Raw genomic sequence first — 139,448 nt, 5'->3', positions numbered from 1 at the left:
TAATCTTGGCTTTAATCGATGCTCAAAGTTAAGAGGCACAGCCTAGATTTGAGTTGGCTCACCTCAACTCCCAGTTTTGGGTTGTGGAACCAAACATTTGGAAAAAGGTTGAACTCATTGACATGTTAAAACTGGGTGGATGATCTTACTTTTGGATTCTTTGTGAAATGAATCTTAAAGAAGCACTAATGATGCTCCACAAGGAGATATTGACCAGTGTTTATTCCGCCTAACCCAAATAATATTCTGTTAACAGCAATACAAAGTATTACGTTTGAAGCTCTGGATGGGATGACCTTTTGGTTAACCTGTTTGCCTATAACAAAATCACACCCCTAATAGACAATTATGAGCTATAATAAAAGCAAAACAGCTGCTTTGGGAAAAAAATATTCATGAATAAGAAATACAACATAAACATTTAAAGGCTACAAAAGATAAAATAGCCATAGCTTTATTTAAAGGCTAAAATTATATTCATTTTGGGAGTATATAAACATTATATCCTGTCTAAAACCAGGCTCAAGTGGTCTCTGGGGAAACTGCACTGCAGGAATTGTGGATGTGAGGCCTTGCTGAATGTAATTTTTTTGGTGGTTCTTCATGGACTGGTGAAAGACCTCTTAGTGTCCTATTTTTGGGGGTCAATGAATGGGCCCTTGCTTTTATATGTAATATCAGTTCTAGGTATGTTGCTTTTTTATATATATATAATTGGAGAGCGTTCTAGAGAATCTGGGTGCTTTGTTTTACTTCAGTGCTTCTTTGGGCTGGTATACCTGAAATATAGGTGATCTGGAGAAACAGATCTGAACTCAGACGGTGCTTTACATTTGCCAGTTTTTTATAATAAATATCATGTTCTAACACAAGGATATTCATAAACCTATAGTTATTGTTCACTTTTTAACATTCTTGGATGCATTGACCAAGTCCAATGGCACACTTTGTCCTCCTGTCCTTGGACTTGCAGCTTTATTTTTAGACACATGTCAACATGTCAAGCTTTTAAAATAGAAAAATGAAAACATTGGTGAGGGCATTCCTCTCAGCTAAGAACTAGAAAAATGAGGTTACAAGTCCCAGGCTCACCAAAACTAATACAAAATGTAGTTTTTTTCTAGTGGCAGAATTCTCTAATTTCCCTGTGACACTCGGTGTGCATGCAAGAAGATTTAAACGTAAGTGAGTCAATTACATTTCCACAGTTAAGAACATTGTGTTTTTGCTGCCTTGGGCTAATTTAACCATTTAAGGCTCAATTTTCTGGAGATTGTTATATTGATCAATAGGAATGGTACATGTTGGATCCAGACTGTACCACAGTGGCTTATAACTGCTTTAGCCGTGTGAAAGTCATGTGGGTTTTAAATGGGATGCAGAATGGGCCCCATATGGAAGTGCCCATTGGTTGCACATAGGCCACATGTGAAAAGCTCCCATTTGTTATGTTTTGTTGCATGATTCCTGAACGGACTTGGATTTTGGCATCTTATGTGGGGACTGTGCTCTGTGGACAAGCATATAAGCCAAACCAGGTGCATGTAAGAACTTAATAGTAAACTGACTTAATCATAAAACAGGAATGTGAACCACTGCTCCACTGCTGGTCATGCTAGAGTCTTTAGTTTTAGGAGGACTTGTCTTATTTCTTTAAATTCTTACACTGTGACCTACAAGCAGGCACCACTCTGTGTTTTCACAGAATGCAAAACCCATTTGCTACCAAATAGGAGTGTTAAAAATGTGTTTGGTCAAAAATCAAGCAGAATTAAAAGATACTTACCTTGCCTCCAGTTCTATTTATTGTTTTTACTACAGAATAGCCTTACTTTCATGGAAAATCAAAATTTCTTAAAGGGTGAGACTACAGGTCTCAAGGGCCAGCATACAACTATTATCCAGAAACTACCTTATCTGCTGCCAGTACCTGAATCAGATGTGTTTTTACTAAAAGCTAAGGTAGCAGGTTAGTGTAAAAACATATTGGACACTTTCTCTTGAGGGCTGGAGTTTGACACATGTGCTTATATCAAAATACAACTTGAATTTTGAATATGGTAACAGCTTTCTGTTGGATGAATGGTTTTCCCAAGATCCTTTTTTTCTCCTACTTTTTCACTTCAACGGTTCTGTAGGTGTTACTTTTACAACAGGGTTATTCATCCAACAGCTCTCTCACCTCTGACACCTTTGAGTACCGAGAAGGAAACGAGGATCAGTTATTATTAATTAGAAGACATAGTTTTCCAAATGTTAAAAATGTTTCCTTTTACCAGAATTTGTGATTTTATTGGGGCATTTTTGTGATATATTTCTGTGCAATTTCTAAAAAACAAACAAAAATTACTCAAAATAAAGAAAGAACAAAGTGTGCTGCATCTAAAACAGTTTAATAGAATAAATTGATTTTTCTCATACAATAGCCTTATGTGAGCAAACAAAGTTTGTAGCATCCTGAGAGACAAAAATAGGTTTGCATTGACAAGCTAAAGTTGTGGTTGAAGTTTTAATGAGACCCTCATAAAAAATTCTTTAAAATATCTAGAGCAAGTTTAAAATAAAGAAATGACAAAAATGGGAAATTAGAAATGCTTGTTTTCCTCATGATAGAGAAAAAAAGGAGACAAAATCTGAATTTTGCCCCTTACCCCAAGCTTCTCCCATTTGCTCCACTTGTAGGGGCATTTGGAGCTTTATTGGTGTCTGAACTTGTTTTTTTTAAGGGGAAACCGTAGTGACGTCACAGCGCCGCGTGGAGAAACGCATTTTTGTACGCGGGTGTGCTCTGAAGTGCAGAAGTTTACTTTTAAATGTAATTAATGACTTTTCGTTTTTGCATGACTTTTTAAAATCATAAAACAGATTTTGTTATGTATTTTAGGAGCGCTGGCAGCTACATGCTAATATAGAGCTGCGACTCTTGATGATGTCATTGAGTGGTAATAATATCAAAACAAAGCCTATATTTTTCCATATCTCTCTGTTTGGAGGACTAAATGTAGGGGTAGGGAGAAGCTGTAGGGATAGGGGAATAATTCAGATTTTTTTTCTTTTCTGGATCTACAAGAAATAAACAGGAGTTACGGTGGTGATCCAAAGTTCTTTGTGAGCGTCAACTATTTTCAGGAACTCGTTGTTGGGGCAAGGTCAGATGATTTTAATTATTTGAAATCTTTAAGATTAAAATAACTTCTTTTTTTGCAAATGATGATTGTGAACAATCTATGACACTTTCAGATCTGCATTTTTTCCGAAGGGGGATGCACATACCATAATCTTCTTTTCTGTTATCTTGAAAGTGTAAATACCTGTAATCTGATTTTTTTGTGGAGATTTTTTCATCTGTCCTTGCTTCTATGTGCACATTCATACACATTCATTTTATTTTCTCTTTTTATTGATTATTTAGGTAACATAAACATAACATATACAAAATAACTGTGTTGACAAACACAGTGTTAGGGTTTTAAACAACTAAATGTTTGAGTGAAGACATTTCTCCTCTTGTGGCTTGTTTGGTATCTCCTGAAAATAAATTATCTTTAGCTAATCAACTCTCAAAAGTGGTTTTGTGCCAATAAATCTGCAGGTTATGACTTGATCCATGATTTAGCTCTGCTTATATTGTACGTCTCTTCAATATTCCATTATCTTGCTATTGATTTACAGTCTCTTTACCCTCCTGTCTTGGGATCTCTATATTTGCAGGAAGCAATTGTGCAGATCTGGGCCTTTGTCTGAGAGTGTCAGTGTTTGCATACTCCAGAGAGTTGTCTGGGATCCGGGCCAGGATGTGTGTGCATTTAAACAGAAGTAAATGGTCACGACTCTTGTCTTTCCCTGCAGCGGCCTTACATAAGCCTATTTGGTGTCCTTGGGGCATCCTCACCTAAATCTTTATCCTCCTATTCCACCCTCCTTCTCACCCTTTCCTCACTTTTATCTTCTCATCCTCCAAACCCGCCCACTTATCCCTTTAGTGCCCAGACTACACATAAAGGTTTTTACCCATGCTTAGGGGTTTTTGGCCAAGACTTTAATCACATCTGGCACAGGTTTAGTCTTCAACAATGGTGATATCTATCCCCAATTCCCTTCCATCTTTCTGAATCTCATCCACGCTCTCCTCTCCTTCCATATTTTTTTTCAGATCCCAGTGGCAACCATGGCTTTCCCTTTGGGTCACTTTCTTATCTCTCCAGGAATTATTCTAACTCTTGCATCCTCAAATCTTCGCCTCCATCCCCACACAATCCCTCCAATCCAGCTGCTTTCCAGGACAATTCCACCAATTCCTGCTTAGGTCTGTTCATTGTTTATGTATTGCCTGAAATGTATGCATCCCTATTGTAGGGCGGTTTTTAAACTTTCCAAATTTAACTCTTTTCTACATCCTTCCTCTTTTGTTTCTAATTTCCCATTAAAAAACATCTTATTTTTGATCTCCTGCTGGGATCCCATCTTCTTTTTCTCATCAAAGGAAAATTAAATTTATTTGAAAGAAATTTTGGTTTGTTCTTTACTAGCATTAGGAAGGTTTAACATTTCTTTTAATATCAACTGCTGAGGTGATATGGGATTGGAATTTTATAGCAAAAAGCAAAATGTAAATGTTTTTTGCACAAGAACTTTTCTAAATGTGTTCTTAACAGTTTTGAAGTTGATTCAATCTATAGATACCATTTTTTTGTTTGTAGCACTGATAGATCCCCTTCTGAAGTCATTCATTTTCTGTTTTCCTGACTGTCGTCATGAAAAAGTCCAGTTGAATCCTGGTTATTCAATTCAATTCAATTCAATTCAATTTTATTTGTGTAGCCCAAAATCACAACAACAGTTGTCTCAGTGGGCTTCATAACGATAATTTTAAATAAACATAAAATCAAAATGATCATGAATAGATAGAATTCAATAGGGAAATTCTGAACTGAACTAACAAAACAGACTAAACAAAACTGGGCATCCCTGTCTGTGGACCCTCCTTCGCGGTAAGGAAGAACTCCTAAAAAAACAGATTCCAGGAAACAAAAAGAAAGAAACCTCGGGGGTGTCCACATGAAGGAGGGGTCCTCCCCCAGTACGGACAGGCGATGTTATGGACTTGACAGTTTAAAATAAGATTAATCTCAGAGATGGTTAATAGAGGGACGATGACACAGCAAAGGAAAATAAATCTAAAACAACAGCAACCATTACTTAAGAAAATATTTAAATTGGAACCAAAGAGCTGTAGTCACTAAGAGAACTCTTTAAAAAAAAAAAAAGATTTTGCTATTTTAGAAACTTACGAAGACAAAAAAAATAATTGGGAAATTTTATTTACCTTCAGGAAAAAAAGAACAACATTTCCTTTTAAGAACAATTATTGAAAGTTCATATTAGGAACTTCTTTTCTCTTTTTCATTTGTAGTTTGAATATCTTTTTGCACATTTTTCTTTCAAAACCTGAGACTTAAAAAAACACATTTATGTGCAGACACCAAAATAATCACTTTGCAAAGAACCAGAAATCATTGCAGCCTTAGAGAGACTGAATATTGAGAAAAAACAGGCAAGGCACAGAGTCATGGCCAAAAAGATAATAGGAGTAGACAGAACAGAACAAGGGACAATAGTGGAAAACACACAGGAGGAAAAGTAAAGGAGAAAGTGGAACTAGAATAGACAGAACCAAGTACACCGGAAAGCCCAGAAGGAAAGGAAGGTGCATGGAAGAAATTATCATGTTGGAAGTAAGCCTGAAACAAGAAAAGATCGATTTCATCTTTAGTCTGACCCTTTTAGGGAAAAGACCATCCGTCATTGCATTAGCATCAGGAAGTGTCAGATCAAATAAAAGATTGAATGAACCACTGTGCCTGCCATCTGATTAGCGTAGGTTAGCAAAGAGTTTTTGCTCCAGTGTTTTTCTGGCTTTTTCAGCCAAACTTTACTTTTTCCTAGTTAAAAATTACACCACTAACCAAAAATGTAAGGAAAAGACTAACAAAAAAACCAAAATAAAACTATAGTCTGCATTAACCACATACAGTCATTCTTATCAAAGGGTCTTGAACAAGATTTAAACACAAAGAAAAGTGTATTTTATGATATTTCACATTTCTACCCACTCTGTGTAAAGAACTGTATCCTAGCAAAGGTAAAAAAATTTTTTGGCCCATTAAGTTAAATTGAATCGTTCCACAGCACACCTGACCATCTCTCATTGCACCCTAGAGTAGCATGGCACACTGGTTAATCAAAAAAATTGCTCTATGTTTCCCAAGGAAAATGATGGAGTCTCAAAGACCTAAATCCTTAAATTGTTTAGGCTGGGGAAATACAGAGAAGAAAACAGAAATGAAAAAAAAGAAAAAATATTTTTTAATGGAATGTATTAATAGAACACTGATTATAATCAATTTACAATACATGTCTTCACATTTACAATTACAAACTAAGTTAATGAAGTCTAACAACAAGGAATGTCAGAGAGTTAACAGAAAGTGTCAAACACAAAGTCATTTCGTAATTCAATTACATAGTCAAATAATGTTTTCCTAGAAATGTGAAAGCTGGCCCACATGGCTAACAAAGTGAGATAAAAAAACAGGATTATTCAAGCGCACTGAACACAAATGTCCATAATTTCTAAATGATTTGTGTTCCAGTTCACACAAAACAGAGAAAGATGGTTAGTTAGACTTTGAGTGTCCCATTGCCTCCATTGTTCACTTTTCTCCCAGTCCAAACATCACTTCTTTCTATCAACGTCAGTTTTGGTTTGCTTGTGTGTGTCAGTGTCAGTGTGTGGGTTTATTTGTCAGTGTGAGACACCTAGGCGGACTGTTTCTGTAAACAGGGCTGTGCCACTTATCAGCCATCAAGTGTCCTTGATTAACACTGAAATACATGTGCGAACGTGTTTGTGACACACACACACACAATCATGTTTATGCACCATAGTGGACATACTTGAGCTGAAAAAAAAGAAGAGACTCAAGAGGAAATTGAGTGGAGAAACGTAAAGGCAGTTAGGAAATTGTGGAGTTGTGGAAAATGAAGACACACTGGCTTTATTTCACCAACACACTTTGTTCCCACGATGGAAAGTGTGTGTATTTGGTCTTGAGCACCGGGCTTATCTGGCTGTTGTGTCATAACAACCGTTTCAGTGTGTGTGTGTGGGTGTGTGTGTGTGAGTGTGTCTGTGACATCAGAGATATATGTGCTCACAAACACTGGCACACACAAGGACATGCAGAGACGTTTTGGTCCCTGAAAAGGTCAAAGAAGGCCTCGCACAGGAAGTAATGATACAGAAACAGATACTGACACTTCCTGAAAAGATCTGGAAACGTACACGTCCATACATCTCCTTCCTATTGTGAGGGAGCAATAGACCGAACATCCACTCAGTGCGAGCCGTGCTGCATTGAAATTCCCACAATTCAACTATCTGCATATTTATTAGCCTCTCATAAAAACAAGAAGGACCTCGTCTCTCTCTATAAGACTGACCAGTTTACTCCGACTGATCAGCTACACATAGTGAGGCTTCAGCTGAAATCAAACTGTCTTCATTCCTAAAATTGATGTTCATGTTGTGTGAGTGGGGGTCGCAGGATTTGTGGGCATTGTGTGTCCTTCACAATTATTTATTTAGTAGAGTGGTGAGTAGAGAATACTTTATTAATCACCATTTGGAGAAATTCAGTTGTCCGATAAGCACACTTACCACACTTGGAAAGTTAACATAGAAACAAATTATACTAGAATAACACTATAAACACTTTATTAATTGTTTATGAAGACCTTTGTTTTTGCTTTTAGATTTTATTTAGAAATGTGTTTTGATTGAGTTTAGCACCTTGTGTGTACATATGTATTCAGAGTGCTTTATAAATAAAGTTTGTTTTGATTTGCATACTCCAATCTGGACCCCTGAACTGTATATTTGGCTCGCTCCAACATGTTGGTGTTTATTTCACAAAAAAATGGCAGGTGAATTGATTTAATTTGATCGTAGCCAGAAGTGAGGAATTCTCTGTGGATGACATCACAATCACTCAGTCCAGTTCTCATATACAGTCAATGTATGAACCTGACTGATTTATGTTTTTTAAAGTGGCTACATAGTAGGGATGTAACGATCAATCGACTTAACTGATGGATTGATTTATATCCCTATGATCCAACCAGATGGATCTATCTGAGGCGAGTTGTTAATCTAACTGATGTGTACCATTAGAAAATAATTTTGAAATACAATAAATCGATTATATTGATATTGGAAAACACCTTTTTTTTATTCTTTAGGTATATTCTTTTGATGTAAAAACAACCAGATGCATCAAAGCGGAAAAACACACGTGTGTTTGCTGCAAAAAATGATCAGTTTATCATTACAGTCCATTGTGGAAAAGCATGGTATTTTGCACAGACGTTTGACCATACAGTGTGGTAAAATGTTCTAATAATGTTTCGTTTGTATTATTTTGATGTGGAAAAACAACAGTGGGCTGAACTTAATGAAAGGATTTGTGAATGGATTTGCCATTAATTTATTTTTTACTTGTACACATATTTAATTTACACTTAATTATCTTTAGTTTGGGGGATAAGGAATTACAACAAATTACTGTGATTTAAATACTTTTGTTAGTAACAGAGTAACCCTCACACCCCTAGACATATGCTGTTATTTTGTGTATATTACAAAGTCAGCTATGCCAGTTCTAGACTAATTATGTCCAATTATAGAAATATTTGTGCTAAGTTTATTTTTATGAGAATGGAAAAAAGTAAGGTAAAGTAATGAGTAGTGAATTACTTTACTCATTCCTTAATTTAAAAAGTTATTCAATTACAATTTCATACAGTAACTAAAGTAAAGTAAGCAGTTACTCTTTGAAAGTAATTTACCCAAGACTGATTATCTTACAAGAAATATAAGGAATCTGGAAAACTTCACCTGCACTGTTTAGAACACAGGCATTCATCTGAGTCACACTAGTTCAAGTTTTGGCTAAAGACATTCTGAATGGATTTTAGGTCGGTGAATTGGATTGAATCAAAATGAATCAAGAATTGTACCGCCAACCATATCAATTGAATCATTGTTAAAATGAATTGTTGCACCCCTAATAGTATTAGAAAGTATAGTGGACTTAACTTTGTTAATGACCTATGTCTTTGTGGTTTACCTACTTATGTTTTCAAGTTAGAATGTCCTGTTTAAGTATTGCTTTTCTCATTTTTTTAGGTTAATTTATGATTGTCATCAGTTGTGTGCATGAGTTAGATTTTTTTTTCTTTTGCACGTTGCTCCTGTCCAGAAAGTGATCACACCAGGTTTGAGTTTTATTCATCATCTCAGCTGCCTCGGTTTGAGTTAACAGTCTTGAGTGTGAATAAATCCTAATTCCTCTTTGCACATTTGTATTGCTGTTGTGGTTCAAGTTAAATTGTTCAATTTGGGGGTTTTGGCTTTAAAAGTAAAATCTTTGTTAATATGACACCTGGTGTATTAATTATTTTTCAGTGTCCGTTCTACAGTCTCCACTTTACATCCTTAACAGCTGTCAAATTATCATCAGTTGACCAGTCTTAAACTTTTTTTTAAATTTTATTTCTGTTTTGACATAAAGCTTCAGAAGCCCTATGTGTTCATTTCTTTTAATGCTTTAAATTTCTTAAATTTAACAAAACAAAAGGCATGAAACAAAATCATATCTTTGTTTGTCTCATCACTGAGATAAAAAAGGTCACTTCTGTTCAAACAAGTCATGTTGACAGAAGGTAATGGACGTTTGTCTTGGAGCCCAACAGCAGTAAATGAATGAGTCCGTCACTCCTGGGCTCAAACTTTGTGAAAAGGCCGGTAATTCTAATAAAACAGTTAAGATATATGGGAATGAAAATATCACCAATCATTTTACACAATTCAGTTTCTTAAAACCTGGATTGAAAATTGAATAGTCACTGTTGGAAGCTCAAATTTGTCCGTCCAGTTTTTTAAACTAAAAAACAGTTTTCCCATCAAAGTTCACAACACTGTTCACTGATCAGATGTTTCAGGTTCTCTCACACTTTGCATAAGTAGGGGAAAGAACTGGTTAAATGATAAGAATGAAAGGAATTTAATTCTAAGAGAAAAGAGATAAGCGTTTTGCAGGTGGGAAAATGAACTGGTGGAAAGTGAAGCACAATGTGTGTGTACAGCAACAAGTCATTGTCGTACTTGGCAGTGATGTCCTCACTGCATTCCTGTGCTGAAAAGAAAAAAAGTTTAACTGCACTGAGGACAGAGAATAAAGAGAAACAGTGATTCGGCACAAAAATCAAATAACTTGGCATAAAGTTATTTTGCTTTTCAAAAGTATTTTAAAGATGTAAAATGGTGTAAATTAGTTTTACATCGGCAAAACAAATCTGTGCATGATTGACAGAAAAAACTGCTTCAGTAGAAAATTGTGCAATTACAGACTGTGTTTTAACAACACCAGTTTGTCTTTGCGTAAAAAGGATTTATGAATCAAAAAATATATTTGATCATGTTTAAAAAAATAAATCTAAAGAAAAAATACTAAAGACATGTTTTAGACTCACACTGGCTTGTCTTAGCCTTACAGAGAAATAAAAAAAGTGTTTTTATTGTCTCTGAAAGCAAAACCTGGAACTTCATGTGAAAGAGGAGCTTAAATGGCCTATAAAATCTAATTTTTTAGCTTCTAAGTGTAGTCTAATGTTCATTCCTAATCATAAACAACCCCAAATCAGTATTTTGGACCATTCACACTTTACCGAGTATTCCTCTTAAAACCTGCGCGGTGAGCACCAGCCCCTCCCAATCCACAAAAGCGTTCTCACGAGCTGACGTAGACCAGTGACAACAGCCCCTCCCAGGAAGAGTCTGTACTGCCAGCTCCAGCCCCAGGCTAAAACACACACACCCACTTTCATAAACTCTCAATTCTTTTTTTTTTTTTTCATGCAGTTTTAAATAACTATCCTAGAAAAACAGAAGATGGTTGTCCTTTTTGGGGGAGACAGGATCCACAATAAAAAAGTGATTGATGGGACATATGAAGAACAAAATATTATACATACTTCCAGAAGATAAGGACAAATGAAAAACAGAGGCTGATAGGGTGCAGTTTAGATACAGTAGCTAGTCAGTCCACTGTCTGGACAGGCAGTACATCTAATTAAAGAGGCCCTGCACAGTAAACAATGAAAGGAGTGAAGGTTGATGGTCTGTGTGTGTTTACCTTTGGACCTTTCTGGATTCCTGTTCCTCCTGCAAAGGAAGGTTCAGATTAAGAGAAAAACAGGAAATGCTTTTTTTTTTAACCAGCTTTATTTGTACAAATTTTGTTAACCCACATGTCTGCAGTGATTGGGATTGTTTGACTTCCAGAGGTAAATCCTCATTCTGATTTTGGTCTTGATTGTTTTTCTCGGAGTTGAAATCGGCTTTTATCAACTCTTGCTACTGGAAGAATGACAACCATCTTTAGGATTCATAATAAAAAACAAAGGGAACACTTTGTCCCACTCTCTTTTCCTGTCTTTCATTCTTTCATTTTCATATTTCCCAGCTTCTTCCCCTGCTTACTTGAGTCTTTGTCCTCAGTTTCATGGACCACTGGCAGATGCTTGTGGGCACAAATGTCAGAAAGTCAAGGGTTTCCCAGCCAAGCAATTACAGACTGGAGAAGAACAGGAACACACACAAACACAAATGCACATGCACACGTATAGAACATCAAAACTAGATGAATATGCCCTCCGAGTACTAAACTGCTACTTGAAAAATGGCTAATTATGTCCATATGCACAATTTCCTGTGAACACCTGTCATTCATACTCACATCTGTGCACACAACACACACACATGTGAAGTCAGGTGGTTTTTAAATCGAAGCAGATGTGTTCTCCAGAGCAGTAAAAATGGTTTTCAGTCCTGTGCGAGCAGGCGTTGAGTCTAATACACCGCTGACTTCTGCTTCACTTTATCTGCCTACAAAGACGAATAAGCAGCTGCTTGACTGTTATTAGTCTCTTTGAAAGCACCTGCTTGATGGATGCGGTGGCACTCAAGCACACACAGACACACAAAGTTACATGGACGCTCCAGCAGGGCATAAGGGGCTTGCTGTAAATGTTTTACTGATGCAAAGGTGCATTCAGACCTAGGAAGGCAAATCTCACCATCAGGTAACATCTATTTTCAGCAGGTGAGAATGTCAAATGATGTTAATTAAGTTACTTTGCAGACGTTTTGTAGCACACTTCTGATGTGATATTCTGCTTTTTTAAATCTACTTTGTACATCTGCATAACTGTTTCTGCAGCATCCGCGTTTGGTCAAGGGAGATTCTGCAGAAATGTTTTGGAATCTATCAGCACTTCTCATCCTCATGACCTAAATCATTCATGAGCAGTGTGCATCCATCTTCACCTCTCATCGGTCAATGCTGTGCAAGTGAAGGGTGTGTAAGAGGTAATGCTTGTGTGTAAAATCATGAATTTTCAGTACAAACATTTTTTTTTGTCAACAGAAGTCTAAAAAATCAAGATGCTCCTTCAGACCTCTGTTACAACAGTTTGAATCACCTGAAAGCTGCATCCAATTAATTTGAACCAAGTGTGCAGGTACTTTATTTATTCTTATTTTTTTCAATGTTACATTTAGGTGACATTTATTTGTCAGTTGTGATTACTTTCAGTCTCTGAACAACATTAGAAAGAATTCAACAATGAAAACGATTAAAAGCAAAAGTATAAAATAATATAATGGCAGAAGAAACATATAAATACAAAATCAGTAAAGAGCATGTAAACAGAATAATAGGCAAATTAAAGCTCGACGACGCTGCAGCAGTCTTCACTATAGGGGGAACTAAAATAGATAATCTTTGACTTATTTTGTTAGTGTGTTTTAGTACTATTTTGCAGAATAGGAGGAGGATTTTTTTTTTTAAAAAGAGGGGAAAAAAGGCACTGCCCAGTTGGTGTTGTGCTTATTTTTTTGCTAGTCTTGGCGCCTCGAGTAAACATCCTCAGAAGAAATACTCCCTACATCTCAAATAACTCTCTGTTTGTAGAAATTAAGTTCTAGACTTGAACAACAGGATTTGCTCCCCTCCAGTTTTCTTCTGACCTATTGTAAAATTTTTCCCAGGTCTTTAAATTATGATTATACTGTTTTTGGGCAAAATTAAAAAAAACTGTGTCGTTTTCTAAGACAGTTTCTACAGAGCGGACAGGAGTTGATTAGAAATTCACCTCTGAGTTGTGGGCCGGACTCGTTTCCCATCATAACTTTGTTTACACTCTCTCCCGCTAGCTTACAGCCCCCCACAACCCCAATCTGACATGGTGCCAGACAACTGGTGAGAAATATTGGCGCTACTTAGGTGTACAGTTTTGAGGCAAATGCCAGCTCGGATGATGTAAACAAAGACGTGCGTGGATGTAATTGTCTGCAAGTGGATGCGTCAGAATGGAGCGGAGCAAGGAACTTGTGGTCTCCCCAGTTTATTTCCTACGTAACAAATACATTCTTTTCCAAACTTCATTTTTATGTCTGCTCCTGATTCACAATCATTTGAATAAAGTAATACTCAGAAATACAATTTAAGCTTAAGTTTCTTTATTTATGTTCTTCATCATGAGAAAAATGCCAAAAGAACATATTGGAAACACCAAAATACGGATTTTCATTGGAGTGCGTCTTTTAGTAAAGCCAATGTTACAATCCCACCTCCTCATTATACTAGTTAGTGCTCAAAAGTAGCATTTAATTGATTTTGTTACATGTCTCTGACACTTCACCCACATGATGGTAATGCTGATCTTCTTTCTCTCACTATGACACCAGGCAAAAACAAGCAGAACACAAGGTTAAAGACAGCTCAGCTCTGGGGATTTGATGAAGTTGGCTTCCTTTGTCTGTGTGTGAAAGTGTTAAAGGCTAAACTAAAGAATTAGGGAAACATCACAAGGGACAGAGAAAGCTGAGACCTTTAAAAGCACTTTTGTGTGTATATTTGTGAGCCAGTGAGTGTGTATTTGTTGCCCACGTCTGTGCGGACACGTTAGTGTCGTGAGGTCAGATGCCTGTTATTGACAATGGCCTGTGAGGAGACGGGCATCGTTAAAAAAAGGCCTTGAACAAACAGAATGGAGACTGAGCGATAGAGAAGGGAGGTAATGGAGCAGAGATAAAAAGGGATGGTGAAAAAGTGTAAATGTGTAAAGATATCGCTTTCCGAAGAATAATTGGGAGAAATGAATTGCAACTTCAAGATTTTTCTGTTTGAAAATTATTCATTAGGACAATTGGATAATTGAATAAAAGGGTGACTATAAGGCGATTAGGAGCAGAGAAAAAGAGTTTAAAGGCCAGATGAAGTCAGAATTTCAAACAAAAAGATTAAGCTGAGGTGAATGGGCTTAGAAAGGGCGCAGAGAGAAGTGAATTCAAATTTGGATGAGAGTAGATAGGGACGGATAGATGGGGTTAAAACATACAAGGTAATTTTAGATAAGGGCAGGCGAAACTGGAGGGAAAACCCAAAAGGCTTTTCTGGGCAAAGGTTACCTGTGACTGACGAAAGTGGCAGCGGGTCAAGGGTGTGTGTGGATGTGTGTGAAGGCAATACAAAGAGAGCATAGACTGGGGTGGGCTATGCCTCCATGCAATAGAAAGCTGGAAGGATAGCTGATCCCTGCAAGGATGTGATGGTGTGGGAGAAGTAGCCAATCAATATCCAGTTAATAAATTATAAGCCACAGTATTTCAAAAAGCACCAGAAAACAGGCGATCCAAGCCTTCGTGAGCTGAAGGAAAAATACCACAATGCTTCAGTGAGTGCTTTTGTCTGGGGTGGGTGCTGTGTTTGTGTGTCTTTTGTCGCAGTGGAAAATGTGTGGCTGCTCATTTGTGCAGGTGTTGATGTTTTATAACTGGGGTTGACGTTTTCAGGCGCTCATGTCCAGTTTGTGACATCAGAGCGTGTTTCCCTTGCCGCCTCCTTCTCCTCTGTGTCAGATATTTGTTCACGTGAAAACCTTACTGCAGCTTGGAAATGCACACGATCTAATGAAACTTGAGAAGAAGAAAGGTCCACAGAGAAGGCGGAATGAAGGAGAATTGGGCTGGACATTTTTATAAAAATAATATTCAAGGTGCTTGATGGGAAACTTTTAATAGCATGCTGTTAATGGCTTCTCTAGATTAACTGTGAATGGCTTAGTTCTTGCTAAAAAGTGTCTAAAATGACAGAGAATTTCTTTAAAGTAAACCAGATTTGTGACACTAATTAGTTTTCCAGCGAAAGTAGACCTACATTTAAAGTGAAACTAATAAAAAATGAAAGATAAAACGTGTAGGTGTGCAATGTGACTTTTTTTTTGCATTTAATTGGGTTGGAAACACAAACGATTTCTGACAGCTGCAAAAAAAAGTGAGAGTGGAGCAGAAAGAGCAGATTCACATTAATATCTAGTATTTTATTTTAGTATTTTAAAGTTCGCCGTCTCTTTAAACTCTGCCTTGATCGGCTGTTCAATCACAGCCACTCAATTTGTTTTATGTGTGACAAAATAAGGACTCTGAAGCATTTTAACTACACAAAACTGTTAGGTGGATAGAAAAGAAACAGCAATCTTCTATCTACTATAGACTTTACCATATATATTTAAAGACCCACTCCCATGTAAATTGTGTTTTTCTGATAAAGGAGCACATAGAATTAAGATTAAAATAACATTTTTGACTATTTCTTTATTCAAGTTGTTGTGGATCAGGAGCAGATATAAAAACCTGTTTGAAAAAGAGTGTATTTATTATGTAGAAAATACGCCAGGCTGCCCACAGGCTCCTTGCTCTTCTGCTCCAATCTGATGCCTCCACTTGCAGACGCCTAGATCCATGCACATCTTTGTTTTTCTCATTCTAATTGGAATTTGGCTCAAAACTGTGGGTAACTTCACTGTTGCTCGCCGTGTTTGTTTCACCAGTATCAATGAGGTGTGGCATGTGAGGGGCTACAAGCTAGTGGGAGAGTGTTTAAACAGATAGGACAGTTATGGGTGACAACTCAGAAGTAAATTTCTGATGAACTCCTGCTGCTCTACAGAAATTATGTCCTTAAAAAAGGACAGTTTTTTTGTTTGCATAAAAACGAGAATGATAATTTAAAAATGTACAAGTGATTAAAGCAGTGATTGGAGTGGGACTTAAGCTCCAAACAATTAACTTTTTCCCAGGTTTACTCTTCTTTTTTAGTAGTTTAGACCTTCATATTCTGTCTTTGCTAGTGAAAATGTGCATAAATTAAATAGTTTGATAGTTTTACTACAGCCTAAATTATATAAACAGAGGTTTAAAGTTGACTTTACAGGAAGATGCAGACAGAAAGCACTGTAACTGTAACATGAAATGTTTGGCTTTTCTTAAGTTAACCGTAATCCTTTTTTATTTTCTTATTGTAGGTTCAGTTATTTGACTTTAAAAATAGCAAGCACTTTTTACTGCCTCTTTTAAAACATTTGCAGCTTATCCATCAAAATCAAGAGTTTTTAGCAGAGTATACTGACAGGGTTTGATAATTAAAATTACATTTCAAGATTCAAGATCAACTTTATTAATCCCCAAATGGAAATTTAGTTGTAGTAGCAGCACCACGGAAATAAGATGGGGGATTAAAATAAACACAAGACGCAAAATATACAGGGGAAAAATGAAAAGAAAAACTGACATTCTCTTTTGTATAATCCGTTGTTTTGTTTTTTTCCAACAAAACTAGAAGTGTGCACTGGAAATTACCTAAATAAAACAATCACATCTTTTATTCTTGTTAAATTAAATTTTAAAGTCAGGATTTAGGAGAGGATTGGAAAAACAAGATTGCTGGACTGGAAAACATGTAGAAATCGCGTCTTTGTTTGGACAAATTAAAGTAAAAATTAAAATAGAAGATCAAAAACAAATCAGAAAGTGCACGCATGTTTTCAAACCATTAAAATTAATTTTTAGTTTGTAATGATTTGCATTTGTAATACTTTGTAAATATAATTACAATCTTGTTTTGTTCCAATGTGTTCAGTTTTGTTTGACAGGTGTTTTTTGCATTTAACCATGCACACATGTACAGTCGATGGAGTCTCAGAGGTCCCAATATCATGTATCTGGGTGTGTGTGTGAGTGTGTGTGTGTGTGTGTGTGTGTGTGTGTGTGTGTGTGCATGTGTGTGTCTGTGGGTAATGATAAGAGCTGCGTACTGGCAGATGTGCTTGGCCGCCGCCTGAGCCACTAGAGATTGTCTACATGGTTCCAGCTAGACGCCAGACGGTCACTATCCAGTGAGCTCACACATGTGTGTACCTGTTTTTTTTTGTTTTTTTTTTTTTTTTTTTTTTTTTTTTTAACTTGTCCTGTCCAACAGCTAGGCAAACAGATGAGAGCTGAGGGCCTCTTGTGTTGGACATATTTTATTCTAACAAGAGGGGTTATTCATCTTCAGACAAACCAAAGGTATGTCTGAATAAACCCCTTTTGTAATTGAGGCCAAACTTTATTAATTTCAATCATGTTTGAAAATCTTTGGTGTTGGACCGGACGGAAAAGGAAAGAGGGGAACAAGAGAGAGGGACGTTAGAGAGAGGGGGGGGTAGGAGGGTGATAATAGGAGGGGAAGGGGGGTAAGACCATGAAGCAGCATAGAGCAGACAGGTTTACTGGTTGTTTATCGTTACGGTACGGTTCAAATGTAGTACAAAAAGGGCGGGGCCTGTTCACACACACTCAAATATTATCAACACACCTGCTAGCCGCAGAAATGTCCACATGTCAACATGCACACAAAACAGATAGTGTTCACGAACGCATACCTATGCCTTTAAACCAACTAGTGTGAAATCTTTCATTCATTCAATCATGCAAACTATTAGTGCAAAGGTGAGCTAACACCTGTGCTCAGGTGAGTGTTTATGTTCTTCTAAAATGGATGGTGGAATGTGAAAAGAAGGAGGAGGAGCGCCCAGCCACCCCCACACCCATACCCCCGCCGCAGCAGCAGCGGCAGCCGGAATTCCCCCAGCGCCACACGGGAACAGGCAGGGAACAACCGCCCCCCGGGCGACCAAGACCGCCACCCAGGCCAGGGCCAGCAGGACCGCCGCGAGGCCCCCAGAGCCAGAGAGCAGGGAGGCGCAGAGGGAAAGAGAGCGCCGCCCCAGCCCAGCCAGGAAAGCAGCCCCCCGCCGCGCCGGAAGAGCCCAACGCAGGGCCCCACCGGAGAGGGACGCCCACAGCCCCAGACGAGCACCCCACCACCACCCAGGAGTTCCGGGCATCCCCCCGCCCCGACCCCAGGTACGAGCCAGGACCCCCCAAGGGAGACCCGCCCCGCACTCCAGGCAGCCACCCACCCGGCCCACGGTTGGTCCAGGTAGGAGCAAGGCAGGGGCCCGCCGCCCCCGCCCAGGAGGGGGGAACCCCGGGGAAAAAAGGGCGGCCCATAAGGGATGTTATAAATATGGCCCGACCAGGCTCGGCCATGTTGGAAGTTTGGCGGGGCCCAGCGCCCAGGGGCAAGGACCAGGACCCACCCCCCAGGGACACGAACACCCCCGGCTCAGGTGTAATATGAACCCCCCCACCGCGCGGAGAGAGCACCGCCGGGCCCAGGGAGCCGGCACCCAAGGGACACGGCCGCCATCGCCAAGAGGCCCGCACCCCCCACCAGGGACGGGGTAGGGGACAGATGGACCCAGGTCCCACCTTCCTTGTAAAATGTGTGTGCGTGTATGGGTGTTTGAGAGGGTGTTTGTGTGCATGTGTGTGTGTTTATGTTTGAATGTATATATTGAAGGGGGAGGGGTGTGTGTACTAAGGGGGGTGCAGTTAAAATTGGCGAGTAGGGCACTAAGGGGACATCTCCTGATTACTCACAGTGATGTCCCCTCACCCTCCACACCAAGGGGCCCTAAATGTCTAAGGTGCGGTTAAAATTGGCGGGTAGGGTGCCAGGAGGACATCTGCTGCTGGCTTGCAGTGATGTCCAAGCACCCCCCCTACCAAGGACCCTACGTGTCTAAGGTGCAAATAAAACCGAAAGAGGGGGGGCCCACTCCATACGGCAACCATAGGAGGGGGGCCACTCCCAAGTAGCCCCCCCCCAAGGCGCATCGCAGGCTAAACCCCCCACCCCCTCACCCTAATATGAGGTTATATAAGGAAGGGGGTAAGTTGGGGACAGCTGGTAGACTGTCCCCCGGTGGTCAAACAGCCGTCCCCCAGCCCACCCCCAGCAAAGGGGCCAGGGCCACCCAGCCCAGGGGCCCACCCCCGGAGGCGCCGACACCCCAGGCCCGGCACCACCCACCCCACACAGAGAGAGAGGAGCCAGAAAGCGTCGCCCCCCCCCGGAGCAAGCCCAGGCCCCCACCCCCAGACGCCGGCCCTAGAAGAGCTCTGGTCAGGCCTCGACGGGACCGAGGAGGCCAACCGGCCGAGGCAACCACTGATTGCCTCAGCGGAGACCCCGACCCGCTAGCCCCCCCGACCCGTACTAATAATGGGCCCCCCCTCCCCCCCAGAACGCCCCCCCACAGGACAGGGCCGACAAGCCCCCCACCCCACCCCACCCCAGACCCCGCAGCCGAAGCGGGTGACACCCAGAGCGACCGGGGGCCCCGAGAGGGTTGTCCCGTCCCGTCCCAGAGCCAGGGAAGGGCCGATCCCAGCCCCAGGTGCAGATGGGCAGCCCATCCGGCGCCGCTGGGCCCCCCCCACCCGAGCAGGGCCCCCCGCCAACCCCCCCCAGCACAGGCAAAGGGACCACCCCCCCAAGCCAAGCCAGACCACCACCCCACCCCCCCACCACGCACCCCCACACCCAAGCCCAGAGGACCACGCAGCGCCCCAGCCCGCCCCACCCAGGCACCGGACCCGACCCCCCGACCAACGGAGCCCCCCACCGCCCCCGCCAGGCACCGGAAGCCCCGACCCCCACCCCAAACCACGGCAGAAGGGCAAGGAGCAGCGACGACCAAGCCCTCCACCCCCTAAGTCATGGAGTCAACCACAGGAGACCAGAGAGACTGAATTCTTTCAAAGTTACTTGAGCTTTGGGCTGACATTTTTTCCAAGCTGATATGATCAAACAGCAGATTTCTGTGTTGACTTATGTTTATATTTTTCTTGTTTTTCCAATTTATTAAAATAGTTTTTTTGGCAATACAAAGAGTTATGAAAATGATAGATGCTAATCCTTCTTCTATATCGATGGCACTCATGTCACCAAGCACACAAAGTGACGGTGAGGCAGTGATTGAAACCTTAAGCCAGACTGATAAATCGGCACATACCTGCTGCCAGAGAGCCCTGACAGGAGTGCAGAACCACAGTGCGTGCATGTAGCTGTCGGGTAGATTATTATCACAGTGCTCGCAAATGTCTGAGTTACTGAGACCCATCTTGAACATCCTCTGTCCAGTGTAGTAAATTCTGTGAAGAGTTTTGAGATGGATTAGCTGCAGATTTGAACTTTTTGTCAGTTTAAAGGTGTTTAGACAAAGTTCTGACCAGAAGCTTTCATCTGTGCTGATGCTCAAATCTGCATCCCATTTTTTTGTTGGAAGGGCAATATTGTTATCTAAATTGCATAAAAGTTTGTATATTTTGGAGAGAGTTCTATTCATTGAAAAATTAATCAGAGTGGTAACTACATCTGGTAGCTTTAAATCGTCGTCTTTAATTTTATACTTTTTAGTAATACTTGATTTAAGTTGCTGATATTCCAAGAAGTTATTTATTCCATGTTTGTCTTGAAGTTCCTGGGGGGTTATGAATCTTCTATCAATAATTACGTGCTCTAGTTGTTTTATGCCCCCTGCTTGCCAAGCTGGGAAGTGAATCATTTTTTTGTTAATAAGGATGTCCGGGTTGTTCCAGATGGGTGTCATTTTGCACGGTTGAATTGATGATTTTGATATTTTGAGAAATTCCCACCAGGCTGTTAAGGTGGCATTTATATTAATGCTTTTGAAACAATCCTGTTTTTTAACTATTTGGCTAATAAATGGTAGCTGTGACAGGTTGATCTTTCCACATAACACCTGTTCCAAGTCTAACCATGAGTTGGTTTCTGGATTATTTTTTAACCATTTTAAGATATATTGTAATCTATTTGCAAGAAAGTATTTGTGGAAATTAGGTAGTTCTAATCCTCCACAGCTTTTTGCAGATTTTAAAGTTTTTAGACTAATTCTTGCAGGTTTGTTGTTCCATAGAAAGCTTGATATGGATGAGTCTAATGTTTTGAACCATTTTAATGGCGGTTGTGTGGGAATCATTGAGAAGAGATAATTAACTTTGGGTAAGATTTTCATTTTAACCGTGGCTACCTTGCCCATAAGGGACAGAGGCAGGTTGGTCCAGCGTGTTAGATCGTCCTGTATGCTTTTCAGTAATGGGGTGTGGTTTAGCTGCACCAGTTCTGATAGTTTGGGGGAAAAGTAGATACCCAGATATTTGATATTTCCTGTTTTAACTGGAATTGTGAGTCTTTGTTCCATATTCCTGTTGAGTGGTAATAAAACAGACTTATTCCAATTAATGGAATAGTCTGATATGGAGGAGAATTCATTTATGATCATTGCTGTTTCATTTACAGAATGTAAATTCCTTAAAAACAGTAATATGTCATCCGCATAAAGACTAATTTTATGATGGCTGTGTTTGGTTTTTATTCCTATAATGCTCTCATTCTGTCTTATTGCTGCAGCTAAAGGCTCAATGAATATAGCAAAAAGAGAAGGAGAGAGTGGGCAGCCCTGTCTGGTTCCTCTTCCAAGAAAAAACCTGTTTGAAGTCTGTTTGTTAGTTCTAACTGATGCATTGGGGTTGTGATATAATATTTTGATCCAATTGATGAATGCTTCTCCAAAACCAAACTTATGGAGGGCAGCAATAAGGAACTTCCAATTAACTCTGTCAAAGGCTTTTTCAGCATCCAGCGATAGTACCGTCATTTCCTGGTTTTTAATGGTGGCAAAGTCTATTATATTAACTAGTCTACGGACATTATCATCCGAGTGTCTGCCTTTGATGAATCCAGTCTGGTCGAAGTGGATTATGTGAGGAGTGATTTTTTCTATTCTCTGTGCTAGTGCTTTGCAGATAATTTTTACATCTGCATTGATTAAAGAAATGGGGCGATAGCTTGAAGGACTAGTGGGATCTTTGTCTGGTTTTAGAAGAAGAATTATGTTGGCTGAGTTCATGTTAGGTGGCATTGATTGGCTCTCATTAATAGATGTGACAGTTTTATAAAATGTTGGTGCCAGTTGTTCCCAGAATTCTTTATAAAACTCAGCAGGAAAGCCGTCAGGCCCTGGAGCTTTACCATTAGGCATTAGTAACAGAGCTTCATGAAGTTCAGACGGCGAGAGCGGAGAATCTAAGTTTGTGATTTGATCCTCATTTAGCCTGGGTAGGTTTACATTATTAAGAAATGAGTCAATACTTTGCTCTGACGGATTGATCTGCGGTGTGTACAGGTTTTTATAAAAGTTTTCAAATTCGTTATTAATTTTGACCGGGTCATGGGTGACATTTCCTGTTTGGTCCATAATAGAGGTGATTGATGATTTTTCTCTGTTAATTTTAAGCTGATTAGCCAGAAATTTGCCAGATTTATTAGAGTTTTCAAATCTTTCAAGTCGTAGCCTTTGTATTTGAAATTGTGTTTGTTTATTAATGATGTCATTTAACTGCAGCTTTAAATTTTTCAGGTCCCCCAGTATGTGTTCCTGTGCAGAAGCAGCATAAGCAGTCTCCAGGGTTTTGATTTTATTTTCTAATTCTAATAAATCTGCTTTCTCTTTGCGTTTTTTGTGCGTTGAATAAGAAATGATTTTCCCTCTCATGACTGCCTTTGCTGTTTCCCAAAGAACGCACGGTGGGATGTCTGGAGTATTGTTGAAGTCTAAGAAGGTTGCCCACTCTTTTTTAAAGAATTCAAGAAATTCCTGGTCCTTTAACAGAGACGTATTAAACCTCCAGGTTGTACCAGAGGGTGTGGATTTTTCCCTAGAAATGTTTACAGAGACTGGTGCATGATCACTGATAATAATTGGATGGATATTGGAGCTTTGGATATTTTTTAAAAGAGAGTTACTGATTAATAAATAGTCTAAACGGGAGTGTGAATAGTGAACTGGAGAAAAAAAGGTGAACCCTTTAGTGCTTGGGTGACATGAGCGCCACGCGTCGCAGAGACCCAGATCATTCATGTACTGCTTTAGAATACTTGCAGACCGCCATGTACGCTGGTTTGCTGCTGTGCTGAGTCTGTCAAGTTCAGGGTCCAAAACAAGGTTGAAGTCTCCTCCTATAATGATTGTGGAGTCAGAGTGAACTGAGAGTGAGGTGAAGAATCTGTGAAAGAAGGAAGAGTCGTCAACATTGGGACCATAAATACTCACTATACAATAGTCCTTATTCTGAATGGATATATTAATGATTACAAATCTGCCTTCTGGGTCAGTAACTGTATCCTTATGAGTAAAATTAAGATTTTTATTAATTAAAACAGCAACTCCTCTTTGTTTGGAGTTGTAACTGGCAGAGTATATAACTGGAAATTGTAAGCAGCACATAAGGTGATTCAAAGAATCTGATAAATGGGTCTCCTGCAGTAGAGCTATATCTGCTTTTAGACCATCTAGGTGATTTAACACTTTCAATCTCTTTGGCTCAGAGCCAAGTCCACGCACATTCCAGCTAACGATGTTAAGACTGTTCATAACTGCTCTGACTGAAAAGGTGTAAAGCTAAGTGATGCATGTGTGCCAGTCCGTGTGCGCGTGCCCGCATTGAGAAGCGCTGTGCGCGTGAACGTTTTCTGGCTATGTGAGCTGCGTGTCGCGTGCGTCCTATGAGAGCCTGTGTGAGGTGATTGCAGTATGTCGGCGTGTGTGTGCGGGATCGCATGTGCACGCCCCTGTGTGCGCTTGTGTGTGCGCGCGCCCGTTCCGTGCATAAATAAATACTTACCGAGGATGAGTTGCTTCCAGGTGATTTACATATGATGTACCTGTTGTGTGAATGTTGTTTACACTAGTGCTTAGATGAGTTGACTTCAGCAGGTGTTTCATTTGTGTGAGACATAAGTGGACGTCTCCACAAGGAGATCCAACGTCTTATTGTTTACATGGTGAAGCTTTCTATCATTTCTTACGTTTTCTGTTTGGTCGTCCAAGTTTTTTGTTCCACTTATAGTTTCTATTTTAATTGTCTTTAAGATCCACAGACAGCCTTAGCTGCTCAGCTTAGACTTACCGTAACCTTTTTTCATACAAAGTGATGGCAGAAATATCTTCTGAGTCTGGTTGGAGAGACCATTCATAGAAGCAGTTGGATGGAGGAAAAAGTAAAAGAAATGAGCAGGAACTCAGGTCAAAAAGCTCCAACCTTCTTTGTTCAAACAAAGCATGTGGGCTGAGCTCAGGGAGCTGATTTGTGAAAAAGGAAAGGCTAGCTTGAGTGGGGAGCAAAAATAGGGGATTGCTGATCAAAGGTGAGGCGCACCAATGAAAGAGGAGAGATTCAGCGGCGTAGCTGGACTGCACAGCAAGCTGCATGGATGGAATGGGGGAAAACGGAGACCATCCTGCATAGAGAAAGGGGGTTAAAAGGCAAGCCTTAAAAAATAAAGGCCTTTATTTCCAAATACCACATTTGTTCTGCACAGAAGAAACTAGTTGACTTTCTCTTTAAAAATGCATTACACAGTCTTCCTGTGTTTGTTTGAGGACATTTGCTCCATGATCAAGATCTAAAAGCCAGAACTGATACATTTTTTTGGACTAAGCATTAAATGTCAGTTGTGGCACCCAAGCAGATATAGACACCCAGACATGCTAATAAACTGCCGCTCCGATCATCTTTTAATATATTTTAAAGGTTTTCCCAGTGGTCTTTTAATTATGATTATGCCGGGTTTGTTTTGCTGAAATAAAAAAAAAACTGTGTTGTTTTCTAGGACATAGTTTCTGCAGAGAAGCAGAAGTTCATTAGAAATTAACTTTTAAGTTGTGGTCGGGCCGTTGGCACAGAGCATTCCTGCCCTTCTCCCCCCACACCCTTGCTGAGAGGTCTGTTAAAATGCTCTCCCACTAGCTTGCAGCCCGTCATACATCATCCAATCTAACATTACTGGTGCAAAAAAACTGGTGAGCAATATTGCGCCACAAGCCAGCTCAGACAAGGAAAACAAAGACATAATACTCGCTTTTCCAAACAGCATTTATTTCCATCTGCTCTTGATTCACAACGATTTGAGCCGCCAAAGAAATAATGCAATTTTAATCTTAAATTTCTTTATGAATGTCCTTCATCATCAGAAAAATGCCACAAGAACATGTGAAAAACACCAAACACAATTAATCTTGGATGCTTCTGTGAATTTCTTAAAGGCTCAAGTAGAGATTTGATCCAAAAACCTGCTGGTCGTTCTGCAAGTTCGGCCTACAGGATCTGATATTTATTCTTTACTAAGGCAGTTGAAGCTTTTTAGGGACGTGGATCCAAACATTAACTGGGAAAAAAGCATTTAAAAAGCAACACAGTAAATCAGAGTAGCCACATATTTTGCATCTAAACAAAATTTTAGGGTGCAGAAGAGGATATTAATTAAAAATAAAACCTTGTCATGGTCTTGTCCTTGAGCGTCTGATCCTCCGAGTTCAGACAATCACGTTTCTTAGTCTAAAAAGTCTGAAGAACAATGAAGTTGTAAACAATCCCACTAAAAAAACGGACCTGTGCCTTGGTGTTAACAAAAAAAAATGCAGATTCTCTTGTTTAAATACCTTTATTGAAGAAGAAGTGGATCTGAGTTTGAGAGAGTGCCTTGTGGTTGTTTCACACAGCAATGGAATGACTTTACCTCTGGACTGTGGCAGAGGGAGTGCCACTGACAGGCAGGGGTGTGCATGAGTGACGCAGACCTTTGCTTTCACGGCTTGCCGGGCAGTAAAAGAAGATCTGTCACAAAAGACAGAGCGTAAAAGTTAGAGGGAAGAGATACAGGGAAAGGACAAGAGATGAAAAAGCAGCAGAAGAAGGGCAGCCACAGAAAGATTTAGCTGAAAGCTGCTTCTGTCTTGCGTCCCACCCCCAGAGTGTCTTCCCCTCCTCTCAGCTCGGACGGGAGGGAAAGAGAAAAAAACAGAGGAGTGCAAAAAGAGAAGGAGAGACAACGAGGGAGCTCAGTCGCTCGCGCTGAAGCCCAAGACTGAGGAATTCCAGGATTTTTGGAGTTTTGAGCACACACACAAAAACAAAATTACTGCTTTTCTAGTGGTGACACAAATCTCCACACCATTGAAAAAAGGACTGTAAAAGGGAGTCAAAGAATATAATAGAGAATAGCCTTTTGCAGTTCTTTCCTGTGGACTAACTGAGCATGACGGCACCTGCCAGGAGGGGAGAGAGCCAGAGGGGCTGAGGACTGCACCGGGACAGAGGGAGCCTCTGATGAAGGTGAGACTAGCAAACCTATTTTTGTTTTCAGTGAAATCTTCATCACTGATATTTTCGTTTTTATTTTAATTATGTTGGTAAGTGTGAATATGTGGAATAAATGTGAACTTATAGGTGCTTTCATTATTTTTCCTAGAATTTACTCCTCATTAATGAGAGTATAAGGAGTTTAATGATGAATGCTGGTGGTCAGGGAAAGCCTTTAAATTTTGTGCTGAATTAGAATTTAAATTTTTATCACACCTGCTGTTTGTGTTTGTTGTTTTCTGGAAAATTTGTGTTTTTCTTGAAATGACAGTAGTTTTGCTGAAAATCTCTTTCTTTCTCAACCTTATGTATTACTGATGTAGTATGATTATTCTAGTTAGATTTGAATGACGGAATAATTTTTATCATAAACTTGAAGAAGAAAATAAAATTTCTCACATTGTTGAAAAGAATTGTAAGGATTTGCTGTTTTTATTAGATTGTTCATATTTGCATGTTTTCTTTATACTTTTCTATATACATTTTTGATAAATAGTATTTGTTGCAGTCATACCTATTTGAAAAATTAAAACTATTGGATGAAACAGAGAAAACTATGAGAAAACTTTGCTGCCCGACTAACAACAAAGCATATCTTAGTTTAAAAGAATATGAATCAGGGTTTGGTTTCTGTTTTGTTTAAAGCTTACAAGTAATGACAGAGGCTTACTGCTTGTCATTCTGCTTTGCTCTCATCTTCTCTTTTATCTTCCTGTCTATTCACATATCTCTGCAGATCTTTGTGTGTTTGCTCTCTTTATGTACTTGTGCTCTTTGCCGTTCATCCTTGTCACTCAGAGGATCCTCTGTTTTGTGCGTGAGTGGGTGTATTTGCGGTTTGAGGCCAACAGGTGTGTGTTTCCTCTCTCATTTTATGTATACAGTCCTGTAATTCATGGCCTCACTAGTCTTTACATCTTCTCCACCCAAAATCCATCCTAACTTGTAAGGAACCCTTCCATTATTATACTGCAGAGTCCAGACATTAACCCTTTCTTAACCTTGCTCCATTTTCATTTCTTTGAGAGAGAAATAGGTGACTAAAGCATTTTCACAGGTTTGGTGGAGATTTCAGTTCCTCACAGAAAAAGCTTTGGTTCACAGTAGGAGACTAAACTTCAGAAGGTGCTGATCTACTTTCATGATCCAAAAACAAAGTTGTTTTTTTTTTAACTTGCAAGTTTGTCTGAGCATTCAGTTACCATAATTCTCTAAAGAAAGGTTTGGTCTTTGGCCAAAGGGGTTTTATTCTCTTTTGCTATGCAAATGTATATTTTTATAGTTGCGGTTGATTATTAAAATGTTAAACAGAAAAGAGAATCCCTCAAAAATTCTATGTTTGTAGCAAGTAAAATACTCTAACAACTAAAACCTTTTTTAAATTCCAACACAAAATTCCCCTTAAATCCCTCCAACATCCTATAAAAAGGAACAAAGAGCATCAAGCCACCACTGAATTGTGTTTTTTCCCCTTTCATCTGAATACTTAAATATTAAAACAATAATTCATACATTTTGAACTGGGCCTCAAAGAGAACTGGGAGTGTAGCTTATTTAGCATCAGCATCTTTGAAAGTTACAAACTCAGAGATTTTTTGCTGTTTGCATTTTTAGGTTTCCCTCATTTTTGTCTTAGCTTTCCTTCAGAAATGCAAAAAAAAAAAAAAGTTTTGCATCTTCAAATCTCTCGTTGTCATCCTAAGATTTGTTGGCTTTTATGGAAGAAAATGCGTAATCTTGGCAATGCCCCTAATAAACTATACAGTGTTCCCTGTGTACTCGCGTTTCAATATTCGTTGATTTTTTTTCAGTCATGTGACTTCTCTGGTTCATCACAAAAACTCAAGATGCTTGTATGAGACTTTAGCATTCAAAGAAGGTGCTGCTGGGGAGGGGGGGAGCGGCGATGAAGAGCACGCCGGCCCGTCTCAGCTATTTCCATCGGTTCATGAATTGCTATAACCGAAGTTGGTGCCACTGCATGGAGAAATGGCATCAGCTGACTCAGAAGCGGCCAGGAAATATCCGGATAGGCTGAAGAAGATAATCACGGAGAATAATTATCATCCGGATGACTGAATGACTGATGAAACCGGCCTATTCTGGAAGAAGATTCCCTCTCGCATTTAAGTGATGAAGGAGGAAGTACAGGCTCCTGGTTTTAACGCACAGAGTGACACTCTCGAACATGCGCTATAAAGTACACAACAGTTCAGTCTATTGCTCTGAATAAATACATAAATGAACAAACTCTGTATTGAGCAATGTTCTTCAATAAATGTTTTGCAAAACATCAGAAATGTTTCAGAAGGGGTTTTGATGAGGAAGGATCGTGACATTCTCCGCCTGCGGGGGTGGGGGGGTCGTTCTCCGTATTTGAGGATTCGGCTCTGGTCTCTAGCCCCTGTGATTAAGGGGGAAGTACTGTACTACCTTTTCTTGTTAAATTAGACACAGAGGTGACTGGTAATTCATGAAACTTTTTTTTTAAAAACAGATATTTCTAGAAGACGTAAGAACTATCATGAAAAATGAGTCTCATAACGTCGTGTTCTGCATATTTATTCCTTGTAAATCTCAATGTGTTGTGTGGAATGAAGGCCAAAATGCACAGATCTTTTATTGGTGTTTATTTTCTTCTATCTGCTGGACTTCACCTTATCTTTTATTATTTTTTGTTGGTGTCTGCAATTCCAAGTGTTATCTTTCAATTAGATGTTTATTACTCCTCATGACCATTTCTCATCTCTTCTTCCGGGTTTCATTGAAAACAGTCTTGAGAAAATCCTTTGTTTAAGGCAGAGAGACTGGGTGTACTTGACTGTACGTACCCAAGAGTTGCTTTGACCCCACTAGTGCAGAACAGCAAAGTGGACATTCATTTACGTCAGCTCCTCCTGTGGGTTCAAGGTTGGTCTGCTGATTGCCTGGCGATGAAACAACCATGAAGGTAACTTTACGGGTAAAATGGTTGTGGACTGATCCACCGTCACACCTTAAAACCCATTAACCCCTTGCTCAACTCTTTCACTGTGGAAAAACACATTGACCTTTTCCTTAACCCCTAGCCTAAATGACAAAATATCCACAGGTCAGCAGAAATTGTGTAATTCATCTATGGAACAGAATCCAGGAAGCGGGTTTCAGCATGGAGGGGCTTTTTGTGATGGCTGTTCTCACATACCAGCAGTTTTGGTGTATCAGGCTGACTTGGTTGGCAGTTTTTCCCAAGAGTGGCTGAAATGTCAGGATTCTTTTGTTTAAAATATTTAATGAGTGCCTCTGCTCTCTTGAAATATTGACTTTTTCCCCTAAAGCCAGAGGGGACAGATGGGAGAGGAGGTTGTTATATCATTCAAATAAAAAGCAAAAGGATGTTGGCATCAAACTTTCATCAGGTTCTTTTTATTATTAATTTTTTCTCTTCAATTCTGCTGATCGTTACAGGTATATTTGAAAGTATGGACTCTAATAAAACCATAAAATGTTTGTTTGCAGGGTTTCTCAGGTGGAGAGAAAGAAAATATTTAAGTTAATATGTTTTATGAGCACCAATTTTACCTTTTTTAAGTCATATTATTTGGTTCTGAGTTTGAACAAGATTATATTTTTAACTTTATGTGGTTGAATTTGCTTGCTTTGTTGCTTTCAGCCTTTAGATAACTTATATTGGGAGTTGTTAACAGAAATAAAACTGAAGTTAGTTGCTGCTAAATATGTATCAGTTTAGCCTGACAGTCATTATAAATCTTGCTTGTTTATCAGATTCCCTCAAAAAGTAAATTAAAATGTGGATAAGACCGTGACTGATGTGTCAGGTTAATGTCAGAGGATGTCTGCTCCAGGACAGAGTGGAATGGCTTCAAACGGATAAGGAATGCCCCAAACTTTCACACCTTTGTTTGCTTCAGTCTTTGTTCACACCCACATCATCAGAAGAGTAAACATGCAGCCTTGAAACATCATGCAGTTAACGCAGCTTCCAATATGGGGGGGGGGATACTGCCAAAAGTGAACTATGACCAGGAGGAGGAAAAGGACTTGAATAAAAACATTTTATCTATACTATGCAACTTCACCAGGTCACTTTATTGACATGTGGTGAGCTTTTGCAGATTTTTTAAATATATCTTTTTAAATCTGTTTTTTTTTTCAGAGTGCCAGTTTACAACCAAGGTAAGGGTTTTGACAATAAATGATTGAGATGGTTTGGACATGTTTCTAAGGAGGGACAGTGATTATGTTTGTAAAAGGATGCTGAGGTTGGCGCTAACGGGAAAGAGGTTTAGTGGAAGACCAAAGAGGAAGTTCATGGACAAGGAGGAAATGAGGGTGGTTGTCTTGAAAGAGGAGAATGCGGGGGAGGTCAGATGAAGTTGGATGATTCACTATGGCGGCAACTCAAGGGAGCAGCCAAAAGACAAAGAGGTTGTCTCAAAGTGCTTCATGTGAAGACAAATGTGACCTTTAGGATTCATTCAGATTATGAATGGATCCTCTTTAGACTAATGTCATTCAATTCAGTCCACACCATTTTGATAATTGTCTAAATTTGACAGTGTTCAATTTAATTTCTCTTTCTGTCATAAAACTGAACCAAGGTTCACTTGCAAGTAGGGTCCCTTTTGAGGCAGACCAGTGTTTGCTAGTTAGGTCCACAGCCCAGTTCAGATGGTATTTCATATCTGCCAAAAAAAAGTTGTTTTTTTTCTACTTAAGGCAACAGACTTGAGTGAACATACACCCCATAAAAGTCCCCCGAGAATATCATGAAAGTGTGCAAAAACACATTTGGACGGCAGATTTATTCAAATGTTACAGGACAACACATTCTTCTTCCACTTTCGGCTTCTCCCATCAGGGGTCGCCACAGCGAACGAGTCGCATGGTAAATTTGGCAATGTTTTACGCCGGATGCCCTTCCTGACGCAACCTTCTCAAACCGGGCTTGGAACCGGCAGAGGTAGAGAAGGGAACAGGGAGCAGCCCAACACATTGAACATGATATATTGTGCAGATAAAGGATGCTTAAATTATGCACAACCTTTAAGTACATATGATTTAAAAAATGTATTGATGAAAAAATTTGGATTGGTAAAAAGAAACCGGATGCCATGGATTTTAAAGGTTTTATAGATGACAGATCCTTCCTTCGAAGTTGGAAGTCATGCGAGTATCACAGAATACTTTATTATATGACAGGATCTGAGAGGAAGACAACAATGACATAGAATCTCTGTGTTTAATGTGAAGTTTTGTGCATTTTAGCAAAATCAGTGAAGTTCAAAGATTGGTAAAGTACCTTATCACATATTTTATTTTGCTGTTTTGTGGAGGGAAATATTTAGCATAAATGGTACAACAGGTCTTAATGGACCAACAGAAAATTTAATCTTACAATAGCCCTTGTGCTATCTTAGATGACCCCACCCTTACTTTAATGTGTTCTCCCTACCATGACAAAGGTGAATAAAGGTGGAAAGATTTCATGTAATCCATGGACACCAGTGGGGGAGCCGATTTAGCTCGTGCTGGTTTGCGGCGCCTTCTCTCCGTGAAACCCAGGTTTGAATCCGGGCTGCTCCCTGTTCCCCTCTCTGCTTCTGTGCCGGTCCCAAGCCCGGTTGCTTTGAGAGGGTTGCGTCAGGAAGGGCATCCGGCGTAAAACATTGCCAAGTTTACCATGCGACTCGTTCGCTGTGGCGACTCCTGATGGGAAAAGCTGAAAGGGAAACAAACAAACCATGGACACCAGTGAGGTTCACAAATCTTTGAATAAAAAAGGTTCAGCGCCCTGTCTAGCCCTTGTGCTTTCCTAGGCACTTTACCATTGGGAGTTGGGTCATCTAGACCCACTAGACAGTGCTCTGAACCTTTTTTCTTCAATGATTTGTGATCTTCACTGGTGTCCATGGATTACATGAAATCTTTCCACCTTTATCCACCTTTGTCATGGTAGGGAGAACACGTCAATGTAAGGGTGGGTCATCTAAGATAGCACAAGGGTTAATGGGTCTAGATGACCCAACTCCCAATGTCAAAGTGCCTAGGATAGCAAAAGGGATAAAGGAACAAATAAAACAAACAATTGTTTTTTTTTTCTTCTTTCCTTTGACACACATTTATTGTTTTGTAAGTATTATGCAATATGACTTAACAGTATGGTACCAAGAAGGCCAAAAGTCTCAAATGATTGTTGGTCTTGTATTGCGTTTCATTGCTCTAAAGCTGATGAGCTGCTTCAGATTGAGTGATCAGTGCCCCCAGCTGCCAGGATTATTTCCCTGCTGGAGTGTTCACTGCAACTTATTTAATGTCTGGGTTATGGGCAAAGCATCCCAGAGGTCTGTTTTTGTCAGCAGCAGTGATACCAAGGTATCCCGCTCTCGTGCCTTTTTTTAAAGTGACAAAGCTCATATGTTTAAACCTTAAAACAGCTTCCACTGCATGCCAGGTTTGCTGTAAAATGGATAAAAAAAGGAACGTTGTGAAAAGAAAGGAAAAAAGCAGATGGTCTACCAAGGGTTTTGTTTGTTTACTAGATGTGCCAAGTCAATGTACATAAGCAAAGACACTTGGAAAACACAGAACCCTCTAACTGCTTTGGGATAACCCCTTCATTTTAAGTTTCCTAGAGAGAATTTGTTACAAGAAATTCCCTTATCACTGTATTGTATGCTCTCATACAGTAAAAGTGTGGTTCAAAGGTTACACAGTGTAGTTCATGTTCAAATTTTTTTTGCTTTGATAACTTTGTTATTCATCTCAGAGATGGGTGGAGTCAAGTGGGTCACTGAACCTCATATCACAAGTTGTTATGAAATAAATAGTGAATTCATGATTGTAAATACAGAGTCAGATTTTTCTCTATATGGTGTCTAAATGAGACCCTAGATAAGAAGACATTAAAATATTTGACCACAATTCTCTTTAAAAAAAAAAGGGAATGGGGTATTGTATTTTTAAAACAGAATTTGTGTCAGTTTTTTTTTTTTTTTTTTTTTTTAACTTGTCCTGTCCAACAGCTAGGCAAACAGATGAGAGCTGAGGGCCTCTTGTGTTGGACATATTTTATTCTAACAAGAGGGGTTATTCATCTTCAGACAAACCAAAGGTATGTCTGAATAAACCCCTTTTGTAATTGAGGCCAAACTTTATTAATTTCAATCATGTTTGAAAATCTTTGGTGTTGGACCGGACGGAAAAGGAAAGAGGGGAACAAGAGAGAGGGACGTTAGAGAGAGGGGGGGGTAGGAGGGTGATAATAGGAGGGGAAGGGGGGTAAGACCATGAAGCAGCATAGAGCAGGCAGGTTTACTGGTTGTTTATCGTTACGGTACGGTTCAAATGTAGTACAAAAAGGGCGGGGCCTGTTCACACACACTCAAATATTATCAACACACCTGCTAGCCGCAGAAATGTCCACATGTCAACATGCACACAAAACAGATAGTGTTCACGAACGCATACTTATGCCTTTAAACCAACTAGTGTGAAATCTTTCATTCATTCAATCATGCAAACTATTAGTGCAAAGGTGAGCTAACACCTGTGCTCAGGTGAGTGTTTATGTTCTTCTAAAATGGATGGTGGAATGTGAAAAGAAGGAGGAGGAGCGCCCAGCCACCCCCACACCCATACCCCCGCCGCAGCAGCAGCGGCAGCCGGAATTCCCCCAGCGCCACACGGGAACAGGCAGGGAACAACCGCCCCCCGGGCGACCAAGACCGCCACCCAGGCCAGGGCCAGCAGGACCGCCGCGAGGCCCCCAGAGCCAGAGAGCAGGGAGGCGCAGAGGGAAAGAGAGCGCCGCCCCAGCCCAGCCAGGAAAGCAGCCCCCCGCCGCGCCGGAAGAGCCCAACGCAGGGCCCCACCGGAGAGGGACGCCCACAGCCCCAGACGAGCACCCCACCACCACCCAGGAGTTCCGGGCATCCCCCCGCCCCGACCCCAGGTACGAGCCAGGACCCCCCAAGGGAGACCCGCTCCGCACTCCAGGCAGCCACCCACCCGGCCCACGGTTGGTCCAGGTAGGAGCAAGGCAGGGGCCCGCCGCCCCCGCCCAGGAGGGGGGAACCCCGGGGAAAAAAGGGCGGCCCATAAGGGATGTTATAAATATGGCCCGACCAGGCTCGGCCATGTTGGAAGTTTGGCGGGGCCCAGCGCCCAGGGGCAAGGACCAGGACCCACCCCCCAGGGACACGAACACCCCCGGCTCAGGTGTAATATGAACCCCCCCACCGTGCGGAGAGAGCACCGCCGGGCCCAGGGAGCCGGCACCCAAGGGACACGGCCGCCATCGCCAAGGGGCCCGCACCCCCCACCAGGGACGGGGTAGGGGACAGATGGACCCAGGTCCCACCTTCCTTGTAAAATGTGTGTGCGTGTATGGGTGTTTGAGAGGGTGTTTGTGTGCATGTGTGTGTGTTTATGTTTGAATGTATATATTGAAGGGGGAGGGGTGTGTGTACTAAGGGGGGTGCAGTTAAAATTGGCGAGTAGGGCACTAAGGGGACATCTCCTGATTACTCACAGTGATGTCCCCTCACCCTCCACACCAAGGGGCCCTAAATGTCTAAGGTGCGGTTAAAATTGGCGGGTAGGGTGCCAGGAGGACATCTGCTGCTTGCTGGCAGTGATGTCCAAGCACCCCCCCTACCAAGGACCCTACGTGTCTAAGGTGCAAATAAAACCGAAAGAGGGGGGGCCCACTCCATACGGCAACCATAGGAGGGGGGCCACTCCCAAGTAGCCCCCCCCCAAGGCGCATCGCAGGCTAAACCCCCCACCCCCTCACCCTAATATGAGGTTATATAAGGAAGGGGGTAAGTTGGGGACAGCTGGTAGACTGTCCCCCGGTGGTCAAACAGCCGTCCCCCAGCCCACCCCCAGCAAAGGGGCCAGGGCCACCCAGCCCAGGGGCCCACCCCCGGAGGCGCCGACACCCCAGGCCCGGCACCACCCACCCCACACAGAGAGAGAGGAGCCAGAAAGCGTCGCCCCCCCCCGGAGCAAGCCCAGGCCCCCACCCCCAGACGCCGGCCCTAGAAGAGCTCTGGTCAGGCCTCGACGGGACCGAGGAGGCCAACCGGCCGAGGCAACCACTGATTGCCTCAGCGGAGACCCCGACCCGCTAGCCCCCCCGACCCGTACTAATAATGGGCCCCCCCTCCCCCCCAGAACGCCCCCCCACAGGACAGGGCCGACAAGCCCCCCACCCCACCCCACCCCAGACCCCGCAGCCGAAGCGGGTGACACCCAGAGCGACCGGGGGCCCCGAGAGGGTTGTCCCGTCCCGTCCCAGAGCCAGGGAAGGGCCGATCCCAGCCCCAGGTGCAGATGGGCAGCCCATCCGGCGCCGCTGGGCCCCCCCCACCCGAGCAGGGCCCCCCGCCAACCCCCCCCAGCACAGGCAAAGGGACCACCCCCCCAAGCCAAGCCAGACCACCACCCCACCCCCCCACCACGCACCCCCACACCCAAGCCCAGAGGACCACGCAGCGCCCCAGCCCGCCCCACCCAGGCACCGGACCCGACCCCCCGACCAACGGAGCCCCCCACCGCCCCCGCCAGGCACCGGAGGCCCCGACCCCCACCCCAAACCACGGCAGAAGGGCAAGGAGCAGCGACGACCAAGCCCTCCACCCCCTAAGTCATGGAGTCAACCACAGGAGACCAGAGAGACTGAATTCTTTCAAAGTTACTTGAGCTTTGGGCTGACATTTTTTCCAAGCTGATATGATCAAACAGCAGATTTCTGTGTTGACTTATGTTTATATTTTTCTTGTTTTTCCAATTTATTAAAATAGTTTTTTTGGCAATACAAAGAGTTATGAAAATGATAGATGCTAATCCTTCTTCTATATCGATGGCACTCATGTCACCAAGCACACAAAGTGACGGTGAGGCAGTGATTGAAACCTTAAGCCAGACTGATAAATCGGCACATACCTGCTGCCAGAGAGCCCTGACAGGAGTGCAGAACCACAGTGCGTGCATGTAGCTGTCGGGTAGATTATTATCACAGTGCTCGCAAATGTCTGAGTTACTGAGACCCATCTTGAACATCCTCTGTCCAGTGTAGTAAATTCTGTGAAGAGTTTCGAGATGGATTAGCTGCAGATTTGGACTTTTTGTCAGTTTAAAGGTGTTTAGACAAAGTTCTGACCAGAAGCTTTCATCTGTGCTGATGCTCAAATCTGCATCCCATTTTTTTGTTGGAAGGGCAATATTGTTATCTAAATTGCATAAAAGTTTGTATATTTTGGAGAGAGTTCTATTCATTGAAAAATTAATCAGAGTGGTAACTACATCTGGTAGCTTTAAATCGTCGTCTTTAATTTTATACTTTTTAGTAATACTTGATTTAAGTTGCTGATATTCCAAGAAGTTATTTATTCCATGTTTGTCTTGAAGTTCCTGGGGGGTTATGAATCTTCTATCAATAATTACGTGCTCTAGTTGTTTTATGCCCCCTGCTTGCCAAGCTGGGAAGTGAATCATTTTTTTGTTAATAAGGATGTCCGGGTTGTTCCAGATGGGTGTCATTTTGCACGGTTGAATTGATGATTTTGATATTTTGAGAAATTCCCACCAGGCTGTTAAGGTGGCATTTATATTAATGCTTTTGAAACAATCCTGTTTTTTAACTGTTTGGCTAATAAATGGTAGCTGTGACAGGTTGATCTTTCCACATAACACCTGTTCCAAGTCTAACCATGAGTTGGTTTCTGGATTATTTTTTAACCATTTTAAGATATATTGTAATCTATTTGCAAGAAAGTATTTGTGGAAATTAGGTAGTTCTAATCCTCCACAGCTTTTTGCAGATTTTAAAGTTTTTAGACTAATTCTTGCAGGTTTGTTGTTCCATAGAAAGCTTGATATGGATGAGTCTAATGTTTTGAACCATTTTAATGGCGGTTGTGTGGGAATCATTGAGAAGAGATAATTAACTTTGGGTAAGATTTTCATTTTAACCGTGGCTACCTTGCCCATAAGGGACAGAGGCAGGTTGGTCCAGCGTGTTAGATCGTCCTGTATGCTTTTCAGTAATGGGGTGTGGTTTAGCTGCACCAGTTCTGATAGTCTGGGGGAAAAGTAGATACCCAGATATTTGATATTTCCTGTTTTAACTGGAATTGTGAGTCTTTGTTCCATATTCCTGTTGAGTGGTAATAAGACAGACTTATTCCAATTAATGGAATAGTCTGATATGGAGGAGAATTCATTTATGATCATTGCTGTTTCATTTACAGAATGTAAATTCCTTAAAAACAGTAATATGTCATCCGCATAAAGACTAATTTTATGATGGCTGTGTTTGGTTTTTATTCCTATAATGCTCTCATTCTGTCTTATTGCTGCAGCTAAAGGCTCAATGAATATAGCAAAAAGAGAAGGAGAGAGTGGGCAGCCCTGTCTGGTTCCTCTTCCAAGAAAAAACCTGTTTGAAGTCTGTTTATTAGTTCTAACTGATGCATTGGGGTTGTGATATAATATTTTGATCCAATTGATGAATGCTTCTCCAAAACCAAACTTATGGAGGGCAGCAATAAGGAACTTCCAATTAACTCTGTCAAAGGCTTTTTCAGCATCCAGCGATAGTACCGTCATTTCCTGTTTTTTAATGGTGGCAAAGTCTATTATATTAACTAGTCTACGGACATTATCATCCGAGTGTCTGCCTTTGATGAATCCAGTCTGGTCGAAGTGAATTATGTGAGGAGTGATTTTTTCTATTCTCTGTGCTAGTGCTTTGCAGATAATTTTTACATCTGCATTGATTAAAGAAATGGGGCGATAGCTTGAAGGACTAGTGGGATCTTTGTCTGGTTTTAGAAGAAGAATTATGTTGGCTGAGTTCATGTTAGGTGGCATTGATTGGCTCTCATTAATAGATGTGACAGTTTTATAAAATGTTGGTGCCAGTTGTTCCCAGAATTCTTTATAAAACTCAGCAGGAAAGCCATCAGGCCCTGGTGCTTTACCATTGGGCATAAGTAACAGAGCTTCATGAAGTTCAGACGGCGAGAGCGGAGAATCTAAGTTTGTGATTTGATCCTCATTTAGCCTGGGTAGGTTTACATTATTAAGAAATGAGTCAATACTTTGCTATGACGGATTGATCTGCGGTGTGTACAGGTTTTTATAAAAGTTTTCAAATTCGTTATTAATTTTGACCGGGTCATGGGTGACATTTCCTGTTTGGTCCATAATAGAGGTGATTGATGATTTTTCTCTGTTAATTTTAAGCTGATTAGCCAGAAATTTGCCAGATTTATTAGAGTTTTCAAATCTTTCAAGTCGTAGCCTTTGTATTTGAAATTGTGTTTGTTTATTAATGATGTCATTTAACTGCAGCTTTAAATTTTTCAGATCTCCCAGAATGTGTTCCTGTGCAGAAGCAGCATAAGCAGTCTCCAGGGTTTTGATTTTATTTTCTAATTCTAATAAATCTGCTTTCTCTTTGCGTTTTTTGTGCGTTGAATAAGAAATGATTTTCCCTCTCATGACTGCCTTTGCTGCTTCCCAAAGAACGCACGGTGGGATGTCTGGAGTATTGTTGAAGTCTAAGAAGGTTGCCCACTCTTTTTTAAAGAATTCAAGAAATTCCTGGTCCTTTAACAGAGACGTATTAAACCTCCAGGTTGTACCAGAGGGTGTGGATTTTTCCCTAGAAATGTTTACAGAGACTGGTGCATGATCACTGATAATAATTGGATGGATATTGGAGCTTTGAATATTTTTTAAAAGAGAGTTACTGATTAATAAATAGTCTAAACGGGAGTGTGAATAGTGAACTGGAGAAAAAAAGGTGAACCCTTTAGTGCTTGGGTGACATGAGCGCCACGCGTCGCAGAGACCCAGATCATTCATGTACTGCTTTAGAATACTTGCAGACCGCCATGTACGCTGGTTTGCTGCTGTGCTGAGTCTGTCAAGTTCAGGGTCCAAAACAAGGTTGAAGTCTCCTCCTATAATGATTGTGGAGTCAGAGTGAACTGAGAGTGAGGTGAAGAATCTGTGAAAGAAGGAAGAGTCGTCAACATTAGGACCATAAATACTCACTATACAATAGTCCTTATTCTGAATGGATATATTAATGATTACAAATCTGCCTTCTGGGTCAGTAACTGTATCCTTATGAGTAAAATTAAGATTTTTATTAATTAAAACAGCAACTCCTCTTTGTTTGGAGTTGTAACTGGCAGAGTATATAACTGGAAATTGTAAGCAGCACATAAGGTGATTCAAAGAATCTGATAAATGGGTCTCCTGCAGTAGAGCTATATCTGCTTTTAGACCATCCAGGTGATTTAACACTTTCAGTCTCTTTGGCTCAGAGCCAAGTCCACGCACATTCCAGCTAACGATGTTAAGACTGTTCATAACTGCTCTGACTGAAAAGGTGTAAAGCTAAGTAGTGCTTGTGTGCCAGTCCGTGTGCGCGTGCCCGCATTTGAGAAGCGCTGTGCGCGTGAACGTTTTCTGGTTATGTGAGCTGCGTGTCGCGTGCGTCCTATGAGAGCCTGTGTGAGGTGATTGCAGTATGTCAGCGTGTGTGTGCGGGATCGCATGTGCACGCCCCTGTGTGCGCTTGTGTGTGCGCGCGCCCGTTCCGTGCATAAATAAATACTTACCGAGGATGAGTTGCTTCCAGGTGATTTACATATAATGAGGGGGGAGAGGGGGGGGGGAGAGTAAAGGAAAGAAAAAAAGAGATAGAAGGGAAGACGAAAACAACAACAAAACAACAATAGAAACATCAGTGGGACTGAGGTGACGAAGAAAAAAAAAAAGACTGTTTTCCTGCGATCGAGGTGTGGATTATTGATGATCCGGTTTTCCATTCATTGAAGTAAGTTTAGCGGGTTTCTTCTGGGCAGCGCAGATGTTCTCAGCGCGGATCTGAAAGCCTTCAGCACAGCCAGGGGGTGATCTCCGGGTCCCGGAACAGCCGGCCGTCCACGTAAAGTTTGTCAACGGCCACAATCGCTCTCGAACCAGCAGCAAGATGCTTCCTCCTCAGCGGGAACAGGATCTTCCTTCTACGGAGGATTTCTGCCGGGAACTGGTCATTAACGCTGTAATGCGTGCCTCTCAGTTCCCGTCCGCGGCCCTTCACCAACTCCTTCTGTTTGAAATGTTCGAATTTAGCCACAATAGGACGCGGGCGCTGGTGGTCGGACCTTCTTCCTCCGAGGCGGTGAACCCTGTGGAAGGAGATCTTCTGCACCTCCTCCTTGGGGAGCTTCAGGTGGACCTGTAAAAAGGATCTAACGGTGGCCTCGGGGTCTTCTCCTACCTCCTCTGGAACCCCCGCGACCACTAGATTGTCCCTCATGCTCCTCGACTGAAGATCCAGGAGGGTTTCCTTGATGGATCGGTTCTCCTCGGAGAGACGGGCGGTGTCACTGCTCAGGGTCTTCACGGTCTCTCTGAGGGCCTGGTTCTCCGCTGCGAGCTCCCGCACCTGCTGCTGGCTGAATTCCAGAGACTCCCGCAGACCTTGAAATTCTCTATGGAGGATCTCCAGCAGATTGAGGCGGCCATCAAAGCTGGAGAGCTTTTTGTCAATCGAATCCAGGATATCGCTCATTCCGCTGCCTGGAGAGGACACAGCCCCGGGAGAGTCCTCAGGCCGTTCACGCTTGGCGGAGGGGGTGGTGGTGGCGGTTCTGGGCTTCACCATGTTGCAGGTATTAAAACACTCGTCGATGAAATTCTCCAGGTCCTCCAGGCTGACAGAAGCTTAATACTCTTAACAGGTTATGTTAGTTAGCAGGAAATGTTTTAATATGGCGGAAAAATGAAACAAGATCGAAAATGTTTGTTCAAATGCTTACGCGCCGCCAAGTCGACTCACCACACTCGTCTCGCTGGGTCTCGCGATACTACAGCATCACGCGATCGTCCCTTTGTGTCAGTTAACTCAGACGTGTATTATCCCTGCGAGCTCTGCGTTAGTCACCCCACCCCCTTTCCCCGGTTTTCACCTATGAGCTCCGTCAGGGGTAGTTCTCTATGGAGATCTTTGATCTGAACGGAGCTTTATGGCAAACTAAAAGAAAAATGGAAATAAATCTTCTTTACTGCATGAGTTGTCTGACTGAAATACTCATTTTGGATTTTTTCATCTTCTAATGGTCTTTCACTGTGCTGTTGCCACCTTATATGAAATTTTTTAGCTCCGCCACAGTATGGCAACATGAATGGAGCCTAATTATTTTCATTTAATCAAACCTGAAGTAATTTTCCGCATGAAAATGATGTAAGCCTGATGTTTTCTTTGTATCCAGACTATCTCAATATGGTTGGTTTTGACAAATTGCTGCAAGATTAAGGTTTCACTCATTTCTCTTTTATGCAACCACCATTTCTGACCTACAAATACATTTATTACAAAAAAATTTAATAATCTGCTCCAAAAGGAAATACATCAGTCTTATGGTGTTCATTATTGGTTTGAAAAATGTTAGTTTAAATTATCCGTTGGTATAAAATCTTGACTATAATGATGCATGTGAGCATCTCGTGTCTTTGAATGACTCATACTTAGTTGTTCTCTTCGTCTTTGTATGTTTTATTTGATTATTTTCCCCTTCCTACTTATCCTCACTGTCTCCTCTTATTTCCTCTTTGGTTGACAGGCGCAGAGCAGCCTCTCCTTCCCCAGACTGATCTGTAATTCCTGTCTGAAATTGTGTCCACACTCACATGCCTGCGTGTTTGGACTCCGGCTCTGTCCTGTCCCATCACTTTGAGCAGTCATGCAGTGTTGGTGAGAGTAGAGGTGGAATTAGCAGACACTACAGAGGAAGATGGGAAAATAACTGGATTCCCACCCTCTCTGTCACACATGCGTTCACACAAACTGCAGTCTCAGGACCCTTCACTGCCTCTGCATGCGCACTGAGCATCCCAGGGTAGTGCTGGAGGGGCTTATGCGGAGGATTTTGCTGTTCTGCAGTGTGCCTGTCAGATAAGGAAGGAGACACAGGTTTGGCTGGTGGCACGCTACCGAGCATGTGGAGAGCAGCCTCTTCTTCGTCTTCACTCTTTAACCTGTCAGTCAGGAACCTGTCACCCTCTGCTGCCACCGGTGATTATAACCACTGTTTGGCATCTCATTTGGTTAAGCTATCAACACACATGCGCACTCACAGAAGAAATTCCAGTCAGACAGAGATTTCTTCACCCAAATCACTCACACCTCTGCTCTCCACTTTTGGTTGTTAAAATGAGAAATTCACTGGACAGTGTCCACAAGCCTTTTTTTTCAATTTCTGCTGGTAGATGGTAAAACTGATTGGTGTGAAACAAAATCACACAGCAGCTTTTGTTATTCTAGCTTTGCTTTTTTCTTCTTCAAACCTTTTCGGTTACCCAAGTTTTCTTTTTTTGCTTGTCTGTGTTTCCTGTCGATCTCCTGTCCGCCCTGGTCACATGTTTTACATTTCCCTTTCTGCTTAAACAGACCTTTATTTACCGTCTACTCATTTGTTGCCCTGTCTCGCTACTGTAATCCTTCTGCAATGGCGTTTAAATCAGTATTTTTGAACACGAAAGCCTAAAATGCACACATGAGTTTATATTGACTTTTCGTTGGAAGTGGCCGCATGAACGCGAATTGACAATGTATCATGAAAATTCCTGTTCAATGTCATTCAATGCAATCTCTAATTGAAAGAAGATATTTAATTCAACAGCAGAAGGAACCAAAAATATTCTTTTGTTTGCCTTATGCACTTTGCACTCCCATGCCAATAATTCAGGGAACTTGGAGCAAAATTCCAGGCTGGCTCATATCTTCCTGCTGGACTTAAATCCATCCATCCTGTTTCTTCCACAGGCCAAGATGCCACACAAAGACTTTAAACCCTCAACTTCAGTTCTTTCGGGCTACAACACTCAAGCAAGGTCACTGTTTCTAATTTACATGGTAATATGACTGTCAAGAATTAATTCGGGAGGGGGTCACTGCCTTTTCATTAGTGGACATGGGGATTGGAAACACCCCAGATTGATGAGGCTGAAATGAGAGTGCAACCTGCTCCAGCTACATACCCACATATCTTTAGATATCAAACCATTAATTCCTTTTCCTACTGCTGTTGGCTTCCTCCTGTCTCGCCCTGTCCCCACACTGCCGCCCCACGCCCACCACCACCCCCTTTATCAGTACCATCCCCCAGCTTCTTGGCAGCTCCCCCAGGCTGGCTAATTGACTCCGTCCCTAGAGACGGGGGGGATCATACCACAATTCTAATTTGCCTTCTCCTCTTCCAAATAAAAGCTATCTCCCTACATTTTCAAACTGCTCTTTCTTGAAATCTTTAGCCAGTCTGTACTTTAACTCTTGTATTTTTTAAATCAACACACAAGTATGTACACAATTATGTTTATTTGTCATGATCTTTGTTAGACACCATGCTTTTATTTGGGCTTTTTCTGATTTTTTTTTTTTTTTCATGCTGTCTATTTGACAGCACAAAGGCTCAGCATCCCGCCTTTGCTCACCATGGGGTTCACCTTCTGAGGGTCTGCATCTCCACACCTGGGGATTGCACTGGGTGTGTCTGTGTGTGCAGGGGTGCTTATGTGAGAACAAGCTTTCCTTTTTCTAAGAATTGCACATCTTTGAAAAACAAAGACCATAACGAAAAGTACTAAGTCCTCAGTTTAACACAGTAAAGATTTTTTAAAATCTTCATAAATGGGTTGATTATGTGTGAAATTCAATTACTGATGATGTTAAAATGTTTGGTCTCATTTTACTAAGACTTTGTGACCCAATCACAAACCTCGTCAAGACTTGATGGCCTTGTGAAAAACAAAAACAAAAAGATTAAAAAAAAACGTTTTTTTGTGTGTTAATTTCAGTCACACAACTCTTCCTTTTGTACCTGCAAAGCCCCTTTAGTCTTCAACTTCACAGCTGAACTCCTAATCACACACTGAAAAAGGTTGGCCTTGAGTCTTAAATAACTTCCTAAATTCTTCGCAAATGTTAAAATCATCCCCACATTCACAAGGGTTCACATAAAATGTTGTTCTGTCATAATTTAGTTCCCATAACAACAGCAGAACAAACATCTTCTGCATATACACAAACACAGCAGTAAACTGTAAATGTACCCTGAAAAATCATTTGTAAGAAGCAAATTTGGGATCCAAATGGCATTCTCAGATGGTCATAGGTATTTCTGCCTCAGGATCTGTGTCATCTGGTCCTGTGGAAAATGCATTTAGGTGGAGTGGAAAGAATTCTCCACAGCATAGCTTTTAAATGAATGTAGAATACTTTCTGAAGCCTAGCATGAAGATAAATTGTATGTTATTCACTTAGATTTGCTGTAAGTCGATGGGAATTTTGAAGATTTCTCTTTAGGTGGAGCAGAAAACATGTTTGGTTAGGGCAGTGTTTCATCAAAAAACATCCTTGATCGTGAGGACAGAGAGGACTCTCATTTATCCTTCTGGGTAGATTTTGTTTTACATTAGAAGAGTAACCTTAACCCCTAAACCAGGGGTCGGGAACCTATGGCTCGCGAGCCATATATGGCTCTTTTGATGGTCACATGTGGCTCGCAGACAAATCTTTAATTATACTTTTTTTTTCATTAGACCAGTCCTTCTCGGTCGCGATGCCAGAGGCGCGCAGTAGTAGCAGTGCTTGGAGAGAAAACTATCAGTTTACTGTTATCTATTATTTCACAGAGTTTGTTCCACCCGGAAACCTGTGAATTGCCGTGCCTAAAACTGCACGCTCCCGTCTTTGAGGAAGAGCGCGCAGTTGCGGGGACGGGATGTGTGAGGAAGAAAGCCGGGGGGGGGGGGGGGGGGGGGCAGCAGGTGAATCGCGCAGGGATGGTAAAAACGTAAAACCCGCTGCCCGTCACTCACTGCAGCGTGAGTGTGTGTTTGGCTCCCCGTCTGCATGTGAGCAGTCTTTCTCACATCTACAAAACATTCAGACCTACGATCACGTTTAAAGTCTCAACGCCTGCATGAAGCAGAAACTCACAACGTATCAACCAGACTAGACCATCAGCAAAACTACCACGAGAAATACTCATCATTTATTAGCAACAGCATAACAATGTTATTAAAAAGAATCCACAGACCTATTGTACTTTAAAAATGTTGAAATTACATCAAATGCACACATTCATTTGTATTTTTAGTTTTAAAAATATTGTCGCGGACTCAGTTTAACTTGGCTGTTGGGCCGCGTTAAAAGTTCTGGAGTTCATGGAACGCATCGATCAAGCAGTGATCTGATTGGCTCTTAGTTCTGTCGCTCAGCCTGTTGTTAGGTAGTTTGGACCAATGGGGTTCAGCTATGGGCCGAATAAGGGAAATGCGAGGACTGGAGCGGGAGCAGGTGAATATAAATTAGGGAGAAGCGCTCTCTCTCGTCTCGGCGGGCGAGAATAAGGAGTTGCTGAATTAATTGTTGGGCGTTTGTTGCGGTCTGCAGTAACCAGAATAAAGAACCTTAAAAGAGGTTAAGTCTCCGTGCCTCAGTGTGGGAAAGGTACGCTACATTATTGTATGGCTCTTTCAAAATTACATTTAAAAATATGTGGCGTTTATGGCTCTCTTGGCCAAAAAGGTTCCCGACCCCTGCCCTAAACCATAGTTTTCTCTAAAGCATGCAGATTATCAAAGACTAAATGTGTATTAGAGGGTGATTTCAACCATTGTTTATCTTAAATACTACGCAAATCATTCGGATAGAAAGAAATACCTTTTTTTCCCCTTTAGTTACTTTTTCTAGAATCATAATCCGTACAGTTGTTGTACTGTCTTAAATAATTTACAGACATGTTGCCCCAAACAACATATAAAATAGAAATTCTGACATTCAACTTTCTATTGTCACCGCTTCACTTACAGGACAGTTGATTATGTGTGGGAGGAGCCTGTAATGTGAGATAACACATCGATGTGTCACTCATTATAACACTCATTATAACACTCATCTCTATGTTGTTGTTTTTTTGTTAGAACATCTGAAATGTTAATAATTAAACACCCATTCCAATAAAAATTGTGTTTTTGGTGTGTTTAACATGTTCCTGTGGCATATTTCTGACGATGAAGATATGTAAAGAAAATTAAGCTCAATATTGCATTTCTGGTTATGTATTTATTCAAATAGGAATCAGGAGCAGAAAACAATGCATTTAAAAAATATATCTGTGATGTTTAAATTACTTTCGATGGTCCACAATTTCCCTGCTTTGCTCCATTCCGATGAATCTACTTGTAAACAACTAGATCTACAAACGTCTCTGTTTTCCTTGTCTGAGCTGGTTTCTGGCTCAAAATTGTACTAGAATTTTTTCAAGATTGCTCGACATTTTTTTTAAACCATCAGGATCAGGTTGAGGATCGGGGTGCTCTAAGATAGCGGGAGACTGGATAAACAGATAACTCAGTCATGGGTGACGGGGTTACTGCACGTCAACAGTCCCGTCTGCAACTCAAAGGAAAAGTTCTAATGAACAACTACTGCTCTGCAGAAAGTAAGTCGTAGAACACAACACTGATTTTTCAAAATTTTGCCTAAAAACGGCACAATCAAAATCAAAAGACACGTTCACTATAAATAGATCCAAAGATGATCCAAGTGGGTCTTTAAGCCCAGAAAATGACTATTGTTCCAAGAACATCCAACTCAAATTGTACATTTTTATAATGTGTGTTTGAATACTCGTAGTCATTATGACAGTCATACAAAAGCGATCGACTGCACAGATTTATAGGAGAAAGACGCGGTTGTAATCTAGAAACTGAAGGACCAAAGTAATGTATGAGTGTCAAACTTGCAGTAGCATGTTGTTCTGGTCAAACACTTTTTTTACTATGAATAGATGGTGATGGACAGCAGAGCAGCCTTGTCTGGAGCGAGACCTGTTCAAGCGTGACTTTCTTTACATCAGACATCTTCCAACAACTTGTATTCCATCACTTTTTTCATTTTACATCTTTTTGACTTGCTCTTGCAGCTTTTATCTTTCTGCTCATGGTGTCATTACTGACCTTTTGAACTATAAGTCCTGTTGTCTCAAAAGAATTTATGGCGGCCCCAAGGGGCAAAATCCAAGAAAACAAAAAAACCCTTTCAAAAAGTTAGTAATGTTAAAGCTTCTATCCACTCAAAGTGAAAAAACAAAAATAATTAAACAGAACACAGCAAGCTGAAAAAAATGTACCACCACAATAGTATTGTTCTTTCCTATTTATAACTTGTTTTTTTAATTTGAAATTAAATATGAAAGAAAAATAAGATGTAACCAGGAAAAAATGGGGCCAATGTAAAAGAAAAAAGCAAATCTTTTCACCACTACTGGCTTTGAATGAGTGTGTGTGTGTGTGTGTGTGTGTGTGTGTGTGGGGGGGGGTATAGTTTGTTTGCTCCTTGCATGACCCTATCTACTTGTTTGAACTAATAAATGACCAGCTCTATGAAAATTGCGGTGTGTGGGCTGAAAAAATGAGTGGAGCACCAGGAGGCTGGTTGTGACATGCTGAACAGCAGCTGGTTTCACCTACATACCTGGACACACCTTTACTATACAGTAATTACACCAATTTAAAAAGGTAAAAAAAAGTGTCATGCTCTAAATCTTAAGTAGATTCATATCTGGTGATTTTTTTAGGGCAGGAACTATTTTGGACATGCACTGATGTCTGACAACTGACAACGATTTGTGAGGCAGGAGCGGCCGGTTTCAATGTTAAGTAATGTACAGATGCTACCAGAGGTCCTTGAGCATTGAGCTTGGCACAGCCGTCTGGCGGCAGCACGCTTCTGGTGGCAGGACAATCTAAGGTGGGAAAAAGTCGGACAAGTTCAATTACTGGAATTTTGAAGAAGAATTTGCATTGTGTCAACCAATCAGGAACTCAGCTTTGGCCCATGATGTATTGATGATGTGATCAGTGGGTCCAAAACCAACATGGAAAGGAATCTGATCGTTCTCCTCCTGAACTTAATGATGTTTTTTCTTATTCATAACAAGAGAATAATTAATAAGTCCACAAATTGTATTCCTTTCATTATGTTTCCCTCCTCAGATTAATTCGAAACAGCAAGTCGTCAAACTGGGTCAAAGAGAGAAAGAAGTAGAGCTTAAAGACACATTTTTGGATAAACAGCTCATTCACCCCATGTCAAAACAAAAGCGATGGATGCAAATTTGCCAGATGAATCACATTCTGTGAGAATGCAGCACTACAGTGGCTGATTTGAAAGTTCACTTTTGGAAAAACAAAAAATCCTTATCTCTCAGTTTTTTGGAGCTGCAGAGTATAAAGCCGAGGTTTAACAACAGGGAATACCTACATGTTGACAAACTGATGCACACTTCCTGAATACAAAGGAAAACAAATCCAAAACCAATGAACCATGTGGTGCAAGAGTTAAACCATATCCACCTCATACTGTGTGCTATGATATCTCAGTATGCGAGGCCCAGTCAATCATCCTCAGTGAGACTTAATATTTAGCAGCCAGCTGTTTCAAGAAATACAGCACTATGCTGATATTTCCTCATGAACAGTGTTTGATAATCTTGGTTTTAACTGGTGCTAGAAGTGGTTTTAGCTTAAATGAAGAGATAGAAAATCAACAGCAGGCTGTGAGACTGCAACTGGAGATGTAGGTAGAGGTGTGTTTACAGTAACCAACCCTGCCTTTGGTTCTTGGCTTCTTGTCTTCCATCCTGCTCCTCTTTCTGTTCAAACATGAAATAGTCATTAGGTGTAGTGGTAATTCAGCCCAGCCGTCACTGTGCATTAGCTAATGTGCATCAACAAAGTCTGAAGAATATATGTCTGTGTGTGGTGTGTTCATGTATACAGTATGTGAAGCTCAAGTCTGTGTGTGTCAGGATTCTGATGTGTGTGGTTCACCAAGGACTCTGGCTTGGAGAAGCAGTGTGTTTTTGCGTCATACAGTTGGCATGACATGGTTTTCTGTTCTGCAGTCGACAGGTGCTAAATAATAAAAGTGCCACGAACAAGTAGGAGTTGAGGTAAAGGCAAGACAGGAGTGCAAGAAGGGCAGACAGAAAAGACCAGAATAGAAGACTGCAAAGTAAAGAGGACTAAAAAGAAGGGTGACACAGAACAGAAGGCAGAGGTGACAAACACCTTTATCTCTCAGCTTTTCCAAAAAGCAGAAGAGCTTTGTTATTACAGAGCAGGGAAGGAGAAAAGGAATGGGTCAAGAGGGCGGAGAGCAGCACTGTAAGACATAGTAGTTTGTTGGTATTGTATGTGATCAGGGTAATTTCACCTTTGAAACCTGAACTCCAGCCATAAAGAGACAAGGAGAGGTGCTTAGTGGCAGAAAATGGGAAACAGACAAACACAAATGGGAGTGGTGCAGAAAGGTGACACATGATGTCAAGTTTCAGTCTCTGACGCCTCCAAGTCTGTAGTCCAAGCTGTGTGTGTACAGTATACAATGCATACTCCCTTTTTACTCTTCTGTGCCTTGTACCACTCACTGCACTGCTGTAGAGGTGCTTCTGGAAAAAAACAGTAAATGTTCACCTGTTTCCGATGAAGTGGATGCGCAGTGCTCAGCATCATGCTGACTTTATAATAACAGCGTGTCAACATAATGTGTCAGCTATCGGTCAGTGTTGCCTTTCATTGATCAGACTAGATCTGAGACAGCTGTACGGAGAGGCCCCTTAGTAACTCTATACCAGGGACACAGAGGCACACACCTGGGCTCAATGAATCCTGCCCCAAGGACAGCTTTGAGTGGGGCAGACTGGAGCACAGAAGTCAGTCGAGATAACCTACAGGAAGACCTAAATGCTGTTCAAAAATGTATAACTGACCACACGCCACTGCTAAGTAACCGAATCCCTGCAAACACGAGCCATTGAAGTCAGCCAAACAGCCTCTTAATGCTTGATACCTGATCTAGTTTGTAATGTTTTAATCTGATTTAATGACTGTTATCCTAAAACTGCAGCATACAACTCCTTGGAAGGAATACTTTTTTATACTAAAAGTAAAAAGAGGATTCAAACTGCACTGACTGTATTGAAGCGATTTCTGTTTAAAGATATTTTATGTCCCGCAACAAAGAAGTGAAGATTTTATTTGTTTTTGCTAAAACAATGTTCAACAACATTTATTACAAACTCTTGTGTTAATGTATAGAAGCATATTCCATTCAAGAAAAAAATCTGGTGTCCTCTGACATACTTTTTTGGATGTTCCTCCATATATTTTATGTTTTTCAAAATATCTTTTTGTGTTTTCTGACAATTTTTTTGGTGTTTATCTTTTTAATGAATGCAATATGCTTCCATATCAATCCCCCCCCCCCCCCCCAAAAAAAGACGCCCCCACTTCAACGCATTTTAGAAACTCACCCATAGTTTTTCCATCATTTGCACAAATATAAAATTATTGTTGCTGCCTTATTTTTTCCTAAAATAACAATTACATTGTTTTTTATTCCATAAAAATATAATATGCAGGTGTTGAATCATTAGCTATACTGATAATTGATTTATAATATCGTTTAAACTGAAGCTAATATAATTGTTCTCTCCAAATAAAATTACATGGGACCAAGTGCCTTCTTGTTTTTCTCCCACGATTTTACAAAATAGTGTTGCAAAAAAATTGGATTTGTTTTAAAGTAAATAAATTACCCAGTCTTTGTTGGAAATGTGAAAAAAATCGGAATATCCTTTCCTGTTTTAAGTCTTTTTCTCTTTTGGAGAAAAGAAATATTAATTTATATTATAACAGTGTGTCAAAAATCCTTGTAGTTAATGTAAATATCGGATGGATATCAATTTAAACTCAAGAAAGAGAAATTGTTTTATCGATAAGGCTTAAAATGTTGGCCTATCAGTTTTATTCAATTCAGCGAGGAATGAATACCTAATTTAAGGTAGTTTAAACGTATCAACATAAATTGTTATGCTGGAAAATGCACCAAGAGTTGCAATCCTTTGATAAAGTAATGTGTTTACAGGGCTGATGTGTTCCAGCTCTCCCTGCACTGCTTGCTGCTGATTACCTAAATCAGGTGTGTTCAGTCAGTCAGTCAGAATGTGGAAACACCTGAACCGGCTAATCAGCAGCAAGCAGGACAGGAAGAGCTGGAAAACTGGCAGGGTGGTGGATCTAGACCAGGGGGGTATTCCAGAAAGCAGGTTATGCTATCTCCCATGGTAAGTTTGAGGCTAAAAAAGTGTACAACCACCGCTTTCGGTTCCAAAAACAGAGGTATGTTACACGGTATGCTTAGTTCCCATAGCAACTCATGCTCTGAACATAACCTGGTCTGGAGTAGGTTTAGTTAAAGGTTAGTTTGTTTTCAGAGAGGTGAAGCAGCATGGCGTGTCCATTTGAAGATGATTTAGTGGATGAAGAAGCTCAGATAATACTTTTTCCACCGTGAGAGGGTGATAAGACCACGTATGGATGTTGGAAAGATAAACCTTTTTACTTCGATCTAACTTAATTATTTGCTTTAGTTAAGATAAATTAATTCTTTTTAGTTATGTCAGCTTAAAAATAACATGTAGTTATCAGACATTTATTTAACTTTCATTTAAATTAATTCAATTAAGTAGGTGCTGGCACTGCAAGGAATTGTGGGATACTACACACATATATATATATATATATATATATATATATATATATATATATATATGCATATACATTCAAACATAAACACACACACACATGCCCACAGACACCCTCATATATATATATTAGCGTAATTACGCTAACTCAAATCCGGTCTTTTGGAACCGACATACCCAGAGTAAGCAAGTTTAGGCGGATTTCAGCCAGAGTTCAGGGTTAAAGTCAGGGTAGTTCAAACATGCTTCCTGGAATACCCCCCAGGGCTGTCCTAATGTAGACATATCAACAGTTGTATGTATCTGTATCACATGTTTGTTACCTTATTAGCTCTATTTCTGACATTTGTCCTTTGCTGAAGGAGAGGCATACAATTTAAAGCAACATGCTCAGATCTAGGGTTAAGATCTGAACTTAGGTGCCATGGCTGGGTTTAGGCTTTAACTGTTGATGTTTAGCTGAGGGTTTAAGAAGGAACAATGGAAGTCAGTAAAATATCTAAATTATTACTGTTGAACAAGAGTCAGTGTGTGCAAATTTGGAGTATAAAAGAACACCAAACTGTAAGCTCTCCTTTTTCTTAGAAATCTGCCACAGTGCAAACAGATTGCAGAAACTCAACATCTTCCAAGGTATTCCATTGAGCACATGAATAATTTCCTACTGACAGTTTGACACACCAAGCAGTTCTGTGTTGTTGCTACTGAAAGCTGAGCTCTTGTTGATGTGCGCAGATGTTTGAGGCCACCTTGCCTCTGTGTGCACGTTTGTGCGCGTTGCTCAAGCATGTGAAAGCTCGCTTTAAAAGGCGATTTAAGATCTCTTTACAGCAAAAGGTGACTTTATCCTCACATGTGCTCATCCACACACAGCACATTCCTAAACTGCTGACAGCAAACACACAGTGTTGCTGAATTTCATTAATATGGCTCAGCAGGAGGAAAAATCCAGCATGCTACACTGAGCCTTGTGTGTTTTTGTGTAATTCACAAAATCACTTCATTAAATCCAAGATTTCAAATATGTTGACACTTATGGAAATGAAGTGAGCTGAGGATAAGGGGATTTGTTACCAATCCCATCTGTCATCTTCCTAAGTGGTCTTAAATCCCAGTTGGCACTGGTGGATTATACACTTGTTCTCTTGGGAGAGTAATGATCTGCTGTATGACTGAACTCATTTACAGGTCTATATTTTACTTGTACTGCTTTCTTGCCCTCTGTGAAAGCTTCGAAAAATCTCAAATTAATTGACAGAATAAAACTGTTTTCAATATGTCTGTATCGTTCTTGAAAGTTAATCAAGTCCTGAGCCATTTTTTATACTTTACAATTTGCTCAATTGATTCCTTTAAAAAACTGCCTTTCTGGCAAAGCTTGGTATCCATCCTTGAATATATTTTTCATTATTTTACACACTAATTACAAAATTGGCCAGAAAACTAAATTTGGAGTTGGAAATTTTGATTTTTTTTTTACAGCAAAAATCACAAAAATTGAGATCCAACTGTTTTTTGTTTTTTCTGATTGATCAAACATGTAGTGAGAAAATAAAAATATATACATCCAAAAACAAAGCAAAAAAAAGTTAAAACAATGTGAAAAATGTCTAAAAAAACAGGTGAAGCTCAACATCAATATTTAAGGATTTATTCCAATGGGTTTCACAATCATACATCATAACTCTTGTTATATTAGTTTTAAATAAAAAACTTTCTTGAAACCTTTGCTTTAAAATTGAAATTAGAAAAGTGCTAATACCGATGGGATTGACATATTCACCAGTGAGTTCAGAGACTGCTAAGGGTCAAAAAAGGTTTTTCCCAGGAAATAAGATCAGTATGCATACCGGTTTTAAAACCTTTTAACCCTTCTGCTATCCTATGGGGTCCAGATGACCCAATCCTTACATTGACATGTTCTCCCTACCATGACAAAGGTGGATAAAGGTGAACAGGATTTCATGTGATCGATGGACACCAGTGAAGATCACAAATCATTGAAGAAAAAAGGTTCAGAGCACTGTCTAGTGGGTCTAGATGACCCAACTCCCAACGTTAAAGTGCCTTGGATACCGCAAGGGTTAAATCAGCTCTAAATCTACCACAGATTGTTTTACAATGTGGAAAGTTTTATAGGTTTTCTCCAAAGTGATTACTCTCTATCAGATCACACAATGACTATATTATAACTTTTTAGAATCTACTTTGGTTAATGTTTGTCATTTTTTGCATTGGTTGACTTCCTGTTTTATTCTATTGTTGCTGACTCTTGTACATTTGATAAATCTACTTCCTGTTTGCTGACTCTTGTACATTTGATAAATCTACTTCCTGTTTGTGTCCTCACCTGTTTCTCATAATTATTGCAGCTGCTTTCTTTTCCAATTTGTCCATTAAATATTCAACTCAAAGACACTTTGACCTGTGGCTCAGTCGGGACTTAAACAGTCAATCTGGAGTTGTGTACCACATCGATTAATCTCCGTTACCTTAACTTTAGGCTATTATAGTTCTAACCATGTAACATGCAGATTACTGGAAGATTTTAACGCACCAAATGCTTGATTGGTCCTCTTTTTTGCATGAATGATTGCATTAATGCTCTGTCTGTGGCATGGAGATGATCAGTTTGTGGAGCTGGTTTGCTTCTGCTTATCTTTCTCTCAACAGCAGTCAGTACATTTTCCATCGAGTGCAGATCCGTCATGTTTGTTGGACAATCAAGCACAGTAACTCCATAGTCAGTGACAGCTTATCAGGCATCAAGACCTGCTGGAATATAGCAGAAGCATTTCCGTTTAGCTTGTCAGGCTGCTAGAAGTGCTCCAAGATTTCCTGGAGCGAGGCGGCATTGACTGTAATCTTCTAATAACACAGTGGATCAAAGCTAGCAGATAACATGGGGCTCACATTATCAATGGATGTGGAAACGTCACGCGGAAGATTTATCCATAAAAAGGGCTTTGGATAACTTAGCAACAGATCATGATGGCTATGGTTTAGGAAAAACTTGACACAAGGAAATGTCTAGTTTTTCATCGGTTGATGGACTGATTTCAGTCCTCACCTTTTAATGCTCTCCCAAATTCTTAAATGTATTTTGCCTCACAATCCTCTCACAAATGCATTTATCTCTGTTGGGGATTCATATTTTACCAACTGGATTCTTTCTTTCCACTCAGTTTTCCCTAACATGTTTGACTGGAGCTCTCTGTGAACAACCATCTACACTGAAAAAAAGGGAAAAGTGGGGTTGTTCAATTTACAAATACTAAACATGTTTGTTTAATATGAACAAATTATGTTTACCTTCGAAACATAATATAATCTTGAAAATCACACATAATTTCTTGCTGTGTTACTTTTATATATTTAAATCATGTTGACAAAACATGAAATAGTTATGCTTGATCCTTTGCCCCTTAATTTTGGATAAGTAAACCCCATCGGTGAAGAAGCATTCCAGGAGGAGAAACATTGCAGTCAGCCATTTTAGAGAAGCTGCAAGCACCTGCTGGCCGGAGGAGCTTAAAAAAGGTAAATTAATTTAATCTAACAAATTGATTTAAGGAAATGAACGGCGTTCATTTATCATTGTTATTTTTTCACGGGGAAGAGCTTTGTAACCCACTTTTGTCGTAGTTATCAAAGTTAAGGCTCTGCGCGCCACTTTTGTCGCTGGCGGCCGCAGCCCTCTGACGGCAGGTAGGGGGAGGTGAGCGCGGTAAATTCTTTCACGTCGAAGACAGATTCAGCGGTAAACACGGTGATTTCAAACGATGTGCGGGGAAGAGTGGCGAGTAGTTATGCCGTAGGAATTCGCTTTCGACAAAGGGGCAGTGGGCGCTCGCGGGCACGGCGGTTTATTTTTTTCCCACAGGCGAAAACCTTTGCCATGGGGGTTCATCGTCACTTAGTGGATTTCTTTTTGCTAAATTCTGCGTTGAGACCGAAATTGAAGGAAAATGTGAGAAGCTATCATTACTATCATTATTTAGTTTTTCCATGTCTCAGTCAGCTGTCAATCATTCTCCGTGCGCGTCTCGTGCACAGAATGCGTTCGGTTTGTCCAGTTTACATAGATCTTTGGTTTCAATCAGAGCTTTGTTTTCATTCTATGATGCTGAACATATTTTTCTATGGAGATTTTAGCTTTGAGAGTTTAAAATGGAGTGAAAATATTTATGTCCTTTTGGAACAAGTGTATAATGTGTAGTAAAAAGTTTACAGCCTTGGTTATAATAATGTCTGTAATACTAGTACTACTTCACAGATTCCCCCTATTTGATAAATTAATATGGTGTGACGGGGTCCCGCCGAGAAAGGATGCAGAGGAGCCAAGGTGAGGAGGATCTGTTCTTTATTGCCGACACTGATGCTACACGCAGGGCCACGCAGCATACAGCACACACTGTCACTCCTCTCCTTCACCACCTGCAGTGCTCACCTTTAAGTGGGATGCCACGCCCACGGGGCGTTGCTCTCAATCCCAGCCAGGCGGCACCACAGGTGGTAATCATAACATACAAAATACAAACAATAAAACCCGGTGTGGCCCCCCCTCGGCATCTGACGGTGCCACACCGTCACATATGGGAATCCTTTATGGGTGGGGGGATTAGCTACTCCCGATCTGCTAGTTTAGTTTTGCAGTTTCCATCTCAAAATTCGCGGGTTCTCATTAAGCGTGGTTTGAATCCTGTGGTGGGAGGGGGGTGTCAAATGTTCTTTCTGGTCTAATTTCTTCAGAATATTTTTGCAGCTATTGATTTCAAACCAATGCATGTTTAGTTAGTAAAATTACACAACAAAGCTGTGGAAGTGTCACTCTCTATATTTATTTCCTGATTAATTTACAGTGCTCCTCACACAACACTTCCAACTGCTCCTCCCTGATCATGCTGGGGTCCATGCTCCAGTCTTCACTGAGTCAGGTGGGTCCCCTTCACCATGCATTTACCATATATTATTGGAATTATTGTCTCCTGGATTGTCATCGAATCCTGAGGTAATCAAGATTGCCAGCCCTACTCTTTACACACAACTTTTATGCAGAAAGATACATACATAATAAATAATGAAATTGATGATTGATCAGTTATCCTACTACATCTGTTAACATGACACTAAGGATATAATGATTTTGTTAACCCAGTAACTATAACATTTATTGATGAGCCAAGGGTAAGAATTGTATTTTTCTGAAGTTTTCATGTGAATTTGAAATTTGTTGTCTCTTTGTATTTCAGACTGCTGAACTTCTCGCCAATATAAGCAAGTTCAGGGGTTTATTCAAAGTACAGGTGAGTTGTGTAATCTAGACGTTTTAACTAAACTTCAAATGTGAACTGTGCACACAAATATTTTCTGTGTTCTTTAGAATGAAGACCATGCAGCAATCCAGGAGGCAATCGAGGACACCACGGTGGGAATTTCCCTCCTAATGGAAACTGGCGAGGAAGAGGACATTCTCATGGTCCACATCTCCCAGGCTGTGGTGGTCGACCCACCAAGTGTCAAGAGTGGCAGTTGCCAAGGCTTTTTTGACCTTATTTACAGCACAAATCTGATTACCATCCTCATCTCAGAAACACCTTTGAGGTAATTCAAAGAAAAACTGTAATAGAGTTGTAGGGCAAAGTTGTGTCTAAGGTTTCAGGCTTAAAGAGCCGACTCTTTTAATAAAAATGACCTTTAAAAAGTTTTTCCTAAGAAGGGATTCCAGCTGTCTGCTTTGGCTCTGTTATCTTCTGTTTAATAAAAATAGCAAGCCCAATATATATTGATTTGTACTTTTTGCTACACTGTAAACATATTTTTCAAGTTTAGATAATAAAAAAGTTAAATCTGAAATTTGTGTTCAGTGTCATATGTTCATTGGACTGTAATAATGCACAAGAAAGTATTTGCTTTAAATAATAATCTGCAATTGCAATTTTATTTTTCAATTTAAATTTTATTAAAATAATTTATAAATTAAAATGAACTATGTAGGTAATTTCAAAATAATAGTTTTGCTAAATTTTTATTGTCTTTTAAATTTTTTAAAAAATTATGGTAAATGACATAATAAAATCTTGTTTGTTTCTGTAAAATTATTAGGTGCAGAAACAAAGAAGCATTCATTACGGTAGAACATGATTTTATTATGTGCAATAATTATATTGGTTCAACATGATTTTTTTGCGCGCAACCGATGTCCATGATTTTTTTATGTCAATCCAACAGGTCTTTTTTTTCAGTGTAGTGTAGCAATGACTTTTTGTAGCTCGCCAAGTGTGCTGACAACATTCTTCTGCGCTTCTGTCAAATCAGACGTCATGGTTACACAGCCTAAGCAGGTGTTTTGAGTTATTAGATGATTGGAATGTGCCATCATTGAATTTTACCAACATGCTAATTTTCTGAATAACTGAACCTTAACGTTGTGATTACCTGTAAGCCATAAAATTCAAAACGTCAAGAAATAAAGGCCTAAAACAGTTCAATCCATTTGTAATAAAAAAAAAAATGCAAATCTCCCTTTTCTAACATAAAACTTTTTACAAGATTCTAATAGTTTGTGCTGTACATAATAACATGCACTCATTGTTTTTATGCCTCTCAAGACCAAGAACACATTTATACAGTAGTGGGCCTATCACCGGATTAGCTGTACTGTATTGTCTGGTATAAAGTAATGACAACCATTTATAAAAATATTCCTCTTAGGTGTTTGCTTTATTGTCTAATTTTCCCCCCCCAAAAAACAAAACTGGCCTCTTTTACACAATGACTGCATTGTTCTTCTGTGAATTATATCCATCCATCCATCTATCCATCTTCCTCCGCTTATCCGGGACCGGGTCGCGGGGGCAGCAGTCAAAGCAGAGATGCCCAGACTTCCCTCGCCCCAGCCACTTCCTCCAGCTCCTCTGGGAGGACCCCCGAGGCGTTCCTAGGCCAGCTGACAGACATAGTCTCTCCAAAGTGTCCTGGGTCTTCCCCGGGGCGGAGACCGCACTCTTGGCAGAGAGAAAAAAAAAGTTTTTCAAAAATGTGACAGTTCAAATATGATTCAGCTTCTGAAATGACCTGCAATGGATTAACAGACCAAAATGTTTCACTGCACTTAAAAACAATTTTTTTCCCCTCTTTTGGTCCACCAAAGTAGATCGTTCTTCTTTCAATTTGTGTGGAGTGTGGCAATTTGTGAATTATATGTCATATTTAAATTTCCCACACTTGCCCCCCAGCAAACTGAGTGAAAAACGCATCACAAAATGAAATTGTCCTAAATTCCTCCAAAGAAATATCAGATGAGCCAAAAAGCATAAACAGTGAAGATACAGTGAGACCAAGCTGGCAAACTGAACTGGTTAATTGCCTAATTAACTCCATGAAGCTCCCATCAAAGAACCAATTAGCATGGGACTTTTGCAGCTGAACATGCCTAATTAGTGTTGGTGTTAAGACTCAACTTAGTAAGTATGAACTCATTAATTGTGTTGATTAATGATGCGTGAAGTGAATGAGGGACACAGAAGGATGATGTACTCCCACTGTTTCGTCTAGTTATTTATTTTATTTACCTTTTTAGTCTCACTGGAAATTCTTAAAGTATTGATAATGCTTAGAACACAGAGGTGTTTTTAAATTATTGACCCCTCATTTATAGCAGGATCCAAACAGAAAAGATCCACTTAAAATTAAAGTAAAGACCTGTGGCAGATGGCAGAATAATTCATGTACAAGGTACAAATGAAGATATATTACTTTAATGACAATGACAAATTTCCCAGACAAGGGGTCTTTCACTCCTGAAGGTAAAGCATGATATATGACACTTCATTAATTACCGTCTGGACAAAGGTCCATCCAGTTTTTGAAGATAGTTATGTGGAATTAATGTTTATTTACTTTTTAAGTGACTGTTTCCAACAGAAAAACAGAGTGTCATCAGGAAAGATTCCAAAAGATTAAAACAAAAATAATAATTTGGAGAAAACAGATTTTCCAGTTTTTCTTCAAGGTTCAGTCCCTAGCTTTTTTTTCTAAAATGTTTATCTGTCATTATCTTTTTTGCTCTGCTTTTTTTTGTCATCCAGCCCTCAGCCAGCTTGTCATGCCTTCCCTTTTTGTGTTCTGCACATGTTCTTTGACTGAGATAATTGGGTGTCTGGCCCGGACTCTCATTGAAATCGAGAATCAAAAGCAGCTCCATAATGAGAACTCGGAGGCAGCACAAAAAAAGGCATGAGGTCAAATTTAAAGAGCCTCGGTCAAGACTTGAGAGGATTCGTTGAGCCTTGATTGAAGATGTTGTGGCACAAAGCTAAAAGGTGATTTAATAAGTTAAACTAAAAATTCATGACATGCAAATTCATTGTATTCTATTCTTTACATTATTTCTGTTGTATAAACCATGGGAAAGTTAACATTTTGTTTCTAAAATGTTTTTCAGCATAATTAGCTTTAAAAATGAACTTTTTGTTCATTATTAAGCCAGAATAGGCTGTCCTTAAAAGTCATTATACCCCGTTTTAACTTAAGGCAAGATTAGTTAGAGCAGGTTTAAGCAGTCTAGTCCTAAATATAAAAAAATATTTAGAACTTTAAGTAGTTTAAAAAGTTGCCAAAATGGTATAATAAAAATCTCAACATCATCATCTTGACTTATGAAACATGCATATCAGCTCTTTTAGGTAACTTTAGTTAAGTACAAATAACGTCAATTAAATAAAAAAAAGTTTGTCTACAAACTTCAAAATACAAATTATAGATTCTTGCTATGTATGCAGTATATGTTGTGATAATTGAAGTTTATTTATTGTTTTGCCATAGGGTTGTTTCGTAGTTTAATGCTGTTTGGAAATCAAAGGTTAAAAGGTTAGGCAGATGATTCAAAAGTCTGATTTTCCAACCTACTACTACATAAATTAAGTTAAGGTGTAAGTTCTTTAAAAATAAGCTACTTTACTTGATCAGAAGCAGAAAAAGTATCTCTATTGTCCTTGTTCCTTGACTTTTATCCATGTGGATTAAGCTTAAATATCTCATGAGTAAGTAAATAATCAAAAAGTACTTCATGTTCTTGTATGACCTGCTGACCTTACATGTTCTAATGTACTTTAAGTCTTTTAGATGGATGACAGGGAAAGCAATACCAGCAACAGAAGCCACAAAGCAAAGCCCAATTTGAACTGAAATGCTTATTAAATCTTTAATTTGAAGACAAGTCTGTTTTAGATTTGCCAGGTTTGTCCAGCTCTTCTCTGAATGAATGAATGGAATGGAAAAGGCGCTGAGGAATATTTTTTTTTTATAGATTGTAAATAAGTTCAGGCATGAAGGGGTGAATAACTACAAACATTGCATTCAGTCTAACGTAGAAGTACTTTACTTTTGATAAGCAGAAAAATTAATATTTTAGGTAAAGAAATCTGGAAATAAGTTTAGCCATAATATAGAAAAGAGGAAAACATGAGGGAAAAAAGAATGATGGCTCAGGAAGGAAAAAATAGATAATTATGAGATGGAAAAAAGGTAATAACTTGTGACAAAGTAAACTGACATCCTGAAAAGTAACAGAGAGGCAAAGGGAGGAGGTGAAGTCGAACTTTGAATAGCTTTCTTTTGCTCTAAACTCTTTTTGCTTTGGACCAATGAAAACAGTCGAAGTGTTTAAATGTTGCCAGTGTCCACATTATATTCACAACTTTGCAGCCTAATATTTTCCTCTAACTAGGCCTTGGTGTAGCGGTGACCGCATATTTACACCAGTGCAAGGCACCACCTCTTTTACAGCCTCTCCTCTCCTCAAACATGTGGCAGGAGGAACGGCCTGCTGTAACTTCATCGTGGTGGCAGCGACCCATCTCCCATCATGCATCTGTCCTACATTAATAATCAAAGACACAAAAAGACAAAATAGTCACACAGTATTGCACGGGATCAAAGGGGCTGTTGTAAAAAGAGGAACCTTCATGGAGCCATGTATCATTTTCCTCCTGAGCCCTGAAGTCAGTGCATGTTTTTGTATGTTATGTCTTGCCATACACTGGAAAACCACATGCAATGTTTTTACAATGACTAGTTCCTTGCTAGGGTTAAATAAGGTTGGATGCAGCACACACATGCGCTCAGCCTTACACAGAGTTTTAAAGTTGTTGTGTGAGCAAAAAGGTCACCCATCCCAAAAATAAATAAATAAAAAATAGACACAAAATAAGACTCGTTTCGTAACTTTGCCTGAACATAAACTGAATTAACCAGAAACAGTTGCAATTACTCAAATGAACGTTAAGATTCAAAGAAATTTTCCCTGTTTAATGGTTTTGTTGGAGGTTTCTTTTATTTTTTTGAACCTTGTTTGATGCATTTTGCAAACTACTGTAATTCATACATGCCAAAGTAAAAACACTGGATTTAAAGAAGGAAGAAGACTTTTACTCACAATTCCTATACTTTTGTGAGGCGGCCATGGTGCAGCAGAAGAGCGGTCGACCACTGTTTGGAAGATTTGATTCCAACCTTCCCTCCCCATGTGTCAAAGTGTCCTTGGGCAAGACACTGAACCCTGCATTGCCTCTGGTGGTTATAGGTTGGCGCCTACAACCATCAGTGTGTAAATGTGTGTGTGAATGCTATGACTTTGAAGTGCATTGGGAATTTAAGGAACGTAGAAAAATTCTATAAGAGGATATGCCATTTACCATATATATGGGTAATGTATAATAAGACTCCTTAGTAATCTAGTTAAAAGACATTAACAAGTATTAATAATGTGTTTATACGCCCCTTATCGGACATTTATAAGAAGTTTATGATCATAATGCCTTATAAGTGTTAAAATGCTGCTTATAAAGACATTTGTTAACTTTGGTAAAGCCTTTAGGAAACATTTATAAGACATTTAATAGTATGTGTTGATGTTTTAGCAAAGTTAGATGTCTTACAAATGCCTTATACGTGTTAATAAAGTGCTTATAGGCAATTAAATAATATTATAACTGCTTAATAGTTTTTATTATTTTGCAGCCCTTCAATCTAAAGTATGACCTATGCATTGGTTACAATAAGACGATGAAGAAGATGTTAATAAATGTCTTATAAGGATGTTTTTAAGACCTGATTTTTGTAAGAAAGCAACAAATGCCAATTATTGTCTTAGAAATGTCTGATAAAGGTTTCACAATGTTAATAAATGTCATTATAGACACCCTATTAACACTTATAAGGCATAACTGATATATCTACAAATGGTAATTATTGTTTTGTGAAAGTTTTATAAATGCTTGCTAACATTAATCATGTTTTTAATGTCTCATAACTAGGTTATGAATAAATTTTGTTATAAAGCATTACTCAAAATTGTTATGTAGATTAGGTTTTATTTTAAATAAAAAAGAGTTTATCTCTTATGTTGAGTCTTTAAAACATGTATTGACACCTACGTCAGAGCGGGCTTGAAAAGTAAAATGTCACAGAACAGTTCTACCATTTAGCATTGTGCTGACAGCACACATGGTTGTGTAGACGTTTAGGAGACTGGAGGAAGTTTGGGGAGAAAAGGGGGAAAGTGGAGAAACGGTTGAAGTATGACATTGCCTATTAAAGAGATTTAAGAATGATGAATGGTCAAAGCGCAGATGCCAAAGGGGAAAGTGGCGATGAAGAGTCCCGAACCAAGCTGAGGAACGTGCAGCGAGACAGGGAACAGAACGGAGAATGTCTTAAACGGAGAATCCCACTAATGCTGAACAGATGTATGTGGAGAATCACACAAGTCTTGGTTCAAGGCTGCTAAGATTTAGCTACACACTAACACAAAAACAGAGGTCTGAAGAGGAATTCTCTTCATTCAGGGCATCCGAAAAGTTCCTATACATTTGGCAGGTTAAAAATGTGAGACAAAATAATGCAAACACACGTCACAGTTTTGTGATTATCTAAGTTATAAAAATTATTTTAAAGTAAAAATTATTTTACTTTACGACAAACGTCGTTCCATAAGTGGACGACGTTTGTCCCCTGAATGTACATATATATATTAAAAAGTGGTGCTTTATAACACAGATGGAAACTTGGAAAAGAAAAAAAACACAACAATTACAAAGAAAGAAACTTTGAGGTGAACATTTTTTTTTATCAACTGGGAGTTGGGAGAACAGGAAGACACGATCTGCGGATGTGGGAGTGATTTAAACTGTGTGCGTTGTCCAAGGTGATGAAAACATCCTCCTTTTTCTCACCAAACAATAGCATTAACCTTGGGACTACAAATTCTGTCTCACATATGACATTGAGTTCAGCTGAGACAAACATGAACAGAAAAAAACAACCTTGCCACACATAACAGATAATGTCCTAATCAGTCATATACAGTTTAAGGACAGGACAGGAGCAAAAGTAATCCAGCAGTACTTTCTCTTAATTAAGCTGGTTTGCCACCGTTTCAGGTGGGAGGCAAGAGCCAATACTGAAGAGTCACATCAACCAACACGACTACAGTGTGTTGACATCAAGGAGCTGATCTCAATTCCCTTTGCAGGAACGTGTCTTGGTTTATTACTAGATTATTTTTAAAGAAGTGTCCGCTGTGAAGACTGAAAGAAAAGCTCTGACAAGACTCTGGTTTTAAATATGGCACCAGACCAAAGACAGCCGGGTTTCTGCTGCTTCTTCACGAAACCTTGTCTGCAAAGCCAAGACAAAAATACAATAATCCTGGAGAAAATTGGCCTGCGAAGGCTTTATGTTTTATTTGCACGGGACCAACTACTTGACAGAAGTTGCATTTTGCGCCTTTTTGAAGAGACTAACTTAGACCATGTAAATGAATGTGTGTAGGTGACAGCTTAATGTCCACAGAACATTAACCAGATCCATGACGTCAGAGACAGTGTGCACCATGTTCCAGGGTCAGCACGTCTTTCTCTGTCCTTCTTTGTCGGAGCATGTACTGGAATTACATTCTTTTGTCACTAGTTCTTGCTAAAATGAAGCTGTTGCTAGAGTATTAACATTATTAACATAACTATTATTCTTTGTGTTAATTGATGGAGTTTTTGCTGTAAGGAAAAAAAAGTCTCAAGTTACAATTGGTTTTAAATCTTCCCGAAATTTTCCAAAAACCAATCAAACAGAAATGGGATTTCAGAGTGGAGCAGTGGTTAGCGCTGTAGCCTCACAGCAAAACGCCATGGTTTGAAACCTGGGTGGGACCTCTTATATGTGTAGTTCATATATGTTCTCCCCATGTATGTGTGGCTTTTCTCAGGGCATTCAGGCTTTTTCCCACAGTCCCAAAACATACTTCATAGGTGGATTAGTGGCCTCAACCCTTGTGCTATCTTAGATGACCCCACCCTTACATTGACGTGTTCTCCCTACCATGACGAAGGTGGATAAAGGTGGAAAGATTTCATGTAATCCATGGACACCAGTGAAGATCACAAATCATTGAAGAAAAAAGGTTCAGAGCACTGTCTAGTGGGTCTAGATGACCCAACTCCCAACGTTAAAGTGCCTAGGATAGCACAAGGTTAAATTGCTCCTAGGTGTGTGTGCGATTATGTGGCCCAGCAACCTGTTCAGGGTGTATACCCTGTCGACAGTTTGTTGCTGGCGACCTGTTCAGGGCGTGTACCCTGCTTTCGCACAACAGTAGCTGGGTTTTGCTCCATCAGCCCCATGACCCTAAAAGGATACAGCAGGTTCAATAGACGGATGGATGCATCAGAAATGACTCACATGTCTTTAGATAGAATAAAAACGTTCTGAGAAGTGGACTTGGCCCCAAATGTGTGCTGAGTTTGAACGACTGCAGAAAGACTACGTCTAGGTCAAGTGGAAATGTGACTTGTGATGACCATCTTTTGCGTCTTGATGGGCTTGGTGGCAGATTTCACAGAAAAAACATTGTGTCATATCATCAGTGTTTTATTTAGGAACAGTTTACAGTTTTTTAACTCAGGTTTTATATGAAGTATGACACATTAATTCATGTTTACACGACAGCTTTAAGGCAGAAATGGCAAAAATATAGCCCCAAAGTATGAAGGGAAAAGGTGGATTATACTGATAAAGATCATATTTATCTATTTTTGTAGTAAAATTTCTTGAGTTTCTGTTTTGAAATATGTCACCAGTGAAGATTATCTGGTGTTCTTTTTCTTGAATTATGGAATAAGTCAGTGCATATCTCCATAAACTTCCCTCCATATTAGTCCCCTTGACCAAACTTTCCTTTCCATTCTTCCCCTTTCTCAGCATTTTTTACAGCTGAAACTCAAACGGCCAGGTTTTTTCTCCCTTGACACGTTGGCTCTAAAGAATAGGGAGGGAGTCAAAGGAGGAGTGGAAGCAGGAGAGGAGGTACGCCAAAACAGAGAGAAATGACAGTTTGTTTGTTTGGTCAGGACCGACCATTACTTAGAGGACTCTAATCTTCGTGTACTTGGCTGGCTACTTGTAACCTCAAACAGGAGGAAGGGAGGGAACCTGGAGACACAAGTCGAGGGTGTAGAAATTATTTTATTACTATGATTTTTGGACTGAGTTGTATATTTGACCCAGTTTAGCTCCATATATAGAACAAATGACCAGGTTCTGCCTAAAATAAGAGCAGCAAAACACAAGTTATGGTCTGTAAATAGGCAAGACACACCGGTAGAAATAGAGATTAAAACAACAGCTGACTCATTTAAAAATCAGGGAACCACAAAATAGTTCAGAGAAGCAGGGCTGTACCTTAATAATGCCTCCTGTTCACCAGCTGTGACTGGACATCTGGAGTTGATGTGTTTGCCTAAATAACAGCAGGTTTTTCTAGCTTTAGTAGAGGTTGGCACCAGATGAAAATAAAGTCTTTGCATATTTCTATTCGATTATATGGAATCCACATTGTGTTTTTGGATTGCAGCATTTAAAAGAAGGCCTATCGGTTTTTGTTCTGTGTGATTCAATGCTGTTAATGACAACTGACGGCTGCTGTGACAGAAAAATGGGATCTACCATGTTCCTTTGCTAACCAAAAGTCACACCCTTGTGGTTTGTAGTGTGCAAGTGTGGATGTGTGCGTGTTTAAATAGCAGTCTGAATGACTGCAATTTGCCTCGCTCTGTCTGGATTAAATATGGACCTCCTTGTTGCTTAATGACCTTGGCCTTTAGCTGCATGCTGCTGCTGAAAGCTTTTGTTCTCTAATCGGGACTTTTTTCAAGAAGTAATAAAACCCTTAACATGTCGATTCGTTTTTTCAGTCAGTCCATGCAATGCTACACACTGCAGAATGACTTTTGCCCCCCTGTACAAAGTAGGTTTCAGCTTTTTTAGCAGAAATGCATCGAGGCAACATTTATTTTGTTGCACATATCCCTTTAGTGGGAAAAAATTAAACTTTTCTTGCTGTTGGTGAACTTTTTTCTACAGAATGATTTATTTATTCTGCTTTCCACAGGAGCGAAAGCACCATGTTGGGGTCAGTTTGTTAGCCCTGACTTTCTAATCTTTATACTGCAGGTCTTTTATAAAATTATGTGATTATTCTTATTTTTGCTAATGTTAATGGCTCTTTTAGCAGCTCTAAATGGACCAGTCCAACAAGTGTACTGCAGACTTTTTCATAACATGATAAGATTAATTTGTTATCCATGCATGCTTGGTATTCATTATAGTTTCTGATCTCCCCGACACTTTTTTCTCAAGTGTGACCTTCCAACCTGCCATAAAAAATAATAAACAACCTTCAGGTGAGAGATTTTTCTAAGTTCCTTTTGTTATTCAATGTGTTCCCTTTGTTTGGTTTTGTGGGAATATGTTGATTATCCTAAATTTCCAATAGGGATGCAATGAATCACTTTCCCCACAAACCTGGATTTTTGGGTCACGCTTTTGTTTTGTTTGATAGATTTGTGTCACAAACCAAGAACACCAAAAAACAAAACTTCTTTTAATTTGCCAATAAACTACAACAAATATTAACTTTTATACCAAATCTGCCTATATATAATAAAACAATAAAGAACAATTCCCCCTTAAACTTTGCACAATTGTTTGACATTTTTAACAAAAACACATTGATGTAAGGATTTACTTCCCCATGATTCAGTTCAACGGTGTGTCATACGGTTCGATTCTAAACGTAGAATTGTGGCATCCCTTATTTTTGATGACATCATATTTGGATCAAGTGGAGTTTTTGGATTGAAGAGAATTGACAAAGTCTTGAGTTTCTCACAGCTTGTTGCTCTTCCACAGCTTTGTGTTGCTCAGTGGTAATGCCAGCCTGAAATTGGATGTTTTTTAGCACCACATCCTGTTGCTTCTTATTTCGTTGAAAACCCCAATGACTTCATTACACTGATAAGAGGATATGAAGATGAAAGCTGACAGGAAGGACTTGTTTAATCTCAAATACTAAACAAGCAAAGTACTGTTTGGTCTAAAAGCAGAGATACAGTATTGAGATGGATCATTCATGAGTCACTTCATGTCACTATTCAACAGTTTAGATCCTTACCAGTTTCCTGTTTTTTTGAAAAGTACTATAATGAAGTTGTTATTGGCGCACCTCCTCCGCCAGGATGGATATGAGATAGAACAGAATATGAACAATTCATGAAAAGAAAAAAAAAAAGTTGGCACCAAGTTAACATTTTCTCTGTCCTTTTTCACATAATAATTTTCAGATCATGCATCTGAGAGGTGAGATTAGATGGCCTTATTGAGAACCAGACATTTTACTGGCAATGTTTGTGGTTCTGTCAGAGTTATGTATGAGCAGATGAACCTTTAATGTAAGGATTGTGTTCCAGTTACGTATCATCTTACCTTCCACTCATCCATCCTGGTCCTCTCATCTCATGATTGATTTAGCATCCTCCTTTTTCGGTTCCGCACCCCCTCTTTAACCAAACTAAATTGCTGGTTGGTGTTGGGGATTTCTTGCCCCCCGCTCCCAGACTCTAACTGCTGTCAGTGCACTTGTGAGGCACATCCTTGTGTTTGTCTGGAAGCAGCAGTAAAGCGTTGTGTGTGAGCAGATGTTTTGACATCTGAAAGTGAAATTACAGTTATGACAGAGTTGAAAGCATGTCTGTAGGTGTGTGTTTAAGGGAGGTGGTGGCACGGGGGTACTCTGCATGATTTGCCATGAGTAGGTGCATTTTTTCCATGGTTTCTTTTTAAGAGGTTCTTGGGGAGGTCTGCAGTTTGTGCTTGTTCACTTTGAGGCTTTATGTTTTCAAGGAATCAAAAAAGGCAGTCATTTCCTGTCAGCAGGGCAATAAATCTCTGTTGTGTTTTAACATGGGAAACCTACAGTAAAGTAAAGTAGGAAGAGAATTGAAGGTCTTGTGGTAAAAGACAACAAAAATAATGTACTTTCTTTCAAATTTTATAAAGGTGATGAATAAAAAAAAACCAAAATGGTTACAAACATTAAAAAAATAATGAAACCTAATAATTTATCTAAACCTTTTTTACTATCCCACATGTTCCTGTAAAGGATTCTGTTACAGTTTGTTTGGACGTTTCCATTCTTAAATTATAATTTATAATAATATTGTGACAAGCAGAATCACCTTTTGCGAGACACACTCATTGATGTTCTCATGAAATCTGTTCAGTGCTGAGCTTGTCTCAGTTTCCCCCTGGGGGTGCGTTCGAAGGACTCGCTGAGTTTCAGCAGCATCTTGAGAAAGTGTGTATTCCTGCACCAGTGTGCGCTTGTGTGCATGTGTTGTTAATCCGCGATGGTGCTGAGAGCCGCCTGTCTGGTTGGATCAGTGCCCGTCAGGATCAGTTTGGTCTGCTCCATGCCATCACATCTAAGGTCTTAATGAGGTTGTGTGAGTGTGTGGACATGTGTGTGTTTTCATGTGCCCCTTTATCCTTCTCATCTGCCTGGTTTTCTGTAAAAAATGTCTTTGTAAATCCAGATCTTTGTAATTCCAAACATCTCAACATTTCTGTCAGTTTCTTGAAAGCTTTGAAGGAAAATTCCCTCCACCTTTGCTGTGCTCATTACAGCAGCTTTTGCCTCTATTACTGCAGAACACATAAAAGGACAGAAATGCAGATTATACATTTATCAGCAAAAGCTTTCCCTCCCAGGGAATTGTTCAAATTCTGAACGGTGTGCTAAACTCAGAATGGATTTTTTCACTTTTGTGGACCAAATCCCATCTTGACAGCAGTTATTACTGAAACCAAGGCTTTCTAGACTTTTATGGTGTCTTACTAATAATAAATTGACCTCTTTTTCGGGGCAATTGTTTAATCTATTTTGAAATTGTGGCAAATTATCCAAGTTTAACAAATGCTTACTTTTAATCGGTGCTGTCTGAAAGGGAAAAACTGTACAATTTTAAGTATTTAAAATCTGGTACTTGAAAAATAGGTTTATGGACATTCATACCCTGCGAGTTAAATGAAATGCATGATTTATTCAAAGTATTGGATTCAACAAAAGGCTACAGGAATCACAAAAAAAGTGAGGCGAAGGCTACTGATGACTTCCCAATAATAACTAAATATGATCTCTGACAGTATCTAGATCGCAAAAATAAAGATTAAATATGCAACATAAAAAATTAACCGTGACATAACTATTTGTTTCTGTCATGAATATTTGTCTCAGATTTTCTTAGACTTAACCTAAAGACCCACTCCAATCAAACTGTGTTTTTATTGATTTTAAACATGTTCTTGTGGCATTTTTCTGATGATGGAGGATGTTTATTAAGAAAATTAAGATCAAAACTGCATTTCTGATATTTCTTTATTCAAATTATTGTGACGAAAAAAATGCAGCTAGAAAAAGCTTGCAGTTACTACATAAAATCTACAATCAGCAGGCTACAAGCTCCCTGCTCTGTTCCATTCTAATGCTTCCAGTTGCAGACAAACAGATTCATGTTCGTCTTCGTTTTACTCGTCTAGTTTGGCATCTGTGTCAAAACCTTAAGACAGGATAGCTCCAATATTGGTCGCCACTTTTGTTGCACCGCTAATGTTTGGTTGGGGTTCTGAGGGGCTGTAAGCTAGTGGGAGAGTGCAAACAAGGGGAAATGAGCGCAGGCTTACTCTATGCCAACAGTCCCGCCCACAACTCAGAGGCAAATTGCTGATGAACTACTACAGCTTTGCAAAAACTGTGTCCTGGAAAATGGTACAGGTTTTTTGATTTTTGGTTACAAACGGCATAAAAGACCACTACGAACACTTTAATAGATCAAAAGATGATCAGAGTGGAACTTTAAGGAACAGACGATCTCTTTGCTGAAACATTAAAGGATTTAGTAGCTTGAAGGAACTAGGGAAAGTGCTAATTTCAGCATACTGTACATGTTTGTGTGCGGGCTGGGATTTATGGAGCACTTTTAGTAGGTGATTTCCCTGTTTTTTTATGTCTGTTATCTGACTTCTTGTGATCTCAACAAAATACCGTCTATGTAAAACCTTTGCAGCTCTGATAAGGGTGTAGTCCAGAATTACAGGGCTCCTTAACTACCATTGGCTCACAATCAGCATAAAATTGCACATAGCAAAGCCCTTTTAAAGTCCACCTATGCTTAAGAAAAGCATAGGTTTCTTTGCCCAGAAAATGCGTTTAACCTCTTAAGACCTAAGCTAATATTTGACCCCTGACTTGTAGTCACAGGGCCTCAGTTAAGCTAAATTAATTAAAGTGGTAAAATAGCTCAAAATAGAATGTCCACGCTTGTGGACACAGAGTCTTAAGAAGTTAAGAATAACCTGCACAGTGTCCTAATAGTAACTGCATGTAAGCAAAGCATAAGAATAAGACTTCATTTTTAAAAACAGTTCATTGAAGTGGGCTGATCCACTCAATGACCCTTGTGAGATGTGACTCCATGCCTCTGAGGCCGTGTGGCGGTGTGTGTCCCATCTCTCAGCCTCCTGGCACCAACAATCAGCTTGCACTCACTCAAACTGCAGTCCCCTTCTTCTTCTTTCTCTTTGGTTCTAGTTGGGTGATCAGAACTAAGCAAAACCCTTAAGATCACAGATTTTTGTGCCTCAAGGACTTTTGAACAAGTGTGACACAATTCCACACACTTCCTTTTATGATCCATTCTCTTTCCCTGAAGGCCCCAATAATCCCTGTGATGTCAAAAGGTCAGCGGCCCACGTCAGTGAAGATCCTTCAGTCTTCGTGCGACAGCAAAGTTGGCAGGCTGCTAACATAAACAGAGGCAATAATGCTCTCAGTCTTTCCATCTTTATTGTCATGTTTTGTGTCCTGCAATCAACTTTCTTTCTCATCAGTTTTTCGTTTTCTCTTTCTAGCTATTTTAAGCACCTTTTTTTTATTAAGGATCCTTAAACAACAACCGCATCTGATACTTAAAAAGATCTGAATACAAAAAAAGAAATAATTGCATTATTCTTTTTGAAATGAAAACAAAATAACTGGCTTTGATAAAAAAAAAAAAAAAAGCATAATATTTCATAAACTTGTATCTGTTTTACGAAGAAAAGACGCTGACGCGAAAAGAGAACTGGTGCCTTTTTGGTCACCATTATTTCTTGCTGCTAGATTGAAATGCGTGCCATCCAGAGTCACATATTTCTGCACTTGTGGGGCAAATGTTTACAGCGCAATAGTGGCGACAGTTGGAGCATTTTACCCGTAATTACTCTGCATCTGCTCACCACGACTTTCAAGATTCTTTTTGAGGGAGCAGCAACAATGACAGGAGAGGTGTGCTTATAAAGAAGAAATGAAAGACCAACTCTGGTGAAAATTGTGCTTTTGGTATTTTTAACATGATATAGTGGCAATTTTCTGATGATGGAGGACATGTATTAGAAAAATAAAGCTACAATTTTCATTTCTTTATTGAAATCATTGCTATTCAGGATCAGAGCTTATTTGAAAAGAGCTTATTTGTGATGTCGAAAATACGCCGGATGGGCCACAAGCTCCCCGCTCTGCTGCATTCTGATACATTCACTTGCACACAAACAAATCCCTGAACGTCTTTATTTTGCTCGTCTAAGATGCCATCTGGCTCAAAACTCAACGGCAGGATTGCTCCAAAATTACATACTATTTTTGTTGCACAGGTAATATTAGGTTGGGGTTTTGAAGGTCTGTTGGTTAGCTGGAGGGCAAGTAAATAGAGAGCTCTCAGCAATGGGAAGGGGGGCGGGGTTGCTTTGCGCCAACAGTCCTGCCCACAACTCAGAGGCAAATTTCTAATGAATTACTGCTGTTCCGTAGTTATGTAAGGGTTAATGGCTGACGTAGTGTGCATTATCAGAAATTAACGCACGTCGTGCAAACCTGAACTGTCCAACGCAACAAAATGTGTTAATTTCTGATGACACACACTTCAAAGGCAAAAAGGTTTGTTTTAAAGAATCCAGCACAGTGATATAGAACATTTAAGATATGTGACCTGAACTTCTTATTTAGTTGTGCATTATCACTGTGGATTTTTGCTTTTTTAATCCACACTCAGCAGCCAATCAGAATCCAGTATTCAACTGGACCACGGTATATTATGTAGTGAACGACACAGGTTTTTTGATTTGGGCTAATAAAGGCACAATCATACAGTCTTTCCCTGCTTATTCGTGTTTCACTGTTTGCAGTTTCACACGTTCGCAGATTTTTTTTTCGGTCACCTGACTCCTCCAGTTCATCACAAAAGCTCAGACAGCTCAAGAGGAGACTTCTTTATCCAAAGGCGGTGCTGCTTAGAGGTTACAAATAGATTGCCGGGAAAACACTGAGAAGCAATGTGTATCACGTTAAAAGTTTAATGAGCCTGCATTCATCCGACCATATTTCAGTAAGTTGTAGTGTTTCAATGTTGTGGTGTTATGGCATTATTTTAAGAGAATTTTGTTAAGGAAACTACAAGGAAGCTTTGAGGGTGACGTCACAGCAGCACTGCGCGTGTGCCGCTTAACGATTCCAGATTATTGTGGAGAACTAACTCTGGTTCACTTTAAGTGGACCAAATGTGTGCAGTCTGAATACACCCTTAAGAGAGCGTATGTAAACATCAGAATAAAAAAGAATTATGCTAGAAATTAAACAACATTAACACGTTTAATCCAGAATGTGTTTGGATAGTAAACAAGGTTTTGTTGAAGTGCTTTTGATGGATGAAACAAGTTAAAGAAATACTTCATGTCAGATGTCTTTTGCTATGAATTGATCCACAGAAACTGATCTGAACCAAACGAATTCAAAGTGTCTCTATATTTGCAAACCCCTACAGCACAGCGCTGTGAAATCACTGTTGAAATGAATGGTTGGCCTCAATGTTTAAGGGATCTTTTCCAACAGCAACAGTCTGCTTCTAAACCACTCACTGCATATTAAAAAGTCTGTTTTTTTTAAAGTCAATAATGTGTCATTAAGTTTAACAAATCATTACCGTCGAACGCTCAGATGCCACTATTATCCATTTTTATTTGGCATTACTGTCAGAAATGAAATGCTGCTGCATTAATATTAATATAATATCAGCACAAATAGCCATGCTCAGTCTGATTAAATAATCTCAGAATCAGTTGTTTAGGTTGGACTTTAATCCTGGCAGTCAAAACCATCCGTAACCATTTTCCGATGTTAGCAAAAACACAGAAGTTGTTGAGCGTCTTGGCAGTTGCTCCTGTGGTACTGAACTCTGAATTTGACTTCAGCAACTGCTGAGTAGATTATTTTACTTGTTTGAAAACACGCAAGTGTAGAAAATGACAAAAACAGAAGTGTTTTTCTAGGCCTGACATAATCCAGCGTGTTAGGTCATTTCAAGCACAAGAGGAAAAATATTGCCGTTAAATGTTTTCAGGAAATCAGTTTTTTAAATTTCCGTCACTTCACTGAAATGTCCCCATAAGTCTTTTAGTTTGTCATCTTTTGCTTTTTCTTTGATACTAAAAACTGTGGTGTGAATCAGCATGTTCCTGGAGAAAAATATTCTATTAAACAGTCGATAATTAGGGAAAATAAAATAAAAAATTAAAAAGTAAAACGACTTTTGGACCCCGCCCTCCCTTCTCCTCCACAATACTGAGAGCTTGGAGCAAAGAGCTTGTGGCACACCGTCTTTAAAAGTGTTTGGGTTTTTTTTAAACTGCATTTTGTGTCTGCTCCAGATTTGAATGAAAAGAATACCGGTACAGTACTTAAAAATGTCATATTGAGCTTAATGTTCTTATATAACTCCTCCATCATCAGAAAATGCCACAAAAACATGTTAAAAACACCAAAACACATTTTTCATTGGAGTGGTCTGTAAAACGTTTTCTATGTTAAATTAGGTCTATTTCTTCACGTTCAGCATGGATTTTTTTGCCAATATTTTTGAAAAGATGTGAAAGCTTTTTATGAAATGGTAAAGCAACAACAACGACCCGGGGCACAGTCAATCATCAGTGTTTCTTAAACATTTCAAAACAATCACAAAATTACTACTTTCCTGTTGAATTACGTAGCAAACAACACATTATTTAATTCCAATTGCGATATCTGACTATAAAACCCAGCTGAGCCACTTCAACGGAACAGATCTGGGTGTTGTAAAGATTTATGTACTGCCTCATTTGTTGAAATAGAGAATATGACACAGAGATCACAAACTGGAAGTCAGTTGCAGGTCAAAGATCAACTCAATTTAGAGAGTTGCAATCAAATAAATATTTAGTAAGGAGCTCTGGGCAGTGCCCCTCTTCTGTGTCAATGGCTTGGTAGGCTTGAGGTGAAACAAAAGCTTTTGTCTGGATCCCAGGACCCATCTGAAGCCCATAAAGACATCAGGGTGGTTTATGACAGACAGTTCAGTAGGAGGACCACTGGGACATTCAAACAGCTGTAACAGGGCGCACCCATGTGTGCATCAAAGTGTTAGAAGCTTTGTGCCAAAAATGCCAGCAAACCTAGAGACAGCAAGCACCCAAACTTTAGGGAACCACCTGGCGTGAGACCCGTGACCTGCTGAGTCTTTCTGGATGCCAGCAGGTGCAGTTCAGCTTCTGGCAATAGAACTGAAGATTAAAGAAGAAAAAGACACAGCACAGTATTGTAGGGATTCTGCTGTTTTGGCTAAGCTGATACGCTTTGTTGTGTAAAAAGTTAAGCTCAAGTGTAAAAGTCATCAATTAATGTCACTGCCACTACACTCTTTTAAAGTGCTTTCACATCAGGGCTATGTGGTCCAGACCAAAGCTAATGTCTTCAGTCTGCATCATTTAAAGTCTGTTGTGGATTAAAAAAAAAGATGACTCCAGCTGAAAAACAGGACCTTAGTTCACTTGCAAGTAAATCCTGGTGCAAGTTGCTACAGTGTGATCCTGGAGAATCAAACAGGAAGTGAAGCAAAGAAAGAAAGTGTTATTAGTTTTATAATTTTATAAAAAAGAAAGAAAGTAAGGTCACAGTGCTTATCTAAAGAACAAACAGTCAGGAAACTTTCCCGGTTTGTCAGTACCACATATGGACAGCTCTCTTGTTTTTTTTCTGTTATCGGTGCCATCAAACAAGCAGTTGTGTAGAGTTGTGTAGGCTGTTTCGCCTGTCCTCAAGAATTCAGTGTTACAGCAACCAAAACAATTGTGTAAAGCTTTTTTTTTTTCAAACTAAAAAAGACTGCAGAACTGGAACCTCCTTGAGTCTTTGAATATTTATGAGATAGTCTGAGGCCAATAACCCATCAAAGATTAGTTGTTGGTCCAAGATTGTGGAGGAGAAGTGGTCACAAATGTCAGTGGAGATTCCCACACAACTCAAAACAGGGAAACTGTTTTTGTCTTTGTTTCAAACAATGTTGAAATCTTACTATAAGAGTAAAAAGAAAAAAAAAAGAAAATAAACCAGAAAGCACGGATGCCCAGCTAGAAGAGCACCAAACAATAAACTATTAATTTACAGTGGCAAATGTTATAATTTGACATTTTTTTCTAAGTAAATGGCTCCTTCTTTTTTTTCATTTTGATTTTTCCATTGATATGCTGACACCTTTAATCCATCTGTAGATGAGCCAATCATGCTTTCATGTTTCTCTTCATTGCAACTAATTGAAAATCTTTTTGCTGGGAGGTGAAAAAATGTAAAATAATAAACACAAGAGGTAAGACTACTATAGATAGTCTAAACTGCAACATTCAGAAACATCTCTCTAGTTGTATATCCGTGCTTTTGGTAGCAAAATTAAGGTTATTTACTATTTTACTGTTTGCTCATTTAAATGTTGGGTAACTTTTTTTCTTTTAATGTTTTTCAAATGTGTGAGTTCAGATGAAGCAGCGTGTTTGAGGTGACCTGTGCTTCAACTTTGAAATGTGCACGGGGTGATGTAAACCCCCATACGCCACAAACGACGCCAATTACCCTCTTACTGTACGGTTGCTTATCAGCCAACACGTGTTAGTGTAAGTCATCTCTATTATCTCACCGATCTTGTTCTGTGTGTGTGTTTGCAGTGATTTTTATCCGAACGGCTCTGCTATCTGTCTTTTCAGGCGAGCTGTGAGTCAGAGATGAAGTGTCAAACACGTCTCGCTGAAGTTACAGCCTAGTTAGGAGGCTTATGCCATGAGAGCTTTGAAACAGCTTTTGTTGTTAAACTGTTTTTGTGTGTGGCTGTAACAACTCACAAAAACAAGTTTCAGACACAGACATTTATACCAATCAATGTATTTTCAATACTTATTCTCCAGTGTTATGTCATGAACCACCGCCTCCTTTTTGGAAGCAGCCAATCATCGTTTGATCTATACTAAAAGCGTTGCCAGTGGTCTTTTCATTAGGATTATGCCATTTATGGCCAAATTAAAAAAAGAAACTATGTTGATTTCCTGGGCATAGTTTCTGCAGAGCGGCAGTAATTTATTCAAAATTCACCACTGAGTTGGAAGGACTGTCGCAGAGTAAGTCTGCCTCATTTCCGATCATCCCTTTGTTTACACACTCCTGGTAGCTTACAGCCCCTCCCGATCCCAACCTAACATTACTGGTGCGACAAAAATGGCGGACAATAATGGAGCTATCTACACATACAGTTTTGAGACAGATGCCAGCTCAGACGAGAAAAACAAAGACGTACACAGATCTAGTCTTCAAAAGCCATGTTCACACTGGGCGGAAACGAGTGACCGCTTCTTTCAAAACACGCACATGCACATTTTGGGCTTCCATGTCAAAAACTCATGCATTCATGCGTGGCTACAGATGTCAGTTTTTGGGCTCTATGTATAAAATGTAAGGAGATTAAATGCGCGCCGAAAGTTAAACTAGCTGATCCTTGACCAATCAGGGACTGATCAAAGATCAGATCAAAGATTTAGCATTGATGTTTGCGTCCTTTTCAAAACACTAAAGTGTCAACAATTTGAAAATTGATCATGGAAGAGAAATTAATAATTGGGTTTTGAGCCCAGCTGGAATTATATGACACTAAGTGTTTCATATATCATAATTTATCGGAATAGAGCTGTGAAAGAAAAAGGGTGGAGCAAGATTCACAATTTGCACCTTTGACATGTCACTTTGATATTTCAAGCCTTTTCGAGCTCCTTGTATTACATGCGCTAGTATCTGGTAGCAACAGACCTTTGTGAAGACCATATGCATAAAAGCACACACAAAAACTCACGTTCAGCACATTCTTGAATGCGCCACACATACCTGGTGTGTACGTCAAGCAGATGCATCAGAATGGAACGGATCAGGAAACTTGTATCTTGCCATCGTAGGTCCTACATCACCCTACAAACTTTTTCCTACAGCATTTTTTCATTTGCTCCTGATTCACAGCAATTTGAATAAAAAAGTAAATGCAATTTGAATTCGTCTTCCATCACCAGAAAAATGCTACAAAAACATGCTAAACACCAAAATCTGTTTTTTTATGGGAGTGAGTCTCTAAAACACAACAAGGCTAGATAAAAACTGTGGGACATCGGCTCTCACCACGTTTTAACAATCTCAAAGCTTTGCTAGACTGCAAGAGTATTGCACAGTTTATTATTTTATTAGCTTCTGGTTTGATAGTTTCAAAGCCCTTTAAAGCAACTTTAATAATAGGTTTAAAAGGGGAAAAAATTGTTAAATTCAGGTACAAACGTCCCTCTGCATGTCTGCGGCCCTATCCACGCCCCTCTTCTCACCTCCCACCTTTTCCTCCTCTCCTCAACTCCTCCCTCCTTCCCTCTCTCCCTCCCGCTCTCTCTCCTCTCTTGAATTCAGCTCATTCTTTCAGGCTGCTCTGTCTGAACACTTCTGCTCAGCTTCTGTGAAAACTTGGTGCGCGTGTGTGTGTGCGCTAACCCTTTGCGTGTGTCCGTTAAGCAGAGTTTCATGTGTGTGCACAGAGCTGTGTGTTTTTCTAAGTGGAGCTGAAGTGCAGCCGTTCATCAGTGGAGCTGACTGCAGACAAGGGAATACTCCAATCTCACTGCGCTGTTTTTTAACTTACACACCAGCTGCTTATTGGACTTTTTAAAGATTTACTGTTGGTTTTTCTTTTCTTTTGAAAAAAACAGGACTTTACTGCTGCTCTCGTTTTGGAATCCGCCAACTGGAATTACCCTTTATCCTGTTTCTGGAATTGTTCAACATCTATTTTTTGGTTTTTAAAAATTATAATTAAAATACAAATCTCTACTTTTCAGATTCTTAGAACAAGTATTTTGACTCTGATTCGATCATGGGACATTAATGAGTGTGTCCAGTAATGCATTTTCCTAAAAGTGTAGGCTCATCTGCATGTTTGTTTTTAATAATTGTTATTGGAAACTGTGAGATATTACTAAAGTAATAGGATAACAGGACCAGAGTAGATCTGCCCCAATGGAAACTTTAGGAGCCAGCAGTGTGTTGGGCTCAGGTGGATGCTAAACATAATCAGTGATACTTCAAACTCTTGAATTTTGTTTTTGGGTTCCCTTGGAAACAGACAAGGAGGTGAGTATGAGCCACCAGCCTTTGGTTATATGAATTGATGTCTTTAATACAACCATAAAAAAGTAACTTCTATTTGAAAGACAATACTTCACTCTATCTCACTGCTGTGTTTGGAACCTGACCTTGTTTTGCTGTGCTTTTTGTGCTCTGCTAAAACCAAAATATCAATTTCCAAGTCATGCTGATGACCTTTGGGGCTTTTCTTCAGAGAGCGTGTTTGAAATCAGCTGTGTTGTTTCATTCAGAGTAAAGAGTCATCTTTCCTGCAGAGGCACACTGGAGCACATCCAGTCAGGAGACCAAAGGCGGATCTGTAAAGTCCCGACTCGCTGCTGCCTCTGGTCTTGACAGCTTAGAAATCAGCAAACTGTCCTTTTTTTTTGTAACTTTATTGTAACAGTAAAGAGTATTTGCAGAGTAACTTTATTTGTTCTTTGTGCTGAATATGCTTTAGGACCATTATACTGGTGTACCCACCTGTCTGATAAATGAAAAAAAAATCCATTATCATATCAGAGTTCATTTAAAATTGAAAGAAAAGTAAAGCGTATGCAATGTGTAGAACATTTGAGCTGACTGCAAGTCCTCCGGCACCAATATAAGCATACTTTTTCCAGCTCATTTTTATAAAACTATGAATATTCCATCCTTAAAGGAGAGATTCCACATGAGTTTGTAAGCTGGGAAACTTTTGCTCCATGATGCTGGGCCAGATGGCTCCGCACCAGCAACCAGCAGAGCCTTGCAGCCTTCCCGGCTCCTTCATTCACTCAGCTTCTTTCAGTGCAACCAGGGTCTCTGCCTCCAATTGTCTCACTTTTTGTTCCACTTTGTTTCAGTTTAAAGCCCATAAAGGCTGGTACTCACTTCTGGCTCTAAGGTCTTTACTTTTGTTTGTTTCTGGCTGTGTGAAACTTCACTTTTGCACTAATTTATACCCTGAAAGCTTTTAAGGAAAAAAGCTGTACTTCTTGGCTGCACAACAAATTGGATAGGAAGCCTGCTTTTAAAGTCTCCACTTACCGTTCTTATGAGTAAGCCTTGTACTGTTTAGCATCTTTAAATTAGTGTAAAAGCACTCATAAGCCACTGTTTTACTTTCACTCTCTCTTTAAAATTAGATTATTTTCCAGTGATATCTATGGATCATTTACTTTAGATTCATAACGCTGAACATCGACACGCTCTTCTTCTTAACTTTGGTGGTCTGCCTCTATCTGTGTTTTTAGTTATGCAGTTCTCTTTGTAAATGAAGCATTCCTTCACCTTCCCGCTTCTCTGAGAAGAAGTGGCTTGAAAAAAGCGTTGTGCGTACATGCTCACATGCATATCACGCTCTTCTGCTCACCTCTAGAGACTGATGGTAAAAGTCTGATGTTTGGCATCACTCAATATAAGAGTGGATAAAAAGCAAAACCCTTTAAAACGAGCAAAGGTATGAACATTTGGGATTTTAAATCATAGTTTGCAGTTGTGCTGGAAGCTTTTTGGAGACATTCTGTCCCACTGTGCGATTTCAGAACTGTGTGCTCAAAACAGATGTGTTATCAAACTCTGTCTTCTTATGTTATATATAAGGTCCTTTTTAAATCTTTAAAAAGTTTGATTTGTGAATAAGAAAGATATGCAAGCAAAGACTTTCAGTATTAAACACTTCCTCATGCTGGATCTGTCCCAAGCACCTCATTTGTTCTCTAACCTTTCTTCCTTAACTTGTTTACATCACTATAAAACAGATTTGCATAATGGCTCCCCAGAGTCTACTTTGATTTGTGTTAAACAAAGCATGCACAGCTGCCTCTCACTCATTTTTTGACATGCTGCAGCACATTGGGCATTCCCCTGCAGGAGATGGAAGCTGACTGCATCTCAAAGTGATGTGATACATGAGCTTTAGCAATTTATATAATTGTAGATATGGAGAAAACTGTCTTGGAAACCAATTTCATTAGAACCCCATAAAAATGCAAAGAAAGTGAAACTATTTTTTTTTATTTGACATTAAAATGAGAACAGGACAAAGGTGATCATTTTAAATGCAAGGTAATTTTTTTATGAATCTAATGCTTCTACAACTGTAATTTTTACACAGTATATAGTCTTTCCCTTTTTATATAGCCTTCTTGACCTGTGTGCTTCCTCGTGTTTTTACCCTAATACTTCTTTTATTTGCTTCTGTTTTCTTTGTCCTTTTTTTTGCTGAATTTCCATCGTTGCTTTCATCCTTTCTTTTGTAAAGTTGCTTTAGGTTTGTTTTAGAGTCAGCAAGTCTTGATCCCATCTTGAATCAATCTAGATTTGAGTTTGAGTTGTGAGAAATGTGTGACATCTTTGTGAAGGGTTGACAGTCGATGAATCAAAGTATTAATCGAATAATAATCTGACATTCTGGAGACACATTGGTGGGAGTAAAAACAAGTGAAAAGGTCACGCATAAATATTGCAGGATCTTTTAGGATCAAATGCGATGAAATGTGGCTGGGCTTTAGCGATCGGATGGCTGTGATTTCACTTTTTTGAGTCTGTCTCTAATCTGTCACAGTTTAGTTTCACAGTTCAACACTGGGTTAAAACACTTGCAGACTCAGAGGAAAATCATGTTTGTGGTGTTGTTAACATGTTCTTGTGGCACTTTTCTCATGATGGACGCCATGTATAAAGTAAAGTCAGATTAAAATAGCACTTCTGAGTATTTCTTAATTCAAATCATAAATCAGGAGTAGATGAAAAAATGCAGTTGGAAAACGTGCGTAGTTGTGACATAGAAAATATGCTGGGTGGTTCACAATCTTTTTGATCTGTTCCATTCTGATGAACCCACTTGTGGACAAATAGATCCACGTACAGCTTTGTTTTCTTTATCCGACTTGGCATCTGGCTCAAAACTATACGACTGGATAGCTCCAATATTGCTCGCCAATTTTGTTGCAACGCTTTGGGTTGTGAGGAGCTGAAAGCTAGTTCTTATAATATAAATCTACATCTACATGTAGATTAATTTAGCCTAAAAATGGCATAATCATAATTAAAAGACCACTGGAAACACCTTTACAATAGATCAAAAGATTATTGGAGTGAGACTTTAAACTTTTTTTCAGTAACTTTATGAGATACATGGGATATCGAGGTCAAATGATAGGAATTTCTGTCAAGTGCAGTGAGATAAAACCCTTACATAGGACACCAAATGAGCATTACAAGAACAGAAAACCTCTTTTGCCTCCTTTCCATGGCCTTGTTATTCGTTTTTGCCTGAATTAACTTCTCACCCCCTTTCTATTAATGCCCAACTTCCGTCAATCAAACTGGTGCAAAAGGCACCAGTTACCTGCTGTTCCAGTCATTTGGCTATGTAAAGCTCTGAGCCCCTCCTCTCCTTCAATCTCACCATCGTATTTTTTTCTCCTCACCCATCCATCCCTCCCGCTTTTCATTTCTCTTTTGCAGCATGGCTTAGATTTGATGGTAGCTGGCCAATAAGAGTCTTTTCTCTCAGCAGGAAAAACAATTGGCCCCCTTCTCTTTGAACGCCATGCTTCTCCATCTCAACCGCTTCCCGTCTCATTCCTATTCTTTCTGTGGGACTGCATGCAGCCTGGCATGCTGCAGCGCTGAAGAGCATGAATGTATACAGATCTTGAGCTTTCAGAGGTTCCCTCCACTTGCACTCTCAATTGGTTCTTTTATTTTACAGTTTTAGTGTATTTTTAACCCATTTTTGTTTTGCAGATTTCCAAGAATTGGAAATCTAAAGCATAGATATCTCCATGGTTTATCCATAGCCTATGTTTTCCTCTACCTTGTTCCTTCTAATGTTCTTTGCTCTGCCGATGTTTAATTTTTATGGTCCTTTGAATTTGTTGACAGTTATCTCCCATCACTTTTAGTAACTTCTGACCTGTCTTTCATGAGGTTTCCCTCTATTGGAATTTCAGATTCCCTGGTGAAAGTGTCTTCATATTGCTAATATTCGTTCCGTCTTTTATTTATGCATATTATACTCATTCCCACTTTAGCGTTGCTCTCTAACCCCACTCAAAGGCCCGTCTCAGTCTGGAGGCGGGCTGCTTTGTCTGCCCGTCTTTATTTGGGCCGTTTTTTGACAGGACAGCTTGGCCCCACATCCCCCCACGAATTTCTGTCTTTGTCTTTATTTTTAATCCATTCCCTCTTGGCATGCTGTTGCTACATGTCTATTGAAGCTGAACTGAATGTAAGTGTCAGCAGCAGGCCCAGTGGATTTTTTTTATTTTTTTCATTAGGGTGCATTATTGAACATTTTTTATATTTATGTGCATGAGAGTGTATTTATAGCTTCAGGTGGTAACGGCAGGTAGTTGAGAATCCTATTCCCTTATATAATAGGATCCAAGAGTGTGTGTTGTTCAGCCATTAGATAAGGATGTGCGAGAAACAATAATGGCCCCTTCCACTGATGATGGCAGATGCAGAGAGCATGCTGAGATACTTCAACACACACACACAGCTTATAGAGAGACCCAGAGGGACAATAGGGCTGGTCGTTCATTTTATGGCAGCTGACTGGAGTGTAAGGTCTTCTCCGCTGCCCCCGTCACCCCTGGGGACTGTGGGATGAATTGTGTGAGAGCATGTGTAACAGCATCTCTGTTTGTGTGTGACTGAACTGCAGCTGACGGGAGTGCTGACGTCTTTCTTCTTCAAAGACTGCAGCATCTTAACTCAACCTTAAACACCACACTCGTGCATTATATTGTGCTGCACAGGCTACACAGATTGTAACTGATGTAAACCTCCTTTTTTCCCCCCTGTCTTTAAAAAGCACCTCAGGCCTTTTGGTGGTTGGTGCAGAAACGGACGGTTGTTTTTTGTCCACTGCAGGCATTTGCACAGTTGTTCATTCATGGGCGTGTGTGTGTTTGCATTCTGCAGGGTATATGGGAGTTTGTGTTCCAGCTGAGCTCTGTCCTGTTGTTGTGGCCAAGCATCCATGAGCTTATGAGAGCTCTCCTGTCTCCATGCCTCAATAGCTCCATTATTCATAAAACTCTCTGCCAGCAGTCTTGATGGAGGGTTTGCATATGCAGTGTGTGTTTGTCTGTATGTGAATTAGTGTTCATCTTCACTTCTTTGTGTGTGTGTTTGCATACATATGTGCTTTAAAATCATGATTTCACTGAAATCTTGAGCAAATTGCTGTGAACCAGGGGTTTACTCTTGATTTGTTAATTCTCCGCTTTTTTCTTGTTTCTGTTGTTTGTTTTTTTCACTTTTGGTCTTTGATTTTTAAACTTTGTATATTTCTTTTTATTTTTGGAGTGGTTTCTTCTCAGAGCAATATCTCTAGATATGCATTCTGCAGTTTTTATAGTAACTTCCTAACTGCATATGTTTTTGTCAGTAGTCCAGTCAGTGTACAGGTGATCGAGGCTGTGTCCGAATTCCCGCCCTCCCATACGGAAATGATATATATGAATCTTATACGTTTTTTGTCTCTTTTATCTGAAACTTATAATTTAAGCATAAGACAGTCAAACCCCTTATAAGATCCTTAGTAAAATAGGACAATATCAAACTTGTATGTTTTGGTAACATATAAGAAAAGTGTATGACAGTAGTTCCACATACAATATTTTTAGTAGGCATGTGTAATATAGCCTAGCCTGTGACTAGCTGGGATGGGCTCCAGCAAGACCCCCGCGAGGGATAGAGCGGGTTGGAAGATGTATGGATGGATTTAAGGACCAACTATTCCTAATGACATTAGCAACATGATATTGTATCCACACAGCAAATATTGAAAATACATGTGGGATGTAATTAATATGTCGCAAAGACAGAAAAAGACGGATGCATTCTTTCATGTGATGCTAGAGCAGTGCTTCTCAAATAGTGGGGCGCGCCCCCAGGGGGGGGCACGAAGCGATGCCAGGGGGGGCGCGCGGTGGTGGCGGTTTTAGGCACAGGTTTGTCCGGTGCGCAAATTTAACGTGGGGGCAGCGGTGACAGCGGCTCAGTGCTTGGAAAATAATCTGGTCCACTATTCGGTTCCTATTGTCTGTTCTGTCTGTCCGCGGCTGCGCGAGTGAGAACGAAAGGGGAGGGGTGGTGTGGGCCCTGTCTATGGGGCGCCGAATGTAAAAATTAACCTCATGAAAATTTTGTGTCACTTTTACCACATTTAGACATTTCTTTCCATTTATGAGGTTAATTTTTACATTCGGCGCCCCATACCTGTCTGCCAGGGGAATCGGGGCACGCGGACCACTGCTACCGCTGCCTGTTGCCCAAGATCACCGCTGCCCTTAGATTCCTAAGCTCATGCTAACAATGTCATTCTTTATGAACTATTGTAGACATTTTGATGACGTGTCTTTATTTTCCATCCATGTTTTCTTTGTCTGCCTGTGGTTTAGTTGGTGTCAGACAGACATAAAGACAGCAGGTAATGCAGGAAAACAGCTGCACTTTTATGAGATCAGAAATAAACAATCCGTCATTTAGAAAAAAAAAATCAGCACGTTTTTACCTATTTCTTCAGACTAAAAACGTTAAATATATTGGTGCTGCTGTGTTAATGTTTCAGATCAATTTAGATTTAATATTATTTATTGATTGAATTATTTTTTTCAGCATCAAATGGTTCAGTTGGTCAAAATGTTTCTAGTTTAAATAAGGAATGACAGATTTTTTTTATTTCAGGTACTTTCAGCTTCTTTTCTGTTTTAGACTAGAACAGGGTTTCTGTGGCTAAATAAAGTTAATATTTGTTGAAAGTGGATTTATTTTGCTTTTTTCTTTTGTTAGTGTTAAAAGATACAATTTTAGGTATACAAATTTTATAGATACTGACCTGATGTATTGTCACCGCGCGAGTGTGTCTGTGTGTGTGTGTGGGGGGGGGGGGTTATGGGGGGGGGGTCAGGGGGGGCGCGAAACATTTTCTTTTCCTAGGGGGGGCCTGGCAAAAAATAATTGAGAAGCACTGTGCTAGAGAAAGACTTCTTTATTTTTGTAGACTAAATAATAGAATAATAACAACACATAACATGAAGTACAAAATGTTTTACATAGGAATACATGTGCATTTTATCTTTTCCCTAATAGGTGATATTTCATTTTAGTTATATTGTCAATAGTTGAGGCAGAAATTTTCCTTTTGGACCCTCAAAATGAATAAATGAAAATATTCTCATTTAGTTAATAGTAATTTATCTACAGTAATATGTGTTCAGTAGCTTACATACAACTGAGCTGGACTGTGAACACTGAATATACACACATGGTCTAATTACCTGAGTAGCACTTATGGCTTTGTTAAAGCCAGTGGGAAACTGAACAGTTGACATGTAGCTCAGTTCAGTTCTGACATGAGAACCTCTGGCAAATTTCTGCACTGTGCATTTACCATAGTTTCCTATGGCATATAAAGACTGGTCACCCACGTCGATAAAGTGTGAGACTCTAAAAATACTCCCATCCTCTAAAAGTACAACAGAATTGTTTCTTTGTTTTGTTTTGCTGTAGGAACGGCCATGAATAACTAATCCATTTACAGCTATTCTCTTGTAGTAACTCACCACAGCATTTGTGGGAACCTCTCTCACTGAGTGGAGAGCAGCTTGATCATCAAGAGTTACCAAGCTTACATTTGGTGGACCAAGGGCAGTCACCCCAGTGACCTTTTTAATCTTGACACGCTGCTTTCCATGTCTCATTTCATTGCAGAAATCTTTAACTTCTGCAGGTGCATTAGTTAGAAACTGCTGTGCTAAACGGGGAAATGCACGGGTTAACACCACTTGTTTACATATTTGTTGTGGTACAGCTTGACTACTTTTTACTTGTTTCAGGAGATACCCATTGAAATTTTCAAACATAAAAGCTGAGTGAGCCCACAAAGGACCCCAGTGCAATACACTTTTGCTCAAATGCAGAAGTGAATGAACATTGAACGTCATGTGTTCTACTCCATACAGTGACTGCACACCTCCAACAAAGTACACTAATGCTTCATGTGCGTGACTTATCTGTTCAGCATTTAGTCCTGACCCCAACAGAATGCTTATACCCTCTATCAACAATGCCCAATGACTAAGATATTTCTGGGGAAGTATGCCTTTCAAAACTGGCAAACTATAGTACAAAAGCCAGTGCTGCCACTCGTGGGCTTTCCAGAATTTGCGTTCTGTTAGAGATCTTGGAACTCGAGCAACAACGCCCGGAGGCTTTATTGATAAGAGGTGTCTGTCCATCAATGCCGTTTGTGCACCAATACACCATGGTTCAGAAATACTCTTGGAATCCATCCATAAACTTGCCATATATCTGCACACACCAAGCAACACACAGTGCATGTAGTCAGGGACCATCCCATTGATCAAATCAAACATTGGTAAGTGGGTAAGGGCAGATGGGCCCTTTATTCCCAGTATGGACTTCCCTTCTCTTTCAGCAATTTGTCCTATTTTTACTGTGGTTTTATGATTTCTGTCACTTGGCTTTTCAGCAGGACATGTGTAAACCCTTGTGTTTCCTTTTCCTTTCCGTGTTTGCACCCCTGGGTGAAGACAGATTCCACACCCATATTCACCATTAAACTGTTTAAAATTCTGTAGCAGTGGCCTTGCCACTGCATCACACACACAGCACAATGCGTGCACTTTAATGCGTCTCAGTAAATGATCACTAGGATGCTGCCACTCGAAACCATCTTCAGAAAGACTGACACACTCCTCAACAAAAGGATTGAAAAAGCACAACATGTCTGGCTTTTTGTTTCCAAACCATAAAGCACATAAAAGTACATGTTTATCTCTACTCTCAGGGGGTATCTCATTAACACAACACAGTATTGGCCAAATATTGAATTTAGAAGACTGAAAGACTGGTACACCATCACAGTTAAATGTAAGGGACAGAAAATTCTCTTCACTTTTTGATTTTAAGGTCTGATATAAAGTTCCATCAGCTATGTCCTTTATCAAATCCCCATCACTTTCCTCAGCACAAAAACAGAGATCATGCATCCCTTGGTTCTCAAGAATATCTTTCAGCTGATCCTTTAGTGGAATAGTAATGAAAAAATGTCCTTCCTGCAAACTTGACACAACTGTTGTGGATGAGGAACATGAGACACATTTGAGAATTTTCTCTTGAGATTGTGAAGGACCAATGTATTTAGTACAAACTCTGCAGTAATGATGACGTTGAAACTGATCAGCAAGACAAACTAACGGTTTCTCCAATAAATACTTGCTTGTTGGAACTGCACTAGTCCCAGCAGAATGTAACTTGAGCAGTTTCAGCAGATCTTCCATCAATACACCTGTAGTATTGTGTCTCATTGCGAAGGACAGAATCGAGATGATGCTTTGCTCTGCTGTTAGTCCGCGGGAGTGGGCATCTACTTCTTGAGAGGCATGACTCTAAAATGATCATAAAAAAGACATTAACATATCATGTTCCAAATGCATCAAGTTTTAATCTTATTCTTGTTAACTCTACTTATCATAACATATAAAGAAGCAACAAAAGCATGTACATTTCAGTACACTATAAAAATGTATGGGGGTGTTCTGTTAGGGTTTTTTAAATAACAAAATGTCAAAAATGTTGTTTCTCAACTAACAAAATGAACAAATACAATAAACAGCCTCATATGTGAATGGCATAGTTAGCCTCAGTTGTACCATTGTGAAAGATTCTGCTCTTTCCTCTTGTCCTTGGCTGGTAACATTAGTGTTTTCCTGAGAAGGATACAAATAAACATTTAAATACAGAATAAGAGAAAGAGAAGACACTAAACTATTGCGGTTTTTGTGTCACCTGTGCCAGTACGACAGGTTCAATTCCAAATTCTGGCTGGCTGGCATCATCATCATTTTCCTAAGAATGACACAAATGAAGAACATAAATAGTTGTACTTTAACAGTAAGAGTAAGGAACAGAGTGGGACAAAGAAGTGTATAAAGCTGTAGTTGTTTTACTCACCTGTGATGGTATAAAAGGCAGTGCTTTCTGTGTGATATCTTCACGGTCCTGGGAGGAACGCAATTTTGTTATTTATTTTTTTTAAAAATAAAGAGATATGCTTGAAAAGCAAAAGTTATAGTTTTACAGTAGGTGAGAGAGAATGAGTGAGTCTGTGAGTATAACATATTTTTTTCTCACCTGTGTCAGTATAAGAGGTTCTCCTCTCTGCTCTTCTATCTGGATGTGATTTTCATCACTTTCCTAAGTATAACACAAATGAACATTAAAGACAGAATCTGCAGTAAAACAGCAAAAGTGAAAAACGGAGTTAGAAAGGTCTATAAAATGAGTTTCTACTCGCCTGTGTCAACTCTGCGCTTTTGTCAACTTTCTGGGTGGCATCTTCACTATTCTAAGAGAAGAAACAGGTGGATTGGTGATTGAAAACGAAGAAAGAAGACTTACGATAGAGAACTAGTAGCTATAGTTTGATAGTGATGGTGGAAGTTCAACAGAGAGAGCTATAATGTAGTTTTGCAAACCTGAGCTTGTGTGAGATGTTCTGTTGTCCAGTCTCCACTTTGATTGCCATCTTCATGATGCCCCTTAAAACAATTAGTATGAAAAACAGTGTCTCCTTTAGCGCATTGTAGATGGCAGTGCTGCTGTATTACAATTTCCAAGAGTCATTAAACAAAATATGTAAGCTTTAAAAAAAAATTATACATAATTGCAGCATGACATTTAATGTAGCCTAAAATGTTCTCACAGCAATAAATTTGCATTTCAGATGACATACAGATGTCACGTACAATGTTGTATACTGTAATCTTCGTTCATCTAAACATACTACAACCTTCATATGATGGTGGAGTGTAATTACACTGTCCTTAACCATACGTTTTTGGTTCATGCTCTAAAAAAACGTATAATACGTCAACTCATTTATCTCAGCTGAACTTACTAAGACTTAGTTAAACTATTTTTTCCTGATCATGAGACAGAAATATTTTACACTTACATGTTGTGTTGCGTGCTCTCCACTGTCTTTTAAACTTTTTTCGATTCTCCTGACAAAACGATGGAGAGTAACGATTTACTAATCACTAGTTACTGTAAGATTATGCTTACTTTCGATCTGCGTTAGGAGACATACGTACCTTTTTTTCCATCTCGTTAAAGTACGCCCAGGAATGTTTTTCCTCAACCAGTCTCTTTCTGTTACGTCAGGTGTAACGAGTTTCCGCTTCGACATGGCTGTCTGTCTATAATCCATCCATGTTCTGAACCGCTATTTTCGCCTAGAAAATCATCGAGCACGATGTTTAATTTAATAAGAGCGATGATGGGTCAATATTGGACTGAAATTTTTAGGATCAGCCAATCAGAGGGGAGAAAGCGCGGTGTATGCGTCAGCCTTTCTAGCAACAGTTGTCAACGCGAGATCTTTGTTTAACTGAGCCGTCTGCGTCTTTTGAATATAAAAAAAGCGGCAACTGAGAGAAATCGCCGACATGGATGAAACACACGCGGGTGAATCTAGCGCTAGTGGTAAGTACAGTTGTTTATTTAACGTTTTATAGATATGTGTGTTTATACAGATAGATAAGTCGATGTAAATGTTTTATGGCTTTAGCTTAATTCGGCCTCCACCTTTGCGTGGTGGAGTAGCGCTTAAGATTAGCATAAATAATTGTTAGCTGAATCATCATGTAGAAAAGTAAATTTTAAACTAGCAATAATTGTGATATCAAAGGGAGACTTCTCAGTATACGAAATTGATTTTTCATTGTATACAGCCTGAAACGATGGAAGCGTTTCTGTCTCATAATTAAAAATAAAAGTCAAAAATCTGCGCAGCAATCACCACGCCGGCCCCGCGAAATCACTTCGCATCCCGCGGTGGAAGGCTGAACGTTCCCGGCGGTGATCGCTTCGCATCCCCCAAAAGCCGTTTGTGGGATTTCTTTTGAATTTTGAGTCAAGAAACGCCACTTCATTTTGAAAAAATAATTATGGTATTGACTTTTATTTTTTAATTATGAGACAGAAACGATAATGAAACGATCTGAAATTTAACTAGGCTTCATCGATCATGTCCATACATGAACCATAGAACATATACATTTTTGCGATTAAAAAAACACCACTTGGGAATTTTAACATATTTTTTATGTCTTGGTCTGTTGGCTGTTTATTGCTAACCTAAGCAATTTTATTTTGATTTCGTCAGAACTCATGGAACGGAAGTTTGCTGTGGTGAGGTGGAGTGAAGGAGAGGATGCTGGGAAGTTAAGTGAAGTCAAGACTGAGACCATCCGGGCATATGACGACTCCAAAATGGACCAGCATGGGAATCCCATTGTTGCGTATTCAGCTATTGTGGAATGGCGCCACGGGAAGAAACCGCGAGGAGGATGGCCTCACTACAGAGGCACTGTGCTGTTTGTCAGCGGTAAGTTACTGTTGAAATGGTCTGAAGTAAACACTGTCTGCTGTATAATAACCACTACCTACTACCTAATTAATAGAACAGATCGTGTCCAAACATAAATAAGGCAAGATTCATCAGTTTTAGTGTGTGTGTATGCCTAGTCTTTCCCATATATATAGATATAAATATCTATAGCTATATATAGATATTTATATAAATAACTGTCATTAATTTGAATGAATTTAAATTTCTTTGTTTTTTCTTTTCTTTCATTTTTTGTTCTCAAGCAACTCGTTTTGAGGCAACCCGTAAAATTAACTTGCTGCTGAAGACTGATGAACCTCTAGAACTGACCAAGAGGAAATCGGTCCTGCCTCAAAAATATCAAGATGAGTCAGATAACTCGACCGACACTGACAGTCAGATTCTTACTGAGTCATTACAAGTCAAGGTGATATCAAGTTATATGGAGCTCTTTTGTAATATTTCTCAATGAATGTTACATCAAATTGTGGAAGTGATTTTTAGTTCTGATTTGCAGTTATAGACTGCAATGTTTAGCTTTAAAATATATACCATCATTTGTAGTTCTTGTTACTGAACCTGTTGTTTTTGCAGTTGAGCTACTAAACTGAAACATCAGTTGTTTTTTTCTTTTTCTGTATTAATGATTTGATTTTTCTCTCTCTGGACACCCAGAAGTCAAAGGTACAGAAAAGTAAAGACCCTGCTGAAGACTTTCTTGAGATGTACTGTCATCCACAAACAAGTTCAAGAAATCCAGAAAAGACAGTATCTGAATTAATGCAGGAGATCAAGGAGCTGAAAGAGGAGAACGCTAACTTGAAGGAGATGGTTGTTCAAGGTATTTGTTCATATTATTTACTAAATTATTTGTCAAATCTTTTTCTAAAGCGTTTTATCCTGCCATTACTGTGCTGTATTGTTTTTTACTTGCCACTGATGTAAAATAATTTTTGTGTTTATATTTTTGTTTCTGCTGTGTGCAGATATACCAGAACTCATGAAAACCATGAAACATGTAATTAAGTCGGTTATACCTACCAAGCGATCCAGGCTGGAGCTTAATACACCACCGATGCCCCCCCAGAGTTTTAGTTCCTCACCACCATCCCCCCCTGGAGCTACAGAATCCAGTTCCGTGTCTGACACTGTGACTCCATCCCAGAAGGACTCGCAGTCTTCTAAGGTCATTGTTTTTTAAATTATAAATTAATGTGGTACATACATTTTTGAATGAGTATGGTTAGTGTAATTTGCTGTCTAAACTATTTAGAACTGAAAATATGTACACTTTTTTAACCCTAAATGCACTTGTCTCCTTGTTTAAACAGGTGGAGATCTACCCTGGAACTGGAGTCCTGGTGGAGAAACTGGCGTGGACGTACGCTTTAAATTCACATTCAGCCACTGGATTTGTGAGACATCTGGTCACAGCAGTCTTCCCACCAGAGATACTGCTGGTGAGCAATCTTCGCGGGGGCAAACGAGGTGGAGGCGACGCTCGTCTACCATTGGACAAGCATAAATTGGATGCCATTTACAGTATGTTTTCAGCTTTTTATTTATTTGTGTGTGTGTGCAACATTTTAGTCCTCATTTACCATAATGACAGTCTACCACCATTGGTTGTACAACTGGTACCAAGAGAATCTGGCACTATTTGACATCAACATTATGTAATTCTTCTGTGATTCTTCCTATTTTTATTGGTCTCTGTGACATTACAAAGTACACTAAGTTCTCATCTGTGTGTGCATATGTGTTTGTGTGTGTGTTTATATGCAGGTGCAACTCTTGAGAGGTGGCCAGGGACACAGATCGCCAGCATCGGAACCACAATAAATTGCAAGATTACAGAACTCCGGGCGAAAAGTAAAAATGTTGCCGTGCCATAAGTTGTCATGGTTAGACTTCGGGTTGGTTCTAAAGGTTGTTTCCTGTTTTATTTTTAAGGCCCTTCCTTGTTTGTTTAGTTTAGTTTGACTTCCCTCGTCCCAATCTTTCCTGATCATTGGCACCTATGTCTCGTCAGCCCCGTTAGTATATATGTCTTGTCACTCCCTTCCTCTTGTGCTGATCTGTACTGTTTGTTCCCCCCTTCAAGTGGTTTTGGTTCTATTGTCAAGCTTAGATAAGTCTGTTCTCAGTTTATGTTACTCTTTTGGTTTTTGGATTCCCTGTGGTACAGCGTCCTTTGTTAAATAAATAGATTTTGTTTTTTCGAACTCCTGCTGCTTCCTGTCCTGCATTTGTGTCCTCTACCAACCCTAAACGTTACATGATTGTTCCTTATTTAAATTTAGTTTTTAGTGTTATAGACATTGAAGAACTGTATTTATGTGAAGGGAAGGGAATTGTAATAGCTGAAATTAGTTTTAAGTGATGTGCCTGTTTGTAGTTGCAATTTGTAAGGCAATTTCAGTGTCCATATACCGTAATTTCAAATGAAGTCATGCCACTTCAATATGTGCTTTATATAAGTTTAACAATTAACACTTGACATTATACTCATACATACATAAAAAGTATGTTGTTTTATAAAATTTTGATTTGAATTTTTTTGCTACAACAGTTTTTATAGTTTAACATTCTTGTAGAAAAATTGTAAGGAAAATATATTTTACTATGATGTTATATACCATTAACATACAAAAGACTTGTATGTAATGATACATATGTATTTATGTTTTTTATACTAAGTTTGTCATTTTAATTAGATGACATATAATAAAAGTAAAAACAACATATAACAAAAGTATAATTTCCCCATCAGGGATATACATTTTACTTGCAGATAACTTACATTTAATGTTTTATTTTCATATATGAAAAGTATATTTTTGGGAAAAGAACATGTAAGAAAATACTATGACTATTATATGACACATATATAGAAAACATAGTTGCCTGTCATATTTCTTATATTTCAAATAGACTATTTTTATATGATACATACATATTTCTGGTTAATGTCATGTATGAAAAGAACCAGAAATAGGCCACTTTCAGGAGTTTATCATATAAAAGACTTATACGTCTTAGAAGATGGACATATATGTGAAACATAATGCAGGTCATGTTAATTTCTTATAAGTTTTATATAGTTCTTTTCCGTATGGGCTACTCCCTAACTACTTAAAAACTACACAGTGTAGTACTATGTAGTGCCCTGGATTTTAAAAAAAATTCAGACACCATGCTCACTTCTTTCTTTTTATTTTCCAAAAGACAAATATGACGTCATCGATTTTACGAAATGAAAATCTCATTGACGTAAGCGTTTTGCAATGACCATTTATGAATCCACTGTGTTCTCAAGATAAAAATGTTTATAGTTTATTAAAAAATTCATTTTGATACATTTTCCATGCAAAGATTTGTAAAACGCAATGCATTGTATGTTCGCTAATCTAGTGAGCATCGATGCAGACTGGTTTTTCGCAGAGACTTCTGGGAAGTTTTTAGGGCACTCGATTTTGGAATTCTAGATTCGGACAACACTACAAAATAGTGAACGCACTACATAGTGCACTATGTGGTGAGTAGTGAAAAAATTCAGACAGAGCCCAAGTTTCCTTTGGTTGTTGCAAGATGGTTGTGCTCCATTGGTTATCATTGAAACTTGTGTTTACAAGGTGTGTAAGTCTAACTAAAACTTAAGTTTTAAGTTAGATTTAAACCAAATAACGCAATAAATCCAGATGATATGGTTGAAACTTGACTTTCTCCTTCACCTAGAGTCTAAGACAGTTCTTAGACATTTCCCCAGACCCAAGCTGCTGCTGGAATACATAAGGCTGAGGCAATCACAAAGAGAATGAAAAATATAACAAAGATATATTTAAAAAACATATATATATATATATATATATATATATATATATATATATATATATATATATATATATATATATATATATATATATATATATATATATATATATATTTCTCAAAATAAGCATTTATTGCTCAAAAAATAATTTTACATCTTTAAGGTGCATTTGTACAAATTCCTCCCCCAAATACATCATATTTTAAGTGCTACAATAGTCCGACTATCCTTATTTTCAAATCATAATCTTAAAGACTAAAGTTACAAAATTTAATATAAATTTCTCTCAAAAATGATTTTTAAATGTAGTTTACTTTCAAACTTTTGTCCTGTTGTTGCTAAATGTGTCAAGAAACAAAAACACTTTCCAGATCAACTAAATAACATAGAGTTAAAAAAATATAGCTTGAATTAAAATGATTTCTAGATGTAATGACTAAAAAAGATATTAAAAGTTTTTAGTCTTTAAACTTGTCTGAAACATTTTTTTTACATATTTTTGAAAACTTTCCAGTGAGTTTTGCCTGATATTTTGTTTGTTTTTGTACTGCAACTGTCTACCATTCTTGTGAGGCCACATGCACCTTGCAGAAAGAGTTAGCATAAGAATAGAGGGGGAGGGGGGGGCTTAATCTTAAGAAATCACGAGGGAGGAAGTAGTAAAATTATCTTACCATGCAGCAAGTTCTACTTCACAAGAAATCTTAAGATGTCAAAATCAAGAAACAAGGAGTTCCACCCAAGGATTCAAAAAAGGAAAAAATTGCTAAAAGCAAACAGTTTGATAGAATTACTTCAAACAGAATATTATACAGCCCAATAATAAGTATTGTTTTGCTAGTTCTAAGCAACTGGTTTGTATTTTTTTGATTTTTTTGTCATTCATTATGATTACTGTGACAAAAGAAAACTAGTGTAAGAAGTGGAAAAAAAACTATTTTTGAACAAAATCAAAATCAGAACAAATCGAGAATACAATCTAAAACTAGCATTTGTTCTTCTAACATAAATGTACATCTACATCTTGAATGCCTAAAAACAAGGTATGAAATCTTTGTGAGTATTAAATTGTTTTGGAGTGTAGGAACCAAAACTAAATGCAAAACTCAACTTATACTAAAGAAGTGAATCAAAGTAGTTGGAAACGTCTACTAGTTACTGCTTCACCATGGCATGGAGTAAAATCTAGAATCTCATGTGGAAGTAGCTCCACCATTCATTCACTCTTAGGCCAGCTGACAGTCGGCCCATGTGGAGGGAGAAAGTAGCTGCTCCGAGTTGGCAGTGCCACAAACACAGAGAGGTTGTGTTTGGCTCGGCACTGGACTCAGCATATCTCTATCTCACCATGTCGTTTTCATCACCAGGGTCAGTGTGTGCGTGTTTGTGTGTCTTGGATTGTGTTATGAAGAGTGGTTTAAAGGCGTTGTTCTGAAGTTCGCCACTAGAGGGCGCGGCCGTTTTTTGAGTTAATAAATCATAATTTGTAAGCAGAGGTGAACAGAGGAGCAAATGGCGATGTTTCCAGAGCAATTCAGTTTAATTAGCTCGTGTGTGCGTCCATGAGAGCGGTGAGCCCATTTTTTTGTGTTTATATTAGGGTAAAATATGTTGTTTATTGGTGTGGATATTTTCTGCTAACTTAAAAAGTTAAGCTAGTTTTGGTTAGAAGTTTATTGGATTTATTTAGCTCCTATTATTATCATAAGTATTCTTGGTATAATATTTTGAGTATTGATGCTATCGAGGTTTGTGGAATGTTTGTAAAGTGCAGATATAACAGGCTAAGTTGTTATTATTAAGAGTTATTATTATTGAATTTGGTTTATTATAATTGTATTATTTGTTTTCTTCATTCTTTGTTTAGAACCACACACACATAAACCCAAACCAGAAATATACATGTGCTGGACTGTAAAGCCAAACGCAGATTAAAAAAGGAACAGAAAAAGTCATCCTCTGGTCTGTCATTGCTTGGGAGAATACACACACTTGACCAGTGTGCTCTCTGCGATCATCCAAATCCGAAACCCTTAGTAAAGACTGAAGTCTTCAATACAAATTCTGGTCCTTCGAGCCGGATAGGTTGATTACAGAGAGAGAAGATGGATTATGATCCCCAACAAGAAGGTGCACGTCCTAAGAGGACAGTGCGTCCACCAAGATGGATGACTGATTATCAAACATATGCACTCCCTTCTTCTGCTGGTTTGGAACAGCATCGATCCAGAGAGGGTTATGCCGAGATGACACCCCTCATCCAGACTCCTAGCCCCACTGGCGCTGTGGGGCAGGCACCAGTTTTCCCCAGTGTCCCACAGGAGTTCTTAAACATAGTGCAGAACCTGCAGGAGGACAACAGACGACTCCAGATGGTGGTTTCAGACATGAAGAGGCAGATGGATCGTAACGCTGCTTTAAATGCATCAACTAGCCTGCAATTTAAACAGCGACCAGAGGGGGGCATTTCAACTGAGGAAACTTGGATCTCCACAGGTCTGCCCACACAGTTGTCCTCCCTGCAACCACTGCAGCCCAATTTACCCCCCACAACCGATGCAGAGGAAGAATGGCCGTTACCTCCACCTCCAGTGTTCCTGCCAAAGGACTTGTATGACCCCATGGAGGTACAAATGTTTCAAACTCCACAGCCACCAATCATTACCCAAGAGCTCAGCCACCACTTACAAGGATTACAAATACAACAGAAATCAACTGCAACAACTGCAGCTCGCGCATTTCAATCACATGCAGCTCAGTCCACACCTGTATTGCAACCTCAATCTGGACCTAGTCCAGCTCCTAGCATGCAGTCACAAGAAGCAGTGTTGGCTCCCATCATGGCCACAGCTACAAAGGAGAAAACCTACAGGGGACCATTACCCTCAATCCCAGAGTTCACCAGAGGTGATCCAAGACAGTTTGCTAGATTGAAACTTGCTCTGGACAATATTCTCCCAGCTGATGCCACAGAGAGATTCAAGTACCAGGTGCTGTGTGACCATCTTAAGTTTGAGGAAGCTCTACTCGTTGCTGACTCATACAGTAACTCACCTCGTCCCTATTCAGACACGATGGCTTCTCTCACAAAACACTATGGTCAGCCGCACCAGCTGTCACTACACAGAATAGCAGAGCTGATGGATGAGCCTAACATTCGTTCAAATGACACATCAGGATTCAGAAAATTTGCATTAAGAGTTCGTGCTTTGGTGGGCATGTTAGAGCAACTTGGAGATGATGGACACATAGAGCTGCAATGTGGGTCTCATGTAGCAAGGCTTGCTCGTAAGCTACCCCAAGACCTGCGTGCTGCTTTCCGTCGTTACCTCTACCCACAGAAAGATGGAATACCATCACTAAGAGACTTTGCAGAGTGGCTGGAATATGAGCTGGTTATCCAAGAAGGTGGAGATAATTCAGACAGAGTAGAAGAGTCCCTTAGAGATAGAAACAGCATCAAAAGAGATAAGAGAGCAGCTAAGAGGACCACCACTGTTCTGCATGGTGCAACACAGAAAGGCGCTCATGAAGAGCCCTCAGCTACAACCTCCACTGTGTCAGAACTTCAAGAAAAGCCCAAAGCCTACTGCCCTTATTGCAAAAACACACTGCACTTCTTAGACCAATGCAGCAATTTCAAGATCTTGACAAAAGACCAGAAGTCCACTTGGATTAAATCCAATAATCTATGTTGGCGGTGCGGGCGGCATCATCAGGCTGCTCAGTGTCGACTTAAAGTGCAGTGTAAAATATGCCAAGGGAAACACCTTGAGGCCTTACATGCGGTGAACCTAAGAGCCGCTGTACCTAAACCACCAACAGAACGATCTACTGAGATGGAGAGGTCATCTACAGATGTGCTCTATTTAGACCGTCGAGCTGGCTGTAATCAAGTACTGTTGAAGATAAGCAAAGTGCTGCTGAAGAATGGTAAACATACATTGGAGACGTTTGCCATTTTGGATGATGGATCAGAAAGAACAATCCTTCTTCCAGAGGCTAAGCGAAAGCTTCACTTACAAGGCACCGCAGAGAGTCTCACCCTGCGAACAGTAAGACAAGGACTAAGAACTTTGCATGGAGCATCTGTGAAGGTCAAGGTCTCTTCAGCCAGCCAACCATACAGAACCTTCTCTATTGAGAGTGCTTTCACAGCTGAGGACTTGGGGTTAGCGGAACATTCTTACCCTGTGGAAGCATTAAAGAAAAGGTTTAAACATTTGAAAAACGTCCCCTTAGAGCCATTTACAAATGCCAAGCCATTACTTTTGATTGGCTCTGACTGTCCTCACCTCGTCACGCCCATAAAACCTGTCCGTTTGGGCCCACCTGGAGGTCCAGCTGCAGTCAAAACTAGATTGGGTTGGACACTACAAGGACCAGTTCCCTCACCCCAGCAAACTGTGCAACCGCAGCAGTGTCTCTTCCTTTCAACCGTTTCTCCACAAGCAGAACTGTTCAGTCACATTGAGAAGCTTTGGCAACTTGACACTCTACCATATCGAAGTGAGAAGTCAGTGACCCGATCTCGAAAAGAAAAGGAAGCTGTGAATCTGCTGGAAGAAAAAACGATAAGAGTGAATGTAGACGGAATACACAGGTATGCTACCCCCCTTCTTCGCGTCAGCCACATGCCAACACTCAAAGTATCACCTGAAGCAGTCCTGCCAAGTCTGCGCAGTACGGAAAAACGCCTCAGCAGAGATCCAGAAAAGGCACGAGTCTATCAAGCGGAGATGACAAAGTTAATAACAGCAGGCTATGTCAGAGAAGTAACAGAAGAGGAAGTGAGGACATCAAAAGAGTCATGGTTCATCCCCCACCACATGGTAACACACAACGGAAAGAACCGTGTTGTGTTCAATTGTTCATTTACCTACAGAGAGAAGAACCTCAATGTGCTGCTGCTACCAGGCCCAAATCTGGGGGCCTCTCTTCTTGGCGTCCTGCTGCGCTTCAGAGAACACTCCACCGCCATTAGCAGTGACATCAAGGGGATGTTTCACCAGGTAAGACTATTACCTGAAGATCAGTCATTGTTACGTTTCATCTGGCGTGACCTGCAGAGACATACTTACCCTCAGGTGTACGAATGGCAGGTGCTCCCCTTTGGGACAACATGTTCACCATGCTGTGCAATCTATGCACTTCAGAGACTTGTACATGAAAACAGTAACCAGGGAGATTATGTGCGTGACTCCATTGAGAAGAACTTCTATGTAGACAACTGGCTGCAGAGCTTTCCATCTCCTGAAGTGGCAAAAGACCAGGTGGAGAAAGTGCGCTCCCTATTATCAGAAGGAGGATTTGACCTAAGACAGTGGGCCAGTAACACTCCAAGTATCATCAGCCATCTGCCAAAGGAATTCAGGTCAGAGAGCAGCGAGCAGTGGCTGAATCATACCGATATGGATCCTCAAGAACCGGCTCTTGGTTTGCGTTGGATGTGCAACTCTGACACTCTGCAGTACAAGTCCCGACAGATGGGGAGCAGCTCTCCTACGATGAGGAACATCTACAGAGTTTTGGCCAGTCAGTATGACCCCCTTGGTTTCCTTATTCCTTTCACCACGAGAGCTAAAGTACTGGTTCAGCAGTTGTGGGGCAAAAACCGTGAATGGGATGACCCACTGTTACCAGGTGAGCTGCTCTCTACATGGATTGAATGGGAAGAGGAGTTGCAACAGCTGGAGAACATCAGTCTACGCCGTTGTTATTCAAGCCCAGAGATGGACAAAGCAGACAGTCAGCGAGAGCTTCACATCTTCTGTGATGCCTCCCAACAGGCATATGGCAGCGTGGCATACTTACGAACACAAGATGTTGCTGGAAACATTGAAGTTGCCTTTCTCACTGCTCGCTCCAGAGTGGCTCCTAAGCGGCAGTTGTCTATGCCACGCCTGGAACTATGTGCGGCCCTGACTGTAGCTCAACTTGCCAGCCTGCTGACTAAAGAGCTCACTCTGCCATTGTCCAGAGTTGTTTTGTGGACAGACTCTACAACTGTCTTAACATGGATTCAATCTGACTCCTGCCGTTTCAAAGTATTCGTGGGAACTCGGATAGCTGAAATTCAGGAACTGACAGAAAGCCAGTCGTGGAGATATGTGACGACTTCGGAAAACCCAGCAGATGATCTGACAAGAGGAAAACGGTTGCAGGACCTCACCAGTCAGTCCAGGTGGGCCTGTGGACCCTCATTCTTGCAGCTGCCTTCAGATCAATGGCCAGATCATCCATTTTTGCCATGCGCAGATTCAGAAGAAGAACAGCGAAGATCCACAACTTGCTTAGCTGTTTCTACTGACCTGAAAACTCTGCCTGATGCCCAACAGTTTACCAGTTTTGATCAACTGGTGAAAGAAACTGCCAGGTGCCTTCACGGGGCGGCTGGTGACAACCTCACAACAGAGCATTACAAAAAGGCTGAGCTTAGTCTTCTGATATCTGCACAAAGAGACAGTTTTCCTGATGAGATTCAGTGTCTGACATCTGGAAAACCAGTCAGCTCCACCAGCCGTTTGGTTACATTGTCTCCAGAGTTTGATGAGTCACTTCAACTCATCAGAGTAGGTGGCCGACTCAGACGTTGCCCTGATTTGGAAGAAAATGTGATTCATCCAGTTGTCATGGACCCAAAACATCCTGTAACCAGACTACTCATTCGACAGGCTGACAGTGATTTAAAACATCCAGGAGCAGAGAGATTATTTGCAGAGGTGAGAAGAAAATATTGGATTCTCCGGGGCCGTGAAGCAGTAAGGCGTGAACAGCGCTCCTGCCCCGAGTGCCAAAGATGGAGAGCACAACCAATTACCCCGAAAATGGCTGACCTTCCTCTGTCACGGCTCAGACTCAACCAGCCACCATTTTTCTCTACCGGTGTAGACTGTTTTGGGCCAATGCAGGTGAAGATTGGTAGACGGAACGAGAAACGGTGGGGCCTGCTATTCAAATGTTTGACAACTCGAGCTGTTCATATCGAGGTACTTTCAAGCATTAACACAGATTCCTTCCTGATGGCTTTAAGAAGATTTGTCTCTCGTCGTGGGAAACCAGCTGAGATCTTGTGCGACCAGGGCACTAATTTCTGTGGCGGAGAACGGGAGCTACGAGAAACATTCAATGGTTTACATCCCACATGAGAAGCTCAGCTGGCAGAACATCAGATAAAGTTTCGTTTCAACCCCCCGAATGCTCCTCACTTTGGAGGATCCTGGGAGCGCGAGATCAGGTCCATAAAAGTGGCTTTAACCTCTTCGCTGGGTTCTCAAGTAATCTGGCTGACCCAGACCCCATTACCCCAAACCTGTTGCTGATGGGGCGGCTGGACCCTTCTCTGCCACAAGTGATCTACCATGACTCAGAGCTTCTTGGACGGCGACACTGGAAGACCTGTCAAGTGCTGTCTGATCGATTTTGGACTCAGTTCATACGTCACTATCTCCCAACACTGCAGACCCGTTCAAAGTGGCAGAAAGACACTTCTCCCCTTCAATCAGGAACTGTAGTGATGGTAGTTGATCCCCAGCTGCCAAGGGCCTCATGGCCTATTGGAAGAATCTGCAAGACATTCCCAGGAGCTGACGGTTTGATCCGTACAGCAGAAGTTAAAGTAAAGGACCGTACATACATGCGACCAGTGAGACGCCTCATCCGACTACCTGCTGACGCGCAAACAAATGAACAGTAAACCCTGCAGCAAACTTGCTGTGCAAGTTTGGGGGCGGCTGTTATGAAGAGTGGTTTAAAGGCGTTGTTCTGAAGTTCGCCACTAGAGGGCGCGGCCGTTTTTTGAGTTAATAAATCATAATTTGTAAGCAGAGGTGAACAGAGGAGCAAATGGCGATGTTTCCAGAGCAATTCAGTTTAATTAGCTCGTGTGTGCGTCCATGAGAGCGGTGAGCCCATTTTTTTGTGTTTATATTAGGGTAAAATATGTTGTTTATTGGTGTGGATATTTTCTGCTAACTTAAAAAGTTAAGCTAGTTTTGGTTAGAAGTTTATTGGATTTATTTAGCTCCTATTATTATCATAAGTATTCTTGGTATAATATTTTGAGTATTGATGCTATCGAGGTTTGTGGAATGTTTGTAAAGTGCAGATATAACAGGCTAAGTTGTTATTATTAAGAGTTATTATTATTGAATTTGGTTTATTATAATTGTATTATTTGTTTTCTTCATTCTTTGTTTAGAACCACACACACATAAACCCAAACCAGAAATATACATGTGCTGGACTGTAAAGCCAAACGCAGATTAAAAAAGGAACAGAAAAAGTCATCCTCTGGTCTGTCATTGCTTGGGAGAATACACACACTTGACCAGTGTGCTCTCTGCGATCATCCAAATCCGAAACCCTTAGTAAAGACTGAAGTCTTCAATACAGATTGTGTCCCTGAGTCTCGCTGTAATGTGATGGGATTATCGAGTTGCTGCCATAATGGTGTCTGGCATCGAAACAGCCTGGCAGGGGCATCAATCTGTGGGACTAAATATACCTCGGAGTGTGTGGGTGTGTGTTGATGGGTGGGTAAGACCTTTGGGGCATCCCGAACATTTCTGAATCCACGCTCTCTGTTATTTTTAGGTGCCCTTGGGTGGTGTTGTCCCGTCTTGGATGTGAGAGGGTAACTACGTCATCTTTCCAAGGAACAGCAGCGGATAGAAAACTTTTCCAAGGAAAAAGAGAATAGGAGGATCTGAAAAGGAGAGCAGAAGGAGACATTAATTTGATGTGCCAGCACTTTTCAGTACCACTTGGAAGACAAATAGCCTGTTTGCATCACAGAAAAGACCAAGATTTTGTCTAACTCCAAACCCTGACCAAAACAGAGCTGAAGAAATACATTAACAGCCACCAACTTGTCTTAATCGCAACTTTGAAAATTTGGAATTTATTCTTAAACGTGCCAATATGATGACCATGATGATGATGATGGCCATGATGGTCACCTGCAGCTCTCTGTTGCTGCTGGGGCTGGCTGCCGCCCACGCCTCCGCCAGCACAGTGACCCGCACCTCATCCTCCTCTTCGTCCTCCACCTCATCCTCCTCTTCACCACGAATGAAGCTTTCTTACAAAGGTAAGGACAAAGGTTACACCCGGCAGCAGGAGTTCTGCTGTTTGTAAAGGGCTGTACTTCCTTGTACAAACACATACACTCATTTACACACACACGCCTTTCATCCATGTCATGCAATATATCAGAGGGATATTTTTCAAGGTAAACACTCTCAAGCGGTAGCCAGACCTAATTTGTGGTCGCTGTAATTCACAACCAAAGACACACACACACCCACACACACACAACACTTCTACATGTTTGGACACACACGTACACAGAAACAAATCCACACAAATGTCATAAACGTCCAAAGGCTAGTTTTGAAGTTTTAAAGAAAAGAGCTCTGTGCCTAGCACACCACAAAAACCAGAGATGTGCTGGGAGCTGGCAGTTAAAGCCGGAGTTTACTCACCAAGGACGAGAGGCTTACAGACGGCTGTCTGCCCGGCACAAATACGTGCACCCTTTAATTTCAGCTGAGGTATTGGAGCAACAAAAAAAAAGAGTTTTCGTTTTACTTGACATGCGGTGCACTAAACAATGATTTTTATCCCTGACATACTTATCAAGTTTTATGAAGTTTTTAAGCCTCTTTTTATTTTAGTTAATAATATTTCCTTGGTTATAAAGTCAAAACTGAGGCTTAAATATCAGGTTTGAAAAACACAACAAATTATTTCTCTGAAAAAGTGAATCTGACACTTTGTTATTATCCCTTGCAAATGCAAGGGAGTTTAGTGGATCAAGCAAATGCTATTTGCTGTAGCTTTTCTGCCATCGAGTATTGTGTTTATTAGTAAGATCAGTGGACATTTATTCCTTTAAAAATATCTTCTGTGTGAGTTCAAACACTCAAACCTTCACACCACAATAATGTGGTGACTTGAGGAAGGGTTAAGTGGACTTCTTGTCATTCACTCTTAGTCGGGTCTATCTCCCAGAATCAGTTTTCCTTCAGGACATATTTTCCAGACACTTGTATAAAGAGAAGGACTAAGATGATCTATTGATCAATGGTGGTATGTTGGATCAGATAGCAGGGTCAAAAAGAGTTCCCCAGATCCAAATGTGCATTGGAGTCTGCTAAAAAAACTTCTGATAGAGGGACCCATCAGAGGGATCTTTAACTGTCCTCAAGGGGAAACAGAGGCATTGAGTCAAACAGACATTTTCTGCATGACATGTATTTACCAGCATAGATGGATTTAGTCCCTTTATTAATGTTTGAGTCTTTTTTGTTGAAATGAACAAATGCAGAAGGAATTTTCTTAACGCTTGTGCTTTCCAAGACCCCACCCTTACATTGGCGTGCTCTCCCTACCATGACAAAGGTGGATAAAGGTGGAAAGATTTCATGTAATCCATGGACACCAGTGAAGATCACAAATCATTGAAGATAAAAGGTTCAGCGCACTGTCTAGTGGGTCTAGATGACCCAACTCCCAATGTTAAAGTGCCTAGGATAGCACAAGGGTTATTCAGTTTCTCCCAAAAATGGGTTTTTGCCAATCAAACTAAGGTCACTCAGATTTTGTCTTAAATCTATTCTGCCTTATTTTGTCTTGACTCTCTGAAAGTCATTTTCCTAAAGCCATGAATGGTGTTTTATTTAAATGCTGTTAAAGTTGTTTTGCCAATTTTTAATTTTTTTTTTGGCAACAGATAGTTTATATAGTTTAAATTCTGCGAGTTTATTCTATTGCAGTAAAGCCTATTTAGCTTATGAGTCAGATTGTTGGAAAATTGAGAAGATTACATCATAAAGTAAACAGATAAACAACAAACGTTGCCTCAGATTGAGCAAAGATATTTAAAGTGAAAACCTTTGCACATCATTACAGTATTAATTATGCTTTATCGCTTTTTGAAAAACTTGAAGGCTAAGTGAAAAATTCGATTAAAAACGTTCTGTCTTTTAGAACTGCAGCAGTTTCATGGAGTGCGACGCTTTGAGCTGGAGCGTTCCTGTTGCTACAGCGCTCTGCTGCTGGATGAAGAGAGGGGTCGACTCTTCGTGGGGGCAAAGAACTTCCTGCTGTCCCTTTCTCTGGACAACATTGCTAAACAAGAACACAAGGTAAGCTTACATGTCTGTGAAACACTTTTTGACAATGATTTTGGACCAAAGCTGACCCACTCCTGCAATATCATGATGGATACTTGGACCTAAGTATAACACTTACAGTATGTGTCACATTCTGTTACTTAAGACATAAAAAAGTGGGACTTCTGCGTTCACCCCCCTCCCCCCCTGCAGCGGGTGTTTAAGTGGCCACTTCTAATGAAATGCAAGTGTCGGGCTTCTCCATTCAAAATCCTAATGTTAACATGTGGCCACGCGAGTTTCTATAACTGTTTTCCTGTCTCTACGTACAAAATGCATGCCGTTGAACATGTGTTGAAAGTTAAACCGGGTCATACTTTGATTAATCAGGGATGTGGATTTGGTAGTAACGATAGAGTCCAGTATAGAGTCGCTTTTAATTCACCTAAGTGTCAACCCTTTGACATTGATTACAGAGGAGAAAATAATAATTGTCGTTTGTGACTGGCCAGAAGTATGTACCAAGTCTTTCATGTGTTGGAATGGAGCTGTGAAAGATAAAGCGTGGAGAAAGATTTTCACCACTTCCACACTTCGCACCAAGCCTGCTCCAACTGTAGGTGGTGGGCATCCGCTAATAAACAATAGAAGAATAGTCCAGTGTGAACACCATGGGCTAAATGTGCGTTTCAGAACACGTGTTTAGCGCACTCTTGAACGTGTGTAACATGCCTATTTTGTGTTGCTTTACAGTCTTTTATTTTTTGAATATTTGAGGTGCATTTGTATGACCTCTGTACGTCATGCACATAATAAACACCTATTGACATATCATTGTAAGAAAGGGACTTGAAACTTACATTGACTTGGACATATTCTTGAAGACTTAGGAGCCCCTTTAAGTTGAACCAGAAACTGTTTTAAAGTAGGTTTGCTGAATTTAATAACTGGAAATTCTCACATCCTCCTTTTCTCCAGCTGGTTTAAATTATTTGAATAACTGCCAAAATGTGCTACACTGAAGTATGATCCAATGTGTATAAATATGGTTATATATGGAGTACATTTAATTAGGTAATTATATAAGGTATGGCCAAAAGAACTTAACAGACTCTGTACAGTATTTTTCTGCTGAAATGGATGTATTGTTTATTTTATAGAAATAAGAAAGTAGATGAAGTGGTTGCAGCAAAGGACAAAGGTCAGAAAGTGGGTTTTAATTCACATTTGGCCAGTTTTACTCAAACTTGTTTTATTAATCAGTTCTATTAACAAACCCAACTGATGGCTTATAAGTTTGTTTCCTTGAGGACTTACAGACAGAAAGAGAAATACCCCAAAGTGTAGAAAAATTTAATGAATGTGCATCTTGTACATATGAGATGACTCAAATGTGACCTTAGGGCATGAGAAACAAATGTGGGATTGATAGTGAGGGTAAAGAAATGTTGGACAAAGATGAAAGTGAAAATATATTTCAAAGGGGAATTGACTCCACTGATGTTAAACAACACTAATAAATTATCCCAGTGTTCTTTTCGCAATACAGAAACCTAAAGTCTTCATTTTTAAGAATATTAAAGTTGACGGCCGACCTATGCAGCTGTAAACTTGCTGATAATATAAAGAGGCAGAGAGAAAACTACACCTATGCAAAATATACAGCTGAGCAGAAACATCTGTCCACTGCTGTTTGAAGTTCTAAATTTAGTGTTTGGTGTCCCAGATTTAAAATCTCTGTTGGTTTTGGTATCTGAATGAGTGTAATTTATGACCTGGGTGTGTGGATTCACAATTTGTTTTTGCAATGTGGTTGTATGTGGGTGGGACACAGTTCTCAGAACAGTAGGGAAAAGGCAGAGAGGGAAGACAAGAAGTGGGTCCAACAAAAGGTTGGGGAGTCAAAAAAAAGACAATTCATTATCATGAGAAAATTGTCAATTTTGAGAAATAGTAAGGAATTACCTTGGCAAATCGATCTATATATCCGGGAAAATGAATGTTAAACTAAGTATTTTCTCTGGTCTTTCAGATCTACTGGCCTGCTCCAGTGGACTGGAGAGAAGAGTGTAACTGGGCTGGCAAGGATATCACTGTGAGTGCTTTTACATTTATTCACTTTTGACTCATTTTTTGTTGTTGTTGGAAAATGTGTTAATAATGCCTGAAAAAAACATGACCCATTTGAAAAAAATTGATTAGAATGAACCTTATTAAAACAAGGAATCTGATTTCAAGAAAATAAGTAAACAGAAACAGTTCAGGAAGCATAAAGCTCCTTTTAAAGCTCCTCATAAACACGAACTAGGCTCCCTCGCAGCCTGCAGACAGTTCAAAGAAGCAAAAGGCACATGGATCTCCTCATAGAGGACGTAGCTGTCCACCCGTGTAAGCCCAACACAAAGGTACCTTTTTAATCAACTGCAGTCATGGGAATCATCACAAGACAGAATTACCACATGTAAAATGATAATATGCAATAATAGGTGCAGCACTTCCACTTCTGAGACTGCCGTGTGGTGAGATCACTTCCTCAGAATCGAGTTATTTTAAATCCCATATGACTTACATCTACAGTCTGATCTGAGGACATTTGTTTTCCTTTTCTCAGGAATCCTCGGGAGTCTATAAATGAGCTGTGCTAACCAAATCAAGTTTGGTTTAATGCAACAATACACTGTTAGTTCTTGTCTGTGTCACTCATCTTGCTAGGCGGTAATTCATCCACACTGTCATGATGGAAAGAATAAGTGGTTCTAGTCTGGTAGAGATGCTTTGAAATGAATGGAAAACAACAACTTGATAAGAAAACAAGCAAAGAGGAGCACAGTTTGTCGGTTTATTACATTTCCAGTCTGACCAAATTGACACTAGGCAGAGTCTAAGTCCTCGGGCCTACTTACAATCATGGACTGTATATGCAAACTGGACCAAGTGACTGTGATGTCAAACGAAGTGAAGTCAGTTCAGTCACCATTGACATTACTGCAGTCAGTAATGTCAGTAAGCAGTGTGTTTAGCTTTGCAGTCTGTTTTATTTATTATGGAAAATTTGTGGTGCGTTTGTGGGATCTCTGTCCTTCATGCAGATAATAAACACAGGACTTGACACTTGAATTGACTTGGAAATATTCTTGAAAACTTATGAGCACCTTTAAGTTGAACCATACATTGTTTTAGAATGGGTTTGCTGAATTTAACAATCAATCAGTGATTGGTCCAAAGCAGTCTGAGTCACCGTTTCCATGGCAACCACTCTCGCCAGGAGTACGTTTATTGTATGTCCACACCCCTACCACTTCAATCAAACATTGGGACAATCACTTCTGTCAGCCAAGAGACACAAATGTATGCAGCTGCACACATTTGTCCTCTTCTTACATCTATTTAGCAGATTCCTAAGTTTAATTAGCCAACACGAGTTAGAACATTTAAAAGGTTGAGACACATTTTGTTATAAGTTTAGTTGAACATTTATGTTCAGTTGTGCTGAAGAACAGGAATTGAGTGGTTGTAATCGTATTAAATAGTTCATTGACCTTCTATGCACTTTGTTAAGCTTTTAATCTGCAGATGTGACATTTTTCAACTTTTGTGCTGTTCATGATTTGCTCTTCAAACTTCTTTTTTTTTCTTTTCTTTTCTTTTGCATAACTTTTACATGATTTTGCTTCCTGTCTTTTGTAATGCTGCTTAGTACCTCTACATTAAAACTGTAACAAAACACACCAGGGTTCACTTGCAATCAAATCCTTACCTACATTTCCAACAATTTATTTTTTAAACCATAATTGTTGCTGTAAACACACTGCTTCCTTGAAGCCGAAGTACACTGCATTGTTCATAGTGCAATTTGTTAAAGCTGTGACCACCCTGGATGTTCCTCTGCGACTTTTTTTGACTCCCAGCACATCTTCCACCACAGTAGAGTTCTATTTTAATTCATGGTAAAACATTACATTTTTAATTATGCACGGAATAAATTCCGCCAGCTGCGATTATACGTTTAAGTTAGGTGCTTATTAACCAGCCAACCAACCAGTATACTGCCTACTAGATGAACATTGGCCACCCAGTATATTTCATATGTGTGTTTCAATGTAGACTGCTTCCACAACATGTGCAACCAATTCACTACAATCTATGCGTATTTTGACATATACATTTGTTCATGCACAACATAAATTTTACAGTTGGAGTAGGTGTGTGTGACAAGGTGTGTGTGAGTCCAAAACGCGATGTATGATCCTATGTGTGTAAAACAAACCCACAGTCAGTACGATTATGCAGCTGCGGCAGACAGACAACGAGCTCCATTCATGCAAAAATCCAGGATCTAATTTCACCTGACCAGGAGATTGCGCATGTGTGTGTGTGTTCAGGTTTCATTGTGCTCAACTTGTGTGCGTTTGAAAGAGAGCAAAAGTGCAGACTGAATGGTGGACAGAATTAGTCAATTGCACCAGAGGATAACTGGAGAAAAAGGGGGAGTGAAAGAGGTAAGACCAGAAATGTCTGGGGAATGTTAAGAAGTACTGCTGTAAACAGTATTTTCCTCTAACTGAATATTTCTTACTAAAAGAAAACGGTCATATTTATGGCTGCTGGACCCTTTTTTTCTTTGACTGTTCTAAAAAAAAAGTGACCCAACAAAAACAAATTAATTCAACCTCACACTTGTGACCCTAATTACACATAGGTATGTTTCTGCAGCAATCTCTGAGGAGCCTTTTGTTCTACGTTCTTTCCCCTTTTAATTGTAATTTATCCATTTGCTCTCTCCATAGTTTTATTAACCCCTTTTTCAGTCACACTGAACATAATCAGAAACAGTGTTGAATTTTCCGATATATAAATAGAAATAGCTCAGAAAAAGGGAAAAATAGTCATTTACGACAAAGATATCTCACTGACGCAAATTTGAATCTTCATCAAAGATCAATTAACTGTTAAAATAACTTTAAAAAAAAACTTGAAAAACAACAAAATAATTGTTGGTGCATATTTCAGTGCAGCGTGTGCCCTCATTGCCCATAGGAAAAGGCGCCACTAGGTGCTGTCACAGGCTCATCTCCCTCAGTCTCCAATTAAGCTATTATCGTTGGAAAGCCTGTTTTAAATGGAGACACATGTTTGGAGCAGAAAAAAAATCTACAAAATATTACTAGACATTTTATGGATATTGTTTTTATTGGTCCAGTTTGAAAACTTTCAGAAAGGAAAAATGTGTTTTACAGAAGCTATGTTTTAACATTAATAAAAGTCTTCGACACCAAAAGTTTTTACATTTTTTGCTCAAACTTTAGGTGCCGTATAGTTGAAAATAAACCAAAATATTTATCTTTGTTTTTGCAATTACTACATACCATCTTACATCAATACGGAGAAAAATGTAATATTGACATTTTTGCGTGGAGTGCAGGTTGATATTGTCTAGAAATGAGTCCATTCTGTGGTGAAATACAACAAACAAATGTCAACACTGCTACACTGCACAGATCAACAAAGGAGATGTAAGGTATTCACTGTCCTTTAGACTGTGCTGTGTTGTGTGTCTAATGGTTATCTAATGCTCACCAGCATTTCAGCCCAACAAACCCTCACAGGCAGGCAGTTACCTTTGTTAAGGTTCATATTAAAAGTCTTAAACGGAGAAAAACGTTTCAATTAGAACAATGTCCTTGATGATAATGATAAAAAGTGGAGCAAAATTAAAGAAAGCCTATATCAAGAACCTAAAAATAGCTTAAATGTGTCTGTTTTATGTGTAGCAGTTAGGAGTTGCAGTAACACATTGTTGATTGGTGTTAATGATCTATAGACAGAGGAGTAAATGAGAAAAAGAAGGTCCTGACAGAACAATACAGCTTCAGGACACATGACGCCAGGACTCAGAGCTCCGGCCACCATGAGGTCACAGCCTGCTGTTTTCTGACTGTTTCAACTAATGAGTCAGTGGTAGGTCAAAGGTCGCTCGGTGAACCATTTAACAGCTCACTACCACGACTTGCGCACACACTGAGAGGGAATAGATGGCTGGCATGATTCACCTTCCACGTTCTTCTTCCTGCATTGGGGTATTTTCAAAGTCTGCCTAGGATCTATTGTGTTCCCTTCCTTTTGCTCTGCTTCTCTTTTGTTACTTCAAAGAAATGTTGAGTGCCTCGCTGTTTGATGCTCTCTGACACCTGCAGACACAATCACTGTCATGTAAAGTAAAAGTGAAGCTGGTCTGAAGGAGCTAAAGCATGAAACTTGCTGAGAACACTGGAAGTAAAAGCTTAACAAAACCACAGTTAACATTTAATAGTTTGAAAAAAATAAACGTTTTATTAATTAATTAATTAATTAATTAATTAATTAATTAATTAATTAATTAATTAATTAATTAATTCATTTTCTTAACCGTTTTATCCCTTTCGGGGTCACGGGGCTGCCGGAGCCTATCCCGGCCACTTTTGGGCGAAGGCAGAGGGGACACCCTGAACAAGTTGCCAGTTTGTTGCAGGGTAGAATGTCCTCACTCACACACCCATTCACTCCCGCCCTCACACCTATGGTCAATTTAGAGTTGCCAATTAACCTATGAAGCATGTTTTTGGATGGTGGGAGGAAGCCGGAGACCCCGGAGAGAACCCACGCATGCACGGGGAGAACATGCAAACTCCACACAGAAAGGTCCCCCACTGATGTTCTGTTTTTCACGTCCCCCAGCCGGGACTTGAACTGGGGGCCTTCTTGCTGTGAGGCAAGAGCGCTAACCACTGCGCCACCGTGCAGCCCGTTTTATTAATGTTTGACAATTTTCGTTTATAGCAAAACTAACGTTACTTTTTTTAATGGTCAACATTTATAGATAATAGACCTTTAGATGTTCTTTTTTTACTCAACTTGTCCTGTAAAAGTAGATCTTCTTAATAGCCTAAATATTAGCTGACAAATATCTGTTTTATTTACAAAGGTGGAGGATGAGTCTATTTTGGCACATGTGGGTTTGTGTCCATTAAAAGTATATTAAATGTGAATCAACCTGCACATGTTTAATCAGTGACAATCAATGGGTTCATGTTGTAGTTTAGAGGAAAGTGCTTTCTCTGACAGAAACACTGTGGGATTCTTTTGTGGAGCAACAGTGACTAACGGTTGAAAATTTATGGCTGCATTTTATAACCATATTTTAAAATCAAACTTTGTAACGGCTGATTTGACAAGATTTCACTTTGTTTTTTGCTGAATTTATATACTGAAACTTGAACAGTTTTAGTTTGTTTTCCTGCTGAGTTGTGACCGATGCGCATTAAGAAGATCTACCTAACACTTAAAAGACAGTAAAAACTGGCTATAATGGAAGTAAATGGAAACTTTAATATCATTTCTAATGTTAATGCCTGAAAGTAGCTGTGCATTAAATGCACACGCCTTTCTAGCATGAAAATTATTCCCTATAAAGTTGAATCTCTGAAGTATTTTTTTATCTGGTATTTTTTTATCTATCTAAGCATTTTTAAACAGATTTCTGTTTTGTTTTTTGGCTTTACAACCACTTACTAATTTATAAATGTGATTTTTCTTTCAATTGGTCTTAATAAATATTGCTGATTTAGTAGAAACTTTCACAAAAAGTGCCACAACATTAATATTCAATACAACAGAAATCCATACATCTTCCTGATTGGAAAGGAGCAGTGAGAAGAAAGAAAGTCTTCTTTTATTTCTGGTTTAAAAAAAGAAGAAAAAAAAAGACTATCCTAAATGAAAGTTACACTTACTGAAAATTGCATATCTAAGTCCCACTCCGATCACCTTTTGATCAATTATAAAAGCATTCCCAGTGGGCTTTTAATTATTATTAGTTTGTAGCCCAAATCAAAACACCCGTGTCATTTTTCCTACGACATAGTTTCTGCAGAGCAGCAAAGGTTCATCAGAAATTTACCTCTGATAACTGCTGGCAGGGGAGTAAGCCTGCGCTCATTTCCCATCATCCCTTTGTTTACACTCTCTTTCGCTAGCTTACAGCCCTTCACAACCCCAACCTAACATTAGCGGAGCAACACAAATGTCGAGCAATATTGGTTCTATTCAGCCGTGCAGTTTTCAGCCTGATGCCAGCTAAGATGAGGAAAACAATGACGCACAAGGTTCCAGTTTACAACTGGAGAACAGTGAACTTGAGGCCTGCTGATTGTAATTTGTACATCATAACTGAGTACTTTTTCAAATGACATTTTATGTCTGCTCCTGATTCACTACAATTTGAATACAGACATACTTAAACACACTGTTTTTATTCATTTTCTTTATATATGTCCTCGATCATGGAAAAAATGCCACAAAGACATGTTAGAAACACCACACAAAAAACAATTTTCATGGGATCTTAATGAAAAAGTATTGCTGGTTTAAACATATAGCTTCAATTGACCAGTTTTCAGCTTTGATACTCCCAGAGGCATGGGAGTGTTTTCAGAGGGGACACAAAAGAAAGCTTAGGATTTGTCACAGGCAAAGAGAGCACAGAACTATGTGAGGAATGTACATCACTAAGTCAAAATACAGTCCTAGTTCAACAACAAAAAAAGCTGACCGTGAACAGAAGAACTCTAATATGTACAAAATGCTATCAAGTTGGATTAACCTTAGATGTTTCAGGACAAAAGACAGAGATCACAGTGTCACACACTGTTAGAAACTTAACGTGTGTGTGTGTGTCTGTCTTTCAGTCCGACTGTGTGAACTATGTGAAGATTGTGCACCATTACAACCGAACCCATCTGTACGCCTGTGGAACAGGGGCTTTCCATCCAACCTGTGCCTATGTGGAGGTGGGAAATAAGATGGAGGTGAGGAATAAACAGAACAAAACCACGACAAACACTTTACATATACTAATATCATAAAAAAATGAATTGATAAAAGTGTTTATGCATGTTTTTTTTAAACCAATGGTCTTGCCTTTTTGAAAAAAAGAATTAAGAATTTATTTTCTTAATCTTTCTTGGCTGGATAAATAAAGGTTAAATACAATAAATAAATAAATAAATACAACCTGCAAGATTAAACATGAAGCAAATATGTTCAGAATAGTTTGTATGGGGATATTTATGTTTTTTCATTATTGAATCCTGCCTGCAGAGTGCAGTTTGACAAAACACAAGTCAAACTTTAGTTTGTGCTGACATTGGTTAGAAGGTAAAATGTAATGTAATGGAAATGTCCAAACATCTGAAACCTGGGATTATAACCCTAAACATTAACAGATCATCTAGCAAAATTAAATGAAACATTACTATCTAACAAAGATCATCTAGCAAAATTAAATGAAACATTACTATCTAACAAAAAAAAACTCTTCCTGGTTTCCTTCTTTAACAGGACCACGTGTTCAGGATCGATCCATCTAAGGTGGAGGATGGGAAAGGAAAGAGCCCCTATGATCCTCGACACAACGCTGCATCTGTACTTATTGGTAGGGAGATTAATGATCTACTTTCCCCTATTGTGAGACATGTTGATTTGGTGGCATAAAAATATGGATAGAGTTGTGATTCTTTCTATCTCCTAGGTGATGAGCTCTATGCAGGTGTGGCCACAGACCTGATGGGGCGAGACTTCACCATCTTCAGGAGTCTGGGGAAACGTCCCTCCATTCGCACTGAACAGCACGACTCACGCTGGCTTAATGGTTTGTTTGTGCATTTATTCCAACTTTTTCTCAAATTCTTTAATTTTCAGAAAGAACAAATTATACTGACCTTTTTTAAGCAACATACTGACATTGTTTCTGTTGGTTCCTGTCTAACAGAACCAAAGTTTGTTGGGTCGTTTTGGGTCCCTGAGAGTGAAAATCCTGACGATGACAAGGTCTTTTTCTTCTTCCGTGAGACTGCAGTTGAAGCTCAGGGTTTAGGAAAGTCCACCTACTCAAGAATTGGACAGCTCTGCAGGGTAACTGTTTATTCTTTTTCAGGTTTTTAGGCACAGGAATCCAGACAAGTCGTATAGTGTTGTTTATTTGTCATTGGCTCATACACAAAGATTTTGTTTTAATCAGAATGATCTGGGCGGGCAGCGAAGTCTGGTGAACAAGTGGACAACATTCCTCAAGACTCGTCTCATTTGCTCAGTTCCTGGAGCTGATGGCAGTGACACATACTTCGACGAGCTACGTAAGTTACCCTGAACTATCAGCTGCAGATAGATGCTTAGTTAACCAGTTACCAAGAAGACAGTGAGAGCAAAAACGCGTATAAATTCAGGAATGTATTTGAAAAAAATAAAATTTATACAACTAACCTTCAGATTTTTGTCTAATATGACTGAATGATGATACCAAGATCTAAAGAGACATGTATGCTTTGCTCCTAATATGACTTAGATTTTCTCTGCACATGACTTAAAACAAGGAGTTTTTTATTTTAATAAAGAATACGAAGTTAGAGTGCGTTTATAAATAAGTTTATAAATAATGGACTGCTGAGAAAAAGTTTGAAGAAAAATCTTTTAAACTGTTTAATAAATTTGATTCAATGAAGTCAAAGTTAGAATTTTCTGAGTTACATTTTTAAGGCAACTGAATTGTGGCTTTATAAATGCAATGTGTATGAATGAAAAAAATGACTTGTCAGCGGGTAAAACTCAGCTCACAAATGAACACAGTTAGGCCTGTAAGTGTCTCAAAAATCTAACCTTCCTTCATGTTTGTAGAAATATACAACACACAAATTCAAGGTTCATATAATACAAAATTAAAACTTTTAAAATACTCTTGTGTTCCCTCCCCTTAAAGTCCAAGTTACTCATTTTTGTCCGTTATCTGCAGCTGTTTTGATCTAAAATAATGGTATATTTTATTTAAACTGTTTTTTTTCAGGATTTATTTTCATGTGTATCTCTGCAAACCGCTGACTGCCTGCTTGTAATTAATATGAAACAGTCTTTAGTAAGAATAACTTTTTTTAACCCATAAATGTGGGATATGTGTGCTGACACAGCATTTTTCTACCTGTGCTTTACAGTCACATTCATCTATTCACAAACTTTCCTTCACTTATGGTGGGAGTGATGAAAAGACAAAAATAACTAAAAGAAATAGAAAAAGAAATTGGATGTGTCTGGCTTTTTATTTTGCTCTGCCTGCTAATTACATTAAATTACTCTAAAACGTACTTATTTCTAAGAAATTTGCCACAACTTGTGTATTCACTGTGAAAAGTGATGTCTTATCTGGAAACCCAGGGGGTCTCTTTTTGGATCACTTTAAAACGTCCCTTCTTATTTTGGCAAAATTATAACGAGACCGTTGCAGAGAAGAATGTAATTTTTGGAGGACAAACAAGTCATCGCATTGTTAAAGCTTTTCTTTTAATGCCTGATGACATCTCTGAGTCATTCAATATGTTTTTAATTCAATAGGTGTTTTTTTTGCCTTTAAATAGAAACACCAATATAAGAAAATAAACTTAATGAACTTTATTGGTATTGAAGAAATCTGTATAAAAATGTATGAGAGTAAATATTATTTCATATAAAACACGGGATGTTTTCTTTTTTTGTCTTGATCTGAACAGGAGGCCTCTGCTCAGGGCAGAACTGTTGATTGCGTAATATCTGTCGAACCTGCAGTCATGCGGTTTACCCAGCAGCTCCATGAGTCTCTAAAGATGTTTCTGTCTGACCGTATCTGGGGGCCATAATATGATCTGCCTTTGTGCTCATCTCATGACAAAGTGAAAAGGTTAACTACGTAAAAACTTTGTCCAAACTCTAACCCCACCTCAGGCTGCATCTGTCAGTCACATTCCCATATATGAACAACGAGGCTCTTATCTTGACAGTCTGTTAATGACCACACCTGCAGCAGAAAGTCTAAGACTGTTTGGCAAAACCTTTTTCTAGATAAAAATGTATATTTTACTATCTTGCTTAAATCAGTTTAGCTACTTGTGGATCAAGCTAATTATTTTCCTTATCATAAATGGATTTTGAAACCAAAAAATAACATATAGCAGGATGAAACCTGCAAAGTAGAACATGACATTAGTTTTACCATTTTGAGTTTAGCCACGGTGGATTTAGTTCTATGTCATGACCCCCAGCAATCAGGGAAACCTCTCTTAAAAGGGATTAGACTTTTCCACGGGCATTTGTTTATCTTTGTGCAAACCTTTGGGCTGTCGCCACCTGACCTGACTGTGTGTGTCCGTCCCCAGGCGACGTGTTCCTGCTGCAGACCAGAGACAGGAAGCACCCTCTGGTCTACGCGGTCTTCTCCACTTCCAGGTCAGACAGGTTCCTACACACATCCACTATGCAGCTAAGACAGAAAGTTCATGGAAAAAAACAAAACAATTTTAACTCATGCATTTCGTATCGCGTGCTCTCTTTGTCCCCCAACAGCAGTGTATTCAAAGGCTCAGCCGTGTGTCTTTACTCAATGAATGACATCCGAAGGGCCTTCCTGGGGCCCTTTGCTCACAAAGAGGGACCTAACTACCAGTGGGTCCCTTTCCAGGGAAAGGTCCCATATCCCCGCCCAGGAATGGTATGTCAATAGCCACACTTGAGCAAAGCTGCTTAAAGAGGTACAAATGGTGGAATGTAATCAAGTAAAACTTTTCATCCCTGTACTGAGATACTCACCTCAAACCTAAACAGAGCAAAGACCTCACAAATTAATCTTTTTTTTTTTATTCTTGTATTAAAATAACTTTAATTGGTTTGCAAAAAGTGCGTTAACCAATTTTAGGTGAAATAAAATACAGTAGTCAATTCAAAATTGTGTTATGTGACAACAGTTTGGATTGTGGCTGCAGAGCATCTTGGTGCTGTAAACCTAAGACCACAGCTTACATGCAGTTACATAGATTTAATAAACTCATTATTTTCTATTTCTAATGCTTCAGTTTTCAGTTGAGTTTGTTTTTCATTTTTTTAAAGCCCTTCCTTATGTTTATTAATTTTTTTCACGCAGACACTTCAGTTTTCAGCATTTTACACTTGTTTCTCCATAATCCTCCAAATCAATATTGGGGCAATTAGATTCTGCTAAGCACGCAAATGTGGTGTCAGCAGGACTTGTACTGCTGAGCTTCAGCTTTTTCGCAGTAGAACAATTCCCTTTGTATATGTGAAGAAGAGTAAGCATATTTGACCGACCATAAACCATGGCACGTTTTATCACCTCGCTTACATGAGAAATTATGCAGAACTGCCTGCAGAACAGAGTCTGATTTCTCAGTAAAATTCATGTTTCAGCAAGACAAATACATGAGTTTTTTTACATTAATAAGATAAGACATAAAATTACACTAATGTATAATTGTACTATAATTTTTTATTCTGTCATATTGTAAATTCTTTCAAAGTTTCAATAGTTTGGGTGTCAAACTCCAGGCCTCGAGGACCGGCTTCCTGCTGGTTTTTCAGAAATCCTGCCTCATCTGCTGTTGATTACCTGGATCAGGTGTGTTTAGCCAATAAGGAGCTTCAATGGCAGGTTGGTTAGAAAATATGTAGGACACCGGCCCTTGAGGCCTGGAGCTTGACACCTGTGGTTTAGGGCAATGAGGAGGATAGCATGGGTAAGAGAGAGGGGCAATGTAAAATTGGGTGGTAGGTCACTGAAATACATAAAAAACTGGATTAGGAATAAAAAAGAATGAACATAAAAGTCCTCAAACATTGCTCGTGGTTTGTCATTATTGTTGAAACATTAAAATGTTTACCAGGGATCTGATTGATGCACCCACATCAACACACATAAATATCTGTACAAAGACAAATGAACACAAATATAACAATTGACTGCAGAAAACCCCCATGCACATGCTTAATGCAGACCCACACATAAATGCATGTAATATGTGCAGATTAACTCATGTACAAAACACAAAAACCTGTCAAAAATATGTCATACCTGCATGCAAACCATGTTGGTGCAAGGGTGACATGTCCCTAGTCAGTTTTGAACAATCCAGACTCCAATAATCCATGGAAGAGGAACTACTATCTCTCCAGGGGAGTCATGATAGCATTTTAACTCACAAACATCTATGAGTGTATGTTTACTAAAATCTACATTGATGTTATGGGATATGAAAAAAGGTGGGCTCCCAGAACTCCCGCACAGAGCCCACAGCAGACAGTACAGCATCAATGTGGTGAGGGCCCCCCAGATCCTTCCATTAAGGAGCAAACTGGCACCCAGAAACAGTGCCTGAGGGTCCACCATAAAAGCCCCCACCAGAATAGAGTAAGGGGGCACAGGAGTACAGATAGTAACAACTTAAAGACCCAATCTCCACACCACGGTCCAGTACATTTCCCCACTCATCTAGATGTCCTAGAAGACCCAGATGAGGACTTTGACACCACTGGAATATTTAGCACAACCCGACATCAACACCAGTGATGAACCAAGGACATCCAGAAGGCGGCTTAAAAAAAAAACCTCCACACACCCCGCCCAGGAAGGGGACACCAACTAGAGTAGGAGGTCCAACTCCTCAACAGAAAGAAAAAGGAATGAACTGATCAGGCTCCAGTTAAATAGGCATCAATGGAAAACAGATTGGATAAGGCCAGAACCAGTCCCGCAGGAACATGAACACCCCCCCACCTCAGATGCAATGTGATGCCTGGCTTATAGATTGGCCTGAGACCTCAGGGACCTCCATTTTACGTGCAGATGCAACCAGGCCCAGGGGACCCAAACTCCACCATCGTACCACCCCCTGGCTCTCCTCACAAGAGAAGGGAAGGGGACAGAGGATCAGCAACAATGAGTCTGTCAATAAGTGTGTATCAAGGGTTGGAATAAACACACAGTATAGATGGAACTCAAATTTGGTGGTAGAATGCAGTATGGACACCACCGCACAGCAAACATACTGTAAGGGGAGGTTCCACTTAAGAAGTATAATGCCAAAGGTGTGTCTGAGGCTTGCCAACCCCCCCACAAACACCCAAACTAAATGTCAAACAAGAACAGTTGACAGACAGCTTTAACATTGTCACCAGTCCCCCTGACCCCAGAACATAAGGCACCGGCCTTGCCAGCTATAGTACACCTAAACCAGGACGATTTCTTTAATTAAAGCTAGAGGTTGCACTCTGGCCTGTAGTAATTGCCTTTTCACGTCATTGAGACATACATTGGCATTAACACCTCACTGTGACTGTCTAAATTTGTTGTTTATTGTTTTGATCAAACTAAACAGCAGAGGAGTCATAGCTTTCACTTCGCATCACACACAAAAAACAAACTTTCAATTTGCACATCAACTACAGGTCTTTATTGATCGTATGAGTCAGAAAAGTGAACTGTTTGATCCTTAAACCACAAATTCAGCAAACTGCACTTCACTGAAGCCAGAAATGCAAGCTCAAAATCAAATTATTCTCTTTTTCATTAGTGTCCAAGCAAGACGTTTGGCAGCTTTGAGTCCACAAAGGGTTTCCCAGATGATGTGATCCAGTTTGCACGACACCACCCTCTGATGTACAACCCAGTGTATCCCATGAGCCGACGGCCTGTTTTTGTCAGAACTAATGTGGACTACAGCTTCACGCAGATCGCTGTGGACAGAGTCAATGCTGCTGACGGACAGTATGATGTCATGTTTATTGGGACAGGTAAAGACTTTGCTTTTTCTCAGTTTTGCATGTGATTAAAAAGAAAAAAGTAAAGAAAAATGAAACCATACCTGTATGTTTTTTAGACAAAGGGACAGTGCTGAAGGTGATCAATGTTCCCAAGGAAAGTTGGAACAACATGGAAGAGCTTCTTCTGGAGGAGTTGGAAGTCTTCAAAGTAAGCCCTGTTTTGATGCATTTATTTTTTTTCAGCTTAATTTAGGTATCACGTCAGTCTATATAATTTAGGACGGGGGTGGCCAAACTTTTGATAAAAAGGGCCAGATCTGGTGAGGTTTACATGTGTGAAAGCCAACCAATCAGTCAGCATTTCTTGAATTCTTATAATAACATTTAATGAAAGGTTTATTGCAATGGGATACTTTTCTTTTCCTCACATAAACCAGAAAAAAATCTAAATGTTTTACCAAAAATAGTGAATTTCTGATCTGAAGACCAAAAAAAAAGAAAGAAAGAAATCTGTCTGAAAAAAACGTTTTCTGTCAACATTAAATATGGGTACACGTGACATGATGCATATTATTCACATTATTCACAATTAAATGCTAACTATAAACATTTAGATTTAAATCATGTCAACAGGAAATTATTCAAAATTCCAAACTGTTGTGGTTTTGATCACAGAAAGAAATTACCGTAATTTCCAGATTATAAGCCGCTACTTTTGTCACATGCTTTCACCCATGCGGCTTATTCATGCGGCTAATTTATGCATTTTTTCTAATGGCTGCTAGGGGCGCTCGAGCAGAAAGGGTAAGAGTGAGACAGGGGGAATACGGAATATGTGTTGAGGAAGACGCAAGTTTTATGTAAATTCCTGCTTTGTGAATGAATAGCACGAACCGTCCCTCATCATGGAAAATGCAAGAAGAAATGAAAATGACGCAGCTATCAAGTTAAAAGAAGTGTGAAAAAATCCACCATCACCAACGAGTTTGGAAAAGCCGGTCTGCTGCGTGACGGAGAGGACAGCGCAAACTCAGGAGTGAATTTGCCTCAGGATGAGAGGGACAAACTGACAACGAAGAAGACACAGAGAGAGTGTGTGGCGAAGACTATCTGACGCTATTCCAATCTGACACTAAGGAGGAAGACCTCCATGGTTTCAGAGCACAGGAGGCGCCCATAAGTCGTATAACCCTTGTGCTATCTTAGATGACCCCACCCTTACATTGACGTGTTCTCCCTACCATGACAAAGGTGGATTAAGGTGGAAAGATTTCATGTAATCCATGGACACCAGTGAGGTTCACAAATTATTGAAGAAAAAAGGTTCAGCGCACTTTCTAGTGGGTCTAGATGACCCAACTCCCAATGGTAAAGTGGCTAGGATAGCACAAAGGTTACGAACGTGCCTATAAGCTACTGCAGCTCTCAGTGACTTTTACCAGTATGTTTTTTTTTAACCAGCCCTGTTAGTGCTGTTACAACCATATTGCTGCCGTGTTACTGCCGCGTCACAGGCACTGTTTGGAAAACAGCTGTGACGGTGTGGGATTTTTGATCACCGCGGGGATGAAGCAGCAGGAGTTGCGGTGTCGCTGTTTACCCCCCCCCCCCACACACACACACACACACACACAAAATCCCCCGGCGGCAGCATCCCAAATGAATACCAGTACAAGTAACAATTAAAGCGCAGCAATTTTTATTAACAAATAACAGCAACAACTAACTACTAACTATCTAACTAATGAACTAACTATATAAGTGTTGTAGAATGTGTATGTGTGTGTGTGTCAGTGCGCTGCGTGTGCAAGAGGAAGGAGCGGAGAAGCCAAGAATGTCGCATGTTTGTTGCCACGTGTTTACAATGGCTTATAACACAATTAAGTCAATCACAATCAAGACATCGTACTTCTTAGAAAGTGCTGGGGTTCGCATATTATTGATGTTATGACAGGAGCTTGCGGGACGGTAAAATTTTGAACGAGAGCCACATTTCGCCCACGGGCCAGACTTAGGACATGCTTGCTTTAGGACACCAGAAACTGCATCTAACTTCCTCTCTGCTGTCACCCATTGCTTGCTCAGTGGTGTGATTGGTTGGTCAACTATAATTGCTTTGGGTAAATACAATAATAAATACAATACAATAACGGGCAAAAGTAAATTTCTACTTGAAAAGAACATGGTTGAAAGAGTCACCACATAAAAGTGACCCACATAATAAATTGCATAAAAGACCTTGTGTTTATAATTCATAGCAAACGTTGAATCTTGTCTTGAACGATTGTTTATGATGTTTTTTTAAAAATATCTATATTTTCAATAGTCTGTAAAATTCTTTAATTAAGCACCAACTTGATTCTGTTTTACAGCAGTCTGACATTTCAAACTAAAACCAGTGTGCGCAATCTCTGACGCATTTGCTTAGACAGAACACATTATGTAATACTCACTTGGTTTGATAGCTTTCATCACACAACCAACTTATTCCATCATTGTCAGAGGTAAACAGAAGGTGTTTTGTTTCAAAGGTCTCAAACATTCCTATTTTCACCCAGTAGCTCTTTATTTTTGGGGATAAGGGGTCGGGGGGAGCAAAGAGATTGATCCTCCGCTATTCCCAAAGAAATAGGTAATGCTTCATCCTTGCTATGAGGTCTTTCACCTAATCACAAACTACAGACTTTTCCAGTTTTCTGATTCAAATGTGATCTCATCTGTCTGACAGCTAAATCTTAGCTGTAATTGGGTCCTCCTTCAGGATTAAAATAATCCCTAAGCACCGCCACAAATCTAAGAGAAAAAAAACTTAGTGTTGCAATGGCTCAAAGTCCACAACTAGAGTGCCCAAGGAACTTAAATGAGCTGCCAAGAAGACAAATGACAGCAAAAGGAGATACAACTAAATAGAAGAAGGAAAATAAATGATTACCATATGTTTTCTTTGTTAATATAGTATTTTTCAACCTGCTATTCCAAATGAGAGAATTCAAATAAATGCACTTTTGTTTCCACGGTTGAGATTCTTGGTCATGAAAGAAGCAATGATGGATGTCACATGATCATGTAATATTTGTTAAAAGGGATAAAAGGTTAAATCTTCAAATGGAAAAATTGCATGTTGCAAATATGTTTTTTTAATCAAATTCTGTTGACCAAATTAAAAGAAGGACAGTATGTTCAACTATTTGGTAACTGTGGCGTGTTCTCTGTGTTTCTAAGGATCCCTCATCCATCATCAACATGCAGATCTCCTCTAAACGGGTATGTCTGTCTCTTTACTTCAGATTGCTAGATATTGTCTGATAAGAACTTGTTTCAGGCAACAATTACTTTACTTTACTTTATCCGAACATAAGGTGCATCTACACAGTTTGGATTCTGATGAGCTGGTGGATCACATTAGAATGTCCTATGTTTGGTTTTACAGCAACAGCTATATGTGGGCTCAGACACTGGCCTTGCCCAGGTTCCTCTGCACCGCTGCAGTGTGTACGGAAAGGCCTGTGCTGAATGCTGCCTGGCCCGAGACCCCTACTGCGCCTGGGATGGAACGTCCTGCACTCGCTACCTGCCAAACACAAAGAGGTCTGTTGTTCAGATTGCCTGGAACAGCCATGAGCAGCCTGAAGAATGAACGCCAGATTGGAAATAAATAATTAGATGAATGTTGTAGTCATTTGTAAAACTCTTTGCAGGCGCTTCCGTCGGCAGGATGTGAGGAATGGAGACCCAAACACCCTTTGCTCTGGAGGTATTACTCTAGAACTATTGTTAAAACCCGATTCTAATGTTTCTTATCGTGTAGATCTGTTAAGTAAAACTTAATCTTATTTTTAGTTAAAAACTTGCGCCAAGTGGGCCCCATACAGTTTAAAGGAGGCAGAGAATGTGCACCCCGAATGGGTTTGTCCGCAGTTTCCGTGGTGGCCCCCACCTGTGTTTGCCCACATTGGTTCAAGTGGGCACTCAGTGGGATGGCTGGCTACAGTAACCAGATGCCCAGTGGACGGCGTAGCGAGCTCTGCCTGGGCAGCGCCGCTTGCTTGCTCTGCCTGACCCTCAGCAGCAGAGTTCACTACGTGGGCTATGTGTGGACAAATGCAGGTGGGGGCCACAACGGAAACTGCCACCACGAAAAAGGATTCGGGCCCACATTTTCTGCCCACTGTTAAACCATGTGGGGCCCACTTGGCCTTGCTGGCTGGAGCCGTAGATGAATATTTATGCAAAAAGTAAAAAGCAGACTTTTATCTCTCTGATTAACTTAAGCCTCCCCTTTAACATTTTACTCATTCTGTGCCTAACTATCTTGAATATCTTAAATACCCTCTTTGCCCCCGTTTTGACCTCCATCCAGTCAAACCACAGGACCAGCTTTGTGCCACTATCTGTCTCCCTGCCAGACAATTGAATCAGGCTCCTTACTCAAACTGGAGCTGCAGGGTAATATGATTAAATCATGCGGTACTTGAGCTGAGTTGTGTAAAATGAATGAAGATCAGAGTAACTGTCTAAAATGCAATTAGCCTAAAGTGCAAGCTTTTTTGCTGATTGAACGCTTGTTTTTTTTTTATTTTATCAACTGCTGTTGTTTTAAAGGTTGTTTTTTCTTATTATTTTAATCAGTGGATCATTTTTTTTTATAAAATAAAAAAGGTATTATTTTTTCTGATTCCGTAACCCTATATCTTTTTTTAAAGTCGCGTTGAAAAAGACAACTTTCAGGTTCTGGAATTTTTTATTTTGCCAGCAAATGCAAAATTTTAATTCCTTTAAAGAAAACTTCTTATATTCATATAGCTCAAAATTCCCCAAATCTCTTGTTTTTTGCAGTTGCAGTTCCATGGCAAGATACATTTCAGTATTAGAATATGGAAAAATTATATTAGTTAAAAAACAAGCAGCTCATTAAAAAGGCATTTGTTTACCATGAACAAAGTGTATTACACATTTCAGTTGATCCTGTCCACAGATTTTTTATTTATTCACTTTGTGAGAACAATGTTTTCCATCTGATGTTTCTTTGTCTCTGTCGCCCCCTACAGACCACCATAAGCATCGCGTTGCAGAGAGGAAGCTTTACGGAGTTGAGGGAAGCAGCACATTCTTGGAGTGTATCCCCAAATCCCTTCAAGCCAAAGTAACGTGGACATTCCAGAAACACCCTCAGAATCCACGAGCAGAGGTGAGAAGGACCAGAGGAGATGTTTTAAGAAAACGATTGAGTGCTTCAAACATTTTCAGGAGATTCTTCTTTTTAACTGTTGTGATTCATCTTGCATGGTATTTGATTAAAATAAGTTATTACCAGCTAAATGACACTGTTAAACTGTTATTCAGCAAACTTCACCTGTCAATGCTCCAACAAATTCAGGAAGTTCAAAGGCCAAACATTTTAATTTATCTAATTAAAAAACAAAATTCTGATTTTACACCATCATGGTTTTTATAAGGTTAAAGTGCTAGCCAGGTCTTGTTTTTCCTTGTAATTCAAAGACCCACTCCAATGAAAATGGTGTCTTTGGTGTTTTTCCATGTGTTCTTGTGGCATTTTTCTGATATTAGAGGACAAAAATTGAGAAAATTAAGCTCAGAATCGTATTTCTAAGTATTTCTGTATTCAAATAGTGGTGAATCACTGAGAAGGAAGGTGTAATTGCAGGGATGCCCAGTTTAGCTTGGTCTGTTTGGTTTAGTTTAGCAATCAGCTATTGTATTTTATGACTGTTTTGTACAAAATTACCAGCGTGAAGGCCGTTGAGACAACTGTGTTGTGAAATTGGGCTACATAAATAAAATTGAATTTAATTAAATCAGGAGCAGACAAAAAAGTGATATTGGAAAATAAGTGTATTTGTTACATTTACACAGAACACTTTTAAATAGATCAAAAGATGATCAAAGTGGGTCTTTACCACATCATTTGATGGTTTGTTGTACTTCTTGCACTTTTTTTCATCTAAGCCTACATAAATAGTTTCTTATAATCACTCTAAAATTGGCAATGAAGTTATAAATTGAACATGTAACTTCAAAAGGCTTCTTATTGTCCACAGGTACGTGTAGATGAACGTATCCTGCAAACAGACAGGGGTCTTTTGATTCGTCGGGTCCTGAAGAGAGATATTGGTGTCTATGAGTGTCACGCAATGGAGCACGGCTTCACCCAAACTTTGCTAAGCATCACCTTGGAAGTTATACCTTCAACATCCTCTCACATCCCCAACTTGCCCTCCGACGCGCCTGTCCGATTAGATCCTCGCAGTGGAGGCGGCTCTTCAATGACCAATCAAAAGCTTTGGTACCGGGACTTCATGCAGCTGGTGGACCACCCTAACCTTAACACTGTTGACCAGATTTGTGAACAAGTTTGGGCCCGCAAGAATGCCGGTGAAGCCCAGGGGGTCAAGAGTTTCCCTGCTCCAGGAAAGGACACCCTGCCTGTAGGTGGTGCTGCTCGCCCACCCAACAAGAAGTGGAAGCATCTGCAGGAAATCCGAAAGGGGAGAAACCGCAGGACCCACGACGGAAAACCAAACCCTCGGGCACCTCGCAGTGCAGGGGAGTGACCCACAGAGAGAGAAAAGGAAGGAGGAAAGTGGGACTGATGGAAAAAAAGAAAAAGAGACTGTGAACTGATGGAGGAGTTTACACATGCAGATACACACAGATGTACACAGCACCCTTCTTTTGTGTATATTTATCTATGGATGGTCCCACTAAATGGTACACCTTTCCTAACCCCTCATCCCTGAGACCAGCTCCTGCATGTGCTGCCTTATAGCTCAAGTTGATTCTGCACGATCCCTTTACTTAGTTTTTGTAGTATGGTAAAGTACTGGCAGACACCTGGGAGAAAATCCACCTTTAAATTTGGGAAACCTTTCCTCCTCTTATTTATTCTCTTTTCTGATGCTTGAAGATGTGTTCACACAGCATATCCCAGACTTGACCTCCTGTGCTCACTGTGCACAAGCCTACTCTCTGGACAACACCACTGTAACTCCACCCCAGAACTGGGGATGAACTTCATTACAGGTTGCAATTTAGGAGAAGATTTCACACCAGCGTTGCATGCTCAGATGGAGAAAACACAGAGCAATGTGGAAAAACCCATGAAAGGCTAAAAAGTGGAGAGAAACAATGACTATTTAAGTTGAATTGCACAAGCATGTAGACAAAAAAAACAAAAACAGATTGACGTCTTTTTTTCCGGAACCTTTTTAAATGAATTGATCGTCTTCCTGTGGTCTTCTTGGTGCACATGTTTCCAGCCCACAAGTCACGTGTGCTACATAATGCAATCGAACAGAGACACCAGCACCTGTAGAACACATCAGCATCTTAGAAAACTAGTCTTTTCCTTTTTTTGTCCTTTTCATTTGACAGTTTCACATTGAAGCTGTTCCATCTAACAACAGTAAATCGCAGGTTGTCAAAGAGCAGATGGACTGGAGTGGATAGATTCTGGTCAAACAACTCATTAGTGAACAGGTGAAAAACTCCCATTCCATAAAGTGATATAAGACATCAACCGCACACAGTCTCAGATAACATAAAATCTTTAATTGATGCAAAACTAACCCCTTAATTTAAATAAAGAAACTCTCTAAAGCTGATTTTTTTTCCCCCCTCAAAACTTTATGCATCCACAATTCTTCAACAAACAAAGGGGCGTGAAATGAATTTGATAGCAGGATGAGGGGGAACAGAAAGGATTTTAGCGGACTCCATTTGACAACCCATGTTTCTGGGCGACAGTACAGTATATATATTAGCATGATATTTATGAGTGAGACTGATTTTTATATAAATATATTTTTAGTGGTACTTCTTTTCTTTTACACTGTTCTTACATAAGTTGTTTCTGGTAAAAAAAAAAAAAAAAAAGAAAGAAAAAAAAGATATGCAAGTAAAATGAAGTGTGTGCAGTCCCGATCCTTAGTTTGGTACGGTGAAATGCACAGAACACGGCTTTTCTCTGCTGCTTGAAAACATTTCCACTGTTTGCTAAAACATGAAAAAAAACAGAAATAAAAAAAATAGACACTGTTGAGGATTTCATCTCTACATAATGAAACGTTTAGAGTCTTCCTTCTCCATGTCTTTTCTCTGTGTGTATTTTCTGTACAGTAACTTTATTTGCTGATTTTGCTAACATGTTGTGTGTAGGCTGCCCTCTAGTGTCTGTTGTTTGGATGAAAAGGCCACCTGTGGTACAAAAAACCCTAAATGTTTGGTCTGTATCTCTCCATGAAAGAACGCCGGTAGCTTAAATTATGCATTTATGCTTTGCAGCCATGACATTTAAATATGGTTTATATGTAGAAAATATGGTCCGATTGTGCTGCTGTTCTATCATTTTAATAAAACTGGAAAAAGTTGTATTTAGCAGAAGTTCAATAATTCATCCACGACCTGTGTAGACAGAAAGCAGCACCGACTGCATCCATGTGTGGACTCATTCTTGTAGTTTGTTGTATTTTATGTCTGGGATGTTTAACTCTTTAAACGGAGGTGACTATTAAAAGGAATTCTGACACCACACCCAGACGGTCAGGATTTACCCGTGGAGTTGGAGACAAACTATGATCATTACATGTGTCTGCATTTACATCACAAAAAACATTCCACTCGTAGACTGTGGTTACAAACTGCTTAGTTTTTTAACTACAGCTTGTTCTGGTGGCATCAAACTTGCCTGGTTGTCCTCTTGTTTTTTTTAAGCCAACTGTTTCTTAGCGCTTGAAATTGCATGTCTAATGTTAGTGGCTAATGCGTTTGACAATGACAAGAAAGAAAGAGGGAAACACAGCACACTGCTGATAAATATTACTGTTAATATTATTATTCTGTAGTATTTATGTGCAAAAATAAGCTGCCTTGTCGTGATTTTGTTTTTATTTTCTTACAAATGTAGATTTTCATCTGTTTTTTCATTGTCTGATGACTCATCTTCAACAGTTTTTGTGCTGACAGGGAGGCATTTCCAGAAGAAAGTGTCCAGCAAAAAGTCTGATGTTCAAACATCGGAGACACATTTCCCATCCCACATGATTGATTTAAATCCTAGGCTTGTGTGTGTGTGCTCTTGCATTGGAGTAATGTATGTGCGTGCTTTGAGTGTGTTTGAGTGTAAACAGTTGGAAAAGGAGCAGACTGTTGTAAATACTGGCAGGTGAACAGAGGGTTTAGAGACGTCTGTAGTTGAACATTCATATAGGGAAGGCCAAAGTTACCTTGGTGCACTGTAATACTCCCAGGTCTTTGTGAAATGTCATGTCAAATTGTTTTTGATTAACACAATAAAAATATGCAGTTACTTCAACACGGCATGTTTTATTATTTTATTTTTTAAAGATTATTTAAATAAAATGTAACTACCTAATAATATGTAAAATAAAATAGGTCTATATTAAAAAAAGGCCTTTGCTATGTGTTTTTTTAATGGATCTAATCACATCTTATTTAAATCATTGATTTGAAATTTAAATTTAAAACATTCACTGGTTTAATATAATTGCTTATGTAGTTTTAACCCTTGTGCTATCCTAGGCACTTTAACATTGGGAGTTGGGTCATCTAGACCCACTAGACAGTGTGCTGAACCTTTTTTCTTCAATGATTTGTGATCTTCACTGGTGTCCATGGATTAGATGAAATCTTTCCACCTTTATTCACCTTTGTCATGGTAGGGAGAACACGTCAAAGTAAGGGTGGGGTCATCTAAGATAGCACAAGGGTTAAAAAGGGACCAGAATGTTGAAAAAATATTTTAACTTTTGAACAAAAAGAAAAACCCTACAAAATTTAAAGTAAAGTTTCTGTTATAAATAATGATTTATTACAGTTTGTTTACATCAAAATCATGCATTCTATGGTTGACCACATGGTGGCAGTTTGACATCTCCCCATGTTGGCCACTTAGTTTTCTATTTGTGGGACGTGTTGGATCACATCTAACAAATAAGATCTTTTTCAACAGCATTTATTCATCTGCTCCTAAAAACCTCAACTCAAAGTATAGATAGAAATAGACCCTTGTAATGACAAAAACCCCACAGGAAAGATCCTGATCTGACCTTTACCACATAGAGGTACAATCTATTTTGGATCATTCTGGCCTAACAGACCTCATATTTTATAACTGAATAAGAACCTGCGACAGATTGGCGACCTGTCCAGAGTGTCCCCTGCCTTCGCCCATAAGTGGCCAGGATAGGCTCCGGCAGCCCCGTGACCCCGAAAGGGATAAACGGAAGAAGATGAATGAATCAATGAATGAATAACAAGCTGTTGCTCAGAGCACAAGACCTGTGCATGTTTCTTTCAACAAAACATTCTCTACTTAGACATTATTTACAGGTATTCTATGAAAGATAAACTATTCTAAATTGCTGGTTGTCAAGCAGAACTTTGATGACGGTTTTCTAACTCCTCTTTTTACGTAACTGTTCTTATTTGTATGCTTTTCTTTTTCAATGCTTTTGTTTATAATGTAAACCGTTGCTGTTTTTTTTGGGATTGCAATAATTTTCTTCACAGCAAATAAAACGCTGGTTTGAGGTGTGAGTTAATGTGTAATTCAGAACCTGCTTGGATTCATTTTAGCAGATCAAGTCAATTTTGGCTCAACATGATTACTTAGTGTTGGAGTTAATTACACAGGTAAGTACTCCTGATTGTGTTCATTAATCATTGGACCTGTCAGTCTGTTGGTTGTTGGTGCGTGTGTGTGTGTGTGTGTGTGTGTGTGTTTGTGTGAGGCGTGGGGGAAGGGTAATTTTCTTTTTTGATTGAAAGAAGAAAAGAAAAGAGTTACTAATAATATAATGTTGCCTTTTTTTGTTGTGCTATATCAGATTGGGATCAATAAGACTCAGCTAAATCATAACCTCACTGACCTCTGCATGGCATTTGGATATTTTACTGCACTATGAAAACTTTTCTTTGCACACATGAAAGAAAACATCCAGTTCACATTCCCCTTTAGTCTCCAACACACCTGCTCTTGTGAGAGTGCATGAGCTTTAGGGAGGGCTGTGGGACAGTTGTGAAATTGGAGGGCAGGAGATCTATTCACATTTCTGCAATGCAACATAGTCAGTTGTTATTATTTGGCACTACATTTTTTCAATCACATTTTTTTTTCTGCAAACACATGACAATTTCAAGACATTAACTTTTTTGAAGGTTCTGTTCGTAAAGTTGGGCAGTTTCAGGTCCCACAGCTGCTACAGCCATCATTCACAAATGACCAGCCCTGGCTGTCAGGTCATTACCTCGGGCCTAATCAAGCCAGGATGGAACTGGAACAAATCCAATTTCAGTGCTGACCGTAAACAGGAAGAGAACAGGAAGTAAAGCACATGTGGAGGTGAAAATAAGCAAGTAGATGTGAGTAACTGACTGGTTTTCAGCAAAACAAGGTTATGTCTCACTTCCATCTTCCTATAACCAGGTGGTGTTTTCCCCCACTCTCTGTTTATCCGGGGGAAAACATCCCTGTTTGTAATTCCATCCGTTCTTCATGCCAAAGTCATGACAGATCCAGCAACCGGAACGCACATGTTCATTCCTTTTTGTTCGTGCAGCAAACATCTGTTCAGGGGTCGAACAATTTTGCTGCATTTTCGAAAATCATCTTGTAATGCCAGGAAACGAAAAGGCCTCGACCTCATCAGCTGTGTCTCCTGATGACAGGCCACAACTCAAACACAATGATGATTCATTTGGTGAACATCGAAAATAACCAACACAGTGATGAGCCAATGCTGTGTAAACCCTTGTGCTATCCTGGGCACTTTAACATTGGGAGTGGGGTCATTTAGACCCACTAGACAGTGCTCTGAACCTTTTTTCTTCAATGATTTGTGATCTTCACTGGTGTCCATGGATTACATGAAATCTTTCCACCTTTATCCACTTTTGTCATGGTAGGGAGAACACGTCAATGTAAGGGTGGGGTCATCTAAGGTAGCACAAGGGTTAGTTACATGGTCAAAAATCATAATGAAAGAAAAAAAAAAACAAATCAGTGATTTATCAGAGCAGTAAAATAGACGTGCCAACATCAGAATAGTGTGAACTATTGAAAAATAAGAAGTTAAATGCCACCAAAATGTATCCATTTGTTTGTGGAATAATCCTCACAGCTCTGAGTGAATCAAGCATAAGTTGGAAATACGACTTTTAGGATAAGAATCTGGATTTCAAAGCTAATTTTGTTGATTGAGCGGTATGCCGAGAAAAGTACAAACTATACTCTATAATCAAAAACTAAAGAGGAATGAATACATCATTGAAGAAACTTGCCATCAGGTCAGTGCCTGCACAACAATGACGAAATATTTCAGAAAATGTGTTATTTTCATGCGGGACACAAAGAAAGGACAGCTTTGATGAGCCAGCCTCTAATCAGTCCACTGTAAGGTTTTCAACATAATAAATTCTGAGAGTAAAGCTGTAATTTTGAGGAGATGGAAGACAAAGGACCTGTAATGAGAAGCAGCTTTAGTTTTTTTTGTGTGATCATAAAAACAGCTCAGAGCAAAGGCCTCAAAGTTTCACATGCATTTTATGATTTAATGAAAACTGCTGACTCCTCTATTTCTTTCAAGTCATCAAAGGTTCACTTCACTACAAAAATCTGGGATTTCATGTCGTCGTGTGGTCAATGTTAATTTTTTTCTTGTCAAGAAATCATGTCAAAGCATTTATATGTAAATATATCAATAAGTGCAGAACAAGAAAACACACCTGAATACACACACATTTATGCTTTTAGACTTTAGACTTTTACCATTTCCACAGTAGAATACAGAAATATGACATCTTTTACAAAAGAAAGCATGTTTTGCTCTATTTGGGTATAGAATTGAGACAACACATGGTTATTCACTGTCTAAAAAATGTGTGAGCCATGAACTGAGAGTCACAAGCTCCATCAAACTCCAGGAACAACGTCCAACGTCCAGTGGAGAAATTAGGCCAAAGTGGGGCTTTTGTCAATTCTGTGGTCTGAATATACAGTGCCCCATTTGGCAAAAACAAATGAAGCACGGCAGCCAAAAAGATCCGAACCTCTGCTGTTCATGACAATGGCATGAGACTCCCTGCTGTCATAAAGCTGAAGGCCCAAAATTCTGAACCTAACTTAAAGGTTACTGTAAATCTCATAAGCCTTTAACCTCCGTATCATGTAATATTTTAGATACATTTTTACACTGACCATAAAAAGTGTGGGCTCGAGCTCTTATTCTTACTCCTACTTTTTACGTCTGTTCCTGAAGATTGCAGCAATGTGGGAGTTTTGGAAAAAAAAACATTGCATCAAACCTGGTGAAGCTTCCAGTCCGTTTCATTTTTAGTTTTTTCTGCTTTGTCGACTATTAGTGCTTTTGTTGAGTTTTGCAGGTCTGGATTTTAGAAAAGGCTGTCAGCCTCACTTTGACCCTGAAAGCAGTCGGAAAGTCAAACAAAGTGCAGAGTCTGTTGCAAGGCTTGTTTGTGTAAACAGACCGAAACATGAAGAAGTATTTACTCTATATTTTAGAACATGTGCTCTAAAGATGCAGCATTTTACTCTTCGGGGGTTCTGAATCTCCTGACACAAGACATGTATACTTGTATAAATCTCTTTTTAATTTATGGAAAGCTAAAATCTAGTTTAAACCCAGTCGCACGGCTGGATCAAGAAAGTTTGCAACATATTGGTTCAACACTTGTTTTACATAGTTGCTGTATATTGTTTTGTTATTTTAAAATGGAAAGTGAGGATGAAAGTCTACAAACTAAAATTAGACGAGGAGAAGAAGAAAAGGAGGAGGTGACTTTCCTGACTTGGCAAGTTGTTTAGTACAATAATCAATAAAAATATTTTTTCCACAACGCCACCATTTACATTTTACTGTCAAGGTTTATTTTCAACAGCATTTAGCTGAATTAGTTCTGTAACGATTCGTTTTAACAACAATTTGATTTTTGCGTAATTTGTGTTTGCCAATACAATTTATAGTCAATGTTAGTTCCTTCTGAACTATCTAATTCACTGACCTAAAATGGATTCAGGACACCTTTTGCCAAAACTTCAACCAGTGTGACTCAGAGATAAATATCTGGGTACTAAACAGTTCAGGTAAAGCTTTCCAGATTTGTCGTTTTTCTTGCAATACAATTAAGTGTTAATTAAATATGTGTAGAAACAAACAAGGAACAAGAATTAATGGCAAATCCATTCACATTTTAGTGAATGGACTGTTGTTTTTCCACATCAAAATAATCTTATTATTAGAACATTCTACCACACTGTATGGTCACATGCCTTTACAAAATGTAAAATGTTTCCACACATTGGACTGGATTGATTGCTTGATTGCTTTTTGCTGCTATCACATGTGTTGTCCGCTGTGTTGCACTTGGTTGTTTTTACTTTACACTAAAATAAACCTACTGTGCCTAAATACAAATGGTATTTTTCAAGATTGTTTACCATCAATATATTGTATTTTGAAGGGAATTTATAATAGTAAAGTCGATTTGATTCAATTAACAACTTGCCTCAGACAGATTAATCTGTTTGGATAAGTCAATTAATTGTTACACCTCCAATCTGTATTTATTGCTATTAAAACGAATCATGTTGATGTAATTTGTTGTATTACCGACATGAACAAGAATCTGAAAGGCTGCCCCCCCCCCCCCCCCCAACATCCCTTTCTCTTCTTCCCTCCTTTTCCTTTACGTCCGATCCAACAAAAAACTGTTTCAAATATAATGAATATGAATTAAGTTTAGCCTAAATTACAACAGGAGTTTATTCAAATATACACCTGGTGTATATTTCGTCAGAAGATTCATAACCGCTGTTGTAACAGTAAAATATGTCCAACACAAGAGGCCTCCAGCTCTCATCTGTTTGCTCAGCTGTTGGACAGGACAAGTAAAAAAAAAAAAAAAAAAAAAAAAAGAGTGAAAGTTTTGACATTTTAAAGATCCTCTGCATTTCCATATGTGCCAATATTTCGTGACTCAAAACACCAGGGTTGTTTTGAGGGCTGACATATTTGAGGAGTTAAGAGAAGAAGAAAAAAAAGCAAATCTCCAAACAAAATTGCACTCATGGGAATATACTGTATACAGAAACAATGAGTACTGGGCAATAATCTGGAAACATTTATAGGATGATTTCCCAAAGATTCTGGAGTTTATATCAGTGAAAAAAAGATAGACAACAAGTAAAGCAGTCAAGACAGCTGTCTGTCGATCCATGAGTAATACTCCAACAGACTTACCCTCAGGTCAACCAGAAACCCCGAAGCTGAATCTCAGAAACACAAGCCTCATTGGTAAAGGTGACAGAAAAATTGGAAGAAGACTGGACAGATGTTAGTAAAATAACAATTCATGTTTCCCTGGAAAAGGCATAACTGAGAGTCAGAAGCGCTATCTAAAGATAACACCACTTCTGGAACAACGTCCAGTGAAGAAATGAGACCAAAGGAGGGCTTTTGTGTTTTCCGTGGTCTGAATATTCAGTGCCCCATGCAGCATGGCAGCCTAATGGTTAGAACCTCTGCTGTTGATGACAATGTCGCTGTCAGTAAATCTGAAGGCCCACTTTTCCTAAAGTGTCTGTCAGCCACAGCTCCGTGAAATTTTGAGCCTGCCAAACAGTGATCTCAAACGCACGTTAATCTGGAACAGCATGGATGAACAGATGAGTCAAAACTGGACGTAACCCTTGTGCTATCCTAGGCACTTTAACATTGAGAGTTGGGTCATCTAGACCCACTAGACAGTGCTCTGAACCATATTTCTTTAATGATTTGTGATCGTCACTGGTGTCCATGGATTACATGAAATCTTTCCACCTTTATCCACCTTTGTCATGGTAGGGAGAACACATCAATGTAAGGGTGGGGTCATCTAAGATAGCACAAGGGTTAATCTAAACAGAAGGTTTTTCTTTTTTGGTCAAGCAAAACTTCAATGAAGTGAAGTCACGATGTAAAGAAAAATGGTCCGAAAAGCATGTCCAGTGATGAGAAATATAGATAAAGTAACAGGAAATGACTGCTAAGAACTTCCTGCCAAAACTGGATCTGGAAGTTGTTGAATTAAGAAAGTAGAGATGCCTAATTTCCTTTTTTTTAAGATTAAAATAAAATAAAGCATGAAAAAGGTATAATGTGTTTTTAGCCAAAATTTTTAGACAATAAAGACATGCTATAATCAATTAAATAATGATTTCATGCAAAAAATCAAAAACAGACTAAAGAGATTTTAGGAGCGATGCCAGGATTGTGGCTGTCGTTAAATATG

General features: G+C 39.6%; 4 protein-coding genes and 1 long non-coding RNA gene across 8 annotated transcripts; 3 read left to right on the top strand and 2 right to left on the bottom strand.

The window, feature by feature from the left end:
• Positions 1–25,466: 25,466 nt before the first annotated feature.
• Positions 25,467–25,995, bottom strand: LOC144993826 (uncharacterized). The gene is made up of 3 exons (XR_013657091.1): positions 25,876–25,995; positions 25,710–25,780; positions 25,467–25,601 (listed from the first exon to the last, which is right to left on the bottom strand). It is a non-coding gene; the product is annotated as an uncharacterized LOC144993826 (long non-coding RNA).
• A 28-nt stretch (positions 25,996–26,023) lies between these two features.
• Positions 26,024–132,453, top strand: sema3b (sema domain, immunoglobulin domain (Ig), short basic domain, secreted, (semaphorin) 3B). Of its 4 annotated transcripts, XM_078949552.1 has the most exons (19): positions 26,056–26,548; positions 43,431–43,498; positions 104,995–105,490; positions 107,392–107,549; positions 109,549–109,611; positions 116,240–116,359; positions 116,892–116,985; positions 117,082–117,201; positions 117,322–117,464; positions 117,571–117,685; positions 119,729–119,798; positions 119,916–120,060; positions 122,933–123,152; positions 123,239–123,330; positions 126,345–126,386; positions 126,553–126,710; positions 126,821–126,876; positions 128,171–128,310; positions 129,182–132,453. In XM_078949552.1, the coding sequence occupies exons 3-19, from the start codon at positions 105,322–105,324 to the stop codon at positions 129,692–129,694; spliced, it is 2,418 nt and encodes an 805-aa protein (XP_078805678.1). In that variant the 5' UTR covers positions 26,056–26,548; positions 43,431–43,498; positions 104,995–105,321; the 3' UTR covers positions 129,695–132,453. The 4 variants fall into 4 exon arrangements, with proteins under 4 accessions (XP_078805677.1, XP_078805678.1, XP_078805679.1 ...); XM_078949551.1 differs by lacking the exon at positions 43,431–43,498 and having other exon boundaries at positions 26,024–26,548; XM_078949553.1 differs by lacking the exons at positions 26,056–26,548; positions 43,431–43,498 and adding an exon at positions 51,676–51,801.
• On the top strand, positions 55,626–58,077 carry LOC144993825 (uncharacterized). The gene is made up of 5 exons (XM_078949555.1): positions 55,626–55,761; positions 56,498–56,566; positions 57,084–57,158; positions 57,474–57,527; positions 57,605–58,077. Exons 3-5 carry the CDS (start codon positions 57,123–57,125, stop codon positions 57,827–57,829), a joined length of 315 nt encoding a protein of 104 aa, XP_078805681.1. The 5' UTR covers positions 55,626–55,761; positions 56,498–56,566; positions 57,084–57,122; the 3' UTR covers positions 57,830–58,077.
• On the bottom strand, positions 88,421–91,481 carry LOC144993952 (uncharacterized). Its single transcript, XM_078949987.1, has 9 exons — positions 91,270–91,481; positions 90,652–90,714; positions 90,471–90,521; positions 90,308–90,370; positions 90,128–90,175; positions 89,963–90,022; positions 89,827–89,883; positions 89,326–89,562; positions 88,421–88,462 (listed from the first exon to the last, which is right to left on the bottom strand). Exons 1-9 carry the CDS (start codon positions 91,279–91,281, stop codon positions 88,421–88,423), a joined length of 633 nt encoding a protein of 210 aa, XP_078806113.1. The 5' UTR covers positions 91,282–91,481.
• Positions 91,490–94,796, top strand: LOC101171081 (uncharacterized). The gene is made up of 7 exons (XM_011476845.4): positions 91,490–91,660; positions 92,343–92,564; positions 92,831–92,994; positions 93,243–93,408; positions 93,554–93,753; positions 93,899–94,109; positions 94,353–94,796. Exons 1-7 carry the CDS (start codon positions 91,624–91,626, stop codon positions 94,460–94,462), a joined length of 1,110 nt encoding a protein of 369 aa, XP_011475147.3. The 5' UTR covers positions 91,490–91,623; the 3' UTR covers positions 94,463–94,796.
• Positions 132,454–139,448: the final 6,995 nt, after the last annotated feature.

Source organism: Oryzias latipes, chromosome 7 (assembly GCF_053564925.1).
Source record: "Oryzias latipes strain Hd-rR chromosome 7, Olatipes_Hd-rR_3.1".
NCBI classification, from domain to species: Eukaryota; Metazoa; Chordata; class Actinopteri; order Beloniformes; family Adrianichthyidae; genus Oryzias; species Oryzias latipes.
This window is presented reverse-complemented; position numbering and strand designations above follow the sequence as displayed.

Excerpts from the sequence above, each read along its gene's own strand:
- LOC144993825 (XM_078949555.1), top strand. The coding sequence starts at position 57,123 with ATGCTGGGGTCCATGCTCCAGTCTTCACTGAGTCAG. Across the intron at positions 57,159-57,473 it reads TCCAGTCTTCACTGAGTCAG|ACTGCTGAACTTCTCGCCAA; the intron begins GTGGGTCCCCTT and ends TTTGTATTTCAG. Across the intron at positions 57,528-57,604 it reads GGGGTTTATTCAAAGTACAG|AATGAAGACCATGCAGCAAT; the intron begins GTGAGTTGTGTA and ends TGTGTTCTTTAG.
- LOC144993952 (XM_078949987.1), bottom strand. Across the intron at positions 90,023-90,127 it reads TGCCTTTTATACCATCACAG|GAAAATGATGATGATGCCAG; the intron begins GTGAGTAAAACA and ends TGTCATTCTTAG. Across the intron at positions 89,563-89,826 it reads GAGCAGAATCTTTCACAATG|AGTCATGCCTCTCAAGAAGT; the intron begins GTACAACTGAGG and ends TGATCATTTTAG.
- LOC101171081 (XM_011476845.4), top strand. The coding sequence starts at position 91,624 with ATGGATGAAACACACGCGGGTGAATCTAGCGCTAGTG. Across the intron at positions 92,995-93,242 it reads CTGAGTCATTACAAGTCAAG|AAGTCAAAGGTACAGAAAAG; the intron begins GTGATATCAAGT and ends CTGGACACCCAG. Across the intron at positions 93,409-93,553 it reads GAAGGAGATGGTTGTTCAAG|ATATACCAGAACTCATGAAA; the intron begins GTATTTGTTCAT and ends TGCTGTGTGCAG.
- sema3b (XM_078949551.1), top strand. The coding sequence starts at position 105,322 with ATGATGACCATGATGATGATGATGGCCATGATGGTCACCTGCAGCTCT. Across the intron at positions 120,061-122,932 it reads CATATCCCCGCCCAGGAATG|TGTCCAAGCAAGACGTTTGG; the intron begins GTATGTCAATAG and ends CTTTTTCATTAG. Across the intron at positions 126,877-128,170 it reads AAACACCCTTTGCTCTGGAG|ACCACCATAAGCATCGCGTT; the intron begins GTATTACTCTAG and ends CGCCCCCTACAG.